At 38.4% G+C, this 144,179-nt stretch overlaps 5 protein-coding genes, 1 long non-coding RNA gene, 1 other non-coding gene and 1 pseudogene across 17 annotated transcripts in view; 4 read left to right on the forward strand and 4 right to left on the reverse strand.

Annotated features, from left to right (window-relative positions):
- The window catches only part of LOC136223956 (spermine synthase), a 7,734-nt gene extending 7,613 nt beyond the window's left edge, over positions 1–121 (forward strand). For all 4 annotated transcript variants that reach the window (XM_066012149.1, XM_066012135.1, XM_066012151.1 and 1 more), the window contains exon 11: positions 1–121. This exon is cut by the window's left edge and continues 474 nt beyond it. The gene's annotated coding sequence lies outside the window, so the exon portion shown is untranslated.
- A 5,619-nt stretch (positions 122–5,740) lies between these two features.
- On the forward strand, positions 5,741–11,617 carry LOC136223972 (plastidial pyruvate kinase 4, chloroplastic). Of its 4 annotated transcripts, none has more exons than XR_010686227.1 (6): positions 5,741–5,912; positions 6,136–6,230; positions 6,624–7,048; positions 7,697–9,349; positions 10,415–10,609; positions 11,508–11,617. XR_010686227.1 is itself a non-coding variant. In XM_066012162.1 (5 exons), exons 2-5 carry the CDS (start codon positions 6,168–6,170, stop codon positions 10,545–10,547), a joined length of 2,274 nt encoding a protein of 757 aa, XP_065868234.1. In that variant the 5' UTR covers positions 5,741–5,912; positions 6,136–6,167; the 3' UTR covers positions 10,548–11,488. The 4 variants fall into 4 exon arrangements, 2 of the variants coding, with proteins under 2 accessions (XP_065868234.1, XP_065868251.1); XR_010686226.1 differs by lacking the exon at positions 11,508–11,617 and adding an exon at positions 11,055–11,488 and having other exon boundaries at positions 5,742–5,912; XM_066012162.1 differs by lacking the exon at positions 11,508–11,617 and having other exon boundaries at positions 10,415–11,488.
- Positions 11,618–11,770: 153 nt separating this feature from the next.
- LOC136223985 (plastidial pyruvate kinase 4, chloroplastic-like) lies at positions 11,771–17,575 on the forward strand. Of its 2 annotated transcripts, none has more exons than XM_066012188.1 (4): positions 11,771–12,196; positions 13,248–13,543; positions 14,095–15,408; positions 17,371–17,575. In XM_066012188.1, exons 1-4 carry the CDS (start codon positions 12,131–12,133, stop codon positions 17,477–17,479), a joined length of 1,785 nt encoding a protein of 594 aa, XP_065868260.1. In that variant the 5' UTR covers positions 11,771–12,130; the 3' UTR covers positions 17,480–17,575. The 2 variants fall into 2 exon arrangements, with proteins under 2 accessions (XP_065868260.1, XP_065868267.1); XM_066012195.1 differs by having other exon boundaries at positions 14,098–15,408; positions 17,371–17,574.
- A 3,299-nt stretch (positions 17,576–20,874) lies between these two features.
- LOC136223998 (cyclic nucleotide-gated ion channel 1-like) lies at positions 20,875–73,933 on the reverse strand (annotated as a pseudogene).
- On the forward strand, positions 42,599–42,705 carry LOC136216082 (small nucleolar RNA R71). Its single transcript, XR_010683075.1, has one exon. It is a non-coding gene; the product is annotated as a small nucleolar RNA R71 (small nucleolar RNA).
- Positions 69,572–73,938, reverse strand: LOC136224006 (cyclic nucleotide-gated ion channel 1-like). 2 transcript variants are annotated; one of them, XM_066012217.1, is made up of 8 exons: positions 73,805–73,938; positions 73,329–73,576; positions 72,628–72,985; positions 72,290–72,490; positions 71,381–71,688; positions 71,059–71,170; positions 70,666–70,902; positions 69,572–70,400 (listed from the first exon to the last, which is right to left on the reverse strand). In XM_066012217.1, exons 3-8 carry the CDS (start codon positions 72,817–72,819, stop codon positions 69,708–69,710), a joined length of 1,743 nt encoding a protein of 580 aa, XP_065868289.1. In that variant the 5' UTR covers positions 72,820–72,985; positions 73,329–73,576; positions 73,805–73,938; the 3' UTR covers positions 69,572–69,707. The 2 variants fall into 2 exon arrangements, with proteins under 2 accessions (XP_065868289.1, XP_065868282.1); XM_066012210.1 differs by lacking the exon at positions 73,329–73,576.
- Positions 73,939–89,981: 16,043 nt separating this feature from the next.
- LOC136224018 (cyclic nucleotide-gated ion channel 1) lies at positions 89,982–97,041 on the reverse strand. Of its 3 annotated transcripts, none has more exons than XM_066012230.1 (8): positions 96,840–97,041; positions 96,002–96,130; positions 94,836–95,403; positions 94,183–94,395; positions 93,329–93,615; positions 92,531–92,642; positions 91,743–91,979; positions 89,982–90,904 (listed from the first exon to the last, which is right to left on the reverse strand). In XM_066012230.1, the coding sequence occupies exons 2-8, from the start codon at positions 96,028–96,030 to the stop codon at positions 90,200–90,202; spliced, it is 2,151 nt and encodes a 716-aa protein (XP_065868302.1). In that variant the 5' UTR covers positions 96,031–96,130; positions 96,840–97,041; the 3' UTR covers positions 89,982–90,199. The 3 variants fall into 3 exon arrangements, with proteins under 3 accessions (XP_065868302.1, XP_065868316.1, XP_065868309.1); XM_066012244.1 differs by lacking the exon at positions 96,840–97,041 and adding an exon at positions 96,584–96,758; XM_066012237.1 differs by lacking the exon at positions 96,840–97,041 and adding an exon at positions 96,569–96,758.
- A 26,045-nt stretch (positions 97,042–123,086) lies between these two features.
- LOC136224036 (uncharacterized) lies at positions 123,087–129,817 on the reverse strand. Its single transcript, XR_010686259.1, has 4 exons — positions 129,397–129,817; positions 126,494–126,602; positions 125,070–125,342; positions 123,087–123,226 (listed from the first exon to the last, which is right to left on the reverse strand). It is a non-coding gene; the product is annotated as an uncharacterized lncRNA (long non-coding RNA).
- Between the last annotated feature and the right edge of the window lie 14,362 nt (positions 129,818–144,179).

Below are 144,179 nucleotides of genomic sequence, written 5' to 3' on the forward strand. Positions count from 1 at the left end.
TGCCACGTGATATTTGTGATTTGTAACGTTATTTTCCTATCTATTAATGGTTATGCTTTGGTTGAAAGACAATGTAAATTTTATCCGTTTTACTTCAAGTTTTATTCTCACGGTTTTAATATTTACCATTTTCTATATGTAAGTTGGTTCATTCCAATACCATCGTGATTCTCTAGAGCCGCTTCAATTAGGTCTTTCATGATGTTACCATTCCTTTAGGATCCTATTGTTATAGGCTCATTGTATCCCACTTAACCTAACCTAATAAACTCAAAGGAGGATCCAATCCTTCTAATGCCTTTAATAATGTTCAGGCTATTCCGGCAAACAGCATTGCCCTCTGAAATCATTTTAACCGCTTCTTGGTTATCTGACTCAACTAGAAGCTTCTTCACCCCTAGATCCTTAGCAAGCTTCAGGCCAGAGAAAATCCCCCAAAACTCTGCAGAAAATGAAGAACCAATACCCAAATTTTGAGAGAAGCCAGAAACCCACCTGCCACCATCATCTCTAAGGACCCCTCCTGCGGCAATTCTCTTGTCTCTTAGACGAGAACCATCAGTGTTGAGCTTAACCACACCTTCACTCGGCCTACGCCAGCTTAAAAGATTGACCTCCTTCCTCTGAACAACCCTAGCTAAGGGGTCTTCAACAAAACTCTCAACCAAGGTACTAATCTTTTTAGAAAAGAAATCAAGGACATTTGGCTGGGAAACCACTCCTCCTCCAAAGATCTCCTCGTTCCGCCATCTCCAAATCTGATGGTAAACCACCACAAAAAGAAGAACACCCTGATTCCCAGGCAAAAGAATCCATTTAATTCCATCTACAAACCAATCAATCTCAGAATGGGCTAAAAAGGAAGATAGCACATCCCTAGGGAGAATTCTCCTCCAAACCTCTTTACTTTTCTCACAATCCCTGAGAGTATGGCACAAAGTCTCCTCAAACCCTCTGCATCTGCCACATACTCTAGAATTCACCAGATGCCTCCTTTTTCTATCCGAATTAGTAAGCAACCTATTCCTAGCCCCAAGCCATAGGAAGCTCCTAATACGGTACGGCACTTTTAAGGCCCAAATCGTCTTCCACACCCCAGGGGAAGAAGAATCCAAACCCTGATAGAACGCTTGAAAAGCAGATTTACACGAATAGGCCCCATTGTTAGTCAGCGCCCAACAGTAACTATCATTGTCTCCAATTTGATTACTAATTTGAACACCTCTAATAGTAAGGAGCGATTCCAGACTGAGGTAGGAATCAAATTTATCCCAAATCCACTCACCCTCAGAATCCACAACATCAGCAATCCTCCAGTCCTGAATGTCCAACGGAGGCAAGGAAGTACACACCTCCAATAAAGGCTTCTTACCTATCCAAATATCCTTCCAGAAACTGATGGATCTGCCATTACCCACATTCCACCCAATTCCAGAACAAAATTCAGCAAAAACTGCAATAATGCCTTTCCAAAAAAAGGAACAATTAACCACTCTATCCTTAGGGCCCCCAAACACCTTATCCTTCCGATACTTACCGCATAAAAGCTGGACCCACAGAGCTGAAGGAAACTGCCACATCCGCCACAGGAGTTTCATTAATAAGACTTTATTATTATCTTTGGCTTTCCTAATGCCCAGACCTCCTATATCTTTAGGCTGACAAACTTCACTCCAAGGAACAAGGTGGATCTTTCTCCCCTCCTCAGCTTCCCCCCACAGGAACCTACGGTTAATTTTATCAAGATCTTTAAGCACAGGTTCAGGAAGATGACAAGCCTGCATAATGTGATTGGGAGTCGCACAATTAACAGATTGAATTAACGTAAGACGGCCAGCGAGAGAGAGAGTCTTAGCTTTCCACGTGGCACACTTCATATTAGCTTTATCCAAAGTATCTTTAAAAGACACTTTAGACACTCTCTCACTATGGAGGGGGATACCCAGATACTTCCCGAGAGAGCTAGTCAGAGGAATACCCGACAGATCACTCAACCTTTTACAGACTCTCTGGTTCATATTTTTAGAGCACATCATCCTAGACTTTTGGACATTAAGCTTCTGTCTAGAGGCCGAACAGAAACAATCACGAATATCCATAATAATACTCAACTGCTCCTCATTACTTTCCAGAAAGATCAGAACATCATCCGCAAAGAATAAGTGAGTAACCTGGGGACAGAAACTATTGATAGCCACTGGGTGGAAATTCCCATTATCAACAGCATCTTGGATCAGATGAGACAACCTCTCCATTGTAATAACAAAAAGGAAGGGGCTTATTGGATCACCTTGACGGATACCTCGGCCCGGAGAGAATTCCTCCGATATATCCCCATTAATCATAACTTGAAAAACAGGAGAAGAGATGCAAACCTTTATTAACCTTCTGCAACTGTCAGGGATCCTAGCTCTCTTCAGACTCTCCATCAGGAAACTCCAGTTGATGCAATCATAGGCTTTCTCCAGATCCAACTTAAGAGCCACAATGCCTTTCTTCCCCTTCCTGATCTTCATAGTGTGGACCATCTCCTGGGCAATCACCACATTATCCATCATTTGTCTACCAGGCACAAAACTTCCCTGATTCTGATAAATGATCTCAGGAAGAATGCAACGGATTCTATTAGCCACAATCTTTGTAACAGTCTTATAAAGAACATTACAAAGACTGATAGACCTCATATGCAAAAAGGAAGAAGGCTTCTCAATTTTAGGAATCAGAACTAGAAGGGTTCTATTCACCAGCCCTATATCCTGAGAACCATTAAAAACACCTATGATAAAGTTATAGATACCTTCATTCACAACCTCCCAGTGCTTATGGTAAAAACCAGCAGGCAGACCATCAATCCCAGGAGCTTTAGTAGCCCCAATACTAAAAATAGCTTGGTCAATTTCCTTCAGGGAAATAGGGTGGAAGGCATCCAGAATACCATCCTCTCCAACCATAGGAAAGGTAGCAACAGAATGAGCCCTCTCCAGATGAACAGGCTCCTCTTTAAACAGATCCTTATAGAAATCCAGGGCCAAGCTTCGAATATCGTCATCCTCATACACCCAATCACCATTAGAGTTCTTAATAGCATCAATTCTATTCCTCTGCCTTCTAATGATGGTAGAGAGATGAAAATACCTGGTATTTCGATCCACATCTCTGATCCAGGACTTCCTAGATTTTTGAAACCAAAGAAGCTCCTCCTGCCTGACCACAGCTTCCAGCTCCTTCTGAAGGGTTTTGAGAAGGCCATTCAAACCGTGATCAAACCTAACCTCCAACCTACGCTGAATGCCCTCAATTCTATTCAATAATTTATTCTTCATCCTAATAATATGTCCAAAGACATTTTTATTCCACCCCAACACATTATTCCTGAATCCTTCAGCAGTTTGAAGGACATTCGAGTGAGGTTTCCAATTATCATGAACGAATTCCTTAAACTTAGGATGAGACTCCCAAGCCAACTGATAACGGAACGGTCTCTCACCCCTAGGACGATTGCCTCTCATCAGCCTAAACAATATAGGACAGTGATCCGAATGACGGAACGAGAGATTTAACACAAAACTCTCAGGGAAAGTAGTCTGAGCTAAAACATTAGCATAAACCTTATCCAAACGAACAAAGGTACTGTTGCGCTTCCAAGTGAACTTATGACCAGAGGCCCCAAGATCAGAAAGCCCACATAAATCCATACTATTCTTGTGGTGAAGGCAGCGATTAACATAATGATGCGAACCCCCTCTCTGATCACTCATAAAAGCAATATCATTAAAGTCATCAGCCACAAACCAAAGCTCAGATATGCTGACACTCATAGAGTAAAGAACCTCCCAAAGCCGTTTCTGATTGGCCAAAATAGGGTCAACATACACCAGGGTAATAAAAAAAGGTTTATTACCGGAAACACTCACTTTGCAATGAATAAACTGCTTATCCATGCTAATAATATCGAAATGAACCCGATCTGGCTTCTAGAAAAGCCAAATCCCCCCAGCCCGGCCAGTAGCCTCCGATCTAACACAGTTCCAGTTCCTAAATTTTTTAACCACCTCATCTGCTTTATCTCCACTAATCTTAGTTTCCATTAAAGCAAAACAAGACAGATTAAATTGTTTAATTAGATCATTAACATGGATACGGATAGCCTTGCTAGCCGCACCTCTAACATTCCAAAAGAACAAATCCATAGAAAGGAGGATAACTGACCGCACCCACAACCCTAAGCCAGATATTTATTAATATGACCTAGTCATCCACTCTAATGTGGATTAGGGGTGGTTTCAGTGTTTTAGAAGTCCTAGGCTGCCAGTTTGACATTTTTACAAATGTCTGGTTTAAAAACTTGCAAGTAAGGATTTGTAGTTTGTGCGGTATGTAAACTGAAGTATTTTTTTAAAAACCCAAAAATGAAGAAATTTTGAGAAATTAAAAAGTTTGATTCTGTAAATGAACTCATACATATGCAGGGCATCACTTTTTTCAAATTAACTAAAACATAAAAAAAATTTTGACTTAAAAATGATAAATCCTTTAAATGCAAGTTGCGGATACAAAAAATTGTGTTTGCAAATTTTCAAGAGGAAATTAGGTCGAAATTAGGTGTAACATCATATTTAAATTTTGTTTTACAATCAAGAAGTAGTTGTGAAATAACTTTTGAAGATCTCTATTGTGTTATTAGTGTTGAGAGCCAACAAAGAAAAAACAACAACAGTGTGTACTATAATTATCGATTTTTGATTCCGTTTTAGTTGACTACATTTTTATATTCTTATTTTCTATATATAATTATTATTAAATTGAGATAAAAATTGATAATTATTTTATAAACATAAAAATTGAAATCTCAATAATTATTTGTAATTGAAATATATTTAAAATTAGAGACTCTTCAAAATCGGAAACCCTAAGCAATAGGAACCGGTTTTGTGTGGATTTGTACATTTTTCCTCTATTGTTATCCTTTAAGTGTCAATAGGAGTTGTAATTAGTTATATTTTCTTATTTATTTCTTATTTCGTATGTAACATTATTTCTTTCATTGTTTATATATTTTCTTATATTTGTATCCTATTATAAAAACCCTACTCTAGAAAGAGATAATACATATTAGAAAACATTGAGATTCTTTTATTTGGCACGAAGACTTTACTCAAACCAGCCACCATTCTCTTAAGACCGGTTCATTATACTATAAAATCTTTAACATCCATGCCAAGCGGCTACATTTATGCTTAACATTTACGATATAAAATTAGAAATCCTTACAAAAAGAAAAGAAGATTTTGATGAAATAAAAGATAATAAAACCCAAGTAAAGGTGAGATCCAATCCAGCAGCTAGAGATGCAGACGGAGTAGGACAAGACAAGGATATATTTGTCCCCCATTTCCCTTCCGGGGATCCCTATTCCCATGGAGAATCACCATTTATATTTAAAAAAAATCAATATATACTAAAACTTCTAAGAAATAAGTAATGTTACAAATTATAATATTAATTATAATGAGAAATAATTGGGGACTCTTTGGGATTCCATCGGGATTAATGGGATGGGATCAGGGATTCTATGGGACTGGTACCATTTTCCATCCTCATTAGGAAAGATAAAATTATTCTCATCTCCATTCTATGGGAATTTTATTGGTAATTCTTCGTTTCCGTCGGAACAAGTCACCGATGGGGACGGGAATCCGCCCCACTTGCATTCGTGTAGCGACATTTAACTCTTTTCTTTTTCCTTTTTTCAGAGTGAAGGAATCTTTAGTGAATCTGGCACGCGCCTTCCACACTCTCACATCCACTTTCTTCCGCGCCTATGGGAATATAGTTGTGCATCAGTTTTCTCATCCTCTCATTCAGACAGTCCGCTCATCATCCTTCGTTTCCAGCTATATCATAACAGAAAGGTGCCATTTACTTGTCGTTCTTCTCTTTTTTTATTGGAATCCGATCTGTTTGCATCGAGTTTCAAGAAACAGTTTTCATTCGGATTATACCTATCTAATTTTGTAAATCCAGATGAATTATTTCGATTATTTTGGTCATATTTTGCGAGAAATTAACGCGATGAGATTTGAATTACATTCCTCGATCTTTCGTCTATTCTGATATAATTACGGTGTTCTGCAGGTGCTGTATGCGCTACTGAAACAGGAAGATAAATGGCGCTTCATGCAATTTCAGCACACGCAATCGCAAATCAGAGCACAATACTTCAATATCATGTAATTAGCTCTCTCCCGCTTCGCTTTATAGTTTTGATGTTAGTTTGTCTACTGGTAGTTCTTTAAATTCAAATCAACTTTCAAAATGAATCCCTAGTTTTTGGAATTTCTATAATCAGTTTGGACTTGAGATGCTTCTTCGCTGGTTTACAAGTGCAATGGACAAGTTCATCCCCTGGAGAAATATAATCTTTAGTTGTTGTATCGATTCCACTGTCCTCTTCTTTACTTGCTGATTTCACCTTTATATGTTTATGCGTTTGAAAAACAATAAGGATAGTACTAAATTACTAATATAATACCTATAGATTTTGAATAGATTGATCTATATTTGAAGAATAATAAGGGAGAGAATCAGATCCCATGATGTTTTTTTTTTTTTGCCTTCTTCAGGTCACTGAATCAGCTGATTTCTTAGGGTTTGCATTTTCCAATCTGAAGGTGAACCCAGCAAATGTACCGTGTGCACTTCATGGAAGGCTGCCAAGTTGCATTATTCAATCGTTATATGTTCACAGGAGGAACTCAAAATCAAGAGCTTCAGTTTTTTGCATCCCAAATGAAAAGGATCAAGCAGTGCGAAGCAGCTCTTATAACTATGCTGATGATCAAATGCAGCTGGCTCTGGAAAAGAGCAAGAGTTCTGATAATTCAGATGTTGAAATTGTTTCTTCTACTTCATACTCCGACATAAACCTTGCTCACACAGTTGCACTTCTTGATAGACAAGGAAGCCTTCTTGAAAAGTTACAGGCTATTCAATTGCATGTCTTGGCATCAGAACAATGGAATGCTTCAAAACTTGTATTGTGCCACAGGTATAGTTTATTTTTTTTCTAGCTACGATTTCTCTTTATGGATGGTGTGCATTGCTGCTGGATGAAGGCACCTTTTCTAGTAAGCAGTTATTGCTTAGTCTTTGACTTTTCACTATCAGGTAACATCAAAACCAAATCAGATCAAGGAAAAATTATTTAACAAGATTATTTCAATATGTGCTTACTTTTTCTAGAGTGACAAAAGGAAAATAATTTTTTGCCGTTTCTTCAACCTTAACTTGAAGCATAACCTTTCTCTTTTGCTATTATGGGGATGGTCTATATTTCTAATAATCAGAAATGGAGGTTCCTCCCTACTTTTTCATTCTGAATTAACCTTATAAAACATATTCCATTGTTTTATGCAAGATAGCGTTACCAACCATTCTTCTAAGTTTTACCAAATGCAAAAAAGCTATTGTGCCATGCTTAGATATGGGTTTTGCTTTCTCTAGAATTATAGCTTTTCCAATTATTACTGTTTTCCCTCAATTTACTTAAATTCTACTAACAATGCGAAAAGTCTAATGTGCTATGCTGAGATATTGCTTTTGTTTTCTCTAGAATTACAGCTTTTCTTTTGATTACTGTTTTCCCCAATATGCTTAATCGTATGAGCATTGTTTTGTCTTTGGTCTCTACCTGCAGAAATTACTTGGTTAGTGCGACAAACTTGATACACTATTTGGCATTCAGATGTCTTGACTGTGAACAGTTAAAAGATGATCTCTCTTTGATTAGTCTCCTCAATTTGGAGAATATCAATTCACATGTCCTTGCGAGTCTCACTGCATGCATTCAAGTACTAAAGAACTTGAAATCCAACTCGTTGCAACCCGAAGAACGTATTAGTAGCGGCATTCTCTCTCATGAAATATTGCATCAACAGAAGTATGCAGCTTTTAGCATAGAAGAGATGAAGAAGAAGGCATCCTCCAATAGAGAACTTTTGTTGGGCCAACCTCAAGATAGCAAGATTCCTCATATCATGGTAACAGTTGGGAAGGAAGCTATTGAGAATGAAGCACTTATTAATGATCTTATCAAGTCAGGCACCTCTGTTTTTCGTATCAATTGTGCACATGGAAATCCTAGTATTTGGAGTGAGATAATCAGAAGAGTAAGGGAAAGTTCTCAGATGCTAGAAAAACCTTGTCGAATTCTCATGGATTTAGCAGGGCCAAAGCTCCGAACAGGAAAGTTGAAGCCAGGTCCAGCTGTGATTAAAATATCCCCCAAGAGAACTGCTGCTGGAAGTGTTATACGTGCCGTTCAAGTCTGGTTGTCTCACAAAGAAGCAGGTCCTCCTCCTCCTCATTTGTCCCTTGATCAAGTTCTGTTCATAGATAACAAAGAATTTCTCACTAAGCTTGAAGAAGGTGACACTTTAAGATTTTGTGATGTTAGAGGGAAAAAAAGGACGCTAAGGATTTCTGGAAAATTTCATGTTTTTTCTGGGGCTGGATATGTGGCGGAGTGCTGTAGCACCGCTTATATTCAATCAGGAACGCGACTATATATGAAGGGAAAGAAAGGCAGGTTTCATGTTGGACAAGTGGTGGACGTCCCAACAAAGGAAACCTCTATTAGACTCAGAGTTGGAGACCTGCTAACAATATCTCGAGGTAGTTCATCCAAGCAAGATGAATTGTCTGTTTGCAAGGGTGGAGCTCATAGAGTTACTTGTTGCTCTGGGTATCTGTTTGATTCAGTAAAACCTGGTGATCCCATTGCGTTTGATGATGGAAAGATTTGGGGAGTTATCCAAGGAACAAGCATATCAGAAATAATTGTTTCTATCACACATGCTAGTCCCAAAGGCACGAAACTTGGATCTGAGAAATCCATTAATATCCCAGAGAGCAATATTCGGTTTGAAGGACTTACTTCAAAGGATTTAATGGATTTGGAGTTTGTTGCTGCTAATGCTGACATGGTAGGATTGTCTTTCGTGCGAGACACTCGTGATATCATTGTGCTCCAATGTGAATTGGAGAAGCGAAAACTTCAAAACCTTGGCATTGTTTTGAAAATTGAGACAAAGAGTGGGTTTGAGAAATTACCTTTGGTGCTGTTGGAGGCAATGAAGTCTGGGAATCCCTTGGGAGTAATGATAGCAAGAGGAGACCTTGCAGTGGAGTGTGGATGGGAAAGGCTGGCTGATATGCAGGAAGAAATTCTCTCCATTTGTGATGCTGCACATTTACCAGTTATTTGGGCAACTCAGGTCTTAGAATCTCTTGTAAAGTCTGGTAATATGCCCACTCGAGCGGAGATAACTGATGCAGCCAATGGAAGGAGGTAAACCATGCTGCATCCCTTGATTTTCATCATTAAATTTGTGGGTAAATTACATTCATTGTCTCTGAACTGTAGTGCTACTAACATTATGATCCCTACAATTCTTATTTTTGACATAAAAATTCTTGAACTTTATACTATTGTAACATTAAAGTCTAATTCAACAAAATCCCGTTAAAAATAAACGAAATGATGAGTTTAAAGTAGGTGTTAGACCATTTTATGGTAATATAAAAGGAAGTCAATAATGTAGTCAGATTAGTCCGTTAAATTCAATGTTACAATAATTTGAAGTCTAAGTATTTTTATATTCAAATGAAGTTTATGAACTCTAATGTCAGTAGCGCTATAGCCAAGGCCCAAAAATATATTTTACTAAGTGATATAAGATTTATCATTTTATATAATTCAATGGGTATTTGTTTTGTCAAGGGCATGTATAACTTGGGTTGATTACATCAATGGCCCCTTATCTTTGTCTTTACTTTCTTTATGTCCCCTGAACTTCAAAACTGGACATAAAAGCCTCTTCACTTTGCCCTTTACTTTCTTTATAACCCTTTTAATCGTTGACCAAGGTGGCCACTCCAATAGGAGGTGATTATTCATTATAGAACTAATGAAAATGATATTCTTGATTCTATAAATTTTGGTTTTGAGGTCATTTAGGTGTTGTTTGGTTAGAAGAGAGAAAATGAATGTTTAGAGGGAGAAATCTTTGAAAATCAAAAGAATGGTTCAATGGAAAATGTGGTTCTAAACAACTTTAATTCTTGAACCTTTTCATTTTGAGGTTGTGTAGAAGACAAAAATTCAGAAGCTTTTATATCAGGTTTGGAAGTCCAAGGGTCATAAAGAAAGTAAGGACAAAGTTGAGAGACCACGGATATAATTTACCTTGTATAACTGCATAAACATGTTAATTGTTTAGTGCGTTATTATCCTAATGGTATAAGTTCATTGATAATTAAGATAAAACAGTATACTTCCTCAAATCTTAGAATTCAAACTTTTATTAAATGAACTTATGATGTGAAATAATGCTTATTTTATTCACCTTGACAGGGCAAGTTGTGTGATGTTGAACAAAGGTAAGTACATTGTACGAGGTGTTTCGGGTTTGGAGAAAATCCTCCATTCGAACTCCAAGATGAAACCAGACCTAGAATCTATTTTACTGTGTTGCCACCTCTCGTGAGTGGAAATTGATTGCTTTCTATCGAATTTACAAACCTCACTAGAATCTGTATCTGCAACCATGTAAGTATCTTCTGTGGTGTATTTTTAATTTTCTAGTTAATAATTTTTTTTTTTGGTAAGGATAACTATAATTGTAGATGATTGATACTTGATTATGATCCTTATGTTATGTTATAGTTAGATGAAATTAATTACCGTCTCCCCAGCGTACCAGTCTATTAGAAAGTTAGAAAGTGAAATTTTAGTATACACCCGTAGCATGGGCAAAATTCTTACACCTATAAATGTTGAATTCCCAATATATTGCTCGATTGGTACCTTCTATAATTATTTTTCAGGATAATATACAATCTTAACCATGTGGTTATTGTGGGAGAGCCAATTTAAACCCCGCCTATAAAACCATGTAATCGCAAGTCTAATCTTTGCTAGAGAGTGTGATTTCAAGCCCGTTAATAGAAAATGCTACAGCATTAAGTCCTCCCGTTGTTTCTCTTTCATGTAGGCGTCATGCCATTCCTCACGTGGCATGACACTTAAAAAATTTAGTCATCACGTGATCGGAGCACCACATTGGGAACTTGAACTCTAACGGGTGTCACTTCTCCGGCCATTTAGAGCGCCTTCCCACCCTCACGAAACTTCCCACACAGCTGCCGACATGGCTTCCCCGACACCACCTATAAGAGCAAGAAGAGTAAAAGAACTCTGGCAGAGGACCGACGAAGTAGATAGTGGAAGCTTTGCAGTGATGGCTAGGTGAAGCTGGTGTCGCTTAATTGATTCGAAAATATCTATTGAATATAATTTCCATGTAATTGATTGGAAAAGATGTATCTTGTATATATGAAATTTAATTTACTGAGTTTGTACGTATAAATTTACAATCTGTGAGTACGTTTATGCGTGTATCTTATGGAGTGTATCTGCATTAAATCATTTTATGTTGATTTTGCAGGGGAAGACAATGAAAGTCAAAGTCCTTGCGTATCCTTAATATGACATTTTTCTTGTTCACACTGCTAGTTTACTTTTTAATGCATTGCTCAATTATGCTCTTTATTAGCTTCTCTTGGACTCCATATGTGGGTTGATGCAATTGAGTATCCTTAAAATGGAAATTAAATCTAAGTTTAGAAGTCTAATAATGAAATTACATTAGAAAATAGTACTTATAAGCAATTTAGGGTTTTTGAAATAAAACCAAATTTTATTTAGAATTGCGGCGTTCCAAACTTGGAGGCTAGAAAATGAAGTTTGACACGTACAAGCCATACCAATAGAATATTTTGGGTATGTAACTAATTAAAGAGTTGTTTTATTAAATATTTATCCCACTTCAACCAGAAAAAAACATTTGTCCCACTTTTGGCATTTATCCGATTTCTTGAAGTAAATATGAACTACTTCAGGCTTAAAAGATGATTAACATACGTGAGAACTGATAATTCTATTTTCTATGTTAAAAACATGCACAACATTAATATCAGTACCAATTCCATTATCTGCTAAAACAAATAAGAAGAATATTCTCCAGCAAAAGAAAAGAAGAAGAAGAATATTCTGCATTGAATTACTGTAATGGCGCTTAATGCTGTTTCATCTGCTGCATTCTCAAGTCAAGGCACATTACCACTTCCATGTCATGTAATTAGCCCTTTATTTCTTCATTTAATATGTTCATTACGTGACCTTAATGATACATATTCTTGATTTTATTTATCAACTTACAATTTTTAATGGTTCCGCCTTGTGTCTCGGCCCTGTAATTTCATTTAGGCTTATTTTTGCATCACTAGCAGTCTAAAGATGTCATTGTTAAAATGATTTTAAATTTTGTTAGATCCAGTGATCTACTGTCAAAATTCTAAAAACTATGTATTATATATGTTTCAAGTCTCTATCTCAGTTATTTAGATATTAAACTATTTCTAAGAGACTTGTTTATTAAACTCAAATTTATAGTAACATCTAATTATAAGAGACTTTTAATTCCTTCTCAAAATCACTAAGAGTCTCTATTATTGAAAAACATCTTTCATTCTTATTTCATTTTGAGAAGTCTCTCTCACTCTTACTATTGGTTAATATAAAAAATACATAATAATTTTAATAATAAAAAAAATAAATAAGGAATGAGCATGAGTATTATTACCAGAGACATGTATTTTAATGTTTTGAAAACAATATTATTTGGAGACATATTTTAATGTTTTAAATGGCTAAGATCGAATTGTTTATATTATTTGGAGATATGTATTTTAATGTCTTAAATGACTAAACGTCAATTATTTATATTATTTTAAGAAAATGAACTAAGAATCTCTTTAAAACCTTACAAAATTGTCAAAGTGTTCAAAATCCTAAAAACTATGTATTATACAAGACATTTAAGTGCAAAAGTATGTTATACATAATATATAAAACAATTATATTGAGTTTTACCAATCAATTGAAGTTTTCTTTCAATTGGTTGAATCTAACTCTGAATTGTTAGACTCTATTAAGTAAGCTGAACCGAATGTTACTGAACTGAAACTCAAATAATAATATAATTCTTTAAAAATAGCAATAATTAAAATAAAAAGCTTATAAAAACAATAATGGTTCTAATAATAATAATAATGATAAATTACTGAACTGAAAGTACTGATACTGAAATTCAGTTTTTGATATATCTCTTTTCTTTCTTCTTTAGTTAATGACCGTAAGGAAGCCAAGTTGCATTATTCGGTTGTTACCTGCTCAGATGAGGAACTCAACTCCAAGAGCTTCAGCTTTTTACACGCCAAAAGAAAATGACAAAGCAGTGAGAGACTACTTTTTAAACTGTGTGAATGATGAAATACAGTTTCATCTGGAAGAGAAGCAGAGTTGTGATGATTCTTCTGCTTCGTACTCGGACGTAAGCCTTCTGGAAAAACTACAGGCTATTCAGATGCATATCTTAGAGTCACAACAATGGAATGCTTCAAAACTTCAATTGTGTCACAGGTACTTAATTTTGATTTATTGCTTTCTAACTATGTATACTTCCTCTTTTTATGCAGTCATCCATTTTCTTGTGACAAGGTCCAAATTTATCTTATAACAAAAAAAAAAAAAAAGTATATATACCCCCTAACATAAAAAATGATAAACTGTTGTCTTCAACATTTTCAACGTGGATCAATTTAGTCAGCCATTAATTTTAATGATTGAGATTTAATTCAAACTGGAGATCTCTCAAGTTAAAAGTCCAATAAACAGAATCAAAATGAGCTACATAATGTGAAATCCAATATTAATATATATATATATATATATATATATATATATATATTTGTGTGTTATTGAGCAATTTAACTTGAGAGATCTCCAGTTTGAATTAAATCTCAATCATTAAAATTAATGGCGGACTAAATTGATCCACGTTGAAAATGAGCTACATAATGTGAAATCCAATATTAATATATATATATATATATATTTTTGTGTGTTGTCTATTTTTTCTACTTAATCTTATGAGCATTAATTATCTTTGGAATGGTGTCAATGTCAAATAGCAGAAAATACTTGGCTAGTGCAACAAACATGATACACTATATGGCATTCAGATCATACCTTGATTGTGATGATGATCCCAATTTTTTGCTTAGTCTTTTCAATTGGGAGACTATCAAATCACATGTCCTCGCAAGTCTAACTGCAAACATTCAGCTAGTAAAGAATTTGAAATCAAACTCTTTGCATCCTGAAGATCATATTAGCAGCAAAATTCTCTACCAAGAACAGAATAATGCAACACTATTCAATACACAAGAGATGAGGAAGAAGGCATCTTCCAACAGAGAACTTCTGTTTGGCCAATTTCAAGATACTAGAACTCCTCATATCATGGTAACAGTTGGACAGGAAGCAATTGAGAGTGAATCACTTCTTATTACTGATCTTATCAATGCAGGAACCACCCTATTTCGCATCAATTGTGCACATGGAAATCCTAGTACCTGGAGTGAGATTATCAGAAGAGTAAGGGAAATTTCTCAAATGCTCAAAAAACCTTGTCGAATTCTCATGGATTTAGCAGGGCCGAAACTCCGAACAGGAACATTGAAGACGGCTCCATCTTTGATGAAAATATCCCCCAAAAAAACTACTGAAAAAACATCAATTAGATTGAGAATTGGAGATCTGCTGATTGTATCGCGAGGTAGTTTTTCCGATCAAAATGAGTTTTCTAGTGCTCAGAGAATTACTTGTTCCTCTGGATATCTGTTTGACTCAGTGAAACCCGGAGATTCCATTGCTTTTGACGATGGGAAGATTTGGGGCAAAATCGTAAAAATAATAGGCAAATCGGAGATTGTCGTCTCTATCACTCATGCTAGTCCTAAAGGCACGAAACTTAAACCAGAGAAATCAATTAACATACCAGAGAGCAATATTCAGTTTGAAGGACTTACTTCAAAGGATCTAATGGATTTGGAGTTTGTTGCTGATAATGCTGACATAGTAGGATTATCTTTTGTGCGACATCCAAATGATATCTCTGTGCTTCGGCGTGAATTGGAGAAGCGGAAACTTGAAAACCTAGGGATTATTTTGAAGATAGAGACGAAGAGTGCGTTTGAGAAATTGCCTTTGCTGTTGTTGGAGGCAATGAAATGTGGGAATCCATTGGGAGTAATGATAGCAAGAGGAGACCTCGCAGTGGAGTGTGGATGGGAAAAAATGGCGGATTTACAGGAAGAAATTATCACCATTTGTGAAGCTGCGCAAGTTCCAGTTATTTGGGCAACTCAAGTGTTGGAGTCTCTTGTAAAGTTTGGTATTATGCCCACTCGAGCAGAGATCACTGATGCAGCCACTGCAATGAGGTAAGTAAACCATGCTGCATCCCTTTATTTTCATGGTAAATTACATTGATACCCCTGCACATAGAGTTATTAACATTAGAGCATCTCTAAGACTCTTAATGTACCTCTAAAAATAAAAATAATTGACTTTTAGTGATTTTTGTTTTGAAACAAACCGAACACTATTATTGAATTAAATCGTCAGACAAAATGTTAACAAGAAACGGAGGTGGAACCGACCACTCCCTACAGACAGGCACATAACTACCCGCTCTTGTAAGACAATGAGCAACAGAGTTCACTGTCCGTTTAACAAATGAGATCGAACAATCATCTAAATCTCTCAACAATATCACATAATCACTAACTACATCCGCAAGGTAAGATAAAGAAAAGACAGAATGTTGGATGGCTTGAACAACATATAAACAATCAGATCTGAAATCCACCATTCGAAAACCTGCTGCTTTTACCCAAGATAGCGCCTCCTTAATCGCCATCGCCTCCGCAAGAATGGGTTCAAAAAAACCCGCAACAACCTTCTGAACATCCCAAAGGCAAACCCCATTATGGTCCCTAATCACAAACCCCGCAGAACAGTACCCCTCTTCAGCAAAAACACCTGCGTCTATGTTGCAAGCAAACCGACCCTCCGCTGGAGAAACCCACCTAGCAGCCACGGAACAGCCCAAACCTCCATGCGCAACACCAGTACTTTTAGCCTCTCGCCAGGCCCTTAATTCATTCTTAACACTCTCAATCAAGCTCCACGGCTGCAACCTTTTTTTCTCCCACACAACCGAGTTTCTATGCCTCCAAATACCCCAAACAATCCCATCAATTTCCCCCAACTTATCCACAGCAGTCAACAACAAGGATTGGTTAAACCAATGCATAAAATCTCCTTCACCATTTATTCTAAAATCACTAAAAAATATCAGCTACACTTCCCTCGCAAAGGAACATTGAAGGAAAATATGATTCTCATCCTCCCCCCAAATTGACAAATCAGACACACATTAGGAAGAGCGCAATGTCGTTGGGCTAAGTTTGCCAAAGTTGGTAAACAACGAGAAAAGACCCGCCAAATGCAATTCTTCACTTTTGGCGGAATTTTTAAATTCCAAATTTTATTCCACTCAACCGAGACAAGTGAGGAGGAGGAAACATTATTATCCAAAATATTCCGAAGCACCCATAGCCACTTTTCACAGAGTACTTATCGAATTTATCAAAGAACCAATACCAACCATCTTCAATATTGAGGTTCCTCCTAGGCAAAGACAAAATACTCATTCGATCGGTCTGATGAAAACATAGGTCAACGTGATTTAATAGTGATTAAGACAAACAATATTCCTATATTCACTCCTTATTTATTATTTTATTATTTTATCTTTTTTTTCTACCAATGGTGAAATGAGAGAATTAAAAAAACTGTGCTCTTATAAATCCTAAAAATCATTTTTCATATAGAGGTTATTTATTAATGTTTGCGTTCTTTTTCCTTAACCTATCATTTTCTAACACTGATAGCAATCGATCATATTTGGCCTAATTTAGACGGAAATTAACGTGCATATAAAGAGACCGTTAAATACATGTGTTTGATTCTTTTATATAATGATTTATGCATAATTTTTACTAATTTAAGAAACAAAAAAAATATTTAAATAATATAAAAGCAGGCTGGGGCAAGCGGGCCAACTTAGGCCAAATCCAACTTATTTAATGTACGAGTTTATACAGGCTTGAATTGGACAGGGACAAAATCTCAAATAAGCTTGTGCAAACCAACCCACAAACGGCATGATTGAGCAGGCTAACGGGTCATAAACAGATCTAGTATTATGTTTCGTTCGGGGCATATATAATGACATAAACATGTCAAGTGTTCTCTTATTTCTTCAAAATTCTATAATTCAACTTTTCTTAAATGAACTTATGAGTTGAAATAATGCTTACTTTTCTTAACCTTGACAGGGCAAGTTGTGTGATGTTGAACAAAGGTAAGTACATTGTACGAGGTGTTTCGAGTTTGGAGAAAATCCTCCATCCCAGCACCAAAATGAAACCAGACTACCTCTTGTGATTGAAGTTGTTCTCAGCCATTATCTGTTTCTGTAATAATGTAGATTTGGTAGTGTATTTTTAATTTTATTGTTCATAATTATAATCATTGAAGACTAACATGTTTAGTTCACTTCGAAATTAGAATCAAAATGATTGTTTGTTTATTTATTTATTGATTTATTTTGTTTAATTTTATTCCGAATCCAAATCTAATAAAAAAAAATTCAATTTATATTAGGGAAATTTACAAAACTGGGTCAAATGGGAGGTCCATTTACATATTTAACCCATTTACTCAACCTACTACATATCTAGACTGATTTTGTGTGACTTTCCCATAATACCTCTAACCTTCCCACTTCCCACACATCGCGAACGGCCGCTCGCTCCCCCTATCTCATTGGTTACGCGAAAAGTTGCTCATGCATTAATGATTTGAACACTTTTGATCTTCCTTTCTTCCTTTAAATTGCACGAAATCTGCACCATTTCGTCAAAATCACAATGAATTTCTCTTTTTCCTCTCTTCATCTCTTGATTCTGCAACTTCCTAACTCTAGAAAACGAAGCCATGGTTTTTCATCTTCCTGTTCGTTGCTTGGTTTCTTTCTTCTTGTTACCATCAAAGAAATGATTTTTCTACGTTATTTCCTTCGTTCTTCCCATGTTATCATATTTGTCAGCTATTAATATGAAGTGGACCTTTAACTATCAACTCGAGCTTTTAGCTAAAACGGTTCCATGACATGGTATCAGAGACCTAACCTAATTCTGATCTCCCTTCCCTCCTCATTCCTCCAAACCCGTCGACTCTCTCTCCTCAAACCCTAATACCGCCGCCGACCACCCTTCCGCCACCATGACCAACACATCGGCGACATCAAACACTAATACCAACACAGTAAACACTGCCAACTCCAATAATGAACCAACCAAAACCGAAACACATACCCATCCCTCCCTCACTGTATCCAATATCTCCACCTTCATCAAAATTACTCTGGATGTTGAAAAAGGGCAATATCCCACCTGGGCCGCCTTATTCAAACTCCACGCCAAAGCCTTCCAAGTCTTAGATCACATTATTCCCTCACCTGAATCCGAACCTGACAACTCTGCGTTATGGTCCCGTATTGATGTCGTGGTTCTCCAATGGATCTATAGCACTATCTCTCTAGATCTACTTCACACAATTATTGAAGCTGATTCGTCTGCAGCCACAGCCTGGAGCCGTCTCCAAGATATTTTTTCAGACAACAAACATTCTCGTGCCTTATTTCTTCAACAAGAGTTTTCCAAAACTAAGCTCGATGATTTTTCTGATGTTTCCTCCTACTGTCAACACCTCAAATCCCTATCCGATCAACTGTCTAATGTAGACTGCCCTGTTTCCAATGACCAGATGGTTCTTCAACTCATCTCCGGTCTCACTGATGCATATGACACTGTGGGCACTCAACTTCGCCATGGTGATCCTCTCCCATCTTATCACAAAGCTAGTTCAATGTTGATACTTGAAGAAACGGCTCGATCTAAAAAGAACAGCAGTCCACCTAATCCCGTCGCCCTAACAGCATCCTCCACCGCCGATCCGACATCCTCACCACCGCTCCAGAAATTCCAGCCGCGGCGACCGATATGGCAATCGCCCATATCGCGGCAGGGGGGCCGACAACATTACAGACCGGCGGGTTCTTCATATCCACGCCCGACATCCATTCCTCCCTGGGCCTATACGCAACCGTGGGGGGCAGCCACAGCCATGGGCGGCTCCGCCATGCCCATTTCCCACGACTTCTTGGCAGCCGCAACACTCTCCTAGTCGGCAACAGTCTCAACCGGGAATCCTTGGTCCTCGACCCGGCAGCCCACAAGCTCACCTGAATATGGCACCCCAGCCATATATGCATACTGATATTACAGAGGCTATGCACACAATGACCATATCTCCACCTACTGATCAATGGCACATGGATACAGGAGCCATCTCTCACATGACAGCAAATCAAGGTACACTCACCTCTTATTTTAATTCGAGCTTCAATGAAAACATTATTGTCGGTAATGGTCACTGTGTTCCTATTTGTGGATCTGGTTATGCTAGTTTAACTTCTAAAAATAAACCCTTACATTTACATAATGTCTTGCATGCACCCAAACTTATCAAAAATCTAATTTCTGTCCGTCAGTTTACCAAAGATAACCAAGTCTCTGTTGAATTTGATCCATTCGGATTTTCTGTGAAGGATTTACAGACGGGTACACCTATCATGAGATGTAACAGTCCCGGGGACCTCTATCCAGTTTTGTCTAGCCAGTCCACACAACACTCGTCTCCTTTCGTCTTTACCTCACTGTCTTCTGATGTCTGGCACAACCGTTTAGGACATCCAGGGCTTCCCATCATGAACGTCCTATTGAATAAAAATTTGATTTCATGTAATAGGAATAAGAATGTTTCTGTTTGCTCTTCCTGTGTAAATGGAAAACAAGTTAAATTGTCGTTTCAGTCCTCTAACAATTTTCCATGTATGCCCTTTGATTTAATTCACAGTGACATTTGGACATCTCCGGCTTTAAGTTCTAGTGGTCATCGTTACTACGTATTGTTCCTTGATAATTTAACTATTAATATGAAGTGGACCTTTAACTATCAGCTCGAGCTTTTAGCTAAAACGGTTCCATGACATGGTATCAGAGCCAGTGTGACCAAGTGGTCCTGGGTTCGATTCCTGGCAGCCCCCTTTGTTGAGTTATTTGCAGGACATGGTAATATGGGCCTGTTTGGTTAGGAGAGATTGTGCCAATCTTGGGGTGCACCATGGGACACGTCCATCCTATGGTGCCAATCTTCAAAGTGAACCTAACTAATCCGGTACCAATTTTAAATCGGATGAGTAATCTTGGTGTGCACCGTGGGACACGTCCATCCCAAAAGGTCTGGAAGATGAGAAATGGAAGTCCAGACCTTTTGGGATGGATGTGTCTCATAGTGCACACTAGGTTCACTTTGAAGTGATTCATTTTGAAGTGATTTGTTAGGAGTTTATTGTGACAATCTTGTTGTAAATTTTGATAATGTTATGATTTGAATGTTGTTATTGTGGCAATCTTGTTGTAAATTTTGATAATGTTATGATTTTAATGTTAGAATCCGTTGTTGTTTGCCATTTTTTGTTATATACCACTTCGCGAATTAGCTTCAAAACATATCCAGCCTTCGCATATGCGAACTAAATTCATCAAGCAAAACAAACTTCAGCTTCGCAGGCTTCGCATATGCGAACTAAATTTATTAAGTAAATCCACTTCGCAGGCTTCGCATATGGTCGAATCTGCGAAGTCATACGGGAGGGAGACAGACGCGCGTAAATATTGAGGGTATTATGGAAAAGTCACACAAAATCAGTCTAGATATGTAATAGGTTGAGTAAATGGGTTAAATATGTAAATGGGCCTCCAATTTGACCCAGTTTTGTACTTTTCCCTTTATATTATGAATGAGGGGTTTTTGATTCAAACTTTGAAAATAAAATTAAAATTGAAGATGATCATATACAACATTACATATGCTACACAAACCTCTCAAGAGCTAACTCAAAGTCTATCACTCTTCAAATGCAAAATCAGGTTCTGCAGGCTTCTGAAGAAGCATAGATGGAACTCTATCCAGCAATCTTGCATTGAGTACCATTATGTCGTCGAGCCCGAAGTGCATTAGCAGTGAATCGCAAAGCATATATCGTGGCACCTAAACTAGGCGAGTTCCCGCTTGTTTTGGCTAATGCATTTTGCAACCTATCATCCTCTTGTCTGAGAGACTCTTCTCGCTTCCTTTTGCTATACCGACGCCATGAAGCTTGTATATAGCATGCTGCCCATGTCCTCCATTGCTGCGAGTAAAACTTAAATGTATGGCGGAGATGCCTACTGTGAAGCCGACGGAATTGAGAAGCAACAAATTTCAAATCATCGGCCATTAGAGCAAAAGCTTCAACTTTAGTTAAGGCTTGAACAGTCCTAGTCGAAATAGGGAATTTCGGAGAGAAATGGGGATCTAGAGCCCATATCAAAAGTTCCTCTCCAAAGAAGTCACCGGCTTTAAGGTATGCAGAGTTGAAGAATCCACTTCTTCCGCCGTTGGTAGTGATTGTTTGTAGCTTGCCTCGCATGATGAACAACATCTCATCAACAGGGTCTCCTTCCCGGACAATGTAGCTTTCTTCTGTATAGAGTGCTGGCTTGAGACGATCACATATTGCATCTAGCAGTTGTTCATCCATTTTTTCAAACATTGGCACCTAAAAAGATACATGCAGTAAATGAAAAACTAGTGAATACCTAGCTAGTAATTATGAAAATGGACAGAAATATAACTCAGAGAGTAGCTTCTAGTATCTTTTGTCATGTCCGAAAATGCACCGAACCATTCATATGAGAGTAAAAGATTATATATATCAGAATCAAAAACTTTAATTTCTGAAAAAGATTACCAAAAGCTGCACTCTGAACTCCAACAAAAACATTCCCCCTAATACTTGAAATATTCCCCCTAATAAAAACTCACCCTCAAGAGCAGATTCCAGCACAGATGGCGCTTTATGTCACTTCTGAGGAGCTTGGGAAAATTCTGTAACAAATTATCTACATCAAGACCTTTAATTTGTTTCCACTTATATTGTTCATGGCGTTTAACACGCTTCCGCAGGGCAGGGGGAAAAGAATACGTGTCCATCCAGTGTTCTACATCTTGCCATTTCATCTTCATCTTCTCTGCTCTCACTGTTGAGGACAACATGGTTGCCTGTTTCATGAAGTGGATACAGTAAATACATTTACATCTATAGATTTCATTCAGCAAAAGACAACTTCATGATTACCATCTCGGGTGCACACAAATTAAGGAGTTTGACACAATTGCACAGGAAACTCAATTTTTTACAGGAATCTAGCTACCTACCTGAATAATACCAATGACGAATGAAAACAGCACCACACCACCAATGAAAATGCAAACAGCGAAGCAGATCTCCAAGGTATGTGTACTTGTTTTGAGGTTCTGACCTAAAGTGCTGCAATATTGCAAGCAAATTTGTGTTCCACAGATGTAGACACTTGATAAGAATGATGACTTTTTTAAGCTTCTCAAATGTTTTCAACTTATTTAAACAATAACTCAACATAATGAAACGCGGCCTAACACTTACTAGTTACTACATGCCTTGTCGTTATAGAAATCAATTTATCAAAAGGTAGAAGTTTGGATAGCATTAGCATCAATGAACTAGTAAAGACAAAAGTTTAGTTTTTTCAAACCTCAAATTTTGCAGAGCCCACCAAGAACAATAGAACAACTTCTGCCACAAACTTGAGGATTCCAGTATGCCAGAGTTACGGGCATCAATGAACACACCAAAATCAAAGGGTGATCTGCCTTGTAAGTCAGCAGGGCACGCGATATCCAGAAACATATGCTTATTCGTGATATTCGTGTCTGCTTCATTTCCAAAATATCCATTGCAGTACAATGTTTCCCTGTTGCAACCAACATGACTCCCACACGCTCCTTGCCAACAATCCATTTCTCGTTCTATAGAAAACAAGTACCAAAATGCTCCAGTAACCTAAAAAGGTTAGCTAGTCATATTAGTCAAATTCACACAATTGCTCTGTTATTAGTGGAATTTGATATGATATATCATGTACATATGAGAACATAGCTAACTATAAAAGAAAAAATTTAGGAAGCAATTACAAGGATTAGTATATTTGTCTACTTCCTATCCTCATTCTTGTATATAAACTCCATCTTTCAATACATAAAATGGACAATATATAAAATGGAGTAGTTTTCTCACAAATTTACATGATCCAAATATTCTTAGTTGCGAAGTCAAAAGTGATAATATTAAGGCATTGAACCACTATGCCAAAGCCTAAATTTGGAGTGCAGTATGGTTCAATATCTTATAAGTATGAAGCATCATCAATCACAAATTTTAGTAACAACAGAAAAACTTCAAACTAGAATCTGTATAAATATGGAATGGAGTTTGAACTTACATGTCCAGCGCAAATATAAAGGAATAGAGTGAATTGTGCAATTCTTGAGTGGTTATTGGAGCTTTTCAATGTTTCTTTGTATAGTTTATAGAAACGAAACATCTTGGGAAAAAGTTGGAATAGGATAATATATTTCAATAGTTTTATTGTATTCAATATTCTTGATCCTCCCATTTTGGGAATGATGAGTAAAATTGCCACCTGCATTACAAATGTTTGCAGCACTTAAAATAACAATTATACAAGACCACTAATTTTACATACTGGATTCGAGTAATATTGCTAATATAAACTGTAATAAACATGAGAATTGACTAGAAAGAAAAGTCTTTTGCACCTGTGGAAGTGGAATTGTTGCAATAACATCAATGAGGAAGTAGGATAATAAATATCTCCTCGCTATTATCCAAGAATCTTCAATTAGCATTCTGGAGTCAAGTGATCTAGTAGAAAAGGCAGAGAAACCCGTGCGAAATTGAAAAATAACACGGATTATAAAAAAGAAATCCACAACTGAACTTAAAATCATAACCACTTTTTCCAAGTTTACATCCAAACGAAGGCATTTTCTAGGATTGTCAATCCCAAGGGCATAAAAATATAAAAGATCAAGTGATAGAGCAACCGCACTCAAGACTATGAATATCTTGTTCCACTTTCGCAGAAATGGTTCCTCTGGATGAAAAACTCTTTTCCTGGAAAGAATATAGTAAGAATCATTCAATATCATATTCATAGAAATAAAATGTTGAATTTGTGGCATTCATGTTGTTGCTAAGATCAACGCAATAAAAAAGGACCGAATATGACTTGTATATGTAGTAAAATATGGCACAAACATATATTTAATACCTTTAGCATTTGTTTGGTGTAAATGACATTTGTAAATCCAAAAAAAGTTATGGTTATGGAGTATAATTCATTTTCAATTTCCTATCAATTCAATGGAATCGGTGATAGGTCACTGTTTTTCCCTCGAATTTGATAGAATTGGAAATCAATTCCAAATGCAAAACATAAGAATACCGGTTTTTCCAAAAACGCCTCTAAAAAATGCTTGTTACCTTCCACTTTTACTACCGGAAGCTAAAGAAGCCACCTAGAGGAGAAGATATTGGGCTCATCGGGAAGGGGGAAGAAAATGGAGAGAAGCAGCGGTGGCCATTGGCCAAGGTATACAAGGAAAAGCAGTTGCGGAGCAGGGTTTCGAAAGGACATTGGGGTTTGTAAGCGCTAGTTTCGCCGGAGATTTTATCGGTGTTGAAGCACTTTGAGCTTGAACTATCTTCTTCTTCCTCCTCTGTATCCCGAAATTGAAATTCCATAATGATGAAACTAGAGCAGAAATTACAAATTTGGGTGAAAATTTGAAAATTCAAAGACATAGACCTCTAACTCTGATAAATGAAAGGTTTGGGGACGATTTGGTTTTAAAAAGTGAGTTCATTGGTAGTTATGGTATAAATTAGCAAGTAGTAGAAAGTACTGAAATTTAGCCACTTTTTAAGTAATATTCATAGCAATTGCAGAAAATAGTTAAAGTGAAAAAGGAACAAACCTAAAAACTACAACTTCCCAGAAGCCCATTTCTGAAGATTGTCAAAAGCTGCAAAATAAACACTTGTATTGAAGAAAAAGAGATACTTAAAGTGAAAATCCATTATAATGAGTGTAGTGAAAAGCTATAAATGCCGAGTAGAAAACATGGTCAAATTTGATGTGCTGCAGGAAGAAATTCCCTTAACATTTCCTCTTAATGTAGCAAGGAGAGAGTATGACTACTAGTCAACCATACTACTACTACTACTAATAATAATAATAATAATAATAATAATAATAATAATAATAATAATAATAATAATAATAATAATAATAAGGGTAAATAATTATAAGTTGGGCTAATTACAAATCTAGCCCAATTAAAAGGGGCATTTTACATATCTAACTCACTTTGCTTCCATCTTACCAAATTAGACATTTTCAATCATTTTGGAAAAAATTACCCTTAGTTCTATTCAATCATCGATCTACTTCTGATTGTCGCATTTGCGACGAAATGCGACAATTCTTGTCGCATTTCCGACGAAATGCGACAACTCTTGTCGCATTTGTGACGAAATGCGACAAATTCCGTCACAAATGCGACAACAATGGAGGAAAATTGAGAAAAATTGTGGAAAATAGAGGAAATTGAAATGATACCATTACAGATGAAGAAAGAGGCAAGACCAACGAGAAAAGCAAGCGTATAAGCTAAAAACATACAATTTCTACGGGAAATTGAACATAATACGTCAATAATCTCAAAAATCGATAATGATTGGTATCAGAAATTGAAGAATATGAACCGAAGAAGAAGTTGAAACGAAGAAGAAGAAGAAGCGGAAGAAGAAGAAGATCGATGATTGAGTAGAACTCAGGGTAATTTTGTCCAAAATGGTTGAAAATGTCTAATTTGGTAAGATGAAAGTAAAGTGGGTTAGATATGTAAAAGACCCTTCTAAATTGGGCTAGATTTGTAATTAGCCCTTATAAGTTCTGTATTTTTTACCTAATAGTTTCTGCGTTTTTAGAAATAATGATATAGTCCTCAGTTTTTGTTTTTATTAATTACCCTTGACTTTATATTTTAATAATAAAACATCTATTTTTTCTATTTTCTATTTTTTTTCTTTTTTTCCTCATAATCACAATCTCTCCAATATACCCTAAGATGGAGATTCAAAACATCATGAGGTTTAGATTCAATAAGCCTATATCTAACGGTGAATGAGCAAATTCATTTGCTCATTAAGGTGCATGTGAAAATTCCTGATACTCTAATATAAAGCAATTGATTTATCAAATTTTATACGATTATAGAACTTTAATTTAATAATGTAAAATCAATTCTAATAAATTTTACGAATAAAGAAAAAAATATATGATTTTTAAAAAATTAAAAATTTTTATAATAATATTTAATGTTAGTTGAAAGATATTATATTAAAACAATAAAGAAATAAATAATTACGATTTAAGAAAATTAATAATACATTTTTTCAAGTATATTAATTTCGGTGTGTATGTAGTTCAAAATTTTTATTAAAACAAATTAGATTAAATTTGAAACTAGAAGATAAATTTTTTTATGTACATAACTATGGGTAATTTTGGACTTTCATTTACAAAAACAAATGGAAAGACTAAAGAATTGATTAAGATAAAACTTAAGGACCTTATAATAATATGATGAACTTACTAGCGTGTTAAGTAAAAATATAAGGACCTTATAATTATTTACCCTAATAATAATAATAATAATAATAATAATAATAATGTAAAAAAGAAAAAGCCTCTTCATGTTTCAAAATTTTGATGCACTCCATCCCAGTGCATTAAATTCTTAATCTTTTATATTGAGCTCGTAATCTTTTATTTTTATATTTAAAACTAATTTTTATGATCATTGAGAGTTTAATGTGACAAAAAATAAAAGATTATGTGCTTAATATGTTCAAATAAAAAATTAAAGACTTAATGCACGAAAAGATGAATGATCATGGACCTCAAATTGCTTTTTAATAATAATAATCACAAAGTTATTTATAGCAACAATTATCAGTTTAAACTTTTAATTCAAAATCAGCATGTATTATATACGTTTCAAATCTAAAAACTTCCACGTGGATGTATATATGAATAATAATTATTATTATTCTTAAACTTTAATTATCAATTTAAACTTCCAAATGATACCTTAACGGTCAACTTTTTCTTGTCAAAATTTATTCTTTGTGTAAGGTTTATTTTTTACCTAATTTTTTTGGCACCATATCTGTGTGGATTGACTATTTGATAAACATGGCCTTCAGAGAGATCAGAAGTTTGTTTTTCCGATTATATGTAGGGAAGGGACGCGATCTCACCCTACCCTGCACGGCGTGTCAGTACTATTGTGATATCATGTGTTTTTTTTTCTTTGCTTTAAATCGTCGATATAAACCATGTACTCATATGTTTTAGAGTTATTGAGTTTAGGAATATTTTAGACATATTATGAATTCGAATGACATTTTTCCATCGATTCGAATTAATTTGGTTAATTTTATGATTCGAGATAATATGTTGAATTGATTTATTTTGATTTGGAGCTACGTATATAACATACTCATAATTATGTTTTGTTGAATTAAAGTCTAATTTTTACTTTGATGCATATCACATATACAATAAACTACACATTTTAATCAACAATATTTTTGCGTGTATTACTAAATTTAAATGATATTTTCATATCAATTTGAATTGATTTGATTAATTTCATTGGTTCAAGATAACATCTCGAGTGAATTATTTTTTTATTTTGAATCACGTATACACCTAATCGTATTTATCGAATTAAAATCCAATTTTTATTTTATGTATATCATATATACGATAAACAAAAATAAAAAAATTAGTAAGGAATATTTTTCAGTATATTATAAACTCGAATGATATTTTTCATATCGATTCGAATTAACTTGGTTATTTTTATTGATTCGAAATAACATTTCAAATTCATTTAATTTTTATTTTGGAACTACATATATAACATACATGCAATTATGTTTATCAAATTAAAATTAATTTTACGTATATCACATGTATGCTAAATAATTCAAATGACTACTTTTGTATCAATTTGAATTAATTCAGTTAATTGATTCGGGATAGTGTCACGAATTGATTTATTTTGATTTGAAACTACGTGTATAACATATACGTGATTATATTTATCGAATTAAAACTAATTTTATATATATCACATATACGTTATGAATTTTGATAAATAATGATTTAAGTTTTTTTATAAATTGGAACGATGTTTTTGCATTAACTTGAATTAGCTCAATTAACTTTACCATCTTGAATTAATTTATTTTTATTTGGAATTAGAGGAAATAATTATAACAAGCAAGGTCGATTTGCTAAATTATGAAAAATTGGAAGGACTAAGACCAAAGTTGTTTTGTCAGACCATAATATAATTAAATGAACAAGGAACACGGAATTTGCAAGCGAGGTGTGCCTCATACAGAATGAAAATGTTGTTAGACATTCGACTATTCGCCCTAAGAGCAAAGTTATTCTGTCAGACCATGATATAATTAAATGAATAAGGAACGCGGAATCTGCAAACGAGATGTGTCTGATAAAGAATGAAAGTGTTGTTAGACATTCAACTATTCTAAGGCTCAAAAGCCACCAGTGTGATGAGGGCATCCTATCCCTAAGCCTGAGCTCGGAGCTAAGAGACGAGGACAGCGAGAGTCGGGCTAACCAGCCAGGCACGCGAGGCGTGCTCGACAAGACGCGAGGCGTAAAGGACTCCCTTGCCGAAGAATTGTCCAGGAGATCAATGACGCGGGGCGCATCTCCAAGTACGCGAGGCGTCACACCAGGGTCTGAAGTGAAGATTGTCCAGGAGGCCGGCTACGCGGGGCGTACCACCAGGGGCGCCCCGCGTGAAGTCCATCAGCGAGGATCACCAGGATCAGAGGCTCCAATACGCGGGGCATGAATCCGGAACGCCACGCGTGAAGTGCTCGTCAAAGACTCTCCCATCTCAGTGGCTCAGTCACACGGGGCGTACCAAGGTCCACGCGGGGCGTGTCCTGCCAGGAGAATACTTCTCCTCCAAGTTCTACCATGGGGGGGGGACCAATCCTGCCATTGATTAATTACTGTTTTGCCATCACCCAATATTTACTAGGTTGCCATTATTTCTTACCCTTCCCATCCTACCCCTTATCCTATGTTTTGTTAGAAACCCTATTCAAGGGCTTTTAGTCTTTTCCCTTTTATTTTGTTGGAGTATATAAACTCCATTATTTGTAATGAAACCAACTTTTTATGAAATTTATCTCAAGCCTCCATTGGAGCTCAAGGTTCATCCTTGTTTTGGGTTTATTCAACCTTCAAGTTTAGATTGAAAAGATTGTATTCTTTGTGAGTTTACGATTAAAACTCTCAGTCGATTTCACGCTACATCAGTTGGTATCAGAGCCGAGTCGTTTTCCTTCCGGAGACTTCTCCTCGGAAATGGTTCAACCACGTATCACAAACGAAGCCATCGGATCCATGGAGCAACGAGTTGAGACACTAGAAGGCAATGTGAAGCATATCACGGAGTCTCTAAAAGCGATAGAGGAGAAGCACGACACGAGTACCCGAGATATTCATCTCATCTTTGAAGAACTCGCCATAACAACCCGCAACACTCAAGCTCTCCTAACCGGAGAGCCTCACCAGCGGCAAGAAGAACAAGCCCGTCCTCTACTTGACCGACAACCGACACCACCACCAAGGAGAACTTATGCACCCCAAGCCATGGACCCTCGGGTTCAAGAGGTAAGACGGACTAATCCTGTAATCATTAGAAATGCGGATAGTGATAGTGATGGGGACTTGTTTGATGATTACGATATGCCTAGGATTGCTAGGAATATGGGGATTAGGATGGATGATAATGCTATGCATGATAGACCTAGACATGATGTGCATGTGAATGATGTTGTTGGTCCCGCGCATGTGCGTGCCGGGAATATGGATATTGTGCATAATGATGTTGTAGGTGGTTATGAGAGGGAGAATGTTGGTTTGAATGACCCGTATGGGGGTCGGGGTAATGAAAGAGGCGGATATAGAGGCGAGCCGAATGTGAGAATGGGGTTTGGAGGCAATTTTGAGAGGGACGACACCTTCAAACTGAAAGTAGACTTACCGTCATTCGGGGGAGAACTCGACATAGAGGGTTTTCTTGATTGGTTGTTAGAGGTGGAGCGATTATTTGATTATGTAGGAATACCAGAGGATCGGAAAGTCCGTTTGGTAGCTTACCGGTTGAAAGGAGGAGCTTCAGTTTGGTGGGATAATATGAAGGAAAGGAGAAGAAGAGGAGGAAGGGAGCCGATTAGATCTTGGCTTAGGATGAAATCGATGTTGCGGGAAAGATTTCTGCCACCCGACTACGAGCAATACATTTACAGTTCTTACCGGAATTGTTCGCAAGGTGCAAGGAGTGTGCACGAATACACCTCGGAGTTCTTGCGGCTTTCGGCAAGGGCTAACTTGTCAGAAACCGAAAGCCAAAAGACTTCTAGGTATCTTGAAGGTTTGAGGTACAACATCCAAGACCGGATTGGAACACATATGGTGATTCGGGTGCAAGACGCCCGTAATTTAGCATTAAAGGCCAAGGCACAGTTGAGTTTGAGGGGACGTGAAGGCTATAGGAGAGCCGGGGCTGAGAGCACTTATGGAGGGAGAGGAGCTCCCAAGGGGAATGATAAGGGCAAGGGTATTGCAAGTTCGAGCGATCCCAAGGCGCCAAGTGCGGGAAAGGCACCTAGTGGAGATGTGAGGCCTTTTAAGGCGACACAACCCCCTAGGGGCAACAACCCTTATGCGAGGCCGGCTCCATTCAAATGTTTCCGATGCAATGAGTCGGGCCACTGTTCCAATGAGTGCCCCAAGAGAAGAAGCGCCAACATGGTTGAGTGGTATGAAGACGATGAGGAATATGATGATGAAGGGGATGTGTGTTGTGAGCCGATTGATGATGACTATGATGGGGAGTATGATGGTGGACAAGGCATACATGTAGTGAGAAGACTTTTGGTCTCACTGAGAGCACTTATAGAGGGAGAGGAGCTCCCAAGGGGAACGATAAGGGCAAGGGTATTGCAAGTTCGAGCGCTCCCAAGGCGCCAAGTGCGGGAAAGGCACCTAGTGGAGATGTGATGCCTTTTAAGGCGACACAACCCCCTAGGGGCAACAACCCTTATGCGAGGCCGGCTCCATTCAAATGTTTCCGATGCAATGAGTCAGGCCACCGTTCCAATGAGTGCCCCAAGAGAAGAAGCGCCAACATGGTTGAGCGGTATGAAGACGATGAGGAATATGATGATGAAGGGGATGTGTGTTGTGGGCCGATTGATGATGACTGTGATGGGGAGTATTGTTAGATAAGGTGCCGAACGGCCTCACTGTTGAGCGATTTCCGCAAGTGCACGGTATACGCTTGTAGTAATAAAAGATATCGAACCCACAGGGAACGCTTTTTAACTAAAACTTTATTTAATTCAGTTTAGTCACGTCTTTAGGTTTAATAAAAGAAATACGTTTAGTTGATAGAATAGGTTTTGGTAAATTAGGATTAGATAGAAAGATTATATCGAGTTTAGAGAACAATTCCGTTTTGGAATTTTGATTACAAAACAGATACTTCCGCAATCGGAATAAAATAGATTTTATTTTCATAAAGCAAAGTAAACAACTTTAACTTTGTGAGATTATGGACATGTAACAATATAGTAATTTACTCAATTAAATGGCTTTGAACTATAGAAATCCCTCTAGCGTAGAGATGATTCCTACCTTAATCAAACTAGTGTTTTACTTCCGATAAGCCGCGATCAGCGATCATGTCATCCATAAAAACTAAATTTGTTAAGTGTTCAACAAAGTTCTTATATGAATAAGATGGAATAGAACGTTTTAATAAAAACACCAATTTATCATTTTGAAAATCATTTTGTCAGAACAACATCAAAATAACAAAAGTAAGAATGTATTGAATAAAGAAGGTATATCATTAATTAAATGTGAATTTTCACAAGTTAACAGAGAAGTAGAAACTTGGATAGCATTGTAACGAAGACTTTGAGATCCGGGTCGTCAATCTTTCTCTCAAACTCCGTAGGCTCGTCAAACCATATGCGCTTCAGCCGTCAATTCTTCTCGCTGGATCTTTGGAATAGAGACTGGTCTCGTCCACTATCAGAATGAAAACTAAACTAATACTGTGTTTATAACTAATCTAAATACAATTCGTGTACAACACGATTGCTTACAGAAATGAACTCTAACTTTCTGATTCTTTTCTGAATCGGAAAACTCTACATAACAACTTTCTTCTCTAATTTCTCTAACTTTTCCAACTTAACCCAACCTTGATTTCTGAAATGAATCACTTATTTATAGTTGGTGAAGGGTTGTAAATGACGGGTCGTGTCTGCTGGTGAAGGGTTGCTTTTATCCGAACGAACAGACGCGTTTTTCCATTTTAAACATGTGTTTTGTGTGCAGGAAGACTTGCTGTCGCAACTGAGATTCTAAAAATCTCAGTCGCGACAGGGGATATAGGGGCGAGTGAAAATTTCGTTTTTCCCCGAGCTGACCTCCGTAAGTCGCGACTGAGATTTTGAGAATCTCAGTCGCGACAGAGAGATTTCTCCCTGGCGTACGACTGTTTTTCATCCTCCTCGAGCGTTCTTCTGACTGATATGCATTCTTGATACGTTTTTAAGGTTTTTCCTCCATTTTAGCTCCGTTTTAGCTCCGTTTTCGCTCCTATTTGGATTTTACCAAATATTTAGGTACCTTGCATCAAAGAAGTAAATAAGGACGTAAAAGTATTCTAAATGAACATAATTAACTCGATTTCAATGTAAATTTAATGTATTTATGTATGCTATTTTAGGTATATTTTGGGCTTAACAAACTCCCACACTTAAGCTTTTGCTAGTCCCGAGCAAAATTTCACTAAATTTATCCTTTAATCAATCTCTTTATAAATAGAACATATACCCATATATTCCTTTTTAAATTAGTTAAACCGAAAGATAAACTTTTCATGGTAAATTTATACGCAAAGTATCAAACTAGCTTGTGTAAAAAGAAATCTATTACTCGTCTTGTATCTCAATTTTTATATTGAAGTATTCGGGATGGTGTAAGCACGCATGTTTCCGAATCTTTCGTCTCAAGGCATTTCTAAGCACAAAATTTCCTTTCCCAAACCTAAACTATTACAAATATAGTTTATTAAGGACTTAGGTTTAATATATTTGCTTAGTTACGCCCAAGATAAGGGTGGTCTCGATCGTAACTTTATACGCATTAATTTGCTTTCGTGTTCGTTTAAGAGGTACCGACCATGCCATGGGTGGACGCAATCGTTACTTAAAACTTTAAACAAGTTTAATTTTGCTTTAATTTTTTAACGTTCCTTTCATAGCTCGACCGTGATAAGGGTGGTCGCAATCGTGGCCAAAAGTAAACGGTACTTAATGTTCTTCCCTTTCATACCTCGATTGTGATAAGGTTGGTCTCAATCGTGGCCAAAAGTTAAGAATACGACTACTTGATTTAATTAACATGAAAATAAAATTGGGAAAGAAAAATAGCACATTCATCCTATATTGACTTGAAATTCAACATGTATTATGGCTAAAGTTTCCTTAAAAACTTCAATTGGTTTTAATGTAAGACGAAAAATAATATCGAGCTAAAAAGCTAAAGTTGTTAGTTTGATTTATGCCTATAAACCTAATTGAAAATTGAAAATAAGATTTATATTTATCATGAATTCATGATATAAAGTAGAGATTTGAAACTAAAGAAATTTTACTTATATACATTCACTCGAGACGTTTTTGATAAAATCGTATCGGAGATTTGTAAAGATATTTGTAAAAATATAGCCCGTATAGAAATATTTATTTCTATCAATAATGATAAGTGTTGCACATTATAGAAAAAATGTTGCATTTTTTTGTTTGAAAATGTTGCATATTATATTTGGCTTAAAATTAAATAACAATATGCATGTATACTTTAAATAAATAGCATTCATTCTCATTCGTTGCATTCATTCGTACTTTAAAAATAAAATGGATATGAAATACCTCCTCCCACACTTAATTTGGACCATGTCCTCATTGGTGCAAAAAGCGATAAAACACGAAAAATAGTACGAAATAAATCATACGAATTAGAAATGAAAAATGTAGAGTACGATAACATTCAAACATAATAATAAAGAAAATTGTACCAAACATAATTAAAAAATATTGTACCAAACCGAATAAAACATAATAATAATAATAATAACGAAAATGAGTTAAAGAGAGAAACGATAAAACCTATCAAGGTGAAGGTGGTGGAGAAGGCGTAGTCTCAACTCCTTGGCGTCGGAAGAAAGAGAGCATCCGGTGACGAGTAGACTTGTGCTCACGACTCAATGTAGTGATCCTTGAACTCATTTCGGCATAATTGGCAACGACTTCATCTAACCGCAAATTCATGTGACGGTTATGCTCATTCATTTGTGTCAAAACACGTTGCCATCCAACTTGTTCTTCTTCATTCCGTTCCACATTCGCTTGCTCGGTGGCATTAACATCAACATTCTCCTCCTCCTCTTCGTCTTCATCAAATTCCTCTTCATCCTCCTCAACATCATCTTGGGCACCTAAACCTTGAGAACCCGAGGCTTCACTACTCATGGTAGCAAATACACGTCTTGTGCGATCCGTATAAGAAATAAAAGCGGGTGGTCCCAATTTCTTCAATAAATTGGCCCTTTGAAGTGCCGTGAGATCCAATGAAGGTAAACCAACATGAGACATATTTTGATAATCCGCTAATTCACCTCGAGCGCCCAAAACAATGCCGGTAATTAAATTACCCATAGGCACTTGCTTATTGCGGGACTTGGAAGCTCGAACTAAATTAGTAAATATCATCTCAATACTATCAATTGTCAAACCCTTAAAAATAGCATCAAACACAACCAAATCACGAACTTGCACTTTTGAACTTTCAACCCGACCAAATAAGGAAAATGATAAAAACTTGTGAAAGAAGAATACACAATCATCCTTAATTAGCTTACTAGATGTATTCTTTGGACGAAAAACATCTAAACCGGTTAAAGTATTCCAAACCGTGTGTGAATCAAAAGGCTTTGGCTTTGAATAAAAATTCCGAGTAGGAAAACCAAACCAACGGTTCATGGCCGCATACCCAACATCATAACGAACTCCATCACTACGAAAAGAGATAACTCCTTTCTTCTTGTCATAGGTTAGAGTAACCAAAAACTCAATAATATGCGATTTAAGACTTGGAAAATGCATACTAGAAAATCGTTTCCAACCAAGAACGGTAAGAAATTCATCAATACGCTCGGTAAAAGAAAGAGTATTTACCGTGTCGGTGTCAAGAAAAGGCATGTCGACGAACTCTATTAGGACATTAGAAAATCGGTGATATTTGCGTCCTTCGGCTTCCGACGTAATATCAAACGGTGCATCATATTGAACCCGTAATCTATTGATCTCGGTGGCCTTGGCTTTGTTTGCAACGGTCTTTTGTTTAGGCATAGTGTTTTTGTTTGTGAAATTTGGGTGAAATAGAAGAAGAAAATATGAAAGGATGAAAGTTTGAATAAAAGATAATGGTGGTGAATTGGGGAAGAAGAAAATGAATAGGGTAAATATTGATGGGGAAGATGAGTGAATCTTGTTATTGGGAAGAGAAAAGATGATTGATTGGTGTAAAAAGAGGTGATATAAATAGGTGGAAGTAATAGGTATTGATTAGGATAGTTGAATAGGTAGTAAATAGAGTAGAAATAGGAAAAGATGGTGGAAGTTCGCCCAATCCCGCACCTGCAGGTCGCAAGTCGCGACTGAGATTTTCAAAATCTCAGTCGCGACAGCAAGTAGAGAGAGGGGCGAAATTTTTGCCTAAAAATTCTCCTCCGCTGTCTCAACTGAGAATTCAAAATCTTAACTGAGATTCTGAAAAATCTGGGTAAAATTGGGACTGTTTTTGATGAATTTAACACTTCTAAACCAATTCCTCTTAAAAGTAAGTACCAAAATGTGAACATTAATCCCTGAAACTGAGATAAACAAAACTAAAACATTAAATTAAAGGAAAACCAAAGGTTGTTCCTTAAAATAAAATAAAGAAATTAAGGAATTAATGCATTTGTATTTATCATTTGTAAACAATACCATAATATACATCTATATAGAAACATTATAAAAACATAATTTACAAATAAGCACTCATATATATATATTAAAAACAACAAACAGAAACACATAAAATATATATATCCCTAACTAGATGACAGACGACGTGAATTAGCCCTGTTAATCTTCGTTTGAACGAAGACTTGCCTCTCTGGTGCAGAAAGGAATGTTGGACCAGAACGGAAAACTCGTTTAACAAGTCCCTCGTTCTCCAAGAACTCGTAGTCTAAAATAGGGTATGGTTCTGTATCAGTCCAAGGAACAGAAATGGTTCCCTTGGCTCCTAATATGATTCCACAAATGATGTTGGCGAACCCAATCTTCCGTTTCTTCGAACGGGAAGCAGCAACTAACCCCTCCATTAAAATCTTCGAGGAGTTCACTGAGTTGCCTTGGAAAATGTCGCCCAACACATAAAGATCAGTATCTTTCACAACATTGCTACTGACTCGACCAAAAAGGTTATGACAGAGGAATTTGTGTAGATATAGCATGGAATTAGAATTGATGGATTTGTTGAAGGCAAGACGTGGATTGAATCGCCAAAATCCTGTTAGCATCCTCCATATATCTCTAGAAGTGATATCCCTTCCAGGATGGTGTTGAGTTGTGTCTCGGGGTGGAAATCCAAACCAATTATGAAGTTCCGGATAGCCAAAAGTGAATACCTCCCCCTCACAACGAAAACTGAGACGAACACGTCTCTTGTTGACGAACCTAACGGTGGAGAAAAATTCCAGAACCCAATTTCCAATAATAGGAAATTTCATAGAAACAAATTTGGTCCATCCCAAATTAGTCAGATAGCGATCAATGTCTTCGCTTATCCCGAGTTCCTCGTTCAGAAAACTCGTCCAGATACATCATGCCAAAGAATTGAGCATATCTGAATTGCAGAAAGCGTTTCCTCTCATCATGGTTATAAATGGGAAACCATGCTCCATATTTATCGGAGATATCAACTTTCCCCTTTTGAGAAGAATTTTGTTTTTGGACGTTCTTCAAAGACTTAGTCATGTCTGTGATAGAAAAGAAAAAATGAAGACTGTAGGATTTCAGAAATAGAAAGAAATTCAGAAAGATGAATAAAATGGAAGAAGTCTGATCCTACAGGAATATATAAGAACTATAAGTGAAAGGTTATGACTGTTAGAAAGGAATAGGTGTTAAAGTGATACCTCTTCGATTTAACTGACAGAAAATTTTGAAGAAAGAAGACTGTAATTACTTACAGTTATTTCAAATGTAAAAAGACAGAAAATTTCTCAACTGAGATTTTCGGAATCTCAACTGAGATTTCCAAATCCTGGAACATAGAAAATCTCAACTGAGATTTCTGCATATATAATTTCTCAATAACACTTAATACTTAATGAAAATTTTCAAAAACATGACTAAATTAAAATTTTAATGTGAATAAAACTCATTTGTACTTAATGATAAATATATAAAAATAAAAATTAAAGTAAATAAATTAAAAATAAAAATAAAATAAATAAATTAAAAAGAAAATAAATTAACAAGGAAACATAAGATAAGAAAAACTATAAATTAAAAACATAAAAATCAAAGAAATTAATTTTTATAAAATTTATCCACGGATTCAATTGCTTGAATTGGAGCTCCGTCGAAATAAATTTTGCAACGATTACCATTGACCTTAAATCGGTCGCCATTAGACTTTTCTAGCTCCAATGTTCCGTAATCAAATGTTTGAACAACCAAAAATGGTCCAGCCCATCTAGATTTTAGCTTACCTGGAAATAACTTTAATCTAGAATTAAAAAGTAAGACCTTATCTCCAACATTAAAGTTTTTAATTTTAATTTTTGGCATCATGCCACTTTTTAATTTTCTCCTTATAAATGCTCGCATTTTCGTAGGACAAATAGCGTAATTCATCCAACTCGTTTAAGTCAAACAAACGCTTTTTTCCTGCGCTTTGCAAATCATAATTAAGGGTTTTTATAGCCCAATATGCTTTATGTTTTAATTCAACTGGCAAATGACAAGCTTTACCATAGACTAATCTATAAGGTGTCATCCCGATAGGTGTTTTAAATGCAGTACGGTATGCCCATAGTGCATCGTCAAGTTTATGTGCCCAGTCTCTTCTAGAAGACGAAACTGTTTTCTCAAGTATCCATTTGAGTTCTCTATTTGAAATTTCTGCTTGACCATTCGTTTGAGGATGGTACGGTGTAGAGATACGATGGTGTACTCTGTATTTTTTCATAAGTGACTCAAAAGCTCTATTTACGAAATGAGTACCACCGTCGCTTACCATAACTCTAGGAACTCCAAATCGACAGAATATTGAATTTAAAAACTTAACAACTACTTTAGAATCATTTGTCGGGGTTGCAATTGCTTCAACCCACTTTGAAACATAATCTACGGCTACTAATATATAATTTTTGCCAAAAGAAGGAGGAAAAGGACCCATGAAATCAATTCCCCATACGTCGAAGATTTCAACTTCCAATATGTTCTTAAGAGGCATTTCATCTTTCCTTCCTATATTCCTCGTTCTTTGACATTTATCACAGCGGATAATAAATGAACGGACATCTTTAAACAGAGTAGGCCAAAAGAATCCGCATTCAAGTATTCTAGCTGCTGTTTTGCTTACGCTATTATGACCTCCGTAAGCGCTAGCATGACATTCTAACAATATAGATTCATGTTCAAACTCACTAACACATCTCCTAAATATTCCATCGCCGCATGTTTTGAACAAGAATGGATCTTCCAAAAAATATTTCTTAACTTCTGAAAAGAATTTCTTCTTTTGCTGGTAAGTCAATCCATCTGGCACAACATGTGCAGCTAAGTAATTGGCTATATCAGCATACCATGGAGTTATGACACTTTGTAATTGCATGAGATGTTCATTGGGGAAATCATCTCGAATACCCGATGTTTCACCGATGGGACCGTTTTCATCCTCAAGTCTTGATAGATGATCGGCGACCAGGTTTTCAACTCCCTTTTTGTCTTTAATCTCAATGTCAAATTCTTACAATAGTAAAACCCATCGAATAAGACGTGGTTTTGCATCTTTCTTAGCAAACAAATATCGTAAAGCTGCATGATCAGTATAAATGATGACTTTAGATCCTAACAAATAAGATCGGAATTTATCACATGCAAAAACTACTGCTAACATTTCTTTTTCAGTTGTGGTGTAATTTAGTTGTGCACCGGACAATGTGTGACTAGCATAATATATAACATGAAGTTTCGTATCCTTCCTTTGACCTAATACACATCCTACAGCTAAGTCACTCGCATCGCACATAATTTCGAAAGGTAGAGTCCAATCGGGTTTCGATATTATAGGTGTACTGACTAAAGCCGTTTTCAAAGTATTGAAAGCTTGTAAACAATCTTTATTAAAATCAAAAGTTGAATCCTTCATAAGCAAATTAGTAAGTGGTTTGGAGATTACAGAAAAGTTCTTTATAAACCGTCTGTAAAAACCTGCATGACCTAAAAATGATCTTACTCCCTTAACAGTGGTTGGTGGGGGTAATTTTTCTATAACTGAAGTCTTTGCTCTATCCACTTCTAAACCTTTTTCAGAAATCTTATGACCTAAAACAATTCCTTCGTCTACCATGAAATGACATTTTTCCCAATTTAAAACTAAATTCGTTTCCTCACATCTAGACAATACTTTATCTAAGTTCTGTAAACATGCATCGAAAGAATCTCCATAAACTGAAAAATCATCCATGAAAACTTCCATTATGTCTTCAATGAAGTCGTTAAAGATTGCTGTCATACATCGTTGAAAAGTTGCTGGTGCATTACATAGACCAAAAGGCATTCTCCTATATGCAAAAGTTCCGTAAGGACATGTGAAGGTTGTTTTGTCTTGGTCATCCGGGTAAATATAAATTTGAAAGAATCCGGAATAACCGTCCAGAAAACAGTAAAATGCATGACCGGCTATCTTTTCGATCATTTGATCAATGAAAGGTAGAGGGAAATGATCTTTTCTGGTTGCTTTGTTTAGGTTCCTATAGTCTATACAAACCCTCCAACCGGTGGTGGTTCGTGTAGGTATCAGTTCACCTTCATCATTTCTTACAACAGTTATGCCTCCCTTTTTTGGTACACAATGGATTGGACTAACCCATTCACTATCCGAGATCGGATAAATGATTCCATTGTCTAAAAGTTTAGTAATCTCATTTTTGACTACTTCTTTCATGTTCGGATTTAAGCGTCTTTGCCTATCCGCTTTAGGTGGCTTATCCTCTTCTAAGTGAATTCTGTGCATTACTATACTAGGATTAATTCCTTTTAAGTCTGAAATTTGCCATCCCATACTTCCTATCCTATTTCTAACAACTTCTTTCAATTTTTCTTCTTGATCGCTTGTTAATTTGTTAGAAATAATTATAGGTAGAGAATCGCCTTCGCCTAAGAAAGCGTATCTCAAATGACTGGGTAACTCTTTAAGTTCTAATTTAGGGGGTGTTACAATTGAAGGCGGAACTGGTCCATCTTCTCTAATCAAAGGCTCTGGGTCCTTATTGTCTAATTCCTCATCTATTATAGGTTCAATTATTTCTTCACTTTGAATTACATCATTGACACATTCCTCGACTAAATCAAGTTTCATACAAGCGAATTCCTCCATAGGGTATTTCATCGCTTTGTTCATATTAAACTCGACCTTATCTTCTCCTATCCTTAAAACTACCTTCCCTTCCGACACATCTACTAGAGCGCGTCCTGTGTTCATAAACGGTCTACCAAAAATTAAAGGGCAATTTACATCATATGCAAAGTCTAAGATAACAAAATCGGTAGGAAAAATAAATTTATCGACTTTGACTAAAACATCTTCAATTATACCATATGGCCTCTTAGTGGTTTGATCCGCTAATTGCAAAACCATATTGGTACGTTTGATATCTTCTTCTAAACCTAACTTGTTAAAAATAGACAATGGCATTAAGTTTATACTTGCTCCTAAATCACAAAGACAACTTGAGAATTCAATATCTCCCAACTTACACGGAATAGTAAAACATTTGGGATCTTTGAGTTTAGTGGGCAAATTACTTGATACTATTGAACTACAGTCTTCAGTTAACGAAATGGATGAAATTCCTTCCCAACTGATTTTCTTCGAAATCAAATCCTTTAAAAACTTACCATAGTTAGGAATTTGTGTAATTGCATCCATAAACGTCAAATTGATGTGCAAATTTTTAAGTTTATCCAAAAACGTTAGAAGTTGTTTATCATAGTCCTTATTTCGGACTTTGTGTGGAAAAGGTGGTTTGGGTACAAAAGTTTTAGTACCTGCGTCAAATGGTGAATTATTTGTGATTAAGATATCTTCTTTGGACTTTGGTAAATCAGTTCCCGGTAATATTGCATCTTTGGGCATTTTAGGCCCTTGATAATTTTTTCCTGAACGAAGAGTAATAGCCTTCACCTGCTCTTTCGGATTTTCTTCCGTATGGCTGGGAAGACTTCCCTCTTTTCGGGATGGAATTGATTTAGCAAGTTGACCAATTTGAATCTCCAAATTATGGATGCTAGATGAGTGGTTTTTAATAAGCTGATCGAATTTATTTTCGATCCGTTTAAAACCATCGTCGTGATTACTTATTTTTCCACTGATAGCATCTATAAACTTGTCGATTTTAGAAGATAAAGTGCTAATCGTATCTCTTGACTGATTTTGATAATTAGTGGTACGATTTTGATTAGCACTGGCATTATTGTTACTGTTATCTTTCCAGTTAAAGTTAGGATGATTCCTCCATCCAGAATTATAAGTATTAGAATAAGGATTATTAGTTTGGTTTTGCCCTTGGACAAAATTTACCTGTTCGATCTCACTCATATTTTCGTAGTCCACATCCGTTTGGAATGGATTACCATTGGTATCGCGTGGTGCCATAAACTTGTCAATTTTGTGCGATAAAGTAGAAAATTAGGCTTGTAGCATTGCGACTGGATCAAGTTCAACTATACCTTTAACTGACGATGGGGTTGAGGATGATGGTTTTGCCACCGGCATATGTCCACGTTCCGCGGGCCACATACTGCTGTTGATTGCCATTTCCTCCAAAAGTTCTCTCGCTTGGGCTGATAATTTCTTCATAAATAGCCCTCCCGACATAGCATCTAATGAACCCCTAGTTGTAGGATTCAGTCCATTGTAAAATGTTTGCATTAAAAGTTCAGCGGGTAATTGGTGGTGTGGGCATAAACGTTGAAGTTCTTTAAAACGTTCCCAAGTTTCATAAAGAGTCTCATTATCATTTTGAGAAAAAGATGTTAACTCCTTTATGACTCTTGCGGTTTTTGCTAAAGGAAAATATTTAGATAAAAACGCTTGGGCTAATTGTTCCCAAGTGGCAAAAGTTGCGGCTGGCATAGAAGTTAACCATTCTTTGGCTCTATCCTTCAAAGTGAAAGGAAAGAGGCGAAGTTTGATTGCTTCTGCAGTCACATCTGGGATTTTAAAAGTGTCACAAATTTCTAGGAAATTTGTTAAATGGGTGTTAGGATTTTCGTTAGGTAACCCGTAAAATGTTACATTATTTTGCAACATATTAAGCAAAGCTGGCTTAATTTCAAATAGATTTGCGGTAATTCTGGGTCTAACGATACTATTGGTTAGACCGGCCACACCTGGCCTAGCGTAATCCATAAGTGTTGGTGGGTCTGCCATTTTTTCTGGCTCGGTATATGTTTTTACTAGGGTCTTATTTTTGTTTTTCTTGTTTTTCTTGTTCTTCCTAATGGTTTTCTCAATTTCTGGGTCTATAGGGTCTGGTACAATGCCTGAACTTCGAGAACTGCGCATGAACCTGAAATCTTGCACGAATCGAAACTACCTACAAAACAGAATTTTGAAAAATAAATAAATTAGTATATGAAAACTTTTAAATTATAAAAGTTAAAATAAGTATGTTTAAACCTAGATTCGAAATAAAACACGAAAAATTTAAAATTTTGTCAAAAATTTTGGCGTTCCCCGGCAACAGCGCCAAAAACTTGTTGAGCGATTTCCGCAAGTGCACGGTATACGCTTGTAGTAATAAAAGATATCGAACCCACAGGGAACGCTTTTTAACTAAAACTTTATTTAATTCGGTTTAGTCACGTCTTTAGGTTTAATAAAAGAAATACGTTTAGTTGATAGAATGGGTTTTGGTAAATTAGGATTAGATAGAAAGATTATATCGAGTTTAGAGAACAATTCCGTTTTGGAATTTTGATTACAAAACAGATACTTCCGCAATCGGAATAAAATAGATTTTATTTTCATAAAGCAAAGTAAACAACTTTAACTTTGTGAGATTATGGACATGTAACAATATAGTAATTTACTCAATTAAATGGCTTTGAACTATAGAAATCCCTCTAGCGTAGAGATGATTCCTACCTTAACCAAACTAGTGTTTTACTTCCGATAAGCCGCGATCAGCGATCATGTCATCCATAAAAACTAAATTTGTTAAGTGTTCAACAAAGTTCTTATATGAATAAGATGGAATAGAACGTTTTAATAAAAACACCAATTTATCATTTTGAAAATCATTTTGTCAGAACAACATCAAAATAACAAAAGTAAGAATGTATTGAATAAAAAAGGTATATCATTAATTAAATGTGAATTTTCACAAGTTAACAGAGAAGTAGAAACTTGGATAGCATTGTAACGAAGACTTTGAGATCCGGGTCGTCAATCTTTCTCTCAAACTCCGTAGGCTCGTCAAACCATATGCGCTTCAGCCGTCAATTCTTCTCGCTGGATCTTTGGAATAGAGACTGGTCTCGTCCACTATCAGAATGAAAACTAAACTAATACTGTGTTTATAACTAATCTAAATACAATTCGTGTACAACACGATTGCTTACAGAAATGAACTCTAACTTTCTGATTCTTTTCTGAATCGGAAAACTCTACATAACAACTTTCTTCTCTAATTTCTCTAACTTTTCCAACTTAACCCAACCTTGATTTCTGAAATGAATCACTTATTTATAGTTGGTGAAGGGTTGTAAATGACGGGTCGTGTCTGCTGGTGAAGGGTTGCTTTTATCCGAACGAACAGACGCGTTTTTCCATTTTAAACATGTGTTTTGTGTGCAGGAAGACTTGCTGTCGCAACTGAGATTCTGAAAATCTCAGTCGCGACAGGGGATATAGGGGCGAGTGAAAATTTCGTTTATCCCCGAGCTGACCTCCGTAAGTCGCGACTGAGATTTTGAGAATCTCAGTCGCGACAGAGAGATTTCTCCCTGGCGTACGACTGTTTTTCATCCTCCTCGAGCGTTCTTCTGACTGATATGCATTCTTGATACGTTTTTAAGGTTTTTCCTCCATTTTAGCTCCGTTTTAGCTCCGTTTTCGCTCCTATTTGGATTTTACCAAATATTTAGGTACCTTGCATCAAAGAAGTAAATAAGGACGTAAAAGTATTCTAAATGAACATAATTAACTCGATTTCAATGTAAATTTAATGTATTTATGTATGATATTTTAGGTATATTTTGGGCTTAACACTCACCCGGGCGGACCGGGGGGTGGACACCTCATGGAGACGTAAGCGGTGATTGGCGCCGAAAGCAACCAATCGTGGAATCAAGCTGCTCGGCAGGACCGGAGTCGGACCAACGGCATCAATTGTTCCGAACCCGATGTCTAGTGCAAGGGGTGAAATGCAATGTGATCATTGATAGTGGGAGTCAAGAGAATATTATCAGCGACACGGCAACCAAAAGGTTTGGATTAACTATTGAGGCGCACCCTAGTCCGTATAGTGTGGGGTGGATCAAGGACGTAGGTGAGATGAAGGTTACCAAAAGGTGTAGGGTACCTCTTGAGATCGGGAAGTACCAAGACGAGGTCTATTGTGACATCGTGGAGATGGATGCTTGCCACTTATTGTTGGGGCGTCCATGGAAATTTGATCGAGATGCTACCCATGCTGGAAAGAAGAACACCTATCGGTTTGTAAAGGATGGAGTTCGATATGTGCTAACACCTCTAGTGGGAGAGACCAAGGACAAAGGGAAGTCTACCTTCATCGTTTGCCCAACTCACAAGTTGTTTATTAACAAGTGTGAGGAGAGTCAAACGATCTATGTAGTGATGGTGAAGTCTAGCACACCGACGGTTGGGGTAGGAAGTGAAGACGGAGAAGTTCCGGAAGATGTGAGGAGATTGCTCAATGAGTTCCGTGACGTCTTTTGGGAAGAGTTGCCGTATGGACTGCCACCTCTACGGGACATCCAACATCATATTGATCTAGTGCCGGGAGCTAGCTTGCCTAGTCTTCCTCACTACCGGATGAGTCCCAAAGAGAGTGAAGTGATGAAGGTGGAGGTGGAGGAGTTGATAAGAATGGGATACGTTAGGGAGAGTATGAGTCCGTGTGCGGTACCGGCTTGTTGACACCCAAGAAAGATGGGTCATGGAGGATGTGTGTGGATAGTCGGGCCATCAATAAGATTACCATACGGTACAAGTTCTCGATTCCCCGACTTGATGATATGCTTGACCAATTGGGTGGTTCCAAGGTCTTTTCGAAGATCGACTTGAGGAGTGGGTACCACCAAATTCGGATTAAGGCGGGGGATGAGTGGAAGACGGCGTTTAAGACGCGTGATGGATTGTATGAGTGGCTAGTGATGCCATTCGGGATGACCAATGCACTGAGCACTTTCATGAGGTTAATGAACCAAATCTTACACCCGGTGATTGGGAAGTTTGTAGTGGTCTACTTCGATGACATTCTCATCCATAGCAAGACACTCGAAGAACATGTGGAGCATTTACGGACTGTCCTAGTGTTACTTCGGGAGAACCAACTATTTGCCAACACAAAGAAGTGTGATTTCGTGATGGAAAGTTTGGTGTTTCTCGGGTATGTGATCAGTGGGGATGGCATCCGGGTGGATGAAGAGAAAGTTAGAGCTATTCGAGAGTGGCTGACTCCTAAGACCGTTGGGGACATTAGAAGCTTTCACGAGTTGGCTACCTTCTATAGACGGTTCATCCGGAATTTCAGCGCTATTGTGGCCCCTATGACTGAATGCTTGAAGAAGGGAAGAGGCTTCAAGTGGGAAGACGAGCAAGAGAGTAGCTTTGCATTGATAAAGGAAAAACTAAGCACCGCTCCGGTTTTGGCATTTCCTGATTTTGATAAGCTCTTTAAAGTCGAGTGTGACGCGAGTGGAGTAGGAGTTGGGGGAGTATTGATGCAAGAGAGGAGACCTATTGCTTATTTCAGTGAGAAGTTGTGTGACTCAAGACAAAAATGGGCCACCTACGACAAGGAATTCTATGCGGTAGTGCGGGCTCTCAAGACGTGGGAGCACTATCTCATTGGAAAGGAGTTCATGTTGTATACCAACCACCAAGCCCTCAAGTACTTGGGAAGTCAGAAACAGCTCCAGAGTTCCATGCATGCTAGATGGTCCGCTTTTATGGATAAGTTCCCCTATAAGCTTCTCCACAAAGCGGGTCAACAAAACAAAGTAGCGGATGCTTTAAGTCGAAGGGTAGCACTCCTCAAAACAGTAGCCTTGGAGTTAGTAGACTTTGAGCACATCAAGGGGGAGTACCTTGACGATCCGTACTTTGGGAGCGAGTGGGAGAAGTGTAGGAACGGTGCCGAGGGGGGCGAATACCAGTTGGTGGATGGGTTCCTTATGAGGGGAAGTCAGTTGTGCCTTCCAAACACGTCCATACGAGAACGGGTGATCCGAGAACTACATGGAGGGGTGTTGGGGGGCCACTTTGGTAGAGATAAGACATTGGAAGAAGTTGGCTCTCGATACTTTTGGCCTAGGATGAGGAGAGATGTGGTGTATATCATAGAGCGATGTGAAATTTGCCAAACCTCCAAGGGGCATACTACTAATGCCGGATTACGTATGCACCTGCCGGTTCCGGAAACTATTTGGGAGGATCTTTCAATAGATTTCGTGTTGGGGCTACCAAGGACTCAACGTGGTATGGATTCTATCTTCGTGGTGGTGGATAGGTTCTCGAAGATGGATCATTTCATCCCGTGCCGGAAGACTAATGACGCCACCGCTATTGCTAAGCTTTTCTTCCGGGAGGTGGTGAGGTTACATGGGGTCCCAAAGAGCATAGTGCCGGATCGGGACACCAAGTTTGTTAGCCACTTTTGGCGAACTCTTTGGGCTATTCTCGGAACCACCTTGAAGTTTAGTACCACGGCTCACCCACAAACGGATGGGCAAACTGAAGCGGTCAATCGGACCTTGGGAAACCTATTAAGAAGCAAGTGTCGAGACAAACCCAAGATGTGGGATTATGTGCTGGCCCAAGCCGAGTTTGCCTACAACTCCGCCGTGAGTTCAACCACCGGGAAGTCACCTTTCAAAGTTGTGTACACCAAAGCCCCGAACCATTCGCTTAACTTGGGGGAAGTTCCGAAGGGAGAGAAGAAAAGTGTAGCGGCACACAATTTGGCCAATGACTACCATCAAATGCACCAAGAAGTTCAGCAAAGCATTGAGGGGAAAAATAGTAAGAACAAGGCTAAAGTCGATGAGCACCGGAGAGATGTGCAGTTTGAGGTGGGGGATGAGGTGATGGTGTACTTGGGAAAAGAGCGCCTCCTGCATGCTCCTAGTAGCAAATTGAGGCCGAGGAAGTATGGCCCCTATCGGATCACCAAGAAGATTAGTACCAATGCCTACCAACTAACCCTTCCTAATTGGCTTGGAAAGATGTCTTCTTCTTTTAATGTGCAGGACCTTAGCTTGTGAAAACCGGAAGGAAGGTTACCAACCAAGGCGTCGGAGGCGGAGTCCGACTCTTTCAAAGAAGGGGAGAATGATGAGGGCATCCTGTCCCTAAGTCCGAGCTCGGAGCTAAGAGACGAGGACATCGAGAGTTAGGCTAACCAGCCAGGCACGCGAGGCGTGCTCGACAAGACGCGAGGCGTAAAGGACTCCCTTGCAGAAGAATTTTCCAGGAGATCAATGACGCGGGGCGCATCTCTAAGTATGCGAGGCGTCACACCAGGGTCCGAAGTGAAGATTGTCCAGGAGGCCGGCTACGTGGGGCGTACCACCAGGGGCGCCCCGCGTGAAGTCCATCAGCGAGGATCACCAGGATCAGAGGCTCCAATACGCGGGGCGTGAATCCGGAACGCCACGCGTGAAGTGCTCGTCAAAGACTCTCCCATCTCAGTGGCTCAGTCACACGGGGCGTACCAAGGTCCACGCGGGGCGTGTCCTGCCAGGAGAATACTTCTCCTCCAAGTTCTACCATGGGGGGACCAATCATGCCATTGATTAATTACTGTTTTGCCATCACCCAATATTTACTAGGTTGCCATTATTTCTTACCCTTCCCATCCTACCCCTTGTCCTATATTTTGTTAGAAACCCTATTCAAGGGCTTTTAGTCTTTTCCCTTTTATTTTGTTGGAGTATATAAACTCCATTATTTGTAATGAAACCAACTTTTTATGAAATTTATATCAAGCCTCCATTGGAGCTCAAGGTTCATCCTTGTTTTGGGTTTATTCAACCTTCACGTTTAGATTGAAAAGATTGTATTCTTTGTGAGTTTACGATTAAAACTCTTAATCGATTTCACGCTACATCAGTTGGTATCAGAGCCGAGTCGTTTTCCTTCCGGAGACTTCTTCTCGGAAATGGTTCAACCACGTATCACAAACGAAGCCACCAGATCCATGGAGCAACGAGTTGAGACACTAGAAGGCAATGTGAAGCATATCACGGAGCCTCTAAAAGCGATAGAGGAGAAGCACGACACGAGTACCCGAGATATTCATCTCATCTTTGAAGAACTCGCCATAACAACCCGCAACACTCAAGCTCTCCTAACCGGAGAGCCTCACCAGCGGTAAGAAGAACAAGCCCGTCCTCTACTTGACCGACAACCGACACCACCACCAAGGAGAACTTATGCACCCCAAGCCATGGACCCTCGGGTTCAAGAGGTAAGACGGACTAATCCCGTAATCATTAGAAATGCGGATAGTGATAGTGATGGGGACTTGTTTAATGATTATGATATGCCTAGGATTGCTAGGAATATGGGGATTAGGATGGATGATAATGCTATGCATGATAGACCTAGACATGATGTGCATGTGAATGATGTTGTTGGTCCCGTGCATGTGCGTGCCGAGAATATGGATATTGTGCATAATGATGTTGTAAGTGATTATGAGAGGGAGAATGTTGGTTTGAATGACCCGTATGGGGGTCGGGGTAATGAAAGAGGCGGATATAGAGGCGAGCCGAATGTGAGAATGGGGTTTGGAGGCAATTTTGAGAGGGACGGCGCCTTCAAACTGAAAGTAGACTTACCGTCATTCGGGGGAGAACTCGACATAAAGGGTTTTCTTGATTGGTTGTTAGAGGTGGAGCGATTATTTGATTATGTAGGAATACCGGAGGATTGGAAAGTCTGTTTGGTAGCTTACCGGTTGAAAGGAGGAGCTTCAGTTTGGTGGGATAATATGAAGGAAGGGAGAAGAAGAGGAGGAAGGGAGCCGATTAGATCTTGGCTTAGGATGAAATCGATGTTGCGGGAAAGATTTCTGCCACCCGACTACGAGCAATACATTTACAGTTCTTACCGGAATTGTTCGCAAGGTGCAAGGAGTGTGCACGAATACACCTCGGAGTTCTTGCGGCTTTCGACAAGGGCTAACTTATCGGAAACCGAAAGCCAAAAGACTTCTAGGTATCTTGAAGGTTTGAGGTACAACATCCAAGACCGGATTGGAACACAGATGGTGATTCGGGTGCAAGACGCCCGTAATTTAGCATTAAAGGCCAAGGCACGGTTAAGTTTGAGGGGACATGAAAGCTATAAGAGAGCCGGGGCTGAGAGCACTTATGGAGGGAGAGGAGCTCCCAAGGGGAATGATAAGGGCAAGGGTATTGCAAGTTTGAGCGATCCCAAGGCGCCAAGTGCGGGAAAGGCACCTAGTGGAGATGTGAGGCCTTTTAAGGCGACACAACCCCCTAGGGGAAACAACCCTTATGCGAGGCCGGCTCCATTCAAATGTTTCCGATGCAATGAGTCGGGCCACCATTCCAATGAGTGCCCTAAGAGAAGAAGCGCCAACATGGTTGAGCGGTATGAAGACGATGAGGAATATGATGATGAAGGGGATGTGTGTTGTGAGCCGATTGATGATGACTATGATGGGGAGTATGATGGTGGACAAGGCATACATGTAGTGAGAAGACTTTTGGTCTCATTGAGAGCACTTATAGAGGGAGAGGAGCTCCCAAGGGGAACGATAAGGGCAAGGGTATTGCAAGTTCGAGCGATCCCAAGGCGCCAAGTGCAAGAAAGGCACTTAGTGGAGATGTGATGCCTTTTAAGGCGACACAACCCCCTAGGGGCAACAACCCTTATGCGAGGCCGGCTCCATTCAAATGTTTCCGATGCAATGAGTCGGGCCACCGTTCCAATGAGTGCCCCAAGAGAAGAAGCGCCAACATGGTTGAGCGGTATGAAGACGATGAGGAATATGATGATGAAGGGGATGTGTGTTGTGAGCCGATTGATGATGACTATGATGGGGAGTATTGTTAGACAAGGTGCCGAACGGCCTCGCCCGGGCGGACCGGGGGGTGGACACCTCATGGCGACGTAAGCGGTGATTGGTGCCGAAAGCAACCAATCGTGGAATCAAGCTGCTCGGCAGGACCGGAGCTCGGAGTATGGAAGCGTCGCCACCCACGAATGGGAAAATGAACACCGATCCCTTGCGGGAGACCGGTGAGGGTTCGAGAAACTTAGGTACGAGCCGAGAAGGCTAGCTCCTTTCCGGAGAAAGGCTACTAGGCACCCCGACATCGCCCGGTTATGAACCACCGGCCTCCTACTCAGCGTGTTAGGCGATAACGGACTAATCGCATATTTCTTTAAGTTTAAAATTCATTTGAAACCTTTTCTTTCTCGCTTTGAAAACCGTTTTAAGCATGTTATTGAAAGCCATTTTAGTAAAGAATCACCCATTTTGCATAAATTTAAAGTATACAAGAGAGAGGGGGGAGAAGAGAGAATTGATTTATTCACAGTGTGATTTTATGCTTTAGACTATACACTAACTCTAAGCTAATCTCACTCCCCAAAAAACGAGTTTATTTACACGGTTCGTACCTTAATCGCCGTTGGAACGATTTAGGTACGTTTCAAAACCCCGTTAATTTACATGACATCGACTCGAATCGCCGTTGGAACGACTCGAGCGTTTGAAAACGTTTGAACAAGAAGTTTTAACCAAAAACGCGATTAAGCATACAAGTTCATTCATTTTGTATAAAACTGTTTAGTTTGGAAAACGATTCAAAACTTCATTATTTACAATGAAAAGAAACGATTTTAATTACGAGGCTCGCTTAATCCGTCGTTGGAACGAATTAAGGTTTTAAAACGTGATGTTTAAGAAGATCGTTTGAAATTATAGAAAAAGCCTTTTATTTACTCTTTAGGAATATCTAGAAAAACTTTTAGTTTAAATAAGCAAATTAAACTCTCTTTTTGTGGTTTTGTTTTCCCTTTTTTCACTCAATTAACCTCTAATCACAACAATTAAGAAATTTAGTCTAAATCAACCCAAATATATTTATAGAATATGTACATATAGAAAACCTAAAAGGAAAATAAATATACATATTTATACATATATACAAGAATGATAAAAATAGTAATAATATATGTAGGTTAAATATATGGTAAAAAACAAAATAATAGTACATATATATAAGTGAAAATAGAGATAATACTAATTAAAATACACTTTGATTTTGATTTAAGAAACAATGTAAAAATAGAGAATAAAATCCATAAATAAGAAAGTTAAATTCATCCCAAAATAGTTTTACATAATAAATATATAGAAAATAACCCCCACCCCAAATAAAGGCCAATATAACTCAAATAAACCAAAAAAACTATATATATGTACAAATATGTTACTTTGCAAAACTAAATTGATGTAAATTAAGTTTAAAATATAAAGTAGATAGATAAATAATATGTAATTAATAGTTATATAACCCAAAATAATTTTCATAAATACATTACATGATTATACACATATATATACAAGGACCAAAAGTCTAAAAGTTGAGAAAGAAGGATCAAAACAGTATTTTTTACATTCCAGCAGCTTTACCGACGGAAAATCCGTCGGTAAACAGCCTTTAGTGACAGAAAACGGAAAATTACAGAATTAGTCCAACAGTTTTCAGATTTATTCAAAAGCTTTATATTAGATCTATTCTATCGTTTTGGGTCCCCGAACTACCAAAATTGGATCATAGTCTAAAACGGGGACTCCTAAAACGATGTTTTATTTTAAAACGTTATTTAGAAATATTTTCAAAACTTATAATTGCAACGTTTTTTTTTAATCCCGAACTACCTTTGAATCGGATCATGGTTCGTATTGGGATATTAAAAAGAGGTTTTTATTTTAAAACAAAACCGAACGTTTATTTAATACGAGACGAAAATTAAATAAATACGAAAAATTAAATAAATAACTAAATAAATAAAATTATATCATAAAAATAAATAAATAAAGGAAATAAATTAAATAAAATAAAACGATTCTAGTCCTCGGATAATACCTCAAGATCGGTATCTGACAGTCGAATTCGATTGATTCCGCGAATCGTGATTTTTCGGGTTTTTAGTAAAAATTTAACTTTTAGGAAATTCGGACTTTTTGAGAAAAAAAAATATTTTTCTCAAAAAAATTCACTTTCTCTCTTTAAAAATGTCTAGAGTGAGAAAGCTCTCCAAAATCCTCCTCTCTTCTGCTCTCAAATGCATGGGGATCCGTGCCTTTTATAGGCACAGATCCCAAAGAGTTTTGGGCGTAGCCCGACGGGCGTCGGGCTACGCTCAAAACATTTTGGGCTTACGCCCAAAATGTTGGGCGGACGCCCAATTTGCGTTGGGCGAACGCCCAACTTTTGTTGGGCGCGCGCCCAACAGATGTTGGGCGCTCGCCCAACAGGCGTTGGGCGTTCGCCCAACGCAGGTTGGGCGTTCGCCCAACGTCGTTGGGCGTCCGCCCAACGGACGTTGGGCGCTCGCCCCACCTACGTTAGGCGCTCGCCCCACGTCGTTGGGCGCTCGCCCAACGGCTGTCGGGCGTGCGCGTCCAGCGGCCGTCGGGCTTGCACCCCGCGCTGTCGGGCGCGCGTCCAACTGTCATCGGGTGCGCGCCGACTGCCGCTAGGCGCTCGCACCACGTCGCTGAGCACTCGCGAGCCGTCCACTCGACGACCGCAACTCCTACTGACCTCTCGTTTTTTTATTATATTTTTTTTTGCTTTAAAACTCTCGGAACCAACCGCTTCAACCGTCTTGTTACAGGTTTTCGTCACAGGTCCTCCGACTCGGTGTCTACAGTTGCCCCTACTTTTCTATTTTGACAGTGATGTGTGTGTTTTGAAAACGTTTTTTGCTAACACGGCACATGCTATGGAAATATATTAAAGTAAAAGACACATATAGAGTAGGAGGAAGAATACCTGATCTCCACGCCGCATGCTCCGGCTTTGTCTTCGATCTTCACCTCGGTTGTCCCGCCCTTGCCTCTGAATCGACTGCAGACGAACGTTCCTTCCGGCGACCCTAGTCTCTAAATCGACCGCAGGTATATAGCTCTATCTAGCGACCCTAGTCTAAATCGACCGCAGATATATAGCTCTTTCTAGCGACCCTAGCCTAAATCGACCGCAGGTAACATTGCTCTCTCTAGCGACCCTAGTCTAAATCGACCACAGGTAAAGTTGCTCTTTCTAGCTACCCTAGTCTCCAAATCAACCGCAGGTAAAATTGCTCTTTCCAGCTACCCTAGTTTCTAAATCAACCGCAGGTAAAATTGCTCTTTCCAGCTACCCTAGTCTCTAAATCAACCGCAGGTAAAATTGCTCTTTCCAGCGACCCTAGTCTCTAAATCAATCGCATGTAAAATTACTCTTTCCAGCTACCCTAGTCTTTATCTCGACCGCAGGTAAAGTTGCTCTTTCTAGCTACCCTAGTCTCCAAATCAACCGCAGGTAAAATTGCTCTTTCCAGCTACCCTAGTTTCTAAATCAACCGCAGGTAAAATTGCTCTTTCCAGCTACCCTAGTCTCTAAATCAACCGCAGGTAAAATTGCTCTTTCCAGCGACCCTAGTCTCTAAATCAACCGCAGGTAAAATTGCTCTTTCCAGCTACCCTAGTCTTTATCTCGACCGCAGGTATTCTTTCGTTCGCATATCTCGAAATCAATCGTTCGACCCTAATCTCTATATCGATCGTAGGCGTTTTCTTGTATTGTAGATCTCCAAATCGAACATTCGACCCTAATCTATACATCGATCGCAGGCGTCCTTTCGTTTGTATATCTCCAAATCAACTGTTCGACCCTAATCTATACATCGATCGCGGGCGTCCTCTTGTTTTGCATATCTCGAAATTCATCGTTCGGCCCTAATCTCTACATCGATCGCATGCGTTTTCTTGTATTGTAGATCTCCAAATCGAACATTCGACCCTAATCTATACATCGATCGCAGGCGTCCTTTCGTTTGCACATCTCCAAATCAACCGTTCGATCCTAATCTCTACATCGATTGCAGGCGTCCTTTCATTTTGCATATCTCTGAATCAACCGTTCAACCCTAATCGCTACATCGATTGCAGGCGTCCTTTCATTTTGCATATCTCTGAATCAACCGTTCAACCCTAATCTCTACATCGATTGCAGGCGTCCTTTGTTGATGATAGCTGGGCTTTATCACTCGTCCGAGAGTTTGTGACCGCAGTCGCTTTTTTTTTACCAGGATCGTCTGCGTTTGACCGGAGTCGATGATGTCGTAGACCGGAGTCCGTAGCAGGGCCTGTGCCTATTGATGATGCCGTAGACCGCAGTCCGTAGAAGGGCCTATGCCCGTTGGTGATGCCGTAGACCGCAGTCCGTAGCGGGGCCTGTGCCCATTAATAATGCCGTAGACCGCAGTCCGTAGCGGGGCCTGTGTCCATTGATAATGCCGCAGACCACAGTCCATAGCAGGGCATGTGCCCATTGATCGAATTTTAATTTACCTATCGGAGCCTGCCTAAACTTGCACGGATTTCTTGGAGCTATCCGAGTATTTCTGCATGCGGCTTGACTTGAGTCACGCCCATCACCTGGTGAATATTTTTATGGTATGACCTAGTGTAGTGATATGTATGCACATGATTATGAATGAACATGTTTCTCTCTTTTTCTCTTCTTTTTTTTACATTGCTTCCCTCCTATTTTCTTTACAGGGAGACCTCCATTCTATTGACCGAAGATTACAGGAGAATGTGGCGGTTGGGCAAGGGGAGCGGCTACTGGATGCTGACGCTCAGATCGGACGCCGTTATCAAGAGATGGAAGATGAGCGCTCCAGCTGGGAGGACCGAATCTGGGAAGTCGAATAGAGGAGCCGTGTGGATATAGAGGCCCGACGAGCTGCTGAGGAGAGTTTACGGATTGCGGTAGAGGGCCGTCGGGTTGCCGAGGAGCGGGAACCTTACTTCGGAGGCTTTGATTCATTTGAGGGCTTTTGGGACTTTGGGATTCCTTCTCATTGATAGTCCCGTCATTATTTCGGTTTACAACTTTATTAGTACTACCGTGATGTATGGCGGGTATATGTGAAAAAGATATTTGGGTAGGCTTTTTATTTGGTGGTGGGGAAAAGAAATGTATAACTCATGACTTACAATACCATGCATTCAGTCGATCATAATAATTCCAATCATTCTCTTCAAATATATTCATGCCTTTATTTATTTACAAACAATAGAAATGCTTAGCCGCTTATACATTATTTTTATAATTGCTCAAGACATAACTACTGGTACCAGGACCCGCCTTTTTTCGGTTTTCAGATCCCAGCGATTTTTCAACTCTCCTTTTATTATCCCGGAGTTTTCAAATGAGCGCCCTTTCGGGTTTTCACCCATTGGGATGTCCCTTATTGTTGCATAGGTCGCCCTTTGTGGGTTTTCGACCTATCGGGAATTTTTATTTCTTTCTCTTTTTTTTTTTTTTACGAAAAGTATTTCTTAAGCCTATCCAGATTGGTAGGTTCGGAGAACTCCATGCCGTCCATAGTAGTTAGCTTCACTGCCCCCTTGCTTAGCATCTTCTTCACGAGAAACGGTCCTTCCTAATTTGGCCTAAACTTGCCCCTAGGGTCGGTGTGCGTCATCCGGTTCTGTTTTAGCACCATGTCCCCTTCTTTAACAGGACTGACCTTAACCCTTTTGTTGAAGGCCCGGGCCATCCTTCTCTGATATAAATGCACGTGGTAAAGAGCCTCCATCCTTTTCTCGTCCACCAATGCTAACTGCTCATATCGCTTCTTCACCCATTCCGTCTCGGGAATCTCTGCTTCTACTGCGATTCTTAACGATCGCTTTTCAATCTCAATTGGGAGGACGGCTTCGGCCCCATATACCAAGGAGAATAGCGTTGCCCCAGTTGACGTTCTAATCGTCGTGCGATAAGCCCATAAAGCGAGCGGAAGCTGCTCGTGCCAATTCTGGTGCGATTCTACTGTCTTTACAAGAATCCTTTTTGAGGTTCTTATTAGCCGCCTCTACTGCACCATTAGCTTGTGGGCGATACGGAGAAGACCTATGATGCTCAATACCGTACTCTCGGAAGAGACTTCTCACCTCTCCCTGAAACTGGACCCCATTATCCGTGATCATGTGATGAGGCACTCCGAACCTGGTGATCAAGTTCTTTTCAATGAACTTCCTCATCTGCTTAGACCCCAACTTGCTAAATGATTCTGCCTCTACCCACTTGGTGAAGTAATCAATGGCGACTGCAATGAATTTGTGTCCGTTCGACGTATTAGGCCTCACCTCCCCGATGATATCAATGCCCCAAGCCGCAAACGGCCAAATGGGTGCTAGCACGTGTAGTTCCATAGCTGGTACGTGAGTATAATCTCCGTGGATTTGACAATCATGGCATTTCTTCACATATTCGTTACAATCTCTTTCCATGGTGAGCCAATAGAAGCCTTGTCTCACGATTTTCTTTGCCAATACTGCTCCTCCCATATGGGCTCCACAAATTCCCGAGTGTATTGACTCCATTGCCTCACGGGCTTCTCCCTCATCCAAGCACCTCAATTGTAAACCATCGACGTGTCTTTTGTAAAGCAAGTCATTGTGGATGACAAATTGCTGAGCTAACCTTCTGATCACAGCTTGATCCCTAAGTTCTGATTCTGCCGGGTATGTTCCACTTTTCATGAAGTTTACGATATCGAAATACTAAGGCTTTTCATCTGCCCCCAACAGCATTACATCTTCGTAGCATGGTTTGTGAGACCTCCTTAATACCAAAGGCTTTGAGGCAAGGTTCCGGGGATTATCCCATACCGACACCAAAGTGGCCAAAGCATCCGCTGCCTGATTCTGTGCTCGAGGAATGTGATAAAAATGACACTCGCTAAATCTCTGCGCCATTCCCTCCAATTGGTCTAGGTATGGATGCAACATTTCTTCCCTTACTTTCCAGTTTCCCCATGCTTGTTCGATAATCAGTTTTGAGTCGCCCCAGATTTCAACATATGATGCTCCCAGTGCTGCTAATGACTCTAACCTATAGATACATGCTTCATACTCGGCCATATTATTGGTGAGAGGGAAGGATAACTTCTTTGCCATTGGGACCCTTTCTCCTTCTGGTGAGATAAGTAGCACTCCTACCCCGGCACCATTTGAGTTAACCGCTTCATCGAAGAACATTTTTCACGGTATCACTTCGATTGCGTTCAAGTGCTCATCGGGGAATTCATAGTTTATCGCTTCCTCTTCCGCATTTAGAGGCTGATTGGCCAGAAATTCTGCTACGGCTCTCCCCTTAATAACCTTTTTCGTTACATATTCGATGTCAAACTCGGACAAGAGCAACAACCATCGGGCTAGCTTCCCTGTTAGAGACGGAGTTCGGTACAGATACTTCACGGGATCCATCCAGGAAATAATGATCACCTTGTAGGATTGAAAATAGTGCCGTAGTTTCTTTGTTAGCCATACTACTGCCACACACGTCTTTTCGATCATGTTATACTTAAGCTCGTATTCCAGGAACTTCTTACTCAGATAATACACCGCGTGCTCCACACCGGTATCCCCTTCTTGGGCCAGCATTGCTACAATTGATTGCTCCTCGATCGCCACATAAAGGAGAAGCGGTTTTCCGAGTTTAGGCGGTCTTAAAACCAGTGGATTAGTCAAATAGTCCCGAATGCTCTCCAATGCTTGTTGGCATTTATCGTTCCAAACCGTCGGTTGATCTTTCCGCAGCAATTTAAAGATCGGCTCGCAGATTGTGGTGAGTCGTGCTATGAACCGACTGATATACTGAACCTACCCCAGAAATCCTCTTATTTTTTCTCATTTTTTTTGGTGCCGGCATTTCCTGTATGGCCTTTACCTTGTCGGGATCCACCTCGATCCCCTTATTACTAATCACGTAGCCTAAGATTTTCCCCGATGAAACACCAAAGAAGCACTTCGTCGGATTCAACCTTAGCTTGAATTCTGCAATTCGGGCCAAAAACTTCTCAAGTGCAGCGAAATGCCCCTCTCTCGTCTCCGATTTGACCATCATGTCGTCCATATAGACTTCCACCTCTTGGTGTATCATATCGTGGAACAGTGCCGTAGCCATCCGTTGATAAGTTGCCCCAGCATTTTTCAATCCAAACGGCATAACTCGATAGCAGCATGTTCCCCATTTAGTGGTGAACGAAGTTTTCGCTTTGTGTTTTTCGGCCATCTGAACTTGCATGTAGCCCATAAAGCCATCCACATTCGTGTGTAAGACGTTTGATGTTGCGCTGTCGATCAATACGTCAATGTGAGGTAATGCGAATTCATCTTTGGGACAAGCCTTGCTGAGATCTCTATAGTCGACGCACATTCTCACTTTACCGTCCTTTTTGTGATTGGCACTACATTTGCGACCCAAGGGGGATAGTCGATTACTTCGATGAAACCTGCTTCCAACCGTTTCTTCACTGCCTCTCTGATCTTATCTGCCCATTCCGGTCTCATGCGTCGGAGTTTCTGTTTCACAGGCTTAGCATCGGGGTATGTTGGAATACGGTGGGTTACGATTGATTGATCGATTCCTGGCATGTCTTCGTATGTCCAAGCAAACACTATTTCGTATTTTTTAATTATTCTCTCAAATTCTTTCCTCTCTTCAATAGTTAATTCTTGAGCAATTTGTATAAGTTTAGGATTTTCATCCATGCCAAGATTGAAAGTTGACATTTCTATTGTATTTATTTCAAATGTAAGCATGTTATATGAATGAGAATGCATGGAATGATCAGAATCAACATCAAGCAAGTAAGCAAAATCAGAATTCATTTCATTGATAATATTGGTGAGTACATCATCAGATTCAAACAAAGTGGTAATCTAGTTGTCGTCATCGAGGTTCTTTGGGTTCTTATGAGCCTTGAAGGTGCTTGGTTCATCCACGGCTCCCACGGTTGCCTCAGTAGTAATGGCTTGCTCCTCAGCATTCAGGTCAAGAATCATGATCTCCTCTATGAAGCAGCTTGCCTTTCCTTTGCCCCAGTCGGTAACATCATTGAAGATCTCGAAGCCTGGCAGAATCTTTCCCTTGGTGCCTCGGCCCGACTCTACCATTACGGCAATTTCCGGCTCGTCATCAGACTCATCCCCGATATGGATTGGAGTTTTCTGATTGATACCTTCCTCGTCCGAGGAACTTCCCCAGATATCCACAACCATCAGACCCATCACGTGAGGGACGTTCGGATTTACGTAGGAAGGGTCCGACGATCCATACCGAGCCCATCCTATAAGCTAATCATAATCCTTCAAGAACACCCTGCTCAACCTCTTTGCCATAAGTGGAATAGCACCCTTTCGGATGCACATGAGTTGCTCCTGATCGCTCAAGGTGACCTGACATGAAGCATACTTGAACCTCCACCTTCTTGCGTAATCCATGAATGCTTCTTCGGGAAACTGCTTGATCCTTTCTAAATCTTCCAACGACCCCGTCCATGGAATGTATGTCTCATATCTCCGCACAAAGGCTTCCATGAGGGATCCCCAATCCTCTTTTGTCTTCTTCAAGAGCATTCGGTGCCACATCAAAGCTTCCCCCGTGAGTGTCTTTGGGAAATGCTGAATCAACTCACTTCGATGGAGTCCTGCATCATACATGTGAGTGCGGAAACGGTTTACATGATCGATGGGGTTCTCATCTCCTTCATACTTAGCCATGATTAATACTGCCTCAGGTGTCTCCTCATCGGGTGACTCAGGCATTTCCTCTGGATGTCCCCATGCGGTGTATTTCTTGATGAACCTCTTAGTCATTTCTGCCCAATTCACTTTTACGTACATCGGAAGAGACATGTACCATACCAATGACTCTCCTGCCAACGAGTTGCAAAACAAGCTCATAATTTCCTCCTCTTTGAAGCCTAGAGAACCCATAGCTGACAGATAAAAATGCAGGTGCTCCATGGGGTCCTTGCCTTCATTATACTTGCTGATAGTTGGCAACGGGCGTCTGATAGGCCCAATTTGCATCGTGCTATGTTTCACCGCCTGTGCTTTAGCTTTTCGATACTTCATCAAAAACAAGCTTGACATCAGTGACCAATCATGCTTAGTCGATTCCGGTAGCAACTGAAACCATCCCAAAGGTTCGCCCACTAGCGATAGATAGAACCACGGAGCGACATCTTCCACCTCATGTGGCTCTCTAAACATAGTGCGCACATATCCGAACAAATGGGCTTCGGGATCTTCTACCCCACTGAACAAACTCAACACGGGCCTGGCCCTCTGAGATGACACCTTTTCGGATTTTCCTTTGTCATTTATCACTTCCTCTATTAGTCCTTCTCCTAAGACGGATACATGCAATCCATTTCCCCCATTTAACTTGTCTTCGAAACTCAAAAGCTCTTCCTTAAATTCACAGAATAATTCCACCACAAAGCTCTCCTCCAACCCAGATCTATTTGCGCTCACCCTATGACTAGGAGATGGATTGCACTTAGGGGGAGGGTTTGATGGGTCGACTATTTTCTTTTTATCAATCAGATCCTGGATCTCATGCTTTAGCCTCTCACAATTTTCAATGGTGTGCCCGTAGTTACTATGGAACTCGTAATACCCATTGGTTATCATCCGGGGTGTGGGTCCTGTCTTGTTCTTGGGAGTAAGAGCTTTCAGCAACCCCTTTTTCTGCAATCGTTTGAAAACTTTTGCATAAGTCTGATCAAACTGGGTGAACTGCCTTTTCTTGATAGCATTAAGTTCAAGCACCTTTACTGCGGCGGGTTCTACATTAGCACTTGGCCCTCCGGTACTGTACCCCGACTTCGTCCACTTAGTATGAGCTATTTTCGGCTCACCCTTCCCCTCAACTGTCAAGGTGCAACTATACATCTGGTTGAAATCGGTGAAAGGCATATACCGTAGTTCGTTCTTAATATACGGCAACGTGTTACCAACTACCATTCGGATCTGATCCTGCTCAAACGGTTTCTGTTTCATAACTGCCGCCTTGGCTCTCCACCTCCTTACAAAATCGGACAAAGACTCACCAGTTTGCTGTTTAGTGCTCTCCAGCTTTTTCAGCGTAACCTCAAGCATATTGTTGAAACTATATTGAGTGATGAATGATTTCGCCAACTCCTTCCAATCTCTCTTCGTCACCAATGGCAACGCATGAAACCACACGAGGGCAGCCCCCTCCAGGTAAGTATTGAACAGTCCAAGAACTTGTTCCTCAGTCAAGATCGTGTGTTTCATCACAGCAACATACTGATTCATGTGAGCGGTAGGATCCCCAGTTCCATCGAACTTCTTCATGTCAGGGAGTCAGAATTTCAAAGGCAAAGCAGTTGCCGATAAACAGTTCTTCAAGTTATAAAAATCTTGACTCCCGGAGCTTCCCCCATGCAAATCATGCACCTCCTGAGTGATGTGCTGCTTCCATTCATCTTCCTTAGCTTTCTCCTTCTCAAGCTGTTTCTGGATGTAATCCTGATAGTCATCCTCATTCCCGAAGCGGGGACCAGTGTTCACCTCATTCTCAGCGCGTTTACCGCCACTCTTGTTATCCTTCAATGCCAGCTCAGCTAGCTGGGCCAAAATCGTGGCTAACTGATCATTAATGTTGTTCACAGAATTTTCTAATTCAGCCACTTTTTCATCGGTCGCAGACATACTGGCAGAAGACTGAGTATACTCGGACGAAGATGATTTAGAAGCCACAACTGCCGATTCGGAACTGTCAATCTATAGCTGATCAAACTGCCTGACTAGTCGGTTACTCTCGTGAAACCACAACCGCTTAATGATGAAGTCTGCACGAATGGCATCCATTAGTATGTATGCATGATTTTATATGCATGATTCGTGGTGTGTGCGTTTATTTATTTACGGATATATAAGATAAGAAGAACAAACGTCAGTCTAATTACACGTATCACAACATCTCTCTTCCACCCTTATTCCTCCACACACTCGACGGTCCAAGTCTCTTTCCTAGGATTTTGGTTTGGGGCTCACATTGCGGTCCAGGGGACGCGTGATGCCATCGATTATTGCGGAAAAAGTAAATCATCCATCAGACAATACAGTTCGTTTTGACGTATCAACATCCAGTGACTAAGATATCGACCAAATGGATTGTCCTTTCGAATAACTCGTCCTTCGTTATTTTGCGAGATGCATCAGTTCCGGTTTTGACACCCTTTGAACGCATCTCGGATTTTAGACGTGGTATGAGTTATCCTTCTGGTTCAATCATTCGTTATTGACAATGACTCGTTCCTTTTTATTCGCGTGGGTTCGTGTCTCGATTTTTGGATTACGACGGGATCTTTTGGATCTATCGAGAGACGCAACCACGTGTTTATTTAGTGATGAAATCACTTTTTATTTTAGGGAACGGACTCATCGCGTAACGTGTTTGTTTTTAGCGTCAAGAATCCGTTTGCTCGTTTTTGGCTATATGAGAAGACAGTGAGTCTTATTTGAGTGCACGGTAATCTTTCGGCTAGCAACAAGTTTTCATTTCTTCTCATCTACGGGATATATCACCCTAGCGTGGTTATAGAAAATCAATGTTTCGTTGAATCGCATGCTTATTCGAAGCAGGGATATTACCGTTCTTTTCACTTAGGCACGAGTTAAGCAAACACGCAAATCGGGCCATATTTCTTGTAGTTTTGGTAACGGTCGAAATGATCGAGCCATTAGTCAAATCCACAGTCTCGTCCATATGGTGCAATTATGCGGTTTAATTCGGCTTCGCGATTTTAAACGGCGTATATACCTGTTTGAGGCACGTATTTAACGACATTGGTTCATTTTCTTTAACTACTCTCAGGATTGATATACGTCGTAGATACGGAATGATTTTGGTCGTTTGTTTATTTTTGCTTTTATTTTCTTAGTCACCTTCGCGGATACACCCATTTCTCTTTAAGAATAACACAAGGCGTAACATAAGAGTTTATTTTTCATTCCGAAGGGACGGGCCACGTTTATGAAACTCTTTACGTTACAACGGGGTCATTCGAAATAGAAATGTTCTTTATTTTCGTTTTGTCATAATTTTGTTTTATCCAAACATATCTAAAGAATGTGAATAACGGCTATCGTTAATATAGTCTTTTGAATCGAGATATAATTGTCCGTAATACCAAAACCAATTCGTATTAATACGTGCTTACGTCATAACGTATTTCCTGAACATGTGCCTTCTTTGGGACATGGAAAGGGACCAGGCGGGTCGCACAATTTCGTTCATATGAGATGACTAAGTCGTCTTTAGTTCGAATCGTTTTGATGTTTTGGGGTAGTTTGTATATCGGTTTAAGAGTATATATTAATGTATCGTTTCATTTTCTTTACATATTTTAGGATTAGACACGTATCATGGCAATTTGAAAACACGAACTGATTCATTTATCACCTCAAAAATGGTAACGGGTAATCCTATGGCAACTTCTAAGGCTACTATATGCTGACACGGCTGATCGCGGGACCTCACAGGACCGCACAAATTCGCCCCTAACGAATGGATGGGGACCCTTTGGCGCCTTACTGTAAGGGGGAACTTACACTAGCCTCTTTCGAGCGACGAATGGACTCTCGCTAAAGGTTTCGCGGAAATTACCCAAAAGGTTTGCAATAATGCGTATGAATGCATACGAAAAGAAATAATACGATCCGTCCCCGTTAAGGGCTTAATACACGCCTTCCGAAATCAAATTTCTCGCTTCCCCAGCAGAGTCGCCACTTGTTAGACAAGGTGCCGAACGGCCTCGCCCGGGCGGACCGGGGGGTGGACACCTCATGGCGACGTAAGCGGTGATTGGCGCCGAAAGCAACCAATCGTGGAATCAAGCTGCTCGGCAGGACCGGAGCTCGGAGTATGGAAGAGTCGCCACCCACGAATGGGAAAATGAACACCGATCCCTTGCGGGAGACCGGTGAGGGTTCGGCAAACTTAGGTACGAGCCGAGAAGGCTAGCTCCTTTCCGGAGAAAGGCTACTAGGCACCCCGACATCGTCCGGTTATGAACCACCGGCCTCCTACTCAGCGTGTTAGGCGATAACGGACTAATCGCATATTTCTTTAAGTTTAAAATTCATTTGAAACCTTTTCTTTCTCGCTTTGAAAACTGTTTTGAGCATGTTATTGAAAGCCATTTTAGTAAAGAATCATCCATTTTGCATAAATTTAAAGTATACAAGAGAGAGGGGGGGAGAAGAGAGAATTGATTTATTCACAGTGTGATTTTATGCTTTAGACTATACACTAACTCTAAGCTAATCTCACTCCCCAAAAAACGAGTTTATTTACACGGTTCGTACCTTAATCGCCGTTGGAACGATTTAGGTACGTTTTAAAACCCCGTTAATTTACATGATATCGACTCGAATCGCCGTTGGAATGACTCGAGCGTTTGAAAACGTTTGAACAAGAAGTTTTAACCAAAAACGCGATTAAGCATACAAGTTCATTCATTTTGTATAAAACTGTTTAGTTTGGAAAACGATTCAAAACTTCATTATTTACAATGAAAAGAAACGATTTTAATTACGAGGTTCGCTTAATCCGTCGTTGGAACGAATTAAGGTTTTAAAACGTGATGTTTAAGAAGATCGTTTGAAATGATAGAAAAGGCCTTTTATTTACTCTTTAGGAGTATCTAGAAAAACTTTTAGTTTAAATAAGCAAATTAAACTCTCTTTTTGTGGTTTTGTTTTCCCTTTTTTCACTCAATTAACCTCTAATCACAACAATTAAGAAATTTAGTCTAAATCAACCCAAATATATTTATAGAATATGTACATATAGAAAACCTAAAAGGAAAATAAATATACATATCTATACATATATACAAGAATGATAAAAATAGTAATAATATATGTAGGTTAAATATATGGTAAGAAACAAAATAATAGTACATATATATAAGTGCAAATAGAGATAATACTAATTAAAATACACTTTGATTTTGATATAAGAAACAATGTAAAAATAGAGAATAAAATCAATAAATAAGAAAGTTAAATTCATCCCAAAATAGTTTTACATAATAAATATATAGAAAATAACCCCCACCCCAAATAAAGGCTAATATAACTCAAATAAACCAAAAAAATTATATATATGTACAAATATGTTACTTTGCAAAACTAAATTGATGTAAATTAAGTTTAAAATATAAAGTAGATAGATAAATAATATGTAATTAATAGTTATATAACCCAAAATAATTTTCATAAATACATTACATGATTATACACATATATATACAAGGACCAAAAGTCTAAAAGTTGAGAAAGAAGGACCAAAACAGTATTTTTTACATTCCAGCAGCTTTACCGACGGAAATCCGTCGATAAACAGCCTTTAGTGACAGAAAACGGAAAATTACAGAATTAGTCCAACAGTTTCCAGATTTATTCAAAAGCTTTAGATTAGATCTATTCTATCGTTTTGGGTCCCCGAACTACCAAAATTGGATCATAGTCTATAACGGGGACTCCTAAAACGATGTTTTATTTTAAAACGTTATTTAGAAATATTTTCAAAACTTATAATTGCAACGTTTTTTTTTAATCCCGAACTACCTTTGAATCGGATCATGGTTCGTATTGGGATATTAAAACGAGGTTTTTATTTTAAAACAAAACCGAACATTTATTTAATACGAGACGAAAATTAAATAAAACGTGATAAATAAATAAATAAATAAATAAATAAAATTATAACATAAAAATAAATAAATAAAGGAAATAAATTAAATAAAATAAAACGAGTCTAGTCCTCGGATAATACCTCAAGATCGGTATCTGACAGTCGAAGTCGGTTGATTCCGCGAATCGTGATTTTCCGGTGTTTTTCGGGTTTTTAGTAAAAATTTAACTTTTAGGAAATTCGGACTTTTTGAGAAAAAAAATATTTTTCTCAAAAAAATTCACTTTCTCTCTCTAAAAATGTCTAAAGTGAGAAAGCTCTTCAAAATCCACCTCTCTTCTGCTCTCAAATGCATGGGGATCCGTGCCTTTTATAGCCACGGATCCCAAAAAGTTTTGGGCGTAGCCCGACGCACAAAACATTTTGGGCCTACGCCCAAAATGTTGGGCGGACGCCCAATTTGCGTTGGGCGAACGCCCAACTTCTGTTGGGCGCGCGCCCAACAGGCGTTGGGCGTTCGCCCAACGTCGTTGGGCGCTCGCCCCACCTACGTTGGGCGTTCGCCCCACGTCGTTGGGCGCTCGCCCAACGGCTGTCGGGCGCGCGCGCCCAACGGCCGTCGGGCGTGCACCCCGCGCTGTCGGGCGTGCGTCCAACTGTCGTCGGGCGCGCGCCGACTGCCACTAAGTGCTCGCACCACGTCGCTGAGCACTCGCGAGCCGTCCACTCGACGATCGCAACTCCTACTGACCTCTCGTTTTTTTTATTATATTTTTTTTTTGCTTTAAAACTCCCGGAACCAACCGCTTCAACCGTCTTGTTACAGGTTTTCGTCACAGGTCCTCCGACTCGGTGTCTACAAGTATGATGGTGGACAAGTCATACATGTAGTGAGAAGACTTTTGGCCTCAAGTAAGGTGGAGTCGGACCAACGACATCAATTGTTCCGAACCCGATGTCTAGTGCAAGGGGTGAAATGCAATGTGATCATTGATAGTGGGAGTCAAGAGAATATTATCAGCGACACGGCAGTCAAAAGGTTCGGATTAACTATTGAGGCGCACCCTAGTCCGTATAGTGTGGGGTGGATCAAGGACGTAGGTGAGATGAAGGTTACCAAAAGGTGTAGGGTACCTCTTGAGATCGGGAAGTACCAAGACGAGGTCTATTGTGACATCGTGGAGATGGATGCTTGCCACTTATTGTTGGGGCGTCCATGGCAATTTGATCGAGACGCTACCCATGCTGGAAAGAAGAACACCTATCGGTTTGTAAAGGATGGAGTTCGATATGTGCTAACACCTCTAGTGGGAGAGACCAAGGACAAAGGGAAGTCTACCTTCATCGTTTGCCCAACTCACAAGTCGTTTATTAACAAGTGTGACGAGAGTCAAACGGTCTATGTAGTGATGGTGAAGTCTAGCACACCGACGGCTGGGGTAGGAAGTGAAGACGGAGAAGTTCCGGAAGATATGAGGAGATTGCTCAAAGAGTTCTGTGACGTATTGGCAATCCTAGTTAAACTCTAACTCATGTAATCTACTATATATACAAGGCTCTATGATCAACCCTGATTGAGGGAAATTCATTAAATATTATATCGTTTCTATTTATCTCTATTGTATATTTGACATGGTATCAGAGCCTCTCGGACCAAACGGTCGAGGGTTCGAGTCCTGACAACCTCAAATTTGTGGAATTAAAAACATATGGCGGGATAGACTTGTGTTGTGCACGCTGCAAGCCCAATGGGCATTTGCGTGTGGGGGTGTGTCAGAGATTAATATAAGATATATGATTGGACCTTAACTAGCAGCTCGAGCTTTTAGTGCAATCGGTTCCATGACACTTACAACTCCTAAAAATCATTTTTTCATATAGAGGTTATTTATTAATGTTTGCGTTCTTTTTCCTTAACCTATCATTTTCTAACACTGATAGCAATCAATCATATTTGGTCTAATTTAGACAGAAATTAAGGTGCATATAAGAAGACCGTTAAATATATGTGTTTGATTCTTTTATATAATGATTTGTGCATAATTTTTACTAATTTAAGAAACAAAAAAATATTTAAATAATATAAAAGCAGACCGGGGCAAGTGGGCCCACTTAGGCCAAATCCAACTTATTTAATGTACGAGTTTATACAGGCTCGAATTGGACAGGGACAAAATCTCAAATAAGCTTGTGCAAACCAACCCACAAACGGCATGATTGAGTAGGCTAACGGGTCATAAACAGATCTAGTATTATGTTTCGTTCGGGCATATATAATGACACATAAACATGTCAAGTGTTTTCTTATTTCTTCAAAATTCTACAATTCAACTTTTCTTAAATGAACTTATCAGTTGAAATAATGCTTACTTTTCTTTGACCTTGACAGGGCAAGTTGTGTGATGTTGAACAAAGGTAAGTACATTGTACGAGGTGTTTCTAGTTTGGAGAAAATCCTCCATTCCAACACCAAGATGAAACCAGACTACCTCTTTTGTGATTGAAGTTGTTCTCAGCCATTATCTGTTTCGGTAATAATATAGATTTGGTAGTGTATTTTTAATTTTATTGTTCATAATTATAATCATTGAAGAATAACATGTTTAGTTCACTTCGAAATTAGAATCAAAATGATTGTTCGTTTATTTATTTATTGATTTATTTTGTTTAATTTCATTCCGAATCAAAATCTAATAAAAATCAGTTTATATTATTAATTAAGTGTGTTTGATTCAAACTTTAGAATCAAAATGACTATTTATTTTGTTTATTTCGCTTAATTTGGAGCAATATTAATGTATCTGCCTCAAGCTTCGCCTCTCATTTACACATATTAACCCTCCGGATCGTGGAGGAACCGAGCCCTCTCAACAGGGAAATTTCCCTTGGTCCAAGTTGATAAGAATATCATTCAAGCATCTAAAAGGTCTCTGCAGCTGGAAAAACAAAATTAAAATTGAAGATGACCATATACAACATTACATATGCTACAAAACCTCTCAAGAGCTAACTCCAAGTCTATCACTCTTCAAATGCAAAATCAGGTTCTGCAGGCTTCTGAAGAAGCATAGATGGAACTCTATCCAGCAATCTTGCATTGTGAGTACCAGTACGTCGTAGAGCCCGAAGTGCATTAGCAGCGAATCGCGAAGCATATATCGTGGCACCTAAACTAGGCGAGTTCCCGCTTGTTTTGGCTAATGCATTTTGCAGCCTATCATCCTCTTGTCTGAGAGATTCTTCTCGCTTCTTTTTGCTATACCGACGCCATGAAGCTTGTATAAAGCGCGCTGCCCATGTTCTCCATTGCTGCGAGTAAAACCTAAATGTATGGCGGAGTTGCCTACTATGAAGCCGACGGAATTGAGAAGCAACAAATTTCAAATCGTCGGCCATTAGAGCAAAAGCTTCAACTTCAGTTAAGGTTTGGACAGTCCTAGTCGAAATAGGAAAATTCGAGCAATGGGGATCTAGAGCCCATATCAGAAGTTCCTCTCCAAAGAAGTCACCGGCTTTAAGGCAAAAAGAGTTGAAGAATCCACTTCTTCCACCATTGGTAGTGATTGTTTGTAGCTTGCCTCGCATGATGAACAACATCTCATCAACGGGGTCTCCTTCCCGGACAATGTAACTTTCTTCTGTATAGAGTGCTGGCTTGAGACGATCACATATTGCATCTAGCAGTTGTTCATCCATTTTTTCAAACATTGGCACCTAAAAAGATGCATGCAGTAAATGAGAAACTAGTGAATACCTAGCTAGTAATTATGAAAATGGACAGAAATTTAACTCAGAGAGTAGCTTCTAGTTTCTTTTGTCATGTCAGAAAATGCACCGAACCATTCACATGAGAGTAAAAGATTATATATATCAGAATCAAAAACTTTAATTTCTGAAAAAGATTAGCAAAAGTTGCACTCTGAACTTAACAAAAACTTCCCCCCTAATACTTGAAACATTCCCCCTAAGAAAAACTCACCCTCAAGAGCAGATTCCAGCACAGATGGCGCTTTATGTCACTTCTTAGGAGCTTGCGAAAATTCTGTAACAAATTATCTACGTCAAGACCTTTAATTTGTTTCCACTTATACTGTTCATGGCGTTTAACACGCTTCCGCAGGGCAGGGGGAAAAGAATATGTGTCCATCCAGTGTTCTACATCTTGCCATTTCATCTTCATCTTCTCTGCTCTCATTGTTGAGGACAACATGGTTGCCTGTTTCATGAAGTGGATACAGTAAATACCTTTACATCTATGGATTTCATTCAGCAAAAGACAACTTCATGATTACCATCTCGGGTGCACACAAATTAAGGAGTTTGACACAATTTCACAGGAAACTCAATTATTTACGGGAATCTAGTCACCTACCTGAATAATACCAATGACGAATGAAAACAGCACCACACCACCAATGAAAATGCAAACAGCGAAGCAGATCTCCAAGATATGTGTACTTGTTTTGAGGTTCTGACCTAAAGTGCTGCAATATTGCAAGCAAATTTGTGTTCCACAGATGTAGACACTTGATAAGAATGATGACTTTTTTAAGCTTCTCAAATGTTTTCAACTGATTTAAACAATAACTCAACATAATGAAATGCCTAGTCGTTATAGAAATCAATTTATCAAAAGGTAGAAGTTTGGATAGCATCAATGGACTAGTAAAGACAAAAGTTTAGTTTTTTCAAACCTCAAATTTTGCAGAGCCCACCAAGAACAATAGAACAACTTCTGCCACAAACTTGATGATTCCAGTATGCCAGAGTTATGGGCATCAATGAACACACCAAAATCAAAGGGTGATCTGCCTTGTAAGTCAGCAGGGCACGCGATATCCATAAACATAAGCTTATTCGTGCTATTCGTGTCTGCTTCATTTCCAAAATATCCATTGCAGTACAATGTTTCGCTGTTGCAACCAACATGATTCCCACACGCTCCTTGCCAACAATCCCTTTCTCGTTCTATAGAAAACAAGTACCAAAATGCTCCACTAACCTAAAAAGATTGGCGGCCACTCGGCTATCAGAAAATTTGGATATGATCCGCGACTACACTTACACTAAGAACAAACTAGTAAAGGCACAAAAATGCATGCATGATTCAAGATGTAGATATATTTTCCATTCACTTCATTAAAACTATGAGGTCTGTGAAGTTAACTTCAACATAGCTAGTCATATTAGTCAACTCACACAATTGCTCTGCTATTACTGGAATTTGATATGGTACATTATGTACATATGAGAACATAGCTTAACGGTAAGAGAAAAAACTTAGGAAGCAATTATAAGGATTAGTATATTTGTCTACTTCCTATCCTCATTCTTGTATATAAACTCCATCTTTCAATACATAAAATGGACAATATACAAAATGGAGTAGTTTTCTCGCAAATTTACATGATCCAAATATTCTTAGTTGCGAAGTCAAAAGTGCTTACATTAAGGCATTGAACCACTATGTCAAAGCCTAAATTTGGAGTGCAGTATGGTTCAATATCTTATAAGTTTGAAGCATCATCAATCACAAATTTTAGTAACAATAGAAAAACTTCAAACCAGAATCTGTATAAATATGGAATGGAGTTTGAACTTACATGTCCAGCGCAAATATAAAGGAATAGAGTGAATTGTGCAATTCTTGAGTGGTTATTGGAGCTTTTCAATGTTTCTTTGTATAGTTTATAGAAACGAAACATCTTGGGAAAAAGCTGGAATAGGATAATATATTTCAATAGATTTATTGTATTCAATATTCTTGATCCTCCCATTTTCGGAATGATGAGTAAAATTGCCACCTGCATTACAAATGTTTGCAGCACTTAAAATAACAATTATACAAGAGCACTAATTTTACATACTGGATTCGAGTAATATTGCTGATATAAACTGTAATAAACATGAGAATTGACTAGAAGGAAAAGTTTTTTTGCACCTGTGGAAGTGGAATTGTTGCAATAACATCAATGAGGAAGTACGATAATAAATATCTCCTTGCTATTTTCCAGGAATCTTCAATTAGCATTCTGGAGTCAAGTGATCCAGTAGAAAAGGCAGAGAAACCAGTGCGAAATTGAAAAATAACACGGATTATAAAAAAGAAATCCACAATTGAACTTAAAATCATAACCACTTTTTCCAAGTTTACATCCAAACGAAGGCATTTTCTACTATTGTCAATCCCAAGGGCATAAAAATATAAAAGATTAAGTGATAGAGCAAAGGCACTCAAGACTATGAATATCTTGTTCCACCCTCGTAGAAATGGTTCCTCTGGATGAAAAACTCTTTTCCTGGAAAGAATATAGTAAGAATCATTCAATATCATATTCATAGAAATAAAATGTTGAATTTGTGGCATTCATGCTGTTGCTAAGATCAAAGACTGAATATGACTTGCATATGTAGTAAAATATGTCACAAACATATATTTAATACCTTTAGCATTTGTTTGGTCTAAATTGCATTTGTAAATCCAAAAAAGTTAAGGTTATGGAGTAGAATCCATTTCCAATTTCTTATCAATTCCATGGAATCGGTGATAGGTCACTGTTTTTCCATCGAATTTGATAGAATTGTAAATCAATTCCAAATGCAAAACATAAGAATACCGGTTTTTCCAAAAATGCTTATTACCTTCCTCTTTTACTACTGGAAGCTAAAGAAGCCACCTAGAGAAGAAGAGATTGGGCTCATCAGGAAGGAGGAAGAAAATGGAGAGAAGCAGCGGTGGCCATTGGCCAAGGTATACAAGGAAAAGCAGTTGCGGAGCAGGGTTTCGGAAGGACATTGGGGTTTGTAAGCCCTAGTTTCGCCGGAGATTTTATCGGTGTTGAAGCACTTTGAGCTTGAACTATCTAAATTATTCTCCTCTTCTTCCTCCTCTGTATCCCGAAATTGAAATTCCATAAAGATGAAATTAGAGCAGAAATTAGAAATTTGAGTGAAAACTTGAAAATTCAAAGGTTTGGGGACGATTTGGTTTTAAAAAGTGAGTTCATTGGTAGTTATGGTATAAATTAGCAAGTAGTAGAAAGTACTGAAATTTAGCCACTTTTTAAGTAATATTCATAGCAATTGCAGAAAATAGTTAAAGTGAAAAAGGAACAAACCTAAAAACTACAACTTCCCAGAAGCCCATTTCTGAAGATTGTCAAAAGCTGCAAAATAAACACTTGTATTGAAGAAAAAGAGATACTTAAAGTGAAAATCCATTATAATGAGTGTAGTGAAAAGCTATAAATGCCGAGTAGAAAACATGGTCAAATTTGATGTGCTGCAGGAAGAAATTCCCTTAACATTTCCTCTTAATGTAGCAAGGAGAGAGTATGACTACTGGTCAACCATAATAATAAAGCACAAAAAGCCTCTTTATCTTTCAAAAAAAAAAAAAAATTGGGTTGTTATATACCGCAATAATTTTTTACTTCTGTCTTTTTTTTTTTTTATAATTTTGCATTCATAATTTAAACTCAAAAATTCAAAAATCTCAAATCCTCTCTAGCTTTTTGGTTTTTCAAAAAACCCGACCTAAAACAACATACCGCCAAAGCCAGGAGCGGGTAAAGGCTTCATGAAATCTCCGGTAAGTTTTTTTTTTTTAAATTACTCAGAAATCACGGGTTCCACCTCCGAATCGGAAGCGGAACCCGTATGAATATAAGGTAAACGGAATCGCCGTGCCGTTTCCACCACGGGTGGAACGGACGAACTGCCCCTTCCACCCGTGGTGGAAACGGCACGGCCGTTCGTTCCACCGTACGGTGGAACGGTGCGCGCTGCCGTTTAGGCCAAAAAAAAAATTCGAAATTCAAAAAACGAAATTTTAATTTAAATTTATATCGTAGGATTATCTCGTGTTCGAAATCATGGTCTTCAGGAATGCTCGGGTCCTTTTTCGTCCAATTCGGGTTTTTAGGCTTCGGAGAGAAAGAGAGGAAAAAAAAGTTTTGGTTTTTGATAAAAAAATTATGACAAACGCATAAATGTCAAAAGAGTGCGGTGGGTGGAAAAAATATTGCGGTATATAGCAATACCTTTCAAAAAAAAATGTGATGTATTAACCTATTTTTAATGTTTTAAAAACCGGACCGGACATCGAACCTGTTTAACAACTGGATTAGGGATTAATGGATTCAATCGGTTAACTCGGATTAGTTGAACCGAATGACACAATAAATAATATATATAATATATCATTTAAATTTTATCAATTTGTTTTATTTAATTTTTTTTTTTGAAACAATTAATGAGGTTGTCAGGACTCGAACCCTCACTGTTATTATTAAATTTAATTAATTCGTAGTTGGGTGTAAACTTATGAAGTTAGAAATGAAAATAATTTACACAATAATTAGTGTGTGCAAATGCTTTTGAGTGTAAATATTTTTGAGTTTAATTGGTGGAATAAAATGTATACTTGTGCGGGGCCCCGCCAATTCCTTTGAGTTTCATTCTTGCGAACGTACTCCTCAGACGGGATACTTAACGTGTTAGCTATAGCACTGCACGGGTCGATACGCACAGCGCCCTTTCCTCCTCAGCGAACGTCGACTTGCCCCAACGAGCCCCGAGGAGCCTCAGCATGAGGTAAGGTACATCTGATGAAAGTCTTTTCGCAGGTAAAGGAAATGTCCGATGTCTTGTTGTCCCTCATACGTGTATCACACACAGGGACATTGGACGCAGGCAAAGATGCCTTAAAATAAGAAATATCTTGAAATGGTCATACAAACGTTCTAGGATCAATTTGTTTTTACTGATTCCAACATGTTTTGAAAGAATAGGAAAATTAGAGTCAGGAAAAAAAATGTGGAACATGACATTCAATATAAATAATAGTAGGATATATTTAGTTTATAAAAAAAATGAGTAGGATATATTTTAGAAAAACATTCCACGTTGAGCACTATATATAAAGATGGGTGGTTTATTAGCATTTTATATTTAATGTGGGATCTTTCAATAGTTAGAGTGTTTAATTATAGAATCCATGTATTAAGATGGGTGATCTCTTGGGAAGTTCTCGTGTTGCATCCCAAAACGTTTGATGTGTAAAAAAAAAACTATAGAATCCCACATCGGTAGAAAAGAGTCAAGTCGTAGAAAACAATCTATATAAAAGGCATGGGTGCTTGTGAATGAAATGTGCCTATTATCATTTGAAAACCAAAGTCAAACCGGTTCATTGGTTTTTCACCGGGTGATATTGGTTTTCACGGGGTCAATGATATTGACCCAAAAGATTAGTAATCAGACCAGATGTCTGGCTGGTTCACGGTTGAACCGGTTCGACTGACTGATCCGGTCTGGTTTTAAAACAATGCATATTTTGTTGCATTAACTTCTTAATTTTTTTATTTAAAACATATTAAATTCATAATTTTTTATTTTCTAGTATCTTAAACTCTTGATGAAAGGGGAAATGTAACACTATGGGACCTAACTGCACATTTTAGTAAATTGGAAAAATAGATTAAAATTCATAAAACTAGATGTCCAACACAACCACGTGTTCTTCAATATAAACCAGTTGTCTCTCTCCCTCACTCTCTTGATGCATATAAACTTTGAGAAAGGGAATCTGATTCTTCTGGAAAAAATTTGGGGGAAGGAAAAAAACAAAAATCGATTTAGAGACAGATTTAATAACAAGATTTTCACATATTTACAGAGACGATGTTTTCTTATAAGAGGATTAGGGCTTTTCCAATATAGAGCTAGCTGTTTAAGGTTAGTTTCTTCCTTTTCTTATGACGATTCTATATTTGCTGATAATTTAGATATGATTTTCACTAGCAAAAGTTTATGTTATTACTTATCTTCCTTTTTTTTTGTTTTGTATCATTGAATTACACGTTGATGCGGAAAATTCCCAAGTACATTATTTGCGGCTTGCTCAATGTCATAGACTCATAGATCATATACTTTTAAGATTAGATCTGTATATGTGTGGTTGCTTGATGTCATTGGTTAATGACCGATGCTTAACTTTGTGGGGATATTATATTGCTTAAAAAGGTTACATGCATTGCTTAATTATGAGCTTGTGAAATAGATTAGTTATGGTTTTGTACTTTCTTTATCTTAATCTCTATTTTAAATTGAAATTTTTAGATTTTCTTAGTTGGCTTTGCTTATCTAAGTTCTACATTGATAAAATAATTGTTTATTTCAGCGAACAAACTTCGATTCGGATATGTTGGATTGCTAAAAGATTCAAGTAAATAAAGGAGTCTAATCTTCAACAATTTAAGAGTTTACTTGTATCTACACTAATTAATTTCTTATTTTAAGAATTTGGTCTACAATTACCTTTTTAAGAGCATTTCATTATTAAAGAGAAATTGATAACTAAAGTAGGTAAACGTACAATTTATTATGTATTTTTCATATTCAACATTTACGGTGGAGTTTTGGTGGTTAGAGAAAACATTTCATAGTTGTAAGGTTACAGTTGGTTGGCAGGTCTTTGGAAGCATATCAGATAGGAATAGGATGACTTATTTTATTGTATTGCTTTTTTAAGTCTGTGATGGTGCAGCTTTTATTTTTGGCATGTCTTTTTAAGCATATCAAATTTATTCATTAAAAGAATCTCTCGTATTGCTGCTCTTATTTGATAACTTACAATAGCAATGATGATGTTGCAAGTAATTTAGTTTTATGACTGGAATAATGATTTAGAACTCCGTTGTTTTTAACTTCAGTTGGCTGATTAATAGCGGCTGGTAATTAGAAAAATCGTTTGCTTTTCGATTGTGAGCCAATAAGAGCTCGTGAAGTTTGATGTATGTTATTGATTCTTAATCAAATAGAGATAGAAGTTTGATGTATGCCATTTCATCTATCGAAAGTATATCCCCTATAAATTCATAGTAGAAGGTACATATTCAATTATTATACACTTAAACATATATTGTGAAGAATGTCAAAAGCAATATCGAGCTTTTGGGGTCCAATAACATCCCATGAACAGTGTCAAAAAAATTATGTATATTCAATACCATTTCAAATGTCCCTTGCATTCTTTTGGCATTCATTGGCCTAGTAAATACTTTGAGACAACATTTTGAGAAAAGGTTTAGCGTACTTCACATATCTAATATGATACTTTCCATTGGAAGCATGATATATCGTGCCACATTACAACACATATAAATGCCTTTGTATAATACTTGTTTTGGTTCATCATTTTTTAACTGCTTGAGGAATTACTTTCGATAGATGAAATGGCATGTAGAACTATCAGAAAGGGTATTCTAGCGTAGGGTGTATCTTTTAGTTTAATAAAAATAAGAACTACCTTGCTTGAGAATTTAAAATCTTCTACTTGTTATGTAATTGGGCGGAATTTGTGAAATTTTGAGTGGTTTTGGTTGCATTGTTTTCCTAGGGTCATTGAACAAATGTGTGGATTGGAGCTTTTAGGAACTTCTCCGATTCCTCCTTGATATTTTTACAAATATTTCATATCTATGAATTTGTTTAATATAGAGTCTTTAAATGGGTCTCTATTTCATGTTAGTTTTTCTTCGTTTTGTTTCCTGCAGAACTACGTGGCTTTGATTCTCAATTTAAAAACATCAAGATGCGTAGGAAGCTTGATAATAAGATATTATCAAGTCCAAGCCAGATATAGGTGTAAAATTAGATAAGTTGAGAAAAATGTGTATTTCAATTTACTTGCATATTAGATTAGCAAGAACTCATGGTTTAAGATTACTTTATTGGTACATTGTAATAAAAAAATATCCATTTTTTTATATATATTATTGTAAATGGAATTGGAGGTTGGACTATAAAATAGTAACTATAGAGTAATGAAAAAGGTTATTAGTTATAGTTCGTAATGCCTAGGATCAAGATGTTATAGTTATTGTTTCTCTAACATACCTGATGCTGTTTAGAGTCAAATGTGACAGAAGCTGTTATAAAATTTCTATACAAACTGGTGATGAATGAAAACATAGAATGCAAGAAGAGTGAAAAAGAGGCTTTCATTTTGCTTTTAGAATTTTATAGATTTTCTACCCCAACTTCAAAGCATGATAATAGGTTTTCCTAGTTCAACTATTATATTATATATATATATATATATATATATATATCAGATTGTCCTTAATGTGCCAACTCAATAAAAATGCTTCCAAAACTCTCATTGTCAATTTTTCTCTACTTCCGCTATTAAATATGGTATATATATAAATCTAATTTTCAAAAAGAGTATCTTTAAATTCACCATTAATTGAATAACATAATAATAATTTTATTAAATTGAAGAACATAAACGATATAATTACTAACTAGATATAATAAACCTTTTGATGAACTAGATGAAAGGAATAAGTCGAACATAAATTTTAGGGAAAATTACAAAATTGGGTCAAATGGGAGGCTCATTTACATATTTAACCCATTTACTCAACTTACTACATATCTAGACTGATTTTGTGTGACTTTCCCATAATACCTCTAACCTTCCCACTTCCACCACTCGCGAACCGCCGCTCCTCCTATCTCATTGGTTATGCGAAAATTGCTCCTGAATTAATGATTTCAAGACTTTTGATCTTCCTTTCTTCCTTTAAATTGCACGAAATCTGCATCATTTAGTCAAAATCACAATGAATTTCTATTTTTCCTCTCTTCATCTCTTGATTCTACAACTTCCCAATCCTAGAAAACGAAGCCATGGTTTTTCATCTTTCTGTTCGTTGCTTGGTTTCTTTCTTCTTGTTACCATCAAAGAAATGATTTTTCTACGTTATTTCCTTCGTTCTACCCATGTTATCATATTGTTATTGTCGCTTTTGGGGGTGAAATGGGCAAAAAATGTAAGTGTCTGTTTTTTTCTGCGTTTTTTCATGAATTCACTTCGCAATCTATGGTTTCGCGAAGCTGTGCGAAGAGAACAAGCCTGGGAAAGTGATGATCTACTTCGTGAATAGATGATTTCGTGAAGATCTGCGAAGTGAAAGTCTGAAACATATGGATCTACCTCGCGAATCAATTAGTTCGCGAAGTCTACGAATAGATCCTCACATTTCAAACCTCGCAGACTTCGTGAAAGCATCGATATGCGACGTAGATAGTCACGTTTCAGACCTTGCAAACTTTGCGAAAGCATCGATATGCGAAGTAAAATCACCTCCTTCCCTGCACATTTACATTCGCATGCTTCGCTAATCTTCATTTCGCGAAGCCAAAATCGTCTTTTTCCCTGCCTAACACGATTAATGTTTTCTGTAGATGGTTAAATACGTAACATCCTTTTCTAGAAGACGGCGTACTGGGCTGCAGGGGAGATGATTTTCCTTCCTGTATAGGGATGAACTTCCCCAAGATTGACACATTCACTCCTAAAGTGGTTGGTTAGGAGAGGTTGTGTCAATCTTGGGGTCCACCATGGGACACGTCCATCCCATGGTGCCAATCTTCAAAATGAACCTAACTAATTTAAATCGGATGAGTAATCTTGGTGTACACCGTGGGACACGTCCATCCCAAAAAGTCTGGAAGTCCAGACCTCATGGGATGAGAAATGGAAGTCCAGACCTTTTGAGATGGTTGTGTCACATGGTGCACACCAAGATTACTCATTCGTTTCAAGATTGGTACCGGATTAGTTAGGTTCACTTTGAAATGATTCGTTATTAGAGTTCATTGTGGCAATCTTGTTGTAAATTTTGATAATGTTATTATTTGAATGTTGTTATTGTGGTAATCTTGTTGTAAATTTTGATAATGTTATGATTTTAATGTTAGAATCCGTTGTTGTTTGTCATTTTTTGTTATATACCACTTCGCGAATTAGCTTCAAAACATATCCAGCATTCACATATGCGAACTAAATTCATCAAGCAAAACAAACTTCAGCTTCGCATATGCGAACTAAATTCATTAAGTAAATCCAAACATTAGCTTCGCAGGCTTCGCATATGGTCGAATATGCGAAGTCAGACGGGATGGAGACATATGCGCGTAAATATTAAGGGTATTATGGGAAAATCACACAAAATCAGTCTAGATATGTAGTAGGAGAGTAAATGGGTTAAATATGTAAATGAGCCTCACATTTGACCCAGTTTTATAATTTTTCCTAAATTTTATCGCATGTCTCACCCTGACTTTTTCTCAGATTGTGGTGCGTGGCCGGCTCGATTCGCCTTTTTTTTTAGGTTTCGAGTCGCCACCAATCATCACTTGGAAATGTGTGTGCGAGCGTGATTGAGCACCCTATCTGTTTGGATTGACTCTGTATGGTTTAGTTTTGATAAGCATGGTCTTCAGAGAGATCAGAAGTTTGTTTTCCGGTTACATGTAGAGAAGGGATGCAATCTCACCCTACCCTGCACGACGTGTCGTTACTATTGTGTTATCATGTGTTTGCTATTTTTTTATTTAAATCGTTGATATAAACGAGGTACTCACATGTTTTATGGTTTTTGAGTTTAGGAATATTTTAGACATATTATGAATTTGAATGACATTTTCACATCGATTCGAATTAATTTGGTTAATTTTATGATTCGAAATAACATCTCGAATTGATTTATTTTGATTTAGAGGTACATGTATAACATACACGTAATTATGTTTGTTGAATTAAAGTCCAATTTTTACTTGTATGCATATCACATATACAATAAACTACATATTTTAATCAACAATATTTTTGCATGTATTACTAAATTTAAATGATATTTTCATTTGTTCAAGATAACATCTCGAGTGAATTATTTTTTATTTTGAATCATATATATTACATATACGTAATCGCATTTATCGTATATGTAATATATGTGATTCAAAATACATCCACCTCATTCAGATGTGATTCGAATCCATGACCCCCTAGTCATAGGTAAGATTTCAACCACTAGGCTAAGAGATTCACCACCATTTAATTTTTATTTTGAAACTACATGTATAATATACATGCGATTATGTTTATCAAATTAAAATTAATTTTACGTATATCACATATATGCTAAATAATTTAAATGACTACATTTGTATCTATTTTAATTAATTCGGGATAATGTCAGAAATTGATTTATTTTGGTTTGAAACTACGTATATAACATATACGTGATTATATTTATCGAATTAAAACTGATTTTATATATATCACATATACATTATGAATTTTGATAAAGAATGATTTAGGTTTTTTTATAAATTAGAATGGTGTTTTTGCGTAACTTGAATTGGCTCGGTTAACTTTATCATCTTGAATTAATTTATTTTTATTTGAAATTACAGAGAGACTAAATTGAAATACTCATAGGGTAAATTATAAAAATGGGTTAAATGGGAGGCCCATTTACATATTTAACTCATTTACTCAACCTATTACATATCTAGAATGATTTTGTGTGACTCTCCCATAATACCCCTAACTTTTCCACTTCCCCCTTACGCGAACGTTCTCTCCCCTCTTCTCCTTGGGTGCGCGAAACGGTTGTTGGCTCCTCCATTAATGATTCCAAGACTTTTGATCCGCCTCTGTTCCTTTAAATTGCATGAAATTTGCACCATTTCTCCAAATCACAATGTATTTCTCTTTTTCCTCTCTTCATCTCTTGATTCTGCAACTTCCTAATCCTAAAAAACGAAGCCATGGTTCTTCATCTTCCAGTTCCTGCTCGTTACTTGGTTTCTTTCTTCTTGTTACCATCAAAGAAATGGTTATTCTACGTTATTTCCATCGTTTTTCCCAGTTTATCATATTGTTATTGTAACTTTTAAGGGTGAAAGGCGCGAAAAATATAAGTATATGATGTTTCTTCTGCGTTTTTCCATGAAATCACTTCGCGTAGTCGATGATTTCGCGAAGATATGCGAAGAGAAAGAGCCTGAAACGTGTCGATCTACTTCGCGAATCGATTAGTTTGTGAAGTTTGCGAGTAGAAAAGTTCATGATTTCACTCGTAGACTTCACAAAAGCATCGATATGCGACGTAGATCGTTATGTTTCAGACCTTGCAAACTTTGCGAAAACATTGATTCACGAAGTAAAATCATCCTTTTCCTTGCACATTTACATATGCATGCTTCGCTAATCGTCATTTCGCGAAACCAAAATCGTATTTTTTCCTGTCTAACACGATTAATTTTTCCTGAAGGTGGTTGATTACATAACATCCCTTTCTGGAAGGCGACGTATTGGGCTGTAGGGGAGATGATTTTCCTTCCTGTATAGGAAAAAATTTCCCTCAAGATTGGCACATTCACTTTGAAATGATTGGTTAGGAGAGATTGTGCCAATCTTGGTGTGCACCATGGGACACATCCATCCCAAAAGGTCTGGACTTCAATTTATCATTAGGTCTGGACTTTCTGTAGAGCGAGAAATTTCCGTCCAAATTCACGTTGACTTTGAAATGATTTGTTAGGAGTTTATTGTGGCATTCTTGTTGTAAATTTTAATAATGTTATGATTTTAATGTTGTTATTGTGACAATCTTATTGTAAATTTTGATAATGTTATGATTTTAATGTTAGAATCTGCTGTTGTTTGGCATTTTTTGTTATATACCACTTCGCGAATTAGCTTCAAAACACATCCAGCTTTCGCATATGCTAATTAAATTCATCAAGTAAACCAAACATTAGTTTCGCAGGCTTCGCATATGCTAATTAAATTCATCAAGTAAACCAAACATTAGCTTCGCAGGCTTCGCATATGCTAATTAAATTCATCAAGTAAACCAAACATTAGTTTCGCAGGCTTCGCATATGGTCGAATCTGCGAAGTCAGACGGGAGGGAGACAGACGCGCGTAAATATTGAGGGTATTATGGGAAAGTCACACAAAAACAGTCTAGATATATAGTAGGTTGAGTAAATGGGTTAAATATGTAAATGGACCTCCCATTTGACCTAGTTTTGTAATTTATCCATAATTATAACAAACGAGGTCAATTTACTAAATTATGAAAAACTGGAGGAACTAAGAGCAAAGTTGTTTTGTCAGACCATAATGTAATTAAATGAACAAGGAACATGAAATCTACAAGCGAGATGTGCCTCATAGAGAATGAAAGTGTTGTTAGACATTCGACTATTCGCCCTAAGTGCAAAGTTGTTCTGTCAGACCATAATATAATTAAATGAAGGAACGCGAAATCTGCAATCGAGGTATGTCTCATAGAGAATGAAAGTGTTGTTAGACATTCTCGACTATTCACCCGAATCTGGGACTCAAAAACCACCGGTGTGTAAGCACCTCCAAATGGGTACGATAATAGTTACTAAGGCTCTACAATTGTTTAAAGTATCATTTTCATTACAATAGATTAATTACAAAGAATAAAAGACTTGTATGGTAATAAATAATCAAGTTAAAGGATTTTTAATGGCCATTTTGAAATTCAAGGCTATAAAGACAACAAAGGCTATAAAGTTGAGAGGTACTCATTGTTGAATCTAGGATTAGATAGATGAGAGAATTATGGAGATAGACAGATAAGTAATAGGCACAATAATAAATTGAATCAGCTTAATGATTCTGGCTCAGAGGACTTGTATTTATAGTGAGCCAATAATAGTTTGTATAGGAATACAATACATAAGTATAGTCGTATTAAAACTCTACCTAGCTAGGAATATAGACAGAGTAAAACTCTAACTAGATAGGAATCTATTTACAGAGATAATTAGAATATTATCTCTAACACCCCCACTCAAGCCGATGGCGGGCACGAACGAAGAGGCGGGAGCGTAGCATCGTGAAACGAGCCGGAACTAGCGGCTTGGTGAGTATGTCTGCAACCTGATCATCGGTTGGAATAAATCTGACACTGAGAAATCCTCTGTGAACTTGTTCACGAACAAAATGATAGTCTAGCTCAATATGTTTCGTGTGAGCATGAAACACTGGATTTGAGGTGAGATAGATCGCTCCAATATTATCACACCATAACTGAACCGGGGTGGGTAATGGAAAGCCGAGATCCGAGAGAAGAGATTTGAGCCATAGTAATTCGGCAGTAGCATTTGCTACTGCTTTGTATTCGCTCTCCGTTGAGGATCTGGCTATTGTGGGTTGCTTGCGGGTCTGCCACGATACAATGCTGGATCCAAGATAGACACAGAAGGCACCCGTGGATCGTCGATCATCAGGACACCCTCCCCAATCACTATCTGAGTAGCAGTGGATGTGCTGTATTGGTTTGACAGACATGACTATGCCAAAATCTGATGTACCCTGAACATAGCGTAAAACCCTCTTGACTCCTTTCTAGTGTTCATCAGTTGGACAATGTAGAAACTGACATAATTTGTTAACTGCAAATGCAATGTCAGGTCGAGTGAATGTTAAGTATTGAAGTGCCCCCACAATGCTTCTATATTCATCTCCAGAGGTTAAGCTGGTGCCTAGCTCCTTTGAAAGTGTTGGTGTGGTGGCCATGGGCGTTAGTGTGGGCTTGGAGTCAATCATCTTCACTCTGTCGAGGATGTCAGCCACATACTTGGCTTGACACATGTGAATGCCATCCTTCTCATATCGGATCTCTATTCCAAGAAAGTATTCTGCTTTGCCAAGATTGCGGATGGGAAACTCACGTTCTATGGCTGCAATAGTGTTGGTGATGTGTGCAGGGTGGTTCCCTGTTATGAGTATATCATCAACATAGCACAGAATGTAACTTTTTTCAGTATCGGTGCGTCTGATGAACAAAGAGTTGTCAGCCTGTGACATTTTGTACCCTAGGGAGAGGAGGAATGTTCGAAGGCGAGTGAACCATTCTCGCGGTGCTTGCTTCAATCCATAGAGACTCTTTTTGAGAAGGCAGACATGATCTGGTCGGTCACTATCCCGAAACCCCTGCGGTTGTTCAATATATATGGTTTCTGATAAGTTTCCATGGAGAAAAGCATTGGAGACATCTAGCTGATTGACGAACCAGTTGTTTGCTGCTGCGATGGCAAATACAGACCTGATGGTTGTGGCTTTGATTACTGGACTGAATGTTTCTTTGTAGTCAATCCCAGCTTTTTGAGTGAATCTTCGTGCTACTAAGCGAGCTTTGTGACGCTCAATGGTTCCATAAGACTTCTTCTTTGTACGAAAGAGCCACCTGGAGGTGATGACATGCTGATCATGTGGTCTCGGTACAAGTTGCCATGTTCCATTGTTCAGAAGAGCTTGGATCTCTTCAGACATTGCAGTACGCCATTCTGCTTGTTTGTTGGCTTTACTGAAGCATGTGGGATCCACTGTGCCATTTGGATGTGTAGCTAATAGTCCCTCAAACCTTCCTCTTGACTGAAGAGATGACTATCGAAGTTGCATATAATGTTGTCGTGGACCAATCAACGGTGCATTGCGAGGCCTGGGCCTTTCAGGTGGAATAGGAGCATGTGGTGCACTTTCAGGAGGAGGAGAATCTGTTTGTGGCATGATGTTCTCCTCATGAGGAATTGCATTTTGTATTTCCGGTGTGATGATGTCCGCAGCATCAACTGGATTGTTATCTTCAACATTAGGATCATTCTGAGAAACAGGTGTTGATGCAGCAGCGACCACTGGTGACAGATATTGAGGTGAAACTAAAGGAGCATTGTGTGTGGCTTCAGAGTTAGGGGGAGTAGTTGGGGTTCCAGGATGAGGTCCATGTGTGATGGGTGCAGAGTATGGAACCAGGTTAGAAGAAGATACTATAGGGTTGGGATTAGAGAAATTACCTGGATACGGGCCGAGTAGAGATGGTAGTTGACACGATGTGCTTACCCCTGAGTTGCTAGATGAAGGTGATATTGCAGTGATTGTTGATGCAGGAAAGACTTCTTCATTGTACTGCACAAACTTGCAGATGTATATACGTCCAGTGGCATATTCAAGACAGATATCCCCAGAATGATTTTCTGATGGACCAAGGTAGACACATAGCTTGGAGCGAAAATCAAATTTGTGCTGATTGTATGGACGAAGAAGGGGATAAATACCACTGCCAAAAATGCGTAAGGCCTTATAGGCAGGTTGTTTCTCGTAGAACAAGAAATAGGGTGACTTGTTGTTTAGGATTTTGGTGGGTAAGTAGTTAATTAGCCTAATGCTGTGTATCATGGCATAGTTCCAAAATTTTGGAGGTAAAGATGCATTGGCTAGCAAAGTAAGGCAAGTGTCAACAACATGTCTAATTTTCCTCTCAACTATACCATTTTGTGCATGAGTGTGAGGGCATGCAATCTTGTGTATAATGTCATGGCGTTTGAAAAAAGGTTGTAGTTTTTGAAACTCCCCCCCAAGATCAGAGTAAATGTTCTTAACCCTTGCACTATACTGATTAGAGATCATGGCATAAAAATCACAGAAGGTTGAAAAAACATCACTCTTATTCTTTAAACAAAAGACCCATCCAAATCTGGTGAATTCATCAATGATTATTAAAAAATAACGGTGGCCAAGACAAGAAGCAACTGGAGCTGGCCCCCAAACATCCAGATGTAAGTTTTCAAAAGTAAATGTGCTAGAACGATTAATAGATGGTAAAGAGCTCCTAGCAAGCTTGCCTAATGGACAAAAAGAACATTTGCTAACTGGTTTTGAAGAGGATAGATTGTTTCCTTTGAGAACTGAGCTGACTGTCTGATTCTGACAATGTCCAAGCCGTGCATGCCACCTTTCAAAAGACACCTTCTCTCCAACTAGCGCCTCCTTCAGGGTGGGTGTAAGCACATATAGTCCATCTTTACTCGGGCCCCGTAACAGGATTTCCCCAGTTGTTTGGTCCTTCACAAGAAAATGGTTAGGCCAAAATTCAAAGAAACATGAGTTGTCACGGGTAAATTTTTGAACAGATAGTAAAGATTTGGTAAGCTTGGGAACAAGTAGGGCATCATTAATTTTCAGATTATTGATATTTGAATTTCCAAAGTGAGAAATTTGCAAACCTTGACCATTGCCAAATTGAACTGTATCATATCATGGATATGGTTGCATTTGTTGAAGTTGAGCCGGATTTGCCGTCATGTGATTAGTTGCCCCTGTGTCTGGGTACCACGGCTGATTAGGACCCATAAATGGATTTGGTGGTTGTTGCCATGCCATGTGCGCTTGTGGTCCAGGATTGTATTGTGTTCTTGAATTATTCTTTGGTCTTTTGCACTTGTCAGCCCAGTGGCTTGGGTCACCACAATTGTAGCACTTGCCACTTCTTCTTTTCTTTGGATTCTGCTTCTTTGCTTGATTTGCTTCCATGGTGGATACATTGGCCTCAGGCTGAAGCAGAGTTGTCTTCCTGGTCGATTGAATCATGCCCTCAACTATCTTCAAGCTATGCAAAATCTCTTGATAATTGATGTTTGTACCTCGCTGAGTTACAAGATTCTGAACAGTGGAGCGATACTCTTCTGCTAAACCTTTGTAAAGGACTGACGGTAGTAGATGCCGAGGATAAGGATTCCCTGAGGCAGCCAGATCATCAAGAATAGATTTCACTTTTTGCATATATGCCGTAACAGACATTCCTCCTTGCTCAAGTTCATGCAGTTCGACTCCCATCTGAAACTGCTTGCTGCCTGTAATTAGCCCGTAGGCATCCTCTAAGGCTAGCCAAATATCATGTGAATATTTGAGATATGCAATCTCAGAAAACACCTCTTCGGTGATTGAATTTAGGAGCAAAGTCCTAACCACATTTTCTACATCATCCCATTGAATAAACGATGGATTTATGATTAAATCCGCAGCTGATGTCACAAAACCTGTTCTAGGAATAAATTTGGGTGGTGGTGGTGTTGAACTAAGAATGTGAGGAAGAAGATGATAGGTTTGAAGGGTAGATTCCATGGACATTCTCCATGCTTTGTAGTTATTCGGGTTTAATTTGATGTTGATATTGATGTTTGTGGGTGGTTGTCTAGGTTGTTCAACATGAGTGGGTACAGGTTCTAGATGGATAGGATTGTTTGTATTATGAGGGATGGATGAGGAAATAAAATTATGTCTAACATTGGTTGACGGTGCATCAACAGTGTTGTGAAAAGAATTTGAGAAGAAAGATGGTGATGGATCATGAGATATTTGGGTATTGTAACAAAACGGTGAAGTATTAGATTCAGAAATAACCTGATTTTTGTTACTGGCTTCAGCCGCCTGATATGCTGCTAGGGCAGCCAGAACTGATGGAGAAAATAGGGTTGGAGGTGTTGCAGATTGTTGTACCTGAACTGATGGCTGCTGAATCGGAACTTGTAGATTCCGTGTTTGTGGAATAGCCGCCTGATATGCCGCGAGTGCGGCTAGAATTGCCGTGTCATTAGATGGCGTTGGTGTCGCGATTTGCCCTAGGGGCTGTGCGTACGCTGCTGTCACGGGTGGTGGATGCGCGGGATGCGCAAAAGAGGAAGACGCAGGGCGCGCCTGGGCAGACGCAACCGCGGTGGAGGGATGGTTAGGCGTTGCGGCAGCCGCGAGGAACGTTGCGGCAGATTCCTGAATCGGAGCTTTTGCTCCGGCTGATGTCGTTGCCGCGGCAGACGGCGCAGGCCGTTCCTGAGCGATCACCGCCCTTGCGCTGGCCGCTTGATAAGCTTCGAGCGCCGCGCGGACCTCCGGAGGGAAGGTATCGCCGACGGTGTGCGTTGGTGGTGCGGCGGCTGATGCAGGTTGCGGATTGAGGAAGACGGAATCCCCGGTGACGAACGGCGATGTAAACCGCCATCCAGACGACGCGAAGGAACCACCGTAAGCATCGTTTGTATTTTGAGGAGCCGCGGCATCAGAGGCGCCGGCGGATTCAATCTGGACCGCGGCGACACCGGCGGCGGCGGCGGCGACGGAAGCAACGGCAGCGGCTTTGTATTGAGAATAGGTCGGGGATTGGGGATGATCAGAGGATTCGGAGGATGCGGAAGTTGATACTACTGATACCATGTTGAATCTAGGGTTAGATAGATGAGAGAATTATGGAGATAGACAGATAAGTAATAGGCACAATAATGAATTGAATCAGCTTAATGATTCTGGCTCAGAGGCCTTGTATTTATAGTGAGCCAATAATAGTTTGTATAGGAATACAATACATAAGTATAGTCGTATTAAAACTCTACCTAGCTAGGAATATAGACAGAGTAAAACTCTAACTAGATATGAATCTATTTACAGAGATAATTAGAATATTATCTCTAACACTCATAAGTCTAATTTATCTTTCCTCAAAGCTAATCTGGCAAATTGAGAAATACCATGTTCTAAACTTTAAACATTAATTCTGTTTTATTGCTTAATTATTCAAGTTTTATTGTTTATTGTTGCCTTCTAACATATGATGAAAATTAACAAACTTACTAAACAACGCTTTGGGCTGTAAAAAACACCATATACAACATTACATATGCTACACAAAATCTCTTCCCAACAAAAGTGATTACCCACAAATAGCATTGTTACCCCTCTCTCTCTCTCCCTCCCTCCGTTGGCTGAAGTAGATTTTGTTTTCACCTTTTTACATGACAATCAAATACAAAATAACAAGACCTAACTCTACCTCTGCCTACCGCTCTTCGGATGCAAAGTCGGGTTCTGCAGGCTTCTGAAGATTCAGAAGCATAGGTGAAACTCTCTCCAACAATCTTCCCTTGCGAGTACCGGTACGTCGTAGAGCACGAAGTGCATTTGCAGCAAATCTAGAAGCATATATCGTGGCACCTAAACTAGGCGAGTTCCCGCTTGTTTTAGCTAATGCATCTTGCAACCTGTCCTCCTCTTGTCTGAGAGACTCTTCTAGTTTCTTTTTGCTATACCGGCGCCATGCAGCTTGTATAAAGCAAGCGGCCCATGTCCTCCATTGCTGTGAGTAAAACCTAAATGTATGGCGGAGTTGCTTACTGTGAAGCCGGCGAAATTGAGAAGCAACAAATTTCAAATCGTCAGCCATTAGAGCAAACGCTTCGACTTCAGTTAAGGTTTGAACAGTCCGGGTCGAAATAGGAAGATTCGATGAGGAATGGGGATCTAGGGCCCATGTAAGAAGTTCCTCTCCACAGAAGTCACCAGCTTTGAGGTATTCGGAGTTGAAGAATCCAGTTCTTCCGCCATTGGTAGTCATGGTTAGTAGCTTGCCTCGCATGATGAACAGCATCTCATCAACAGGGTCTCCTTCCCGGACAATGTAGCTTTCTTCTGTGTAGAGCGCTGGCTTGAGACGATCGCACATTGCATCTAGTAGTTGTTCATCCATTTTTTCAAACATTGGCACCTGTTCAGATGCATGAAGTAAATGAGGAAATAATAAATGCCTAGTTATGATGAAAGAGGGACAGCAAGCATCCAATATTAACACAATTGTGTTCGTATCCTTCAGAGTACAAAATTATATGAGCATTGAAAACTTTAGGCCTAATAAACACGCAGCCCTTCCAAGTTGGCCACAAAAGCCGATTGCGCTCCAAATTTTAAAATGACTGATTAACTTCTTAAGCTTGCTTAAAGTGACTTATTGTCACAATGAACTTGCTTAGTTACCTATCGACCTCTTGAACTTGAACTTGCACTTTGGCCCCCTTGCTTAAAGTGACCTATTGACCCCCTGAACTTGCTAAAACTGAAACTCGCTTCATTTTGTCCAAATCTCCACTTGCTATGCCAAGTTGGATGTAGGGAGGTTAATCATGTCACTTAAAGCAACTTAAAGGGCTAATCTGTCATTTTCAAAATTGAAGGGGTCATTGGACTTTTCTAGATAAGTTTGGGGGGCTAGGGATGTATTAGGTCAAAACTTTAATTTCTAATCATTAGCAGCATCTGAAAAAGATTAGCAAAAGCAGCAACGTTACTCCATTATAAACATACTACATATTTTTTTAAAAGCAAAAATTTAATGACTTTTATTAGCAACTATCAGTCAATTTCATCAAAATCGCCATCTCCACTCACTGTTATTATTACAATTAGGAACCATGGACACCCCTAAATTGTAATAGCAAAGGTAACTTTCTTATTTTGTTTTGTAAAAATGTTTGAGAACATGTGGACAGGAATTAATTCAGGAAAATAATTATTAAATTAATAAACAGAGACAAGATATAAAATCTTACCCTCATAAGCAAGGCCAAGCAGAGATGACGTTTTATGTCCCTTCTAATGTCCCTGGGAAGATTGTGGACCAGTTTCTCTTCATCAACACCTCTGGTTTCTTGCCACTTGTATTGTTCATATCTCCTGATCCGCTCCCTCAGATTCTCAGGAAGCAACCGATGAGACATCCATTGCTCTGCATCTCGCCTCTTCACTCTCATCTCCTCCAATCTTGTGGTTGTTGATTGCAAATATGTCTGTATTATAGCAACTTCAATTAGTCAGCAACTAGAACGCAAACAAATTGGAAATTAAACCATTTTAAACTTTCAAAAATATTGGTTGTTTTTAGGACATGGAAAATTATAATGATCATTCAACTCAGACATAAGCATTCAACTAGCAAAATAAATATTTTAAAATTCAATTTTATCAAAAGAAGAGGAAAAAGGCAAGGAAGGGAGAAGGTTTAAGAAAATGCAACTAGTTAACAGATTGTTAATGGGAGATTTGATCAGAACACTATGTCAACTGCATCAGGTGCAACCCGTGCAGCGTCTACTGAAGTTCCATTCTGATTACTTATTAAAACATTCATGGCCAGGATTATGTCATTATCAATCACAAGGAATCCTCAGAGAGCAACCCCTGGATTCTTTTTTTTTTTTTTTTTTGTAAACTTCAAAGATGAAGAATCCAATCAATAAAAGGTATATTAAGTGCAATAAGAACTAATAGTATTCCATTTCTTCGAACATAATTTCATAAAGAAGAGCCACAAAACAAAACAAAACAAAAAGGTACTAACCTGCATATTTCCAATGAGAAATGAAAATAGTACCAAGCCCCATATTGAAATGAAAACTGCAAACAAGATTTCCCAAACAAAGGTGCTTGTTTCAAGGTTTTGACCAAGTGAGCTGCAAAAGTATTAAACTATAAATTATTACACAACACATTCAACATTGCTAAGTGCACAATACCAGAAGATCTTTATTGAAGCAGATGGGGACAACACAAAATATGAGATGAATCACAGTAAAATTTAGGGAAAGGTACAAAAATAAACTTGTGATTTGATTTGACCGATTTGCAAAGACAATCCTCATATTTTAAAAGTTCGCAAACAGGGATCTGCGCTTTTTGCAGTTTACAAACTCAGTCATCCCTTCAAAAATTGTTGTCGTGACTATTTACCTCAAAAGGGAGCGATTTGGAGCAATTAAAAAGACTAACTTTGCAAATTAGCCAAAATACACGGTCTAACTTTGCAAATTAACTAACCACAAGTATTGTTTGGCCGAAAAATTGACTCACATATCCTTTAAATGCAAAATTACTCTGTTTGCAAACTTTTAAACCACGGGGACTGTCTTTGCCAATCAGCTAAACCACGAGATTTATTTTTGTACTTTTCTCTAAAATTTACACACGGGACTGAAGATGGTAACATAAAACCAGTGGTGAACCAACAAGCAGATATGGCATAAGTGAGAAAGCAGTACTTGGCACACCAAGGCATAATATATTTTACCAATAGAAAGGCAACACGTTTTAGGAAAAAAGAATTATTATAAAAAATGTAAAGATGATTCTAGATAGACACCTCAGATTTCGCAGGCCCCACCAAAAACAGTAAAAGAACTTCTTTGGAAAATCGTTAGATGCCACAATACCGGACTGAAGGGCATCAAGAAATATTCCAAAGTTGTAAACTGTTTCATTTGCTGATTCTACAGGGCAAAAGCTATCCAAAAATGGCTTAGACGAGGAGTTAAATAGATGAGAACCACAATATAAAGAATCACGATCACAATTATTCTTATCACAGGCTTTTTTCCAGCATGTTGTTTCTCTCTCTATGGAAAACAAGTACCAAAAGGCTCCAAGTACCTAGAAAGAACAGCAAGCCTATTAGCACTTTAGGAGAAGCAACAATCCATATATCTAATCTATAAAACGTAGATTAAACTTCCTTCTTGTTTTTCGATCATCTACTGATGATAGAATACTATTATATCAATAAAATCAGTCAAAATCAATGCAAATGTCAAGGTCACGGACCAAAATGGAATACAAAAATATGAAATGGAGCCAACAGGAGAACAAAGGTCATAGAGCATCCATGTACAGCATGTGAATGGTCTAAATTTACTAAAAAATTAACAATAAGAGATGTATATCTCCATCAATGCTAAAACAAAGCCAACTCCCTATCTGGCGACAGCCTCAAGTTTATCCTGCATTCCTTTGGAACATTTTAGATTTACCATAAAAACAACAGTCATTAGGAAATTACAGTCGGTTCTGCCAACTCTTGCCTCATGCTACTAAAAAAAATCTATGCATTATAATCCATGACACGGAGGGGAGATGAAAACAACATAAATGCAGTACAAATTTCTCATTTATTAATTATTATATCAATAAAATAAAATAAAACATAGAAAATAAGCTTACATGACTGGCAAGCATGTAAAGAAACAGATTAAATGCAGCTCCAGCCCATGCAGTTTCCGTAAGTATGCCAGAAGTTCTTGTAACTTCCTTATACAATGGATAGATTCGAATAAGCCTTGGTACATACTGGAACCAAACTACAAATTTCAACAAATTCTTCGTATTCAAAGATCTTGAGCCTTTCATTTTTGGAATGATGACTAAAATTACAACCTGGCATGGACAGGAAGTTAGAGATCCACTGAAAATATAAAACCATAGAACATTCAAAATTAGTAACATGTTATCAAGCCAAATAATATAATAACTTAGAGAAAATTTTGACCTGTAAAAGCTTCAACTACAATAATTTGAGAATATAGGGATTCCTAAAGAATAAAATATAAAAATTACTTGATAAAAGTGCCAAACATTGGCATTAGTTTGCCAACCATATTTGATTAGAATAGTTCAGACAGTTCTCCAGTTTATTCCACATGGGTACTTTTAGTATGATCTTTTAGTAATGCTATATGCTATTGATCAACATGTAACTAAATAAAATGAGCTTTTAGTTAAAGCATTGCATTCTAATCAAATAGTAGTTCTAGGCATGGTAATGGAAATTGTGTTATCAAAAAAACAAACAGGCAGGGTAGAGCAGTTTTCCTCACCTGTGGAAGTGGAAGAACTGCAAGAATGTCAACTAACAAATACGATGACAAATACTTCTTAGCTATAGCCCAAGTATCCTCAACTAAAACACCTCTTCCAAATACCCGAGAAGATGGAGCTATAAAACCAGTGCGAAATTGAAAAATAATGTGAATTATATAAAAAATATCTGTGAACCACCGCAAAACACTAGCTGTAATTTCCATCTTTTTATCCAAATCAAGGCACTTCATTTCATCATCAATCACAGGAACGTAAAAGAACAAGGGATCCAGTGAAACCGCAAGCACACAAGACAATACAAATATTTTATTCCACCTCTGAAGAAAAGGCCCCTGTGGGTCAAGAATTGTCTTCCTTGAGTTCAAGCCTTTTGTAACTTTAGTACTGAAGGAATATGATTTTAACGATCTCCTAATTCTTTTGATACTTTCAGACCCAGCTTCAAAGCCTCTCTGGAACTTCTCAGAAACAGACCTAACAGTCATCCTAACTTTTCCTGAGTTTCTCTCATTATCCCCAGAGTATTGTGTGCCAGAACTTTTCTCCGACTTCCAATCCTGAAACCTGATCGACACATTATCAACAAGAAAGTTCAATATACACCTCCACTTAATTTGATAAACCAAATGCGCAACAATGCCTATAAGAAGCTTGACAGGAAAAATTAAAGAACATCTCAAAATCACATTTCAATACGAGCAATAATAGCTAATATAGAGTTACACTGATACTCGTCCGATCAAGCTGAGAAAGACAAACTGAAAGTAATGCAAAATGCCAAAAAGATTATGAAAACTGAAAAGGAAAAACAAAAGAACTTCAACTGTTGCTATTTCAAATTTCATTATTCTCAAGACACTGACAGTCCTCAATCCTACAACTTCAAGGCCATGATACAGGTATCAGCAGTGGTTCCCACAACAAAAAGTCAGACTAGACTCGCATTTTCCAAGTGAGAAAGATTTTATTTCTCTAACAGAAACAGGAAATATGAATCTACTTCAAGCACAAAGAGGGTCCTTCCACAACTAACCGAAGCTTCTAACTTCCCTATGCAATCTTAACTTCAAGCATAGTATGCTAGCTAAAAGATACAAGAAATTTACAGATAAAGGCACAAACAGAAGCTAAACAAATAGTTGCATTTTTAACAAGAACTAACCTTACAAACTTCTCATGTGCATAATTCATGACAGTAGCTTATTCAAGTTACAATATGTATTGAACAATCAGCGTTTGACCAATATAAATCGACAGAGTTCTTCATGCACTGTAAAGTAGCCAACCCACCCTGTAATAACAAAAAGAAAAGATGATATTAAAATAATATCTTTCAGAACCTCAAATACTACCAATTCAGGAAGTGAAAATCAAGGCATACTTAAAATCACAGATTAGTATTTATTCAATGGACGTGAAAGAAAAAAAAATCGTTAAGACCAACAAATTAGGTAATGGAACTAACTACTATAGAAATCACTGAACATAAAACGCTCCTCCTCTCCATAAAACCACTGAACAAAAAACCACTAAACACTAAAACCACTGAACATAAAACTCTCCTCCTCTCCAAGGGTTTTATTTTCCTGGAAGATATAGAAAGCTTAATGGAAAGCACAGTACAACACTTCTTCAATATAATCAATCATAAGAAATATTACAATTAGGATTAATGAGACCTACATGTGGTATGATTTAAAAAAAAATATGCAAATTTGCAGCCACATACAATACAAAAATCTACCCAAACATGGAGATACTCTATGGCATGGAGATACTCTATGAATCCATCCATTCCTAAAAGTTTCAAAAATCTCCGAGGTTGCAATTACACGAAACAATTACTACCCCTTGAAATTTCTACCCAAAGAATTCCCTCTTTTTTACTTCTATTGACTCGATTAAAAACTATTACTCCAAATTTCACATTTCTAAAAAAAACAGAGAGAAGAAGGAGAAGAAAAAGTGAGTAGATAAATAAGAGAGAAAATAGAGCATACCAAGGAAGAAAATCACAGTGATTGATCGAAGAGAGAACAATTTCTCCCTGAATTAGAGACTTATGATTTTCCTTTCTTTTTCTTCTGCTTCTTCTTGTTTTCTGTGAGAGAGAAAAATCGTAAGAAGGAAGCTTCGAGGAAAAGGCGTAGGGCAACGACTGGCTGAACAGTAGTAGTAGTTTTTTTGAATAAAAGTTTAGAGCAGACAAAAGTTTAGGAGTACAAGAGATAGAAATTCTTGTGATACTGGGACCCACTTTTTGCTTTACTTTTTTCAGAAATTTCCCTCAAGTTCCTTTTCCTACGGTAGGATAATTCAACTGTAACTGACTGGGAACCGGATCCTGATTTATTAAGAATTTGACAGGAAAGAAAGAGCGCCAAGAATCAAGATGATGAGGTCTTCCTGCGGTTCTTACATTTTTTAACTCAAGTCAATGTTTCAGAGGCGGACTTTCTCCTCGTTTTCGTTGACAATCTTTGTCACTTGCAACTTTGGCTTCTTGTCTGTAATGCGGGTTCTTCTATGCGGCTAAACATTTTTTTAATTATTTAAACATTGGATAAATCAAATACTTTTGTCATTAAAATAATTAAGTTCATCGAATTTTTTCTTTAATCATTAATCTTCCTATGTACATTAAAACATTTATTCGATTTCTTATCATTCTTCCTCAACCGCAAGTTTGTCACGAATCAATTGAAAATGTTTTCTAAAACGGTTTGGTAAAAACATTCGTTGTTTGATCAACAATAGAAATGTAATGCCAAACAACAAATTTTTACTCTCGTTATGAAATATAGAATTAGCAGTCAAATAAATTGCACTTAAATTATTGGGAACCCGATTTTGTAGAGCAACATTTGTATCCAATTTAGCTCCGACATGGTCAAAGTGATTGGACGGTATTCCATCTCAGTGGATGACTGAGACATTGTATGCCGCTTACGTGAGAACCACGACAAGAGACATTTGCCTAGAAAAACAGCATAACCACTTTTCGACTTCCTATCATCCTGATCTCCACCCCCAATCTGCATCTGAAAAATAGTACAATTGCCCAAACTAGTCATCTCAATGCAATGTCAAACCAAATGAACATGTTCTATTGAGATAACACAAAATACGTTTGACGGCCAACAGTGTGATGCATGAAGTGCGTGCATATACCAATAGACTTTATTCATGACAAAAAAAATATTAGGATGAGTAAAAGTGAGGTACTCCAAGCTGCCATCAATACTTCTAGACATCCTTGGATCAGTGAACAGTGCACCCTCCTCTATACTTAATTTTTCTATCAGATTCGTAGGGCTCGAGACTGTCATAGTATCGTGCATGTTGGATTTCTCAATGATATCCTTACAAAAGAAACAAACCCATAAAACTTTGTTAGAGGGTGTGTTGTGACAGCCTGTCATAGCATGGGTTATAGTCAAACTCATGCTATTATAGTTGTACCTTATCAACTAAAGTGTTTATATATGTGTATTTCTTATCAAATCAATATATCAATGTAAGCTCTTACTGTACATGGTATTCTGTGTATTCCTAGTGTCTTACATGATTGCTTACAAACTTCATTCAACCTCCACGCTTAAGAAAGTAATGCAAACGACCCAAGTTATGAAGATTTGAGAATTATGAGCTTCCAAATCATCCATATTCACATATGTTGGAGAAGAAGAGGGTCGAGATATGTGAAAACAACCAAGCTCCTTTCAAGACATTAGTCAATTGATCTTTCCATAACAGAAAATTGGAAGGGGTGAGCTTAATAAACAAACTATAAGATAAGTTTGATGTTTTCGATTGAGCAAAAACATTATGATTTCCATTAGAAACCATCGAAGAGGAATTGTGATTTGAGGAAGACATGGATGACATCAAAACAGAGGGAGAGGATGATTCGGTCGACATGCTAAAGTTTGTGCAACTGAAGACAGAATAAAAAAATAAAATCGGCAATAGCGAAAATCAAAACCGAATAGGGGAGGAGATGAATTGGTTTTTAAACCCTTGTAGCTTTAATACCATAAAACAATTGACATGTGTGTGTGTCGACGAACCTATACTAATGTTATTATAATTGTAATTTTTTTTTGGTAGGATAAGAAATGAAAAAATAAAACAAAAAGCCACTCAGCTCGGGATCAGCCTAGGAAAACTGACCCCCACCACATCCTCCAAGATCAAAGCAGAAATGAAGGTCGGAGGAGAAGAAAAGAAAGAGAGACCCAACATTCTAGAATGTCTTTCCACCGTAAGACGGTCTGCTACACGATTTTGCTCTCTATAAATATGAGCAAAACTAATAGAATCAAAGGAGGAACTAATCCTTCTAATGCCTTTAATTAAGTTAAGGCTACTAAAGCAAGAAGCATTGCTCTCAGAGATCAACTTGACCGCTTCAAGGTTATCAGATTCCACAAGAAGCTTTTTCACCCCCAGACTCTTTGCTAATCTCAGGCCAGAAAAGATCCCCCAAAGCTCAGCAGAAAAGGACGACCCAACACCCAAATTCTGAGAGAAACCAGAAACCCACTTGCCACCATCATCTCTAAGAACTCCTCTTGCGGAAATTCTCCCGTCCCCCAGACAAGAACCATCAGTGTTAAGCTTCACCATACCTTCGCTCGGCCTACACCAGCCTAAAAGATGGACCTCCTTCCTCTGAGTAGTCCTAGCCAAGGGATCCTTAATAAAGCTCTCCACCAAGGTGCTAATCTTTATGGAAAAGAAATCTAAAACATTTGGCACAGACACCATATTTCCTCCAAAGATCTCCTCATTCCTCCATCTCCAAATCTGATGGCAAACCACCACAAATAAAAGAACACTCTGATGCAATTCAGGCAGAAGAATCCCATTTATCCCATCCACAAACCAATCATTCTCAGAGTGGGCTAAAAAAGAAGAAAGCAAATCCCTAGGGAGAATTCTCCTCCAAACCTCTTTACTTTTCTCACAGTCCCTGAGAGCATGGCACAAAGTTTCTTCATAATCTTTGCATCTGCCACAAGCTTCAGACTCCACCAGATGCCTCCTTTTTCTATCCGAATTAGTAAGCAATCTATTTCTAACCCCAGGCCACAAGAAACTTCTAATACGGTAAGGCACTTTTAAAGCTCAAATCGTCCTCCACACCCCTGGGGTCGAGGTATCCGACTCCTGATAGAAAGCCTGAAAAGCAGATTTACACGAATAGGCCCCATTTACAATTGTGGAATATAAACTAAATAGGAAAGCACTTATTTGAATCCTAATTGGATTCGACTCCTTATCATATATATACATTATGTTATCACTCATCAGATAAAATATTAAAGGAAAAAGTACAAAAATATAGTGGTTGAGAGCTTACCTATGCCTTGGGAGGTCATGGGTTCGAATCACATTCGGGTCTGGTGGGGATTTTTCTTTCTTCTTTAATGTAAGCGCATTGTGCGAATTTTTTTTTTTTTAAAAAAAAGTACAAAAATAAACTTTGTGGTTTGGGCCATTTTCAAAAATAAACTATGTGGTTTAAAAGTTCGCAAAGAGATACCGTGTTACTTTAGCAAAAACAATCGGAATGGCAAACGACATGAATTTTAATGATGCGTGATAGGCTAAAAGTGTATAACCACTTAAGAGCAAGTACACCATATCGCATCAAGTAATAAAGTGTTTCGAAGAACAGTATCGATCTCACGAGACTAGTATCTAATCCCATATTCGTACTCAAATCATATATTATCTAAGGTATCAGTTAGTGGATTGAGTTGTTTTTATACTAATAAAGCAAATAATAAAATAACAAGGTATTTGAACAACTTTACTAAACGTATGAATATAAGAGTAGAATTTAGGATCCCCGTACTAACTCCTATGTATCAATAACTATATGTTGTGTGAATTTAAAGGTTAACTCGAGACGGTGATTTTCTATTAGAAAATAGTAACTCCAGTCAAGAACTACTAAATCTACCTTAAATAATATTAGGTTGATGCTTGGTTAGGTAAAATCCCTAATTGTGTTTGAAGGCATTAACGCTATGAAAACCAAGGCTAAGTCGTAACCTACAATATGAAGTCGCATTATTCGGTTAAGGTATAAGATTAACTAATATGTTGAGTTGACTCATATACTTGGTTAGGTTTCACAATTCAACTTCTCTACCTAATTAAATGGTTAGGTTTTTAAGATAGAGGTAAGCAATACTTTAGTTTATTCTCTAGTTAAGTCCTACAACACAATATAAACGCCTATTTAACAATCCATACTCGTTAAGAACGGTTCACTGCCATCCTTGTTGGTCCCGTGTAATGTACTAAGATTAGTTCCAAGGGGGGGTTAGGAACTAATGTAATTTTTTCGCTTAATTATGCTGACTTAATTTAATCCTTTAAATTACTTCACTCAGTTTTGGTCAGCAAGGCTGAGCGTAGTGTAAGACAGCTTTAGTCAGATGCTGACTAGAACTGTTTCACTTGTGCGTTGGGAAATAACTCTTGAGGTCAGCTTCCAACTCAACACTCCGATTACTCAGCGTCGGTTTATACAAATTATATACTGAGTAATTTAAGCAAACAACATATACATATATATCAAGAGAAGGGTTAGAGATTACTCAGCAGTCTTATCCTAGTTCGGCCTCACCGCCTACGTCCAGTCCCTAGAATCCTTCCGGGCTTTTTCAATCCACTACTGAGCTCTTTAAAGGTATAGCACAAACCGTTTACAAAGCAATTGAGTATGCAAGAGTACCATCCTCTATTCGTCTACTCAACCCTACTGAGCGCTATAATCGAACACTCAGATTTTCTCTACCGCTGAGTACTAAAACCGAGTACTCAGCTTCACTCTCTCAACCTTTACAATTGATACAAAATTTGTTCTCTCAAACGAAGAACACTTTAGATGAATACAAATTCACTCTAGACTTTTACACAGAGATTGGATTTGGGTGTAAGAACTTGCTTTTTCTATTTAGACAGCTTCTATTTTGGATTTTCACTCTTGTGAAGATTAGCTTTTTCTGTCTGTGCTTTCTTGTATTTCGGCCAAGGATCCAAGTGATGAACTTGCCCTTTTATAGTAAAAACTGAAGCTTCAATCATTTGAATTCGGACATATCCATTGAATTCAAACGGTTTTCTTGCGTCATTCATTAGTCAGCATTCAGATTTGCAGGCCAATCCTGTCATCTGAAATTAGCAGTCGCCAGGCTTGCCAGTTTCGTCTTCTTGCACCAGGTTTCGCCTTCTAGCGCCAAGTTTTCTTCTTGCAAAACGCCAGTTGATCCATGCATCTCGAAAAGGTCTCTTGGCGTAATTCCGAGGCTTCTGAATTGGTGCAGACCTTTGTCGGGCTTTGACTTCTAGTCAACGGATCATTGGTGTTGTCCTGACGAACACTCGGCTTGACTTAATTGATGTTGCCTTCGATCTTTATCTTTGACGAGGCTGAGTTACGTTCTACTCAGCTTCTTCGTTCAGCTTCGTCTTCAAGCGTTTGTTCTGAAGAAGACTTTTATTCTATGATGCTGAGTTGTGTTCTACTCAGCTTCTGTGGCTCATGTTGACTTCGTTCTGTCTTACTTTTTATTCCTGTTCTCATTTATTAATATACTCAACATTGAACAAACACATTAGTACAATTAAATCAAAGCACTTGAATGTAATTGTCTTAATCATGGGATTAACTTAAATAATTTTGTCAAATCAAAATCATGTGGAAAGGTGTTTCAACAAACTCCCCCATTTTGATGTTGGCAAAAATATTAATTATATGGAACTCAGCATTGAAGTTCCCTATGATTGTTTTTCCTTTTATTCTTCTGAAGTTACTCCCCCGTAAGGGTTGCATCTATTGACTTAAATTAACTCTAAACCTTCTAAGATTTAATCGAGTGAAATTAAGATATGCCTTTACTGACTTAGTTCAATTCTAGACCTTCCAAGATCTAATTCAGATGAGCCTAGGTCAGCTTTCAGAAGTAGGTCAATGCTTGGAACATTTAGTTATTACTCAGTGTCGCATATAAGTATCAGAGTTGTGTGTTGAGTATATTTTACTTCTATATTCCTTATGTTCACAAGATTTAATTTGTTGTTCAATGAATAATTAAGTATGACAGATCAGCATATAAGCACAACAAGTAAGCATCGCATATATAAAGTCAGTGTGGATAAAGGATGCTTATAAATCATATTACTCAGCTTAACAAGAACATGCCATAAAATATAAGTTACAAGCGCTATAGACTATTGCTAGCACTATTTCCTAATATTGGCTTGAACTTGATTTGACTTGGGTTTAGTTTGGGCAGTTCATTGTTGCTGAGTGTGGGTGCTCGGATCAGCAGAAGTTGAACCAGGCTTCTACTGAGTTCCGGCAGCTGGCTTAGATACCTCCCCCGTTGTCTGCTGAGTTCCAATAGCTTGCTTTGTTCGTTCTTTCTCCCCCGTTTTGCCAGCATCATGAGATGGAGGAGAAGGGGCATAGAAAATTCCCTGTTGAACAGCACGAGTCAGTTTTGAGGAATACAGTTGGAGTTGACTCGTACTCTCTCTTAGACCTTGGAAGACCTGCATGCCATCGGCCATACTAGAAGCGGGGATCTTAAGTTGGCACTGAGCATACTTAGCAGATACTCTTGAGATTTCCCGATCCAAGTTATCGATTCTGTCATCCGGGCATAGGATTGATGATACATCCTGAGCAGGGCAGTGTCGTATGCTTGACGTTGAGCATTTGTGTGCCGGACCTGCGCAAGGGTGGATTGAGTGCATTGCAGAATCTCGTTGGTCTTCACTTGGTCAGTGTCCATTTCCTCTTTACTTAGGTTGAGTAGGTGAATGGCTTCACCAATCTGTTCAATGGAGCACTGAGAGGAGGAGGAGATAAGGTCACGAAATCTAATCAGCTCAGAGGTCAGCTGGGAAAAGTGTTGATTGACCTCAGCAGAGGTTGCGTATGTTGAGTTCGCAGCTGATAAGGTATTGAGTTGACCTTGGATGGAGTTCATATGGTTCACCATCATCAGCTGGAGTTCATCCAGCTTCACTATTGACTCTTGTTTGGGCTGTTGAGAAACGAAAGATATCATGATGCTCATCAGTTCTTTGAGACCCTTGATTTCGGTCAGAAGCTGAGTGACAGAGGAGATTTGAGTTGGCTCAACATGAACAGACCCAACAACATCGGCGTGAGTTTGATGAATATCCTGAAGGAGAGCTTGAGCTGAGTCAATAATTTTCCATCCAGACTCAGAAGCATTTAGGTAAGCATAGGATTCATCAATGTGTTGCTCAGGGGCCGGAAAATTGTCAGCACCGGATGGAGGAGGTGTTTGGTGCTGGGAAGTGGAGGTGCCAGCTTGGTCAGCAGCTGCACTTTTATCGAGGTCAGCAGCAGGGGCTGACTGATTTTCATTTTGATTTGTAGGAGTAGGGAGAGGTGGATCAGCAGAGTTATAGACCTGCTCAGTGTCAGTCTGAAGTTGAGTAGATTTGGGAGGTTGAGGCAACTCAGAACTGTCTGGAGCAGGAGTTTCCTTTGCTAGCTCGGTCGATTGAGCAGCATGGACTTCGAGCACTTGCTCAATGGAAGGATGAGTAGCGGTGTCGGTAGAATTTTGACCCTTAGGGACTGTTGGGTCGGCTTGTTCCTCAGTTTGAGAAACAGAGGCTTGTTTTTCCTTGATTTGGTCCGGAGTTGGTTCAACAACGTTGGTGAAGAACTGGAACTGAAGTCCGGTCAAGTCTGTGATTGGATCTCTGAGTGGGGAGTCATCCAACAAATCGATGTGGTTAGGCTTTTGAGCTTTGCGTTTGAAACGCTTGTCCATACTGTCCTTAGGAGTTTTGGTTGGTGGAGTAGGATCAGCAGGAATAGACTTAAGGGACTCAGAGGAGGAGTTAAGGTCAGTATCAAGGCCTTCCACAACCTTGTCCTTTACTGGTGACTCAGCAAGGTGCTCAGCTTGCTCAGCATCAACTGGGTTACTTTGCTCAACAGGACCCATCTTGTCAGCTTGAGGTTGTCCCTCAATATCACCCAGTTCTTCCTCTTGACCAGAATGAACTTTTTCCAGATCAATTTCTTGACTCCGCACGAAGTGTGATTCCTTAGTAATCACGAAGTCAAGTGGGTCAGCTTCTATTGGCTTCAACCCGGAGGTTTTCTTCCTCTTCAGGGGCTGATCAGGTGTTTCCTCACTTTCTTCCTCTGGCTCAACTTGCCTTTTTTGTTTCTCCGCTGACTTAGGTTCCCCTCGAGCTTGCTCAGCAGCAGCTTTCTTTGCACTAGAGATTATCTGAAGCTTCCTCGGAGCTGTGTTAATGTCTTTTGCGGATTGATCAGCTTTCCGCTTTTTGTCCTGCCTAGTGCGGTCAGCGGGTTCTTTGTCACCCATCACTTTCTTCCCTTTCTTGGTCAGCGCATCCTGTGTTGCTTCAACCATATTATCCCCTTCTTCATTTTCATCAGTGGGATCTTCTTCAACCATAGTCCCCTTTCCTTTCTTGGGCTTAATGGGTTGGTTGTACGCTAAGCTGAATAGTACTGCTGCGGTGATTTCCGTACCCGAAATCTCAATTTCCTCTACCATGCTGACCTTGTGATCCTGCAATATCTTTATGATGAGAGACCCCATCCTGAGTGTCCCGATACTGTGTTGGAAAGCACCGATGAGAAATACGGGCATGTTGAGCGGCTGGTAGGTTAGCAGGTGCCAGATAAAGCACTGCTCAAAGTTTGAAGCTGATGAGGAGGAGTTGACCTTGGGGAATAGGAAGTTGGTCAGGATATAGTGGGCCATCTTTTGAGGTTGACCCATGTAGGTACTGGCTATTTCTCCTTTGTGGTTCTTTGGTTTACAGAACTCAACAGGGTAATCAACGCGCAAATAGTCATTCGTGGTCCTGAGTTCTGAACCTGCAGCCTTCAGCTTTAATAGTTTAGCGAGATAGGATAGAGTGATGGTAATGTCCTTGTTTTTGACCTTGGTCACTAAGTGGTCAACATCATCTTCGACAACCCTTAGATTTGCGTAAAATTCTCTTACCAACTGCGGGTAAGTGGTACCGGGGTGTTTGAAGAGTTCGGTCCAGCCGTTTTTGGAGATCCATTCGCAGAAAGGTTTTTCAGCTTCTACGAATCCTTTGGAGAACCAACGGGAACGGAAGACTTTAAAATTCTTTACGCTCTTGTAGACCGGGAGGAAAACCTTCTCCTTAGGCTGCTTGTCCTTTTTCTCATTCTTCTTTATTGACGGAGTTGCTTGGTCAGTTTTAGGGTTCATGCTGACCCTGGTGACAGATAGGGGTGCACGTGATCGGTTAACCAGTCCATTAAGATTAATTCGGTCGGTTAACCATTTTATCGGTTTTTTGAAAACACTAACCATACACTAGTCCACTAAATACGGTTAACCACTAATCGGTTAACCAATTATTTCGATCGGTTAACCTTTTATTTCGGTTTCTAACCATTAGTAAATAAAATAATAATAATAATAAAATTTTTAATTTTTATTGTGAGTGGAACGACAGGTTAATGGCGAGTTGAAGAGATTAACAACATAAAGAGATATGTGTGCATTATGTACGTGTGGACTATGGATTGGACACTGGATTTTTCCCTTACAACAACTCTTTAAAGCATTAAATTACTATGTTTTTTGAACTAGAATTCTTATCATCCGTGCTTTACCAACTAAGCCCTATCCATTTATATTAATTTCACTAATTATCTACTTTATGACAAATTTGATAGTACACAACATTTGGGATGAAATATTCTATTATTGAGTCTTAATCACCGAAAATAATTAGTGTTTCTTATTAAATTTTGCTATTGATCTGTATATTTATTTTAAGTGGGATAAAGTATAATTATATGTATAAATATAAATATAAATAAATATATTTTTATATATTTAATTGAATTCGGTCGGTTTCGGTTAACCACGGTTTTTAGAATATGAAAACCGTAACCGTAACCATTAACCACTATTTTTAAAATTAAAAACCGTACACTAGTCCATCGGTTTCGGTTAACCTTATTTTCAGTTTTGTTTCGGTTTAGTTTTTCGGTTTTTGGTTTTACGGATTTTTGTGTGCACCCCTAGTGACAGATTGGTTATGCTGACCTTGTTCTTGAGACTCAGTGGAAGTCTCTTCATAGTCCTGCTCAGCATGGGATGGAAGGTTCAGATCGGAGCGATTGTCATCGTAATCTTGGCCGGAATGGTTCTGGGAATCGCTAGACATGATTTTCTTAAGAATTTGAGAGATGTAGAAGATTTGGGATTTTAGAGAGAGAAGTCTAATGCCAAAGATTTCAAGTGTAAAGAGAAATTAGTGGGAAATCGTCCACTATTTATAGTCGTTTCGAGTTAATCTGATAGGTCGGAATGGCGGTTTCACCTCGAGTTGATCAATTGACCGTTATCTCTGGCATTTATGACACATTCGGCGCATGTGTTTTCTATATATTACGCTTACGTCATCCTAGGTGGCTACTTAATGCGCGTGCTAGCATTTATTGTGCAAGTGGTTTTACTCAGTATCTAGAATACTAAACGTTTTGAAGTTCTGAGTGCACAGTTTTACGCAGAAGGGATTTTATCATGCTTAGTAACTCAGCTCATAGTAATCACTCAGTATGTATGTCTACTCAGCATAAGGTGATTTTATACTATTCATATTAGCTCATCATACAATAGTTACTCATTAAGCACTAATCACTCAGCATGTAATAATCACTCAACATTCATTTAAGCGCAGAAATCTATTGAAGAGGATTAGACATACCGATAGCTTCCCTTAGTATGTTAAATTGCTCACGAGCCAAGGGCTTCGTAAAGATATCCGCAAGCTGATCATCTGTTGGAACATAGGTCAGCTTGATCTCACCCTTGAATACATGGTCTCTGATGAAGTGATGCCTAATGCTGACATGCTTCATCCTGCTGTGTTGGATTGGATTTTTGGATAAGTCAATGGCACTCTTGTTGTCGCATTTGACTTCGATTGTTTCTGTTTGTACTCCATAATCCTCCAGATGTTGCTTAATCCATAGGACTTGTGCCACACAGCTTCCAGTAGCAATGTACTCAGCTTCAGTTGTTGACAGGGCAACTGACGACTGCTTCTGAACCAAAACACTAGACAGCTTCCAAGGAAGTGACATCCTCCTGAAGTACTCTTACGCTCTAGCTTATCTCGTCCATAGTCAGCATCAGTGTATCCAATGAGTGTGAAGTCATTTGTATTTGGATACCATAAACCTGCATTAACTGAGCTCTGCAAATATCTAAAAATTCTTTTGACAGCTATATAGTGAGATTCCCTGGGGTCAGCTTGATATCTCGCACAATAACATACTGAGTACTGAATGTCTGGCCTACTAGCAGTTAGATAAAGTAGAGAGCCAATCATACCTCGATATAACTTGCTGTCTACTGACTTACCTTTCTCATCAGCACAAAGCACAGTGTCAGTACCCATCAGGGTAGATATGGGCTTACATTCTTCCATATCAAATTTCTTTAATATTTCTTTAGCATACTTGGTCTGACTAATGAAGATGCCATTCTTCCCTTGCTTAATTTGAAGTCCAAGGAAGAAGTTGAGTTCGCCCATCATTGACATCTCGAACTCAGTTTGCATTTGTTTACTAAATTCCTTGCACATAGATTCATTAGTAGCACCAAAGATAATATCATCTATGTATATTTGTGCCAACATGGTATCTTTACCCTTTTTCTTAATGAATAAGGTTGTGTCAGCTTTACCTCTGACATAGTTCCTGGCCAGCAGGAAACTGGTCAACCTTTCATACCAAGCACGTGGTGCTTATTTCAGGCCGTACAGAGCCTTCTTGAGTTTATAAACGTGGTTTGGAAATTTTGGATCTTCAAACCCTGGAGGCTGACTAACATATTGATGGAATTTAAGGCTAACGTATGGCAGTGAAAATATAAAAATTTTAACCTTTTTCCATTAACCCAAGATTCGTTAATCGTTATTTCATATAAAGAGGGATAGAAGGAAATACCTTTTGATGAACTATCTACCGTTGCAAGCGAAGTGCCCTCAACTCTTACTCCGAGTTCACGAGCACAAAAAATACACAACCCAAAATCAAGTTAGATATCAACCGTATAAAAGCAATCAAGAATAGATTGCCTCTAATCAATCAACACAAGATCAATGCATAAAAGAAAGAGATGAAAATCAATTGAACGGAAGGAAGCGGTAGACAATCTCGTCCTCAAACTTGTGGGTCGAAATTCTCTCTCTCTTAGGGTTGGCCGAAATTTACATAGGAGGGGGGTATAAATACTCTCTTGTATCTAAACCCTAGTTAGATAGAATTAGGTTAATGAATAAGAATTTAATTCAGAATATAATTCTTATTTATTATCTATTAATATATCTAAATATAAAGATAATAATAATAACCTTATAGGAAAATAGGAGTAATTTTAATCTCATTAAACCTCCTAACTTATTTATCATTTTATTAATTTAAGGGAAAAGTACAAAAATAAACCTTGTGGTTACGCCTGTTTTCGATTACAGTCTTGTGGTTTAAAAATTTACAAAATGGTACCTTGAGGTTCATTCCGTTAGCAAACACATACCAAATTGACTAACGGTGTTAAAAGTCAAAGGAAAAATAGTTAATTTGATCCTTATATTTATTTATTTTATAAAGGGTAAATTCCAAAAAAAAACCTATGTGGTTTGATGTTGTTCCAAAAAAACCCTTGTGGTTTGTTATTACAAAAAAAAAGGACTGTGGTTTGCGCCGTTACCCGAAAAACGGAAAATGGCTTAACACCGTTAAAGTGCTGACGTGGCACAGGGGTAAAACGGGAAAATTGATTTTTTTTTTTTTTTATTTTTTTCCCTCTTCTCTCTCCTCCTTCTTCCTTCTCCCTCTTCTTCTTCCTTCTTCTTCCTCCTCCTCCTCCTCCTCCTCCTCCTCCTTCTTCTTCTTCTTCTTCTTCTTCTTCTTCTTCTTCAAAATTACATAAAATCAGAACTTAGAAACCTTAGAAAAAAATAATGTAAACAAAATTTTATGTAATTTTATCTCCTGAATGGTATTAAACAAACTCTGTGGGATAAAATAATGTGGGATAAAAAAATTCCATGTAATTTTGTCTCCTGAATGGTAATTCCATGTATCTCTCCTCTTCCTTCTTCTTCTTCTTCTTCTTCTTCTTCTTCTTCTTTCCTCTTCCTCTTTCCTCTTCCTTCTTCTTCCCTCCTCCATTCTTCTTCTTCTTCTTATTCTTCCTCCCTCTTCTTCTTCCTTCTTTTTTTTTCTTCCTTCTTTTAAGTTTCGGAAATTTCTAGATTTCCGACGGAAATCTAGATATTTCCGTCGGAAATCTGGAAAATCTCCAGATTTCTAGAAATTTTCCAGATTTTCGAAGAAATCTGAAAATTTCCAGATTTCTTCGAGTAAGGGAAATTTAAACTAACTATTCCATTAAAAGGTTCTTCATGTGTACAGTTATTATATAGCAATCTATCAAAGATATGATCTGAAGAAGCTTTAGAGGGGCCATTTTTTATTAGTGAAGCTCTACTTGTGTAAGCAGGATTTGTACATCATTTCATGGAATAATAAAAATTATTTGTTCTTACACAATCTAGTGTAATTATCCATCTACTCATTTCATTTTCAAGAATTCCTTTTGTTTGATTTTTTAGAAATTCATTTATTTGGAAAAACGTTTGCTTTCATGGTGTAAAAGCTCTTGTTTTTCCAATTTCATTTTTCTGTTTGAGCAAGTTTATCTACCAAAAATTAAACAAAAAACCCAGATCCATCACAGAGGAAGAAACAAGAGGAGAACCGTTCTGGAAGAACCCACCATTGCTGAAGGAGAACACAGGCCGCCATGGGAGATGGGTTTTAAATCCCGTTTGAGAGAAAAGAGAAGAGGAAGATGGTGGTTCCGCAATTGAAGAGGAGGGTTTGGCTTTGTGAAAGAGAAGGCAGGGAGGAAGAAAAGAGATCATGGAGGCTGTACACAAATGAGGTAAAAAAAAACCCTAAATCTCCTAATCGCATAGCAGAAATTAGCATATCAATGAACTTCTAATCAAGAATTCAGCCTGAAGGAGGAGGAGGAGGAAGAAGATGGAGAAGGAATAAGGAGGAGAGAGAAGAGGGAAAAAAAATAAAAAAAAATTCAATTTTCCCGTTTTACCTCTGTGCCACGTCAGCACTTTAACGGTGTTAAGTCATTTTTCATTTTTCGGGTAACGGCGCAAACCACAGTCCTTTTTTTGTAATAACAAACCACAAGGGTTTTTTTGGAACAACATCAAACCACAGAGGTTTTTTTTGGAATTTACCCTTTTATAAATTAACCCTCTTTATTATCTAATTATCACAAAAAAACCCTAAAATAAAAAATAAAAATCAATTATACCATCTTCCTTATCTTTTTAATTTCTTATTTTTTTTTTTCTTTCTCTCTCTTCTCTCTTCTCTCTTAATTTTTCTCTCTCTAGAAATCGCAAAGTTAGATTCCCTTGTTTATCTCTTAAACTTCAATTATCCCCTAAAATCATGTCCCCTAAACAGCAGCTAAATCTCTTCCCTCTCCACCCAAAAAACATCCTCCAAGACAAATAAGATGACCAAGTCTCCGATCACGTTGCTTTTCTGTTCGAAACAGCCACCGACACCTCCACTCCACCTCTCTCCATGGCATTCTGGATCTTGACTCCGCCACCACTTCGGAGGATGCGCCGGCATATGATCGTGATATAATTAGAGGGAGTGATCAGAAACTGGTGAGACAGCGATGAAGCGTAAAGAAAGGGATGCAAGTGAGGATAGATGGGTGAGTTACTGGAAAGTGGTGGAGAAGAAAGATCAGGAGGAGGTGAGCAGCTGTAGCTACGGCGGCGGCGGAGGAGAATCATCGGAGAAGAAAGGATTAGTTGGTTTAAAGCTTGATTATGAACATATATTGAATGTTTGGTCTGGTAAGGCCCCACTTTACATGAATGGACTTGGAGACACTCCGTAAACTGATTTTAGAGAGAGAAAAATTAAGAGAGAAGAGAGAAAGAAAAAAAAAATTAAAAAGATAAGGAAGATGGTATAATTGATTTTTATTTTTTTATTTTGGGATTTGTTTGTGATAATTAGATAATAAGAAGGGTTAATTTATAAAATAAATAAATAAATATAAGGACCAAATTAACTATTTTTCCTTTGACTTTTAACACCGTTAGTCAATTTGGTATGTGTTTGCTAACGGAATGAACCTCAAGGTACCATTTTGTAAATTTTTAAACCACAAGACTGTAATCGAAAATAGACGTAACCACAATGTTTATTTTTGTACTTTTCCCTTAATTTAATTCACAATCATAATCTAATTAGAATTGTTAAAATCAAATTAAATTATTTATGTATTTTCATACATAAAATCGCCCCCCTCTCTCTACTGGGCCTTAGTGGACTCAATTGGACTTCCATCAATTAATTAACATCTGTTTCTCTTTTGGGCTCCAAGTCTTATGTGTGACCCATTAGGTTCTTATTGCTTCTAGCCGTATGCAACTATTAAATTAATTTTCACAGAATTATATTTAATCTTTGCATAACGGAATGAGTACGCGAAATGTGATTAGCAAATCTGAAACATTCCCCAGAGCTATAAGAAGTCAGGTTGATTCTGTCGTTGACCTTTCCATTTTAGTTACAGTATAATTCGATCCTTTATCAACTACATCCTTGAACTGAATCTTATGACTATGGATAATGTCAAGTCACATATAGCGAGACGTTCGTTTTACTTGTACAGGCCGAGTCAACTCCAATTAGATAGGTTAAGTGAAATCTGTATTTCAAGTCTTAAGCTATCACCTTGCAAGGATTTAGAGTCGAGTCTTCCACAAGCGATCCTTGGACGTATCTCCCATTTATCGGGAGTGACAAATACTCAATCCAATGTATAATTATCCTGCAATTACTTCATGTGATACCCAACGTCTGCCGTTCACACCCCAGAGTCATCTCTGTTATGGATCGTGTTACAACAGGATCAAAGCATCACATTCCGTAATCCAGAATCACTAATTAACATTCCTTTGAGTCTGAGGATTACTTATACCTATTAATACCAATGAGATGAACAGGTGACAAGGATGAATCTACCCATCCCGTTATCTCAAGTCGGGTCCCCAATCCTAATGAACTCCTTTTCATTGGATCCACGTAACTGTCCAGATATCTGTATGTATGAAGCTTGTGAGATCAGCTTTCTGTCTCGACAAAAGACATTGTTACATGCAAGTCTCAACAGTGATATGTCAATCCTAAACATATTACTTCACTTGGGGTGGTTTTAAGTTTATTAGTTTATTATAAAGTTGTGTCTCACTTTATGCTTGTATGAACACTTTATAATCACTTTAAACAAACTTATGGATTTCCTTTTATTAGACTTTATTTAGTTCTTAAAAGGGATTGCCTTTATATAGTTATGAAACCATATCTCATTAAAACAAAGGATATAAAGAACACTTCATTTAAGTTAAGTTTGTATCCGAGAGAAATCATCTACAATGACCAAGGAAAATCTCTTACCACCCAAGCTGAGTGGCTGGACTGGTCCGAAAAGATCCAAGTGTAGTAATTCCAATGGACGCTTGGTTGAGATAATATTTTTACTTTGAAAAGACTTTTTGGTTTGTTTACCTTGCTGACAAGCATTGCATAATTGATCTTTCTCAAATCTAAGTTTGGGCAATCCCTCAACTAATTGCTTTCTTGCTAATTTGGCAAGGATGTCCATGCTTACATGACTAAGTCTCCTATGCCATAGCCAGGAATTATCTTCCTTTGACACTAAGCATATATTTTTCAAAAATTTCTTTTCTAAACTCAACATGAAAACGTTGTCAACACGAGGGGCAGTTAAAATTAATTTGTTTGTTTTTCCCTCGAGTATCCGACACTCAGTGGCATCAAATACAACCTTTCTACCGCTGTCACACAGCTGAGCCACGCTCAATAGGTTATATTTGAGACCCCTGACTAAGGAGACTGACTCAATAGTAGGATTTCCTCTGATAGTACCTGATCCTACTATCTTACCCTTTTTATTGTCTCCAAAGCTTACATTTCCTCCTTGTTTATGCACAAGTGTGATGAACTGATTTTCATCACCAGTCACATGCCTCGAGCATGTGCTATCAATGTACCATAACTTTGACTTCTCTGTGCACCTCAGGCTCACCTGCAATTTAAACTATTCATCTTTAGGTACCCAATTCTTTTTTGGTCCTCTTTGGTTAGCATAAACAGGTGAAGCATCATATTTTATTTTGTGACGGCATACATTTATGGTGTGGCCATTTTTACCACAATAGTCACAAAAGATTACCCTTTGATGGTATTTCCTCTTTTGATCAGCACAATGGTGCTGAGCATACCAACACACATTTATAGTGTGTCCTCTTTTTCCACAACAGTCACACTGACTGTTCTGCTGAGTGTATTGTCTATGCTGACCAGTACCTTGATACTCAGCATTTGGATAGAACCTTTTCTTAGCCGATGTACTCAGCTGAATCTGTATAGATGTGATGTCCTTTCTCAGCTTCTTAGAGTCTGATTGGACTTTCGAGACAAACCGATGCATGATTTTTAGATTTTCATCTTGCCTGGTGTTGTCTTGAAGCAGATTTCGGAGGTCACTCAGTTTGACCTCTTCAATCTCATCACATCGCCTGCTGAGTGCTCTTATTTTCTTATTACACTTTTTGGTCAGTGTATAGAGATCACTCTAGGCATTAATCATTTCATTTCTAAGCAGAAGAAGAGATGTTACCTCATTGGAGTGTTCCTCTTGGTCAGATCCATTTGAGAGGTCAGCTTGCTCAGAACGGCAATGGTCAGCAGATTCGTCAGCCATGAAACATATGTTTGCTGACTCAGTGGCATCAGCTTCTGATGAGGTTGACTCATCACTATCGCTCCATGTTGCCACCATTGCTTTTTTGCTACCTTTCTTTTCTTTCTTCAGAGTGGGACAACTTGATTTAATGTGCCCAGTTTGATGGCATTCAAAGCAAGTGACAGGCTTAGAGCTGTCCTTCTTATGTCTGCTGTCGCTGGACTCAGCTTTGTATTTATCGCTTCTTCTGAATGGCCTTTTGCTGTTCTTGTCATTCTTTCTGAACAGCTTCTTCATCTTTCTTGTGAACATGGCCATCTCCTCATCATCTGATGAGTCAACTTCTGTTGAGTCAGCTTTCATGACAAGAGATTTTTGCTTCTTGTCCTCTGACTTTTCCTTAGCTTCAAAATTCTTCATGGAGATCTCGTGGGTCAGCAGAGATCATATGAGCTCATCATATTTGTATGTGGTTAGATCCTGAGATTCTTCCACAGCTGTCTTCTTAGCTTGCCAACTCTTGGGAAGACTCCTCAAGATTTTCTTCACCTGTTCTTCTTCTGTGAAGTTCTTGCCGAGTCTCTTAAGCTCATTTATGATATTGGTGAACCTTGAGTTCATCTTAGAGATGTCTTCATTTTTGTTCATCTCAAACAGCTCGTACAGTCTCATGTGTTGATTCACCTTGGACTTCTTGACCTTGCTAGTACCTTCATAGGTCACTTCTAGCTTTTTCCATATTTCATGTGCTGACTCACAACCTGAAATTTTGTTGTACTCTGCAGCATCTAAAGCACAGTGAAGCATATTGATAGCCGAAGTATTATTCTATAATTTCTTAAGGTCATCTTCTGACCACTCAGTCTCACTTTTAACAACTTTCTCGTTGTTTACAATTTTGTAAGGAACAAACGGGCCTTGGTCTATCGCAAGCCATGCACTCATGTTTGTTGCCTGAATAAAAATTTTCATCATGTTCTTCCAAAATGTATAATTTGACCCGAAGAACAAGGGAGGCCGACTAATAGATAATCCCTCAAGGAGTATCTGTGTTGTTTGATTTCCTGGAAGGAAATGAGTGTTGTTCTCAGCCATTTACAAGGATCAGCTCAAGATAGTTTTATCTTTGAGTAGTGAGCTACTGTGCTCTGATATCACTTGTTGGTCCCGTGTAATGTACTAGGATTAGTTCCCAGGGGGTAGGAACTAAGGTAACTTTTTCGCTTAATTATGCTGACTTAACTTAATCCTTTAAATTACTTCACTCAGTTTTGGTCAGAAAGGCTGAGCGTAGTGTAAGACAACTTTAGTCAGATGCTGACTAGAACTGTTTCACTTGTGAGTTGGGAAATAACTCTTGAGGTCAGCTTCCAACTAAACACTCTGATTACTCAGCGTCGGTTTATACAAATTATATACTGAGTAATTTAAGCAAACAACACATACATATATATCAAGAGAAGGGTTAGAGATTACTCAGTAGTCTTATCCTGGTTCGCCCTCACCGCCTACGTCCAGTCCCCAGAATCCTTTCGGGCTTTTTCAATCCACTACTGAGCTCTTTAAAGGTAGAGCACAAACCGTTTACAAAGCAATTGAGTATGCAAGAGTACCGTCCTCTATTCGTCTACTCAACCCTACTGAGCGCTATGACCGAACACTCAGATTTTCTCTACCACTAAGTACTAAAACCGAGTACTCAGCTTCACTCTCTCAACCTTTACAATTGATACAAAATCTGTTCTCTCAAACGAAGAACACTTTAGATGAATACAAATTCACTCTAGACTTTTACACAGAGATTGGATTTGGGTGTAAGAACTTGCTTTTTCTATTTAGACAGCTTCTATTTTGGATTTTCACTCTTGTGAAGATTAGCTTTTTCTGTTTGTGCTTTCTTGTATTTCGGCCAAGGATCTAAGTGATGAACTTGTCCTTTTATAGTAAAATCTGAAGCTTCAATCATTTGAATTCGGACATATCCGTTGAATTCAAACGGTCTTCTTGCGTCATTCATTGGTCAACATTCAGATTTGCAGGCCAATCCTGTCGTCTGAAATTAGTAGTCACCAGGCTTGCTAGTTTCGTCTTCTTGCGCTAGGTTTCGTCTTCTAGAGCCAGGTTTGTCTTCTTACAAAACGTCAGTTGATCCATGCGTCTCGAAAAGGTCTCTTGGCGTAATTCCGAGGCTTCTGAATTGGTGCAGACCTTTGTCGGGCTTTGTCTTCTAGTCAACGGATCATTGGTGCTGTCCTGATGAACACTCAGCTTGACTTAATTGATGTTGCCTTCGATCTTTATCTTTGACGAGGCTGAGTTACGTTCTACTCAGCTTCTTCGGTCAACTTCGTCTTCAAGCGTTTGTTCTGAAGAAGACTTTTCTTCTATGATGTTGAGTTGTGTTCTACTCAGCTTCTGTGGCTCATGCTGACTTCGTTCTGTCTTACTTTTTATTCCTGTTCTCATTTATTAATATACTCAACATTGAACAAACACATTAGTACAATTAAATCAAAGCACTTGAATTTAATTGTCTTAATTATGGGATTAACTTAAATAATTTTGTCAAATCAAAATCATGTGGAAAGGTGTTTCAACAATCCTAACCTATAATGTTTTAGCTCATGTCTGATCTAAGACATAAAGACATGATGGGATGGACTGAAGATGAATTATGCCTAACAGGTTCAGATTATCAATTCAAATTTAGGATAAAAGAGAGTGGGGATGAAGAAAAACTTTGAATTAGATAAACTTAACTTGAAATAAAAGGGGAATTAACAAACTAATGTCAAAGCTTGCTTAACGAAACTAATAATGGAATGAAAACAGTAAACTAAACTAAGGAAAAACAGAATTATAAACTAAAGTTTGTGAAAACGGAAAGTAAAACTAAGTTATGACTAAGCTAATCTAAGAACTAATCCCCAATTACAATGAAACGTCATCTATTTATAGGCATTAAACAATCCCTTTAACCTTTAGGACATCCCCTGATCTTTAATGGGTCTTCTAGCCTTCTTTTGGTCGGATTAGAGTTGTAAAAGTCGGATAAGACGGAGCCCTTTCAGGTAAAGTTTCGATTGTCGTAGCTCACCGAGTTGTTGTGTCCATTTCGCCGAGCTGACTTTCTATTTCTTTCGCTGACTCAAAAATAGTAACTTGTCGAGTAGCTCGATGAGTTACCTGGAGTAACTTGGCGAGCTACTTGATGATTTTTTCCCTTTTTCTCCGTTTGAGGCCCGAAACTACCTCAAATAACTCAAAACTCTAATTAAGACCAGAATAAGATAAAAGTCATTTATAATTAGGGAAAAATATACATAAAGACTCAAAAATAAAGATAAAACTAGAATATAAAGCCTTATCTAAAATAGTGATATTAATGTGGCAAATAAAGGCACGTGGCCTGGAAGGGTATTTAGGGTACCTCACTAAAATGATTTTAAGCCTAAAACACTAAATTTGAACCTCTAAAATGCCTAAGATTGTTGTTATAACTTTGACGCTCTTTTAAACTTTGAAATGGCAGAATGTAAACTCTAAAATGGTCGTGGATTCTCCTCTAGTAGTGCCAATTCTAATGGCTCTATTTATAGGTGAAAATGGTGGTAAAAAAAAAAAAGTAAGAAAACACTAATTTTCAATCACCATTTATGGCTATTAACATCCCTAAGGGCAAGTTTGGCATTGTTGTGGCAAAAAAAAAACACTTATATGGGGGGAGTGTTGTAAGGTGCTATAAGAAAAAGTGTTATGGAAAAAAAGCTAATAAGTGTTTGGTAAGTGCATGATAAAAAAAAATTAAAAGTCAACAAATAAAATATATAATATATATTATGTTATATTAAAAATTAGGGCAATTTTTATATAAAAAATTAATATCAGATTTTCTAGATAAGTTGTGAAAACTACTTTCCTAAAAAGCTACAAATTGTAGCTTTTCTTGAAAGCAACTTTTTGAGTTTTCCTAGCTTTTAAGGAAAGCATATTTGCATTTACCAAACGCTGCTTTTAGCTGGAAAAGCTACTTTTAAGGTCTGGGAAAGCATTGTCAAATAGGGCCTTCTAAACTTTGTAGAGTAGTAACTTCTAAACTTTTAGGGTCTGCGAAAGTATTGCCAAATAGGGCCATATATGGGGGGAGGGGAGGAGTGTTGTAAGGTGCTATGAGAAAAAGTGTTGTGGAGAAAAAGCTAATAAGTGTTTGGTAAGTGCATGATAAAAAAAATTAAAAGTCAACAAATAAAATATATAATATATGTTATGTTATATTAAAAATTAGGGCAATTTTTATATAAAAAAATTAATATCAGATTTTCTCGATAAGTTGTGAAAACTACTTTCCTAAAAAGCTACAAATTGTAGCTTTTCTTGAAAGCAGCTTTTTGAGTTTTTTCAGCTTTTAAGGAAAGCATATTTGCATTTTGACGTCCTTGCAAGCGGTGGATCCTAACTTAGAACATTTCACGTACATCCTAACTTCCGCATGTCATAACTTTTCCATCTGATGTCGGGATTGGGCATACTCAGTGTCGTTGGAAATCTTGTGACAAGTAATATAACTCTAATTCAGACGGCTAAGTTTAATTCTAACCCTATCAAAATTAAAATTTTGGTGTCTTATTCTGGCTTCTCAAGTTTGACTGAAACTTCCGCAACTTATAACTTTCTCGTTAGACATCCGATTTAGGCGTGCCATATGGCGTTAGAAATCTTATAAATAGAATCATAAGTGCGTAAATACTCTAGAACCTAACTCATATTCGGTATAAAAAACGTTGACCTTTTAACCTCGATAGTTTGACTTTTGCAAGACTATTCTTTTTCATCCATTGCAAGTCTAGCGACATTCCCTCTCAGGCGAATATTATTATTGATTTGAGTTCTAATATCGACACATACGCATGAGAGATTTTTGGTTTGTTATTACTTAACACCTTGTAAAAAGGTTTTGTATATAAATCATATGCTCGTCTCAAAAAAAAAAAACAATATGGTATAAGTGCTCCTATTTTCCAACCATTGTTCAAAAACAAGACCGTCTGGGCCGTCTAGGGGCTCAAAATTGATAATTCACCCCGATTTTTTCTGATTAGTCCCTCTGAATGGTTTTTGACACCTAGACGGTTTTTAGCTGCTTGGGCTCTGCCTCGACGATGAAAAAACATTTTTTTTATTATGAATATTTTTGTTTTATTTATAATTCACTTTTGAGTTGTTTCAATGACATTGTTATTAAAATATTGATGTTTGCATATTTTTAAAGTTATATGTTACAGATATACATGTTTTTTAAATAATTCATTATTATTATTTTTAGATATCATAATACATATTTTAATTGAATTTTTATAAAAATTTATTGATTAAACAAATCAAAAATAAAAAATACAAATATGATTAATCCCTAACTAATCTTCGATTAATTCTTAACCAATCCTCGATTAATCCTTAAAAGCAATGTCTGCCCGACTATCGTCTAACGTTATTTACAACCTTGTTTCCAACAAAACCATTTCATATGGCCTACTTTGAACACCGATTTCTCGTCCATCATTTATCCATTTTGAGCTTATAATATATTGTCGGAAAGATCCCGCGTAATATAATACAAAGACATTACTTGTTATTCAAAACTTCATCTATTCATTATATATTTAAGCCTAAAATTGATAAATAATAATAAGGAAAAAGTATAAAAATAATCATGTGGTTTGAACCATTTTCAAACATAAACTATGTGATTTAAAAGTTGACAAACAAGTACCATGAGATTGATTCTGTTAGCAAAGAAAGTGCAAACTGACTAACTGTGTTAAAAAAGTCAAAATGGCAGTCAAAGTCAAAGGTAGTCGAATGGGTAAACTGACTAACGGTTTTCATTTGTAATTTTTTTTTTCAGTCCAATCATTATTTTATAATTTACACCACCATCTTATTAGGGGTACAAAAATCATTCGCCCACTTCGAATTCGATGGGTCTACCAGAATTAGGGGTCGATCTAATCGATAACAGAGTGTCATGGCCCTCCAAGTATTTCGAGATTATAATATTGTAAGCCTCCTCCAACGATCTTCACCTTGGGCGTCCGCAACAACGTAAAAGGGCAAAGCGATGACCCGCAAACACATTATTCCTCCCAGGCGCCCGTAGCCATTTTTGCTCTCGCATATCGTGTTAAACTTCGTCTACACTAAACCCTGCCTACAGAAAAGACTCAGGCAACTGGACAATCACCACAACTTGGTTCTCACAAACCACACCCCCATTAGGACAGGGCAGAACATACAACTTTTTCACAACTTTCCACTTCACACCCAACACTATCTCAAGAACCTCCTATCTTCCTTCCAAAGAGATAAAATGTTCCAACACTATCTCAACTCTTTCTCTTAATGACTCAGCCACCATCTGCTCCACCTCTAACTGCTCCACTAGATTGTCTTGATGAAGATCATTACTGAATATACTAAATAACCTAAAGGTCCCCCTCAATCTATGAGGGAATATGGAAAAGAAATGACGAAAAAAGCAAGGATTAAAGTAATGAAGCACTGACCTTCACAACTCGCCGGAAAAAATGGAAGATCGTCGGAAACCTCCAAACAACCCCGCTGAGAAAATAGAACAAGGAAGAAGCAGAAATGGCAGAAACGCAAAATCAAATGAAAATGGCATGGAAAGACAGCTTTTATAGCTCAGCTAGAAAGCCTAATGGTTGTAAACAAAATAAGGAAGCCCAATGGGGGGACTTATGATGAAGCACCTAAATCCCTTCGACATCGGACGACCCATTGTGCCCGGACGCAGCATGGGATTGCCCGTAAGCAAAATAAGGACACCAGGATACTAAAGTAATTACACACCCCATGGCCCAATACATATAAATAAGAACCATTACTTAACATACTGTCACTGCATTCTCTATATATCCCCTCTGTACTAGATACCGTTACCGTTCACTAACTTGATCGTTGGAGCCTATCACAGAGACCGTTCCTGGCGCAGGTTCCAAAACGATAGAAAACGCGACAAATCTCGACTTCTCATCAAGCGTTAAGCACGTGATGACAGAAAAAGTTAGCATTGAATTTAAAATTCGATGAACTTAATGTTATTCATAAATTCGTATGAAATATAATTAATTTGGCATAAATGATAAGGGGCTTGGGCTTAAAAAATGAATTTTACCTATATGAATGGCACGTGACTAAAGTAAGTCTAATGATTTTCTATAGAAAGACATTTCCCTATAGAAGTACCACGATTTTCTATATCACGCTTTGTCCTTTTAAACTACTTACCTTCTCCTATTCAAACATTCCCTACAATTAAATGACATCAATACCAAAAAGTTCAAGAATGACATCAATAGCAAAAAGTTCAAGAATTAAATGACATCAATATCGAAAAGTTCAAAAATTAAAAGTTGTTTATAATATTATTTAGCTTAAAATGTTATTTAGCCCCTGACCTATTCAAAATTTTATCATTTGGCCAATGAAATCTCACCCAATTTGGATGCAAACTTGACAAAACCGTTATCCACTGACATGTGGTGATAGTTTGATACATAGACTTCACACATCGTATATCTTAAAGTTTATTTGCCATAAATTTTCTTATGTAAAAATAAGTAATTAAATTAAAAAAAAAAGAAAAAAATATCCCTAAACTAAAATTTATCATCAAAATATCGTCATGTGTCAATAGGATAACAGTTCTGATAATTGAGTGAAATTTCATTGGTTGGGATAGGTAGGCGCTAAATGTGACCAAATAATAGGTCAAGAGACCTAATGACAAAATTTTAGATCAGCCAAGAGCCAAATAGTGGTTTAAACCATATTATTTCCATCAACTCTGCAATTAAAGATTACCTGCTATTGAATTGGTCATTTTGATCAACGGTAAAATGGATCATCAATATGTTAATAAAATGCAAAGTTCAGGGGTCGTAATGTCCGGTTTTGAAATTGAGGAGTCATAATGAAAGCAAGTAAATTTTGAGGAGTCATGGGTGTAATTTTTACCCCCTAAATATTGCATAATCATTTCAAGGCCAAAAGCAATTGCACAAGCAGGCATAAACTGTTGTGTTTATTCTGAATATCAATAAGATCAAACATAGAAAGCTAAAAAATCATAGCAACAATTATGAATATAATTTGCTTAAACAAATATTTTTGTTACCAGAAAGAAGGCTTTTACCATCACTGAAAAGCCATTCTAGTAAATTTATACTATATAAGAAAAAAATACAATTTATAGACTTAACTGGACTTTTTCCATGGGTTATCTCCATAGTAGAAAGCAGTGCCAACCATAAGGGCAACAGTAGCACCTTGGACAACCACTCGAGCTCTCATTAACTTCTGACCCAATTGAGAATTGCCTTGCCTGAAACTTATTAAACCTGCAGTCAGAACTCCTGCTGTCATAAGTGCACCTGCAATATTTATATACATCAGCCAATGACAATTTCGGGTTTCGTATCGAAATCGTGTTATGTTATATATGATATAAATGATAATCATGTCAATCGTATTGTATCAATCAAATTGTCTCTGTAAATCATGTTGTCGTGTCAAAAATTACCACCCATAAGCAAAATGGGGTAGAAGGAAGCTGTTTAAGATGCCATGGATCCTCATAAAGCAGGGCATATGCAGCTCAATAACTCAAATGCATATCAGGTTAGCCAGTCTGCTGCTACCTAATTAGTTTATAGCATAAGCCCTTAAGTTTTAGGCTTACAGTTTATTAATCCTCCAACCAAGTAAAACGTTTGCTTTCACCTTTTGACCTATTATTTTGTGACATTGACCCCCTTATGTGTAGAAATCAATCACATTTGGTACTAATGTATAGCAATCAATCACATTTGATCCAATTTAGACAGAAGTTAACACGCATATAAGGACACCGTTAAATAGTGTGAGATGATTGCTAATCAAGTGGAAAAGAATTGATGTTCCCCGATATTGTAGAAGCGGAGAAACAGGTGGTTTTTGAGTGTGAATATATAAAAATTGGGGCAGCTAAGTAGATTGGCGAAATATTATAACAATTGTGTTGTGATTAGCAATCATCAAACGAAAACATTTAACACATCTCCTTATCTAGGCACTAATTTCCGTCTAAATTGACCAAATATAATTGATTGCTATACATCATATGGTTAATGTCACAAAATAACATGTTAAGGGCAAGCACAAACATTTTTTATAGGTCAGGGAGTTAATGTCACAAAATCATATGTTAGATGCAAGTACAAACAGTTTTTTTATAGGAAACACAAACATTTTTTATAGGTCATGAACGAAATAACGACTTTAGAGTAATTTTTATTCCTATACACTTATCTCATTTAAAGCAATACATAACAGAACTTGCAGTGAACCCCTTTTAAAATAAAAATATTGCAGTTCCTCATAATGCACAAGGAGACTAATTTTTGACTATTGACTGCAACTTAACCATCAAAGTTATCAAGGAATGCACATAAATATGTAATAAATGAGGTCGAAGTCACTTATAAACTGTTCATTTAAAAACACTTCAACACATATAATCCTCAGATAATGAAGACATGGAGGCTAGTCTACTAGAATGAGAGAGCATTCATTATAATAGCATATATTTAGACATGAACTCCAAGCTGTAAATCTTAAAATCCTCTTTTATAGTAACCACCCGTGACTATCACAGTTCTAATAATTAAACAAAAAAATTCTAAGTTCTCAGTGTTTTAAACAGAGTTTATTATTTTTATTATTTTTTTGAATTTACCTTATTCTTTATAAACAGTACGGTACCAAAGTGGGAATTGGAGTAGAATGGTGAAGGATAGTTTGAGATTTCTGAAGTGTAGTTAAACTAATGGAGGATAATGCAATTAATTTGGTGCAGCAAGCAAGAACATGCAACTAGAAGCTACCAGTCATTCTATGACTCATAGGTTGTTAGCAATAAAAAAAATAAAAAATTTGCAGTTTTAGGTGAGGAGTTGAACTAATTTTAACACAAGATTTATCATCTAATTAACAACCATATATTTGGATTCCATTTTCTCCTCTTCCCACATCTATAAAAAAGCCTATCTGAAGCTCAAAACCAAAACACAAGTCAGAAAACACAAGAGTAATTCCTCTAACTATTTGTTTTGATCATAACTATGGCTAGTCTTGGAATCTCATCCAGTGCCATTGTTCCAATATTGCTCGTGATGAGTTTGTCACTGATGAGCTACACAATAATTCAGGTGGAAGCAAGGCAACTTCTGGAGTTACCTCAAATTCCCGAGTTCCCACCACTGCCTGAACTGCCCCACCTGCCAGAATTACCGAAGCCAGAACTTCCTGAGTTGCCCCAACTGCCTGAGCTGCCAAAGCCAGAGCTTCCTGAGCTGCCCCACCTGCCTGAGCTGCCAAAGCCAGAACTTCCTGAGCTGCCCCACCTGCCTGAGCTGCCAAAGCCAGAACTTCCTGAGCTTCCCCACCTACCTGAGCTTCCCCACCTACCTGAGCTGCCAAAGCCAGAACTTCCCAAAATTCCAACTTTGCCTAAGGATGTTAAACCACCTCAATCAACTGCTACTACTCCTTAATTAACTATAAGAGTAACTCATATACATGAATGTTGTTTCTGTTAAACTTGTATTTTCCATTTCAGTTGGAGTGCTACTATACTACTTGATTTATTGAGGAGCTTGGTTTTATGCTTGTATTCTACACATATAGATATATATTTCATTGTGAATTACTGATGTAATATTGGAACCGTGTTTTCGATTTATCGAATCACCATTTTCGTCACTTTCTCTCTCCTAACCAAACAACACCTAAATGACCTCAAACTAAAAAGTCAAGAATTGAAGTTGCTTAGAATTTCATTTCCATCAGTTCTACAATGGAAGGTTACCTGCTATTAGAGTGGTCAAGGTTGAATAACTTTTATGTCAGATTTTGAAGTTGAGTGGCCATAATAAGTGTAAAATTGAATGGCCATGGGTGTAACTTACCCTCTTCTTAGGCTCCAAACATTTCCCTTGGCAATCAAAAGAGTGCAAGATAAAGTATTCTTCCCTTATTACCTTACCAACAGGTCTTATACCCCTTAAACAACAAATTCCACTACTATATCCATTACTTTAAGACTTAGATCCGACCCTTCTGAGCTATTTTATTTGCTAAAGTTGTACATAAGAACGCTAATGGTTATGACATTGCCCTGCTCTCCACAAAATAAAACGAACACTAACTTTCAAAGCAAATAAACAAGTCTGGAAAAATTGAACTCCTAGGGAAGCTAGAAAGAAGTTTCAAAAATTCAATATAACTTCTCTGGACACTCATTTCCCTTTAGATTGATAATGCAGAAAAGAACTTGATTTATTTCCAAATTTACAGCATACAATTTTCACATAACAATTCGCAAATTTCAATGCAAAGATGTCCAACATCCACTAACGGCCAGCTTTTTTACTAACCATCCAAACATAAAATATTCGTAAAATCTGTGCAATTCACCATGACACCCAAATCAAGCTTCTCATTTATAGGAAAGATGTGTGGAACAAATCAATGAATATAACAAAACATTGTGCATAATCAAATTGTGCAAAAACAAGAAAGTTTCAAATTTAAGCATCCGTCCATACTCAGGAGACGCACATATAAAACTGAAAAGAAAATAGAAATCTAGGTAAGTTTACCAATAGGCACCAGAGGGTTTCTGACACGCTTCTTCTCTTCGAAGAATTGTTCCAAGTCGGGTTGCGCTGCACCCATCTTCTCCATATACTGTTACTGATTTGATATTTTCTATTAAGATATTGGAAACAGTGTGGCAGTGAGACAGAATCAGAATTCAAGAAAACGAGAGAATAAATGCAAAATTGGGGAATCTTTATGCCCTTTATATATGAGTCAGGCAACGGATAAAGAAAGATGCTAATGCCTTGTTAAGTTTACTTTTAGAAAATGGCGTTGTTCTATCTAGGGGTGAGCATGCACCTGTTCAGTTCAAAAACCAAAACCGAACCAATTTTCTCTATCACTCAATTGCACTAAAATTCAGTTTGGTTCAGTTCATTCCGTTCGGAACCAAACAGAAATCATTTCAACAATGTGTTAATTATTTCAGTAGGCTACGGTTTTACTGTTTTGAATTAACAATGAATTAATAATTTTGGTGTATGTAATTAAATTAAACAATGTATTTAATCGAATTAATAAATCAATTATTATTAAATAACATGGAATTAAGCAAAAACTAGTAAGATACAAATAGTAAGTACACTAATTTATAATAATAAAAGGGCGGCCCGGTCGCATTACGCGTCCCCGCTGAGCGAGGGTCCGGGGAGGGGTCCCACCACAAGGGTGTATTGGGGGCAAGCCTTCCCTTGCCAATTTAATTGGCAAGAGGCCGCTCCTAAGACTCGAACCCGTGACCTCAGGTCACACGGCAACAACGTTTTACCGTTGCGCCAAGGCTCGCCCTCACACTAATTTATAATAATACTTGATTAAAAAATTAGTACTAATTTTAATGATGAAAAACTAATAAGATGATAAATCAAATCCATGAGTATTATTGAATATAATAATAATATGATAATGCTAATTTATTAATATCCCTATACGACTATAAAAATACCAAATAATAAAATTGTTATGTACAAAATAGAAAAGAATATAATTAGAAACATTCAAAATCATCGCCAATTATATTACTGAGTTATAGCCTATGAACTTTTGTTCTTTGCCAATCACAATTCAATCATTTCCCAAAATAAATAAAAACTGACAAATGTTCTTTACTGCCAAGTCACTGGGAAGTCCACCTAAATTACATAAAAATCTCTAATTGCAGCAGCCATATTATTCAAAGAACAACTAACAGTTCCATCATTGCAAACTGAAAAAAGCTAAAGAAAACCAAAACAGAATTAAGATAGAAGAAACTTCTAAAACAATCAAGAATAGATAAAAGAAAAATTCAATTAGAACAACCAAATGTAAAACTTATTTTTTATTGGATTTTCAATAAGAACAACAGTTCCATCATTTGATTCATTTCCAATCCTCTAAATCTCCCTAGCATATATTCGCAATAACAGTTAAGCCACTAAATTTATTAAATTTGTATTACAAAACCAGTATGGCATGCATTTGCCAACTGAAAAAGGGAAAAACGGCTTCAAAAGGAAGCATAACTTCCACACACTCATGCCTTAAAAAGGCAGAAGGAATACCAAGGACTGGAACTGCAACTCAAAAAGATATCTATCTTCTCTTATTAAAGATAGTTCAGATGAATTGACACTGAAGGCCCTTCTATTTTTATACATTTGGCTTGTTTGGATAGGGTGGCCCGTTAAACACGCCAGGATAAGGTAGGCCTTTAGGACTTACTGTTAGCTCCTCTTCTTATAGTGGTACAAGTATTGGTAGAATGGGAGGGAGTGCTCGCAGCCTTATCCACGATATTAAGGTAAGGTTGTGACTACTCTCTTTTCTTCTCTTGGAAATCGATATCGATCGTGGAAATCTATAGGAAGTCTTTAAAATCGCCTCTCTTCCTTCATCCTCAGCAGCTACCATCCTCAGAAACAATGCCTGAGATTTTCCTGCGGTCTGCCCTTAATCGAAAGACTTCTATCCACTATGATGGAGTCTGTTAAGTGCTATAAGTGGAGGGAAGGCCTAGACAATCTAGCACTATGGTGGAATCTAAGTGTAAGATATTGTTCGGCGGTTGGAAAACAAGCTGCTATGCGCCTTCTGGTAGGACGTTAGAGTATCATTACATAATCATATTATTCACGAGAAACAAACTTCAAAATATCAGTTTAAATTGATCCTGCATATATTATACTTAGGATGAAATAGCAGTTTAAATGTGGATCCTATCATTGACATTTATTATAACTTAGACAATTAACAGAACTCCGCGCACGTGCTATCATGTAAATGTCAAAAATCAAACAACACAGTGCTTTTTGCTTCTGAGATCAAAATTCCAACTGACTCTTCAAAACCCTCATGTGTTGAAAGAAAGAGAAGAAGCTATAAGATAAGGATAAATCAAATGTGTCCAGGCATAGTCTAGAGATCCTAGGACTTTTTTAATAAGCGGAGTGAAATAAATAAATCATTTGATGATCTTATCAATCATGATGAAAAAAGGTATATATACATATATTTTGTGATGAAAAAATGTATAAATATAATACACATATATAGATTTTATATTGGAAAAAAAACAGCAAACAAGAAAATTAGTATAGATTTCAGGCATCCAAAAAGAAAATACCAAATGGAGGTAGTTTTTCGTATTCTCCATTCAAATTAAAATTAGGAATTGGCAAAACCAATAATTCAGTTGACATTGACAGTGAAATTACTAATGCAGAATAGAAGCTCATTCACACTAAACAGATATATTTGCCTTAAACACCTTTCAATTGGTGTTAAATAATTGCTTTCACACAACAAATTTCCCAATTTAAGCAACTATCTGACCTTAGGGCTTGTAAACAATGAATCCCAATTTCAATTTAAGAAATTTCCCCAAGCTAAACAGCTCATAAGAAGAAGAAGAATATTTCACCTTAGGGCTTAGACGTCCGTTTGCCTCCTGTTAGTAGTGATATCGGCGAAGGCGAGAACGAGATGGAGATTATAGATTGAGATGGAATCAAGGAAAGGAGGGGAGGTTAGATTAAGTTTCCTGACGGTCTGAAAAGGAAGAAGGAGAGGAGATGAGAGGAGAGTAGCAGGAACAGTCGATGATTTGAACTCCGAAGAATTGGGATTTTTGGCAATTGAGAGTATTATGTTCGGCAGGAACAAAAACGCGCTAACTAACCGCATGAAACGACATTTGCTTTTCAGTTCGGGTTTGTTTGTTTGGCTTGAACCGAACAAAATTGAACCAAATTAAAATTCAAATTTGTTATAAATTAGGAATAAAATTTTCCAAATAAAATTAACTTTGAACTGATTTGTTGTTGTTTAGCAGTTTCTTACATTTGATTTTCCCACTGCTCTGAAAAAAAAAATGCTCTTTCTCTTTTCTCTTTGCTTTCTTCTCTCTGTCTTTAAGTTTTTTCTTTCTTTGGTGGATCTATATTAAGAAAGAATTCCCTCTTCCTCCTCTCAACGGGTTAGGTTTATTGTAAATTTTTTTGTTATATTTCTTTTCGGTCAGTGTTTATATATTTTATTGGATATTTGAATTGTATCTATTCTCCATTATTCTACTGTTTATACCTTTTTTCGGATTTAGCAAGAGCGGAAACAATTTATTTTATACGTGGATCAATAGATCCGAATGTTCGGAAGGGCCTAAATGATGAAGTTTCGATTGCAGTTGCTTTTCTACGGATTTGGATTTCAATAAAGTATATGTTTTTTTGTTTTTTATTGGTTTTGTACCTTTTATGGCTTTTTATGCTCTTTGTAGTCATTTTCATCTCATTGTGGATTTTGTAAGGCTTTTTACCTTTCTTGTTTCTTGTTATACTTGTTCTTTTCGTATCTAATGAATGCATTTTCATAAAAAAAAAAACAGTTTCTTACATTTTAATCGGTTGTATTATAATATAATAAGATATAAATGATGTTCGTAACAATATCAATAATTAATAATATATTTTATTTTTTTATTAAATATATAAACTTGACTTTATTTATAATCTCCTAAAATTAAAAATAAATTTACATTTATAAAATAGCAGTCCTGCTCAATTGGACCTTAATGACTAAATCCTAATTTGGACCATTAGATTTGCTGATATTTAATCCTAGGAATATGAAATTATTTAATTAAATATTAGTTAACCGATATTTTTTATTTTTTGCAACGTATTAATATTGAAAAAACTCCTACAAATAAGCAACTACTTTTTGCAGAGGGAGATATAAACTAACGTTCGAACTCTTTGGTTAGCACCAGAAAATCTGTTTGACGCCAACGATCATATTCTTCCTTCATCTAATGCTAACGATCTTCTTCTTCCTTCATCCAAAAAACTATTTGACGTTAACATCTTCTTCTTCCTAGCTGGGAAATTCATGCTTTTCTATTCACGTAAGTAACTCTGATAAACTCTGTTTAATTCCAACAGTATTCTTCCTTCGCTGGAAAACCCGTTTGACGCCAACTATTTTCTTCTTCCTCACTGGAATTATTCATGCCTTTTTTGCTCATGTAAGTAACTCTGATAAACGTATTTAAATTGTGAACCGATAAGCTTTTCTTGATCAGTTCGACACAAACATAAATTGGTGAATTGCAACCGCAGCAATTGACAATAATTGAAGTTTAACGGAGTCGATTGGTTCATCTTCCTCTGCCGGTAACGACTGTGACACAAGCATAAATTGGTGAATTGCAGCAGTATCCACATTCAAGGTACTTTCTGTTTCTGTTTCTCTATTTCTGTTTCTCTGTTGAAAAAACTGAATTTATTTATGAATGAAGTGCACCAGTGTTTTTCAATCTTTAAAAAAAAGTAAAGAATAATTGAAAATGGAAAACACCTGATTCTAATTCTAATGCTTATTCATATGATAAGAACTTTAGGTAAAAGGAGTTCACAACAATAGATTTAAAGTTTTAATGCTAATTTCAAGTCTTAAAATGTTAATTGCAAAGGCCTTTTATGTTTAGTAGCTTTCTTTTCATAATTTAAAGTATTTTATTTCATTGCACTAAGTTGTTGTGCAAAATAATGGCTTTATTAGAATTAGAAAATTTAGTTTTTGGTGAAAGCCTCTTCACAATCTATGATGAGTGATAACTTGTCGGATTTAATTCGATGGTCCTCATCGTAGTTACCTGCAAAACAAAACCGGAGACAGGATCTCCGGAAAAACTCTCCGACGATCAAGTCAGTTTTATGTGGAAGGCTAGTAGATTGATAATAGTATTGAGGGAAAAATGTCAACATACCTCCACATTTGCTTTCATGTCCCTTTTATAAGTATCTCTGGGTAACCGCCGAGGGCGGTTACTCTTTCTGTGCCACGTCCCTTACGTGGCCACCAACGTGGTTTCGTTTGTTTGAGTGGGAGGTTTAATGCCCTGTTAGGATTTCGGGGCGGTTATCCGCTTTACCCGCTTCCTTTATTAGGAGCCCATTTGATCTTGAACCATGGGCCAAAGTATAGGTTGGGCCCGTGTTTATGATTCGGCCCGGTTTGGCTTCGCGGCTCATCACATGCATCCCCCTTAGTTTGGCAAGAGCCCTTTAAGGTCTTTTCATATGTTATAGGCAACTCTTCGTCTTTGTTTGGATATTCAAAATTCGAAAGTGGTTCCTTCGTTCTCTGTCATTTCCTCTTCGGCGTCAACATCTTTGCGTTCGTTCTTCTCTGTATTCTTTCTCACATGTAAGTTTTCCCCTTCTGTAACTTGCAGCTCGTTCAACTATTTCTTATTTCTGTTCGTTCTCCTCCTGATATGTCGAACCCTGAACTTGATTTCGCACCTTTCGACGAAAATTACGATCGCGAGGTGTCTCACGAGGTCGAGGAGATGGTTGATGAAGTTTCAACTAGCTCCCCTAGGTCAGACTCTCATCCCGCCGATTTTCTCCATTTGGCGAATACAACTGATGAGGGCCTAGGTTTCGACCCCAAGAAGTTGATTCCACCACTTGTCCCAACTCCCCGTTTATTACCGAAAAAGGATAGGTCCGGAAGCTTAGTTTGCCGCGAGACGATTGACGACTTGCGGGAGCAGTATCCTTGGCTTCAAGGCCTGGAGACAAGCATTCCCGGGGAAAATAGAGGGCCTGACGACTACCCAAAGGGGTACTTTACCATTTTTGTCGCCCAGATTATCTGCGGTTTCACTTATCCGCTGGCGGATGAGATTGCTTCCATCCTTGGTGGTTATGGAATCGCACCTGGACAACTGCATCCCAATGGATGGGCCGACTTAACCCTAGATAAGTTTCTGGCGGATTGTCTGGAGGTTCCCCTCTCGCTCAAGATTTTCTCTAAGCTTCATCATTTCAAGAGTTCGGGGGAGTACTTTACTTTCATCCGACAGAGCGGTTACTACGGCTTTGATGAGAAGTCGAACAAAATCCGTGAGTGGGATAAGTCCTATTTCTTCATTAAGTTCCATGAAGGGAATCCAAACTTTCTTCGCTGCTGGGGCCGGCCCAATGTAAAGAGTTTGAACTTTGGTTACCCCAGCCAGGAAGAATCCGCTATTATAAAGTTTTTGAAGAGTACCCCTCCTTTTGTATGGACATATGATCAGGCGTTCCATATGCTAAGAAGCCGAGTAGCGATTGCCTACCGCGAGGGAGATCGCGTTGTCTATATCCCTTATCGCGTTTTTGTACAAGGTACTATTAACTTATTTCCAAGTTGATGATTTCTTTTAACCCTTTGCAGGGGTGATCCTTTATCTCAACTCGCTGCAGATCGGGAAGCGAAAGCCCTGGCGAGAAGGAAGAAGCGGATGGCGGGAACAACTTCTGTTGCAGGGGCGAATTCTCCTGTGGGGGCGACTTCTGTTGAGGCGGCTTCCCCCACAATTGCTTCCGTTTCACAGGGCCCCGCTTCTGTTTCTGAGGAGCTTCCCTTAAATAGGAAGCGGAAGAGTGATGTGGAGTCTTCTCGCCCTAGGAAGAAGAATACCTCCGTATCCTTGCCTGTCGGTGGTACATCTACATCCACTCCATCCAAAGCCAAGGGCGGTACCCCATTTCATGAGGTATCATAATTTATTCGCTCTTCTTGCGTTATTTATTTTCTCTTATCAGTTTTCGCTGTTCTCCTGACCCTTCTCCTTGTGTATCCATAGCCGATTCCTGATATCAGCGGATGGTGGACCAGAACCTTTGGTAAAGCCGTGAGCTTTTCCTGTAGGGACATTGTTTCTTCCATATGCAATGTCCTTGGGCGACTTCCCTCCGCTTCTCGTGTGCGCGAACAGGTGCCGCTTCCGACCGCCATGGAGGGGATTGAGAAGCGTGCTATAGAGGTATATTGCTTTCTACTCGTGTTCCATCCCTCAAATGCATGTCTCCATTCGCTCTTTTTATTCATGTATCGCCCCTATATGCAGATTATCAATTTCGCGGAGGGTGCTCTCTGTAGGGATGCTGAACGAGCTAGAGAGCTGGAAAGCATTGGCACTGAATTGGCGACTCAGAAGTCGCTTTTTGATGATGTCCAAGGCAAAGTAAAGGCCCTTGAAAGTGCTTGTCAGAAGGCCATCAGCGAGAAGGAGGAAGCTCTCAAATCCCTCCAGGCTAAGTCCGATGAGCTTCAGAAGGTTATTGATGATCTGAATTCGTCCAAGGAAGCTTTGGAGATGCAAAAGAGGAGGGCCGAGGAGATCACCGCTGAAGATGGTGCTCGCATCTATTGGTATGGAGAGCGGATTCATGCGGCTTATGAGCATGGACATCCAGATCATGTACTTAATCGCCCCAAGGTTCCCATTCCTGAAAAGGATTTAGCTGAAAAATGGGACAAGTTAGAGGTCGAGGATGCCGATATGGATGAGGTACTTCTCCTAGATTGGCAGAGTTTTCATGACTCTCCAATTAGCTGTGAGATCCCAAATCAGAACGTAGAAGGAGGGGTACCACAAGATGTTTCTCACGTTGAACAAGAGGTACCTCGCTCTGATGCGGTTACTGATTTGACTGTTGGGGATTCGCTTGAAGCAGATCACCCCACAGGAGAGGATGAAGGAGCCGCTGAAGGCGAAGGGGGCAATAGAGGCGAAGGAGAAGAAACTGTAGTATAATTTTATTTATATCCGAAGTGTTGTATGTAACAAACTGCCAGTATATATATTAACCGAGCGACTTTGCCGCCGCTTTACATATATGCGCAATTATTTTTTTATTCTTCTTCGCTTTAATGCCGTTTATTTTCGTATGCGACCCTTGCTTCTTGCCGACTTCATACTTGTAATTTTTCGTATTTAGTTTTGTTTTCATTAAGGTGGCCAGACCCTTTTTGCAATTTTTTGAGTACTCATTTATTCGCTTAATTTTATGCCTTATAATTTTTCAAATAATCATAAGGTTAACCATAAGGTTTTGCGAATGATGCGTAATCATGCATCCGCCTTTCTTTTGTAGGCAACACATTTATGTGTTTTAATGTTAACCATAAGGTTTTGCGAATGATGCGTAATCATGCATCCGCCTTTCTTTTGTAGGCAACACATTTATGTGTTTGTATTAGCAGTTTGAAAAGGACCTGCATTCAGCCGTAGCATAGTGAATAATTGTAACCAATGAACCTCTTTATTGATAAAGAAAAAAGACTTCTTGTTACATGGGTACCTAAACTGTGTGGGATCAAAGCCTCATTAAAACCTTTTATCAGAAAACCCAGTGGGAAAAAACTCATAAAAGGAAAAAGAGTACTCGTCATTTCCCTGAACTACTCGGCCCGTTTATATAGGCGTAGATTCTCTAGATTCCAGGTGCGCGGGAGCTTTTTGCCGCCCATTTCTTCTATTTCAAAAGTTGATGGTCCCAACTTCTTGGATACCCTGTAAGCCCCGATCCAGTTGACGCCCAATTTTCCTTTGCCTTCTCTGGACTGTATTTTATCTGCTTTTTTCAAGACCAAGTCGCTCTCATTGATTATCACCTTTCGCACCCTTCTGTCATGATACTGCTTGATTCTATTGCGATATACTGCCATTCGCATGTAAGCTTTTTCCCTTCGTTCTTCAACAGAATCCAATGCATCTCTAATGTTGATAGGATTTTGGGTGTCGCAATAATAAATTACCCGATCTGTAGGCGACTTGATTTCAACAGGTAGGACTGCTTCGGCTCCATAAACCAGCGAGAAAGGTGTTTCGCCTGTTGCTGCTTTTACAGAGGTTCTGTATGCCCATAACATATGAGGTATCTCGTCCGCCCAACCTGTTTTCTTATCACCTAGTCGCTTCTTGATTCCCTGAATCATGGCCCTGTTGGTAACCTCTGTCATACCATTCGACTGGGGATGATTTACGGAAGAAAAATGATTCTTGATCTCCATGCTTTCGCAATATGCTTTGAACTTGACACAGTTGAACTGGGTGCCATTGTCGGTTATAAGCGTTTGTGGGATTCCAAACCGCATGATAATGTTCTCTCGTAAGAACTCGATCATTCGCTCAGGTGTTTGAGCGGTTACTGCCTCCGCTTCTACCCATTTGCTGAAGTGGTCAACTGCGACTATCAAGTACTTCCGTTTCTTTGTTGTTTCTGGGAACGGACCCACTATATCGATTCCCCATGTCGCGAATGGCCACACCGTCATTATAGTGACTTGTTCGGCTCCGGGAACATGCTTTTCATTTGCATGGATTTGACAGCTGTGACATTCCGCTACCATCTTCTGGGAATCCTCCACCACCTTTGGCCAATAATAACCCATCAACTTGACCTTTCTTGCCAACGCCGCGGATGCTTCATGTGCGCCACAAATTCCTTCATGGAGTTCTCGCAGCACGTAGTCTCCTTCATTGCGGCTAATACATTTCAACTATGGACATGTATATGATTTTCGGTATAAAGTTCCATCCCGAATTGAGTATCTTGCTGACTGCCCGAGTAGCTTTCTAGCTAAACTTTTATCAACCGGCAAATCTCCATGTTCTAGATAGTGACGGATGGGCATCCGCCAATCTTCATCGTCTTCTAGCTCTTCGATGACCATAATCTGATCGGCTTCGAATGCTGGTGACGACCTTATTTCCAAATTACATGCCTTTTGACTCCATGGGTCTCTACTCGCTGCTGCCTTTGCCAACTCATCAGCCTTTGTGTTCTGGCCTCTTGGAACATGCACCATCTCCCAGACGACTCCTTTATGTGTTAACTCCTGCGTCAATCTGCCGACAACCTGATGGTACTTGACCAGATCCTCCTGTTTCACCAGATAATTTTTTGTGATCTGATTTATCATAAGTTTAGAGTCGCTGTAGATTACCACTCTTTCCGGCATAAGTTCATTAAGCAACTTCAATCCGCATATCATTGCTTCATACTCCACGGCATTATTGGTAGTTTTGAATGTTAACCGTGCCGCATAGTACAGGCGAATAACATCCGGACCCTTGATGGCGACTCCTAGTCCAGCTCCATCTGCGGATAATGCCCCCTCTGTGAACATACTCCACTCTTCTTTTTGTGCCTTTGGACATTCGTTTTCATCCCATGTGAACTCATTCACGAAATCGGCAAGTACCTGACTTTTTAGAGCTGGTCTTCCTTCGTAGCGAATATCGAACTCTCCCAAGCGAATTGACCACTCCATTAATCGGCCGGATGCGTCAGGTTTCTGTAATACCTTTCGCATTGGAATTCCAGTTCTCATAATGATAGTATGCGCCTGAAAGTATGGCTTTAACCTAGCCGCCGTGGTTATCACCGCGAGGGCCATTTTGTCTAACCTCGAATATCAAAGTTCTGCATCCTTCAAGACTTTACTCACGTAGTACACCGGATATTGTTGCCCTTCTTCTTCCCGTACCATTACGGTGCATATCGTCGTGCTGGTGACGGATACATAAAGAAATAAATCTTCTCCATCCTCTGGCCTACTCATTAAGGGCGGATAACATAGTAGTCGTTTTATCCCCTCGAATGCTTCTTAACAATCTGGTGTCCATTCAAAGGACTTAGATTTTTTGATGGCATTGTAGAAAGGTAGACATCTTCTAGCCGAGCATGATATGAACCGCCCTAATGCCACCAACCGCCCATTGAGTCGTTGTACTTCTCTTATATTCCTCGGTGTCTTCATCTCCATCACTGCTTTAACCTTCTCAGGATTCGCCTCAACTCCCTTGCCACTAACAATGAAACCCAGGAACTTCCCTGCTCTTGCTCCAAACGTGCATTTCTCTGGGTTCAATTTGAGGCCATATTTGATCAGCACTTCCAGGATTTCTTTAATATCCTGCGGGTGGTCTTGCATCTTATTGCTTTTAATGATCATGTCATCTATATAGATCGAGAAGTTCTCGCCGGATTTGTCTGAAAATATTTTGTTCATCATCCGTTGATAGGTTGCTCCAGCATTTTTTAGTCCAAAGGGCATCACCTTGAAGCAATAAGTTGCCTGATGAGTTATGAATGACGTCTTGATCTCATCCGCCTTCTCCATTGGGATCTGGTGGTAACTGGATTTCACATCGGTGAACGATAAAGCTTCAAATCCTGCAGTCCCATCTACCAATATATCAATGTTAGGTAGCGGATACATATCCTTCGGACAAGCTTTATTCAGATCTTTGAAGTCTACGCACATCCTGTACGTTCCATTTGGCTTTTTGACTAGCACCACATTGGCTAGCCACTCCGGATAGGTGACTTCTCGAATTGCATCTGATTTTAGCAAATCCGCCACTGCTTTTTCAATCGCCTTCTGCCTCTCTGGAGCATGTCCTCTCTTTTTCTGTCGTACTGGGGTTGCACTTTTGTCCACATTCAAACGATGTGTCGCTATTTCTGGGCTTATCCCCTTCAGCACTTCATTTGGAGCGGCGAATGCCGACTCACACTGGATCAACACATCGGTAATGGCTTTCTTCGTTTCCTCTGGAAGTCCTGCCGCTATCCGTACATTCTTGTCATTGGAGATGGCGAATAGTTCTGTTTCTCCTAACGCTTCAGCCGGCAACTTCTCATCAACTTTATCCTCTTCATCTAGCTTTGGTTCAAGTGACAATGTATAAGCTTGTTGAGATATAAGTTGATCTCCCTCAACAACGACTCGCATTTGGTGTGTTGGCAAATGCAACGTCAAATGCCTCATTGAAATGAGCGACTCCGTTTCCGATAGGAACGGACGCCCCAGGATTATATTATAAGCCAATGGGAGATCAACAATTGCGAACTCCAGATCACCTCGCCATTTTAGATTTTTATCGCCCATTTCTGTCTCCAACACCACCTGTCCACTTGTTTGAGATGATTGACCTCCAAAACCAGTTACATCCATGAACGTATGTTCTACTCGCTCGTCGTTAATTCCCAATTTGTTGAATACAGTTCGAGTCATAACATTGCAAGAACTGCTTGTATCGATAAGGACCCGCTTAATGTCCCATCCTTCAATGGCCACCGTAATCACCAACGCATCTGCATGCGGCTCCGTGATTCGCGCAAATGAGTAATTGAGGGCATCCTCCCTACTCGTGTTGCTTTTTCGCTGTTCACGGCGAGCCCTTTTTGTTGGAGGCTCATAGATCCCGCCTGCTATCACGTTAATCACTCCTTTTTTCTGCTTCTTTTCTGGTCTTACTTCTACCTCACGCGAAAGTGTTACCTTTTCATCCATCGTTTCTTTTCTAATGAATTGACTTAGTTTGCCTCTCTCAATCAGCTTTTCAATCTCCCTCTTCAGTTCGTAGCAATCGTTCGTGTCATGGCCGTTCAATCTGTGGAACCTGCAATATTTGTTAGGATATCGCCCCAAACTAGTTCGACCTTTCGTCTCAGGAAACATTAAAACCTTATGGTTAACCTTATGATTATTTGAAAAATTATAAGGCATAAAATTAAGCGAATAAATGAGTACTCAAAAAATTGCAAAAAGGGTCTGGCCACCCTAATGAAAACAAAACTAAATACGAAAAATTACAAGTATGAAGTCGGCAAGAAGCAAGGGTCGCATACGAAAATAAACGGCATTAAAGCGAAGAAGAATAAAAAAATAATTGCGCATATATGTAAAGCGGCGGCAAAGTCGCTCGGTTGATATATATACTGGCAGTTTGTTACATACAACAGTTCGGATATAAATAAAATTATACTACAGTTTCTTCTCCTTCGCCTCTATTGCCCCCTTCGCCTTCAGCGGCTCCTTCATCCTCTCCTGTGGGGTGATCTGCTTCAAGCGAATCCCCAACAGTCAAATCAGTAACCGCATCAGAGCGAGGTACCTCTTGTTCAACGTGAGAAACATCTTGTGGTACCCCTCCTTCTACGTTCTGATTTGGGATCTCACAGCTAATTGGAGAGTCATGAAAACTCTGCCAATCTAGGAGAAGTACCTCATCCATATCGGCATCCTCGGCCTCCAACTTGTCCCATTTTTCAGCTAAATCCTTTTCAGGAATGGGAACCTTGGGGCGATTAAGTACATGATCTGGATGTCCATGCTCATAAGCCGCATGAATCTGCTCTCCATACCAATAGATGCGAGCACCATCTTCAGCGGTGATCTCCTCGGCCCTCCTCTTTTGCATCTCCAAAGCTTCCTTGGACGAATTCAGATCATCAATAACCTTCTGAAGCTCATCGAACTTAGCCTGGAGGGATTTGAGAGCTTCCTCCTTCTCGCTGATGGCCTTCTGACAAGCACCTTCAAGGGCCTTTACTTTGCCTTGGACATCATCAAAAAGCGACTTCTGAGTCGCCAATTCAGTGCCAAGGCTTTCCAGCTCTCTAGCTCGTTCAGCATCCCTGCAGAGAGCACCCTCCGCGAAATTGATAATCTGCATATAGGGCGATACATGAATAAAAAGAGCGAATGGAGACATGCATTTGAGGGATGGAACATAAGTAGAAAGCAATATACCTCTATAGCACGCTTCTCAATCCCCTCCATGGCGGTCGGAAGCGGCACCTGTTCGCGCACACGAGAAGCGGAGGGAAGTCGCCCAAGGACATTACATATGGAAGAAACAATGTCCCTACAGGAAAAGCTCACGGCTTTACCAAAGGTTCTGGTCCACCATCTGCTGATATCAGGAATCGGCTATGGATACACAAGGAGAAGGGTCAGGAGAACAGCGAAAACTGATAAGAGAAAATAAATAACGCAAGAAGAGCGAATAAATTATGATACCTCATGAAATGGGGTACCGCCCTTGGCTTTGGATGGAGTGGATGTAGATGTACCACCGACAGGCAAGGATACGGAGGTATTCTTCTTCCTAGGGCGAGAAGACTCCACATCACTCTTCCGCTTCCTATTTAAGGGAAGCTCCTCAGAAACAGAAGCGGGGCCCTGTGAAACGGAAGCAATTGTGGGGGAAGCCGCCTCAACAGAAGTCGCCCCCACAGGAGAATTCGCCCCTGCAACAGAAGTTGTTCCCGCCATCCGCTTCTTCCTTCTCGCCAGGGCTTTCGCTTCCCGATCTGCAGCGAGTTGAGATAAAGGATCACCCCTGCAAAGGGTTAAAAGAAATCATCAACTTGGAAATAAGTTAATAGTACCTTGTACAAAAACGCGATAAGGGATATAGACAACGCGATCTCCCTCGCGGTAGGCAATCGCTACTCGGCTTCTTAGCATATGGAACGCCTGATCATATGTCCATACAAAAGGAGGGGTACTCTTCAAAAACTTTATAATAGCGGATTCTTCCTAGCTGGGGTAACCAAAGTTCAAACTCTTTACATTGGGCCGACCCCAGCAGCGAAGAAAGTTTGGATTCCCTTCATGGAACTTAATGAAGAAATAGGACTTATCCCACTCACGGATTTTGTTCGACTTCTCATCAAAGCCGTAGTAACCGCTCTGTCGGATGAAAGTAAAGTACTCCCCCGAACTCTTGAAATGATGAAGCTTAGAGAAAATCTTGAGCGAGAGGGGAACCTTCAGACAATCCGCCAGAAACTTATCTAGGGTTAAGTCGGCCCATCCATTGGGATGCAGTTGTCCAGGTGCGATTCCATAACCACCAAGGATGGAAGCAATCTCATCCGCCAGCGGATAAGTGAAACCGCAGATAATCTGGGCGACAAAAATGGTAAAGTACCCCTTTGGGTAGTCGTCAGGCCCTCTATTTTCCCCGAGAATGCTTGTCTCCAGGCCTTGAAGCCAAGGATACTGCTCCCGCAAGTCGTCAATCGTCTCACGGCAAACTAAGCTTCCGGACATATCCTTTTTCGGTAATAAACGGGGAGTTGGGACAAGTGGTTGAATCAACTTCTTGGGGTCGAAACCTAGGCCCTCATCAGTTGTATTCGCCAAATGGAGAAAATCGGCGGGATGAGAGTCTGACCTAGGGGAGCTAGTTGAAACTTCATCAACCATCTCCTCGACTTCGTGAGACACCTCGCGATCGTAATTTTCGTCGAAAGGTGCGAAATCAAGTTCAGGGTTCGACATATCAGGAGGAGAACGAACAGAAATAAGAAATAGTTGAACAAGCTGCAAGTTACAGAAGGGGAAAACTTACATGTGAGAAAGAATACAGAGAAGAACGAACGCAAAGATGTTGACGCCGGAGAGGAAATGACGGAGAACGAAGGAACCACTTTCGAATTTTGAATATCCAGATAAAGACGAAGAGTTGCCTATAACATATGAAAAGACCCTAAAGGGCTCTTGCCAAACTAAGGGGGAGGCATATGATGAGTCGCGAAGCCAAACCGGGCCGAATCATAAACACGGGCCCAACCTATACTTAGGCCCATGGTTCAAGATCAAATGGGCTCCTAATAAAGGAAGCAGGTAAAGCGGATAACCGCCCCGAAATCCTAACAGGGCATTAAACCTCCCACTCATTTCTTGGCCATCGAACATCTTCAGCCTGATGGAGCCTTGACCCAGTACCTTGCACAACTTATTGTTGCCTAGAAGAACCCTCCCACCTTCTTCTTGAAAGTCTTCGAACCACGTCCTGTTGGGAGTCATATGGAACGTACACCCGCTGTCCAGGATCCAGTTGGTGTTTGGATCTTTATCAGTGACAGCGAGAACTTCAGCGCTCTCATAACCTTCTTCTACCACGGCGGCTTCGCCTTGATCTTTAGGTTGGCCTTGGCTCTTCTTTCTTTCAGGACAATTTTTTCTGAAATGTCCTTCTTTATGGCAGTGGAAACACTTGTAGACTTTGCCTTCTTTAGTGCCTGAGGATGGAGTCTTGGACCTTTTTCCGTTCTTGTTCTTTGGCTTGTGAGAGTCCTTTTTCTTAGACCTTCCGCTAACAAGCAATCCTTCCGCAGCTTCAGTGTTGGTGCTGGCCTCAATCTGTTTTGACTTTAAAGCCATAAGAACTTCTTCCAGGCTTAGTGTTTCTCTCGCGTACTTCATTGTTTCAACGAAGTGACTGAAAGAACGGGGTAAGGAATTCAAGATCATTATGGCCTGATCTTCGTCTTCAATCTTTACCTCTATGTTCTCTAGGTCAATTATAATCTTTGAGAAATCATCAAGATAGTCTTCGACTGGCTTGTCCTCATTCATCTTGAAACCAAAAAGTCTTCCCTTCAAATAAACTCGATTGGTGAGCGTCTTCGTCATGTACAACTGTTCAAGCTTGAGCCAAACCCCAGCAGCTGAGGTTTCCTTAGAGACTTCTCTAAGCACCTTGTCGCCAAGATACAGGACGATCGTACTGTAAGCCAATTCAAGAAGATCTTCTTTCTCCTCCTCCGTCATCGTCGCCGGAAGTTCTTTCTCCCCCTTTAGAGCCTTCGCAACCTTCATCTGGACCAAGATTGCTTTCATCCTCTGTCTCCATAGCGCGAAATCACCCTTGCTGTTGAAACGCTCGATCTCGATCTTTGTGAAACCCATTGATTTGTTCTTGATTAGCTCTGATACCAATTGTTGAACAAAACTCTACTTCGAACGATCAATCAACCACATAGATAAACGATTTCACAGATCGCAGATTGGATCTTGAAACAATAATCAAAAGAATACACACAGAATTTACCCTGGTCGGCTTAAATGCTTACATCCAGCAACTTCACTAATCAATGGAGATTACAACAAGATTGAAACAGTTTCCTCTAAAGAAACTCTCGTGTTTTCCCAATCCCCAACTCAGTATATCACAATGTATACAAATGACTTCGATAAGATAAGAGCTTACCAAACTACTTCCCAACCTAAACCTTTATAGGCTTTACAAGATTGTGAAAATACCCAAGATACCCTTTACTTAAAATGTATTAACACACCAAGACCATGCTGACTTGATGACTCAGCATCATGCTGACTTGTTGACTCATAGTCATGTTGACTTGATGACTCAGCATCATGCTGACTTGTTTACTCACACATGCTGGCTTGATAACTCAGCATTATGCTGACTTGTTAACTCACACATGCTGACTTGATTACTCACAGTCATCATCAGCACATCAGCTCGTGATAGAAAAACAACGACTTACAATTATTATATTGTCAATAAATTTTAGACTGTGGAAAATAACTTAATATTTTTAAGTTTTAAGTGTAAAAGTAAACAAGTATATAATTATCCGCACGAACTCAATCTTTGGATAATGTAATAGGTCACTCTAAGATCCTCTATACTCTTTTTTGACATATATTACAGGTGGTGGGTCCACGTAAATTCTATAAGATGAAAATTTCAAATATTAACTTCAACCCATAATTACTAATGTAGTCAATCTCACTTGAGTGAGGCTTGAAACT

This window comes from Euphorbia lathyris, chromosome 1 (genome assembly GCF_963576675.1).
Source record: "Euphorbia lathyris chromosome 1, ddEupLath1.1, whole genome shotgun sequence".
In the NCBI taxonomy this organism is placed as follows: Eukaryota; Viridiplantae; Streptophyta; class Magnoliopsida; order Malpighiales; family Euphorbiaceae; genus Euphorbia; species Euphorbia lathyris.

What these genes read in the sequence shown, in the direction of transcription:
- LOC136224006 (XM_066012210.1), bottom strand. Translation starts at nt 73,833, where the DNA reads ATGGGCTTCTGGGAAGTTGTAGTTTTTAG. An exon ending in TTTATATTTGCGCTGGACAT is followed by an intron (nt 71,689 to 72,289) that starts GTAAGTTCAAAC and finishes CAATCTTTTTAG; the next exon opens with GTTAGTGGAGCATTTTGGTA. An exon ending in TCGTCATTGGTATTATTCAG is followed by an intron (nt 70,903 to 71,058) that starts GTAGGTGACTAG and finishes TTCATGAAACAG; the next exon opens with GCAACCATGTTGTCCTCAAC.
- LOC136224018 (XM_066012230.1), bottom strand. Translation starts at nt 96,030, where the DNA reads ATGAATTATGCACATGAGAAGTTTGTAAG. An exon ending in TTTACATGCTTGCCAGTCAT is followed by an intron (nt 93,616 to 94,182) that starts GTAAGCTTATTT and finishes TGTTCTTTCTAG; the next exon opens with GTACTTGGAGCCTTTTGGTA. An exon ending in TGGGGCCTGCGAAATCTGAG is followed by an intron (nt 92,643 to 93,328) that starts GTGTCTATCTAG and finishes ATACTTTTGCAG; the next exon opens with CTCACTTGGTCAAAACCTTG.
- LOC136223985 (XM_066012188.1), top strand. Translation starts at nt 12,131, where the DNA reads ATGGCGCTTAATGCTGTTTCATCTGCTGCATTCTCAAGTCAAGGCACA. An exon ending in CATTACCACTTCCATGTCAT is followed by an intron (nt 12,197 to 13,247) that starts GTAATTAGCCCT and finishes TTTCTTCTTTAG; the next exon opens with TTAATGACCGTAAGGAAGCC. An exon ending in GATGCAGCCACTGCAATGAG is followed by an intron (nt 15,409 to 17,370) that starts GTAAGTAAACCA and finishes TAACCTTGACAG; the next exon opens with GGCAAGTTGTGTGATGTTGA.
- LOC136223972 (XM_066012162.1), top strand. Translation starts at nt 6,168, where the DNA reads ATGGCGCTTCATGCAATTTCAGCACACGCAATCGCAAATCAGAGCACA. An exon ending in GCACAATACTTCAATATCAT is followed by an intron (nt 6,231 to 6,623) that starts GTAATTAGCTCT and finishes TGCCTTCTTCAG; the next exon opens with GTCACTGAATCAGCTGATTT. An exon ending in GATGCAGCCAATGGAAGGAG is followed by an intron (nt 9,350 to 10,414) that starts GTAAACCATGCT and finishes TCACCTTGACAG; the next exon opens with GGCAAGTTGTGTGATGTTGA.